The sequence below is a fragment of the Lycium barbarum genome, chromosome 4 (genome assembly GCF_019175385.1).
Source record: "Lycium barbarum isolate Lr01 chromosome 4, ASM1917538v2, whole genome shotgun sequence".
NCBI classification, from domain to species: domain Eukaryota; kingdom Viridiplantae; phylum Streptophyta; class Magnoliopsida; order Solanales; family Solanaceae; genus Lycium; species Lycium barbarum.
In genome coordinates this window covers 124,010,359-124,154,537 of record NC_083340.1, presented here as the reverse complement: position 1 = coordinate 124,154,537, position 144,179 = coordinate 124,010,359, and the positions used below count along the sequence as shown (strand labels likewise).

The following is a 144,179-nucleotide window of genomic DNA, read 5'->3' as shown; positions in this document are numbered from 1 at the left end:
GAGACAAACCTCGTTCTCAACTAGGAAAAGTGTCATTTTATGGTAAAGGAGGGAATTGTCCTTGGCCATAAGATTTCATAAAGAAGGATAGAGGTTTATCAAGCCAAAATCGATGTGATTTCACAACTCCCTCCGCCCATTTCAGTAAAAGGAGTTCGGAGTTTCTTGGGACACGCCAGATTCTATAGGAGGTTTATCAAAGACTTCTCCAAAATTGCAAACCCAATGTGCAAACTCTTGGAAAAAGAGTCCAAATTCAATTTTGATGAGAAGTGCATCAAGGCTTTCGACGAGTTGAAGCTGAAGTTAACCTCCGCACCTATTGTTGTGTCCCCGGATTGGTCATTGCCCTTTGAATTAAAGTGTGACGCCAGAGGTCTTGCAATTGGCGCTGTGCTTGGTCAGCGGCTAAACAAGATCCTGCACCCAATTTATTACGCTAGCAAAACACTGAATGGAGCTCAATTGAACTATACAGTAACGGAGCAGGAACTACTTGCCATTGCTTATGCTTTTGAAAAGTTCTGAGCTTATTTGTTGGGTGCCAAAGTAGTGGTTCACACTGACCATGCTGCATTGCGCTATTTGATAGCGAAAAAGGATGCTAAGCCTCGGTTGATAAGATGGGTCTTGTTGCTACAGGAAATTGACTTTGAAGTCAAAGACCAAAAAGGGTCCGAAAATCAAGTAGCTGACCATCTCTCCAGACTTGAAGCACCAGGGAGACCGATTGATGTGTTCGATATTGATGACACTTTTCTGGATAAAAGAGCCTTAGTCATCTCCAATGATGTGGCACCATGGTATGCTGATATTGCCAATTATTTGGTAACTGGAATCGTTCCTGACGAGTTGAAGGCATATCAAAAGAACAAATTCTTGAGAGATTGCCGACAGTTTTATTGGGATGAGCCTTACTTATTCAGGACGTGTGCTGACAATATGATCCGGAGATGTGTGGCGGAATCTGAGGTGATGGATATTTTGAAGGCGTGCCATGATTCTCCGGTTGGTGGACATCACAGTGGAAATCGAACCACAACCAAGGTGCTAGAGTGTGGCTACTACTGGCCAGCCATTTATCGTGATGCAAATATGTTGGCACGCTCTTGTGGTAAATGCCAACGCCAGGGTACGATAGGTAGGAGGCATGAAACTCCGACGAATTTTGTTCTTGAGGTGGAGCTCTTTGATGTATGGGGAATTGATTTTATAGGGCCCTTCGTGAGCTCCTACGGCCTGAAATACATTATTGTTGCGGTGGATTATGTCTCTAAATGGGTGGAAGCAGTGGCCTTGCCTAACAATGATGGTAGGAGAGTCAATGCCTTTCTAAAAAAGAACATCTTTACTAGATTCGGCACTCCTAGAGCTATTATTAGTGATGGTGGCTCTCATTTCTGCAACAAACTATTTGCTGATCTTCTTGAAAAATATGGCGTGCATCACAGGGTTGCCACTCCATATCATCCTCAGACAAGTGGCCATGTTGAGGTCTCAAACAGAGAGATAAAAAGCATCTTGGCGAAGACGGTCAATGTAAATCGCACTGACTGGTCCAAAAAGTTGGATGATGCTTTATGGGCATATCTCACGGCGTTCAAAACGCCTATTGGGACTTCACCGTATAAGTTGGTATTTGGGAAGGCATGTCATTTGCCTATTGAGCTTGAGCATAAAGCCCTTTGGGCATTGAAAAAGCTGAACATGGACTGGCATGAAACAACAAAACTGAGGTTGTTTCAAATCAACGAGATGGATGAATTTAGGTACAATGCCTATGAAAGTGCAACACTATACAAGGAGAAGATGAAGTACTATCATGATTCGAAGATCCTAAAAAGGGATTTTCAGCCAAAGGACTTGGTCTTGTTGTCCAATTCAAGCCTAAAGTTCTTTCCGGGCAAGTTAAAGTCACGGTGGTCTGGTCCTTTTGAAATCGCAAGTGTTTCCCCGAATGGAAGCATCATTGAGGTGAAATCCGAGGATGGCACTCGGACTTTCAAGGTGAATGCACAAAGAGTGAAGCATTACCATTGGTGTATTGATGATAGTAAGGTCGTTGATAGGTATCGTTTGAAATACGGTTCCTAAACTCGAAAATGAGGTATCACGTCGAGCTGTGACGTTAAACCAAGCGCTGTGTGGGAGGCAACCCACATTTACCGCTTTGTAAGTAGTTTAAATTTTGTATCTCCTTTGTGTTCTTTTGTGTTTTTGATATCCTAATGTGTTAGGATTTTGACAATTGAAGAGGCCAAATAACTGCTGATTTATCCAGACGAGACACTCCACGTTATGGCCTGTAACGCATGTTATGGTTCGTATCATGGAGCGTAACAAGCGAAAAAGAAAATCAGAAATCACTGAAGGATGGATGAAGAGTGTTACGGTCTGCGTTACGGACCGTCGAACAGGTTACGGACCGTAACACATGATCGTAACTTTGACAAAACTCTGGGCATGCACTGGAAATTTTGCACACGTTACGCCAGGTAATACGGACCGTAACAGGAGTTACGGTCCGTAGGCTGTATTTCCAGGTCATTAATGAAACAGGGAAACGGGGTCGTTTGGTTGACCGTAACACGTGATACGGTCCGTATCTGGTGTTACAGTCCGTAACAGGGAACGTAACTGCTGGGCATGTTTAAATACATGACCCGACGGTTACCAAACATTTTAAAAAAAAAAAAACGAACCTTTGCCTTCTTACTTTTAATTCCCTCTCTCCCATTAACTCCCTTTTTTTTCTCTTAATCTCCCCCTCTCTACATCTCCCATTCTCCTTAATATCTTTCTCAATATAGTTGCTTTGTTATCGTTCAAAATCCAGTCGTTGCATTTCGAGTTTTGTCTAATCATCGTCAACGATCAGGTATTACCATGTTTTGCCTCTCTTTTCTGTTCTATTAATCGGCAACATTGCATCGTTCATGATTTAATTCGTATGCACGATTTTGAATCCCCATTGAAAATTTGCGCGGGATTTCACAATGGTTAGGGGTTGGGATTGGTATGTTTGTTGTTTAAGAGACTCGTGGGCACAAGCACATTGTTTCCCACTGAGTCGGAGGGCATTTCGATTGAAATTTTCATTTATGAAGTTCCAAAATTTGTTTGCCCACAAACTGTTCGATAAAAGGTCTCAATGAAAACTTTGTGAAAACCGGGTGAAGTCTGAGTAACCCAAGGTACGTGAGCGGATAAAATGTTGTTTTACACCATACCCAAGAAGCATTAAGTTGAAAATATTGGCATCGTGCTTAAAATGAGAAAATTTGGCCAAGAAATTTATCTGTTAAGTCGATGGCCGTCGTTCAATGTTACGGGTCGTAACGTGTGTTACGGACCGTAACATCACACTTTAACACCGAGAATTTCCATGCAAACTTTCTGGAAATTTGAACGATGTTACGATGAGATGTTACGGACCGTAACCCAATTGACGGTCTGTAACACCACATCGTAACATCGATGATTTCCATGAAAACTTTCTGGAAATTTGAAGAATGTTACGGTGAGGTGTTATGGACCGTAACACGTGCGACGGTCCGTAACCTCGGACCGTAACTCCTATGATTTTTCAGAAAACTTTCTGGAAATTTCGGTTATGTTACGGTACCATGTTACGGACCGTAACGCGTATGACGGTCCGTCAAATGTGTTACGGTCCCTGTGTTAGAAATGAACAAACTGCGTTACAGTTGAATGATACGGCCCGTAACACTATCGACGGTCCGTAGACTGTGTTACGGTGCCTGAGCTAATAGAAGCCATAATTTGAACCAATACACTGTGTAATTGAATAGCTTCTCGTGTATTATATCTAACTTTACCTTACACAGGTATGGGTAAACCAAGGCAAGCAAAGAAGGCTTCACCTAAGGTTGCGGAAAAAGGAAAAGGTCGTGCTGCAAGCAAAGTAACCTCAAGGATACGTGACGACGAGCTAAACAAGGACGCCAGGACTACAAAGCGGCCAGTTGCACCTAGCAGGCCAGCCCCACCAGTCGCACCGAGCCGGCCAGCCCCACCATCAGAAAGTTCCTCCTTGGCTGAGGAGTCGAGTTCATCGAGTTCGTCGAGCCAGAGTGAACCCAGGCAGGCTGCTACTCAACCACACTGACTTCAACCATCTATTAGACAGCCTACTGCGGAGGAACGCGAAAAAGAGTGCGAGCAGGAAAGGAGAGAACTTGACATTCGGATGCAAGCTATGAATGAGAAGATCCTCTGGTTTTCTGTGGAGGGATCTGAAAAGTTGTACAACAAGGGGTGTGAGCTGGTAAAGAATGAGGGGCAGGACCCAAGGCGGAGTATTTTCGAGGAGAGGACCGTCAGTTTCGACGGTCTTGATGGTTATCCAGGCATTCGTGACACTATCCGCTTCCATAACTTAGAGTTTCTGAAAAACTCTGTGGGGTCTTACATCCCGATTTTTGTTCGGGAATTCTACGCTTCGTACGGGGCTGCTGTATTCAAAGCACTAAAAAAGGGGCAGCGCGCAAGTCAAGTACCGGCAATGACCGAGGTAATAATGAGGAAAAAGAAGATAAACATCTCTCCGATGGCTATCAATAGAATACTATTCGGGGAGGATTATATAGAGCCTACAACAGCAGAAGAATGGGAGTTTGTATACAGAATTGAACAGAAAGATACAATCTCCATCCAAAAATGGGTGGCTTCAGTTATTGCACGAACAGCAGATCCCGAATGGGCCATGGTTCCAAATTTGACAGCCATCGCGCGAATTTGGAAAAACACCCTCACGCCAGAGGCAAAGTTTTTGTGGCAGATTGTTCTATTTCGCATCCGCCCTACCCAGACAGATAATGTTTTGACTCCGGACAGGGTTGTTCTTGTAACTGCCATTATGTCGAGGTATAAGATCAACTTCGGACGAATGATAGCAGCAGATCTCCGAGAGAGAGCCACTCAGCCGGCCACTTCCCTCATTCATCCATGTCTGCTTACGCTATTATGCTTGCGTGCAGAACCAGAACCCCTACCCCATATCGATCACAGTGTGATCGCCAGAAGTATTTATGACATCACAAAGGGGAAGGATGATGTGTTGAGCCAGGGTTCAATGCCATCTGCATCGTCTTCTTAGGTCCTGGAGGGGCCAACGGGATCAGATGTTATCCCCTTGGCTATCATGGGTGCTGAGGAAGCTGCTGCTGGTCATCCCACAGATTCTGAGGCTCCACCGGCTGCTCATGCTACACAGCCCATGCCAGCTCCAGCCGCACCTACTTCTGGTGGTCCTACCTCGTCGACTGGAGCGAGCCCAGCACCAGCTCAGCCAATACCGGGAGTCCCACCCGAGCTTGCGAGAAAAATGATATTCAATAGGGAGAATTTTGGGGCAGTGGTCCTGCAAGCAGATGGCACAGATAGGCAGGTTAAACAGCTCATGACTGAGCTGAAATTGTACACTAAAAGAGCCATTGATGCTGCGTTGTAGCCAATCAAAGAACAGCTGGCTGATGACCACCTACGGATCCACACTCGGATAGATGGTATTGAGAACAGAATGACTGAGCTGACCAGGACATACCCTGCTATGGAGTTGGGCACTATTCGAAGTGAGTTACGGTCTGTCAAGGATGATGTGCAGAAATTGAAGGCCCAGGAAGTGGCTGTGGCGATGGACCAGCTTCCTAAAGTACACACGGAGTTGGTACAGAGCCTATACCAGCCGGTTCAGATCCTACTAGGGGATGATGACATCGAGGACACGGTTGAGGAAGAGCACGACGAGGAGTTGGAAGAGGATATCCCCTCGCCAGATGATGAAAACCTCGACCCCATTCTCCAAAGCCTTGATCCATTTGCTGATTTGCGCCCACAGAACGAGGAGGAGGAGCGGCGTACTTTGAAGAAGATCCGCCAAGAGTCCCGGCTGAGTTCTGACACCACAGGAGCTACTTCTAGCTCAGCCCATCCCATTGAGCCGGCTCACCATGCTTCTCCCCCACCCACTGTGGCTGGGACTTCCAGTGTTGGCCAGCCTGACACCACCACTGCTCCACCTCGTGATGCTGCTGTAGATCCGAGCGCCTAGTGCACTCCAGGGAAGCCCTCCGTTCTTTCGATGCATTATATTGATGCCTTGAGGGCAATGCATGATTTTAAGTTGGGGGTGTGGGTAATTGCTATTGTTTGATTGGGATTGTTGTTTTAGTATACTGGATATTGTTTTTATTGTTTTTGTTTTTGGTGGATATTTGTGATAGTAAGCATGTGTTTCGGACAACTGTTATTGTTTGTGTTTTTGTTGATAGTATTTTTATTATTAAGTATGTGTTAGGACCTTCTTCAGCTATTCTTTGCTATGTGTTCTATTCCCGAAGAATGCTATGTGTATGTTGAACCTGGCATGTTAAGGATGTTTATTATAGAAGTGAAGTAATAATGACTTAAGTGGTGGTGGTCCGTGTTTCTAGCATAGATAAAAGTGGTTTTTACAGTTCAATGATATCCCTCCGAAAATTAATTTGTGATGTACATCAAGGATGAGTTGTTGATATTGACATGTATAGTTCTTTTAATGACATTGCAAAGAAAGGGTGTTCATGCATGCGAAATCTTCAAACGGAAATGAAGTCAGAGTATTTAAACAATCCTTATGCCATTGTGTTGTGAGTTCTTAGTTTCTATTTGCATATGATGCTTGTAATCTAGAACTTGCCCGGTTGGTCGTGCGTGAATTCTAAGGAGAGTTTGATTGTGAAGTGATCTTAGGCTTTCTTTGTATTAACCCCAAAGCCTGTTTATCTTAAATGAGCCTAGCCCGTACAGAAAATGATCCCTAGTCTCCCATTTTGAGCCTATAGACTTTTTCTTCGATTAACCGTGAACTAACCTCTTTCCCTTCTGTGAATAAACCCATTTGACACCAAGTCCCTCCTTGACACTGAAGAATGGCAAATGAGGCTAAAATCCTAAGTTGGGGGTGACAAGTGAAAAATGCGGAAAATGAAGCTAAAAGCCTAAGTTAGGGGTAATAAGTAAAAGATGCGGAAAATGAGGTCAAAGGCCTGTTGAGGGTGATCGCGAATATTAAGGGGCATAATTCAGCGTGGATATATATATATATATATATATATATATATATATATATATATATATATATATATATATATATATATGTATGTATGTATATACAAAAAAAATTATAGATATATAGGTATATAAGCTCTAAATAAATCCACGCTGAAGATGGAGGGTCGGAAATGATAGGAAGAATGGTGAATGAAGTCAAAAAGAAGTGTCGAGGAGGGTGAGTCACCGATATCTAAATATTCATCCTACCCATCCCTAAGCCAATATTACAAGCCCAAAAAGTCCTAATGTGATCACAATGAAATTGTTCAAAGTTGAAGGCATGGAAAATAAAGGCAATCCTATGGTATGTGCACGCATGGTATGCAAATTTCTTTGTGAGTGTGAGTGTTCTTCTGTCTCTTTAGTCTTCTGTCCCATTTATGTTGAAAATGTGTGTTGGGACATTCGTCTATGTGAGGGCGTAAGGATTGTAGGTTTCAAAGTAACTGGCTTTCCGGAAGTTGAAATTCATGTGCATAGAGACCCCCGTGCTATGATTGTGTCATTAATTGAGGTTGCATAGTGAATTGAAATTTTTCTGAAATGTGCGTCTTGTGTCACAAATAGGAAATGGATAAGAGCCTTAATATTTTTCTTGGATTGAAGAGTCCGTGCTAGAAACACATGCCAAAACCACCGTAGTCATTCTTATTTTGCTAAAATGTCGTGTGTTTGTAGTGAATCTTATTGTAGTTGCATGAGGACAAGCAAAAGCTTAAGTTGGGGTGTTGATGTGCCGTGAATTTCGGCAAATTTTATGCCTTTGTAACTAGAAGTGTTGCTTGTTTTTAAGTGTTTTTACATTGTTTCTTATGTTATTTTTGTGTTTTATAGGGTTGGTTAACTAGGAATCGGAAATGAGATGAAATGCTGAAAAACAGACAAATTGGAGCTAAATGACGGTCCGTAACTCATGTTACGGTCCGTAACATTGAACCGTAACAGGAGCCAAATTTTCAGAAAGTTTTCATGGAAACATCAGTGTTACGATGTCGTGTAACGGTCCGTAACTCATGTTACGGTCTGTAACATCTCACCGTAACATCAGCCAAAATTCCAGAGAGTTGCCAAGTAATTGTCACAAGTTACGCTTCAGAAGGACGGACCGTAACACAGGTTACGGTCCGTCGCATGGTGGCCGTAACAACAAGTGGACAAATGACGAAATGAAGGATGGACCGTAACCTGAGTTACGGTCCGTAACGATGCGGCGTAAGGGCATTTTTATCCAGAAACTTGGCGCGATTTTTGGCTCTATAAATATTTAATGTAGGGTTTTAATTCAGCAGCCAGATATATTTTTGAGAGCATAAACTCTAGGTTTTTCATATTAGAAGTTTTTGGGAGCATTTAAAGTAAACTACTTCACTTCCATTCCACCTTGTAATTGCATTGTAAGTATATTATGTCAACTTTTAAGCTTTCTTTTCTAGTCAAGATTATGAGTAGCTAATTTTAAAGTTAAGGTTGTGATTCCCATGATGGATATTATGTGAATGGGTTTCTATTATTGATATATGCATAATGGTTGTTGGTATTCATTCAGTTTTTGTGATTTAGCGTTGGGTGATGATTGCAAGTATTATCCTAAGCCATTATATTAACTTTTCTTGGGAAAGAAAGTTAGTATTGGTAAGATTGAATGACAATGACTCGAGGCGTTAACCCTCGTTTAATAGACTAACTTAGGGATGAGAACAAGTCTAAATTGGCATTTTTGGTCATTCTTCGATTGCAACTCTTTTACATTCGGAAGAATCATAAAGAGGAAATACGACTTAACTGTTGGAAAACATTAAGAAGTTCTTAAGAGACCAAGTGCATATTCATAGAACAACCATTAGAAGTATATCACATTGAAACCTGAAGCATAATATCTAATCAAATTGGGGAACACAACCTTAGTCTCTATTTCGCATTAAATACAATTTCAGTCAAAATACGTAATTATATTATTCAACAACTATTTCAAACTATCAGGAATAGGATTAAAGCTTTTAAAGACTAGTATCGCAATTAGTACTGTTTTCTCTCCATATTCCCTGTGGGATTCGACCCCAACCTTGTTGGGTTACTATATTTGACAACGTCCGCTTTACATCATTAATAGGTGTAATTTGAGCGTATCAATAGCCTGACCCAAATCCCAACAGAAGTTATCATTGAACAATGAAAATATCTGAAAATGATGAGAAAACAGCCGATCAAAGTATCGTGATTATTATCCAGAGTAGATCATTTTTTCAAAAAATACATGAAAACATACATTTACAGGAAAAAAGGAAGAAGACGGACAAGCATTTGCAAAAAGACGAACATAATATCGGAGGATGACGTCAATGTCAACAAAATGGCAAAATGCCACTTAGGTATGACTCCATTAAAATCAAAATTTTTAAGAAGACTAACATGCAGGACTCAGCATTTGGAAACGAGCTAGAAGCTACCGAAAATGGAAGCAAAAGCCGGATTCAAAACATGCAGAGCATAAGTGGAACTTTTTCTTGGGCAACCGGTCAAAAATAATGTACGAGAATCAAGCTTAATACACCAGGGATTGGAGATCATTTCAAGCAACAACACTAATAAATCCTTTCCAAAAATCGCCTCCGGGTCGGATTTTTAACCGGAAATAGCCAAAGGGATTCCCATATAAAGGGATATTCCTTTTCGGGCTATCGAGTCAAACTACAATTGGCCTGATTCACAAAGCCAGGAATATGTAGGCTACTCAAGTTTCGAGGATCGGCCATATTCCTATAATTATCTTGAGACATCTTGAGATAGTTTAAAGAAAACTCTTTATTTTCATAGTCCTCATAGAGTCAGAACTACAAACAGCCTGAATTCTCATGGAGCTTGAGATATGTAGGAAGCCTAGAAACCAGGGCCCGGCCATACTTTTGAAATTTTGCGTGAAAAGAGATGTAATTTCTATTATTCGGTAAAAATTAGGTTTGTCAAATTCGTAGCTCAAGGATTGCCTTGCCATCCTCGAACTCCAAAGGGGAAATTGTTGACACCTAATTTTCACCTAATAAGACACGTATTTTAATTTTCAAAATTCCCGAGTCACAGACGGAGCAAGGATGCACCCTCAAAAAATTAAAATTTCAAAAATCCCGAGCAAAATTGCAAAAATTGACATGTAATAATTAATCTGTAAAAATTGACAATTGCAAGAAAATTACGAGTTATTTACTTTCATAAATATAATTCAAAAATAAAATATGTATCTCGCTCCGTCTAACTCAGGAAAATTATTAATTAAGACGGCGTATGAATTACGGCTCATTTTGACCGCATTTTTCACATTTTTAAATATTGCTCAGAACTATGTCAATATTGAGCTTATATTAAAGCCCGTATTTTGAAATGACGTACTATGAATTTTGTTTTCACAAAAAATAATTTTACGAGAGGGTTTAAGCAGAGTACGACTTTTTATAAAATTGAGTATTTATTTGAAGTTGAGTACAAAGTTTTAAAATTTGTATTTTTAAAAGTTGGGGTCATTTTTAAACTACTTAAAAACTTTGGGGGGGGGGGGGGGGGGTATTATGTTTTAAAAGGGGGTTGAAGTTTAACAAATAAAGTTCAACCCCCCCCCCCCCCCCTATTTTCATTTCCAACCCCAACATTATGTTTTCTTCATCTCAGTCGATATGGAAGGGATTAGGGTTCCGTCAATGGTCAGCCATTTCATGACGATTCAGGGCCAACTTCCACCAAATTTTTTAGGGCTTTTGCCCCCAACCTATGTTCTCACTGTTATCAGGTTTAATTTTTTGTTTTTCGCATTATTTGAGCTCGAATTTAGTCGTTAAATTGGGATGTTGCTCAGATTCGCTGAGTAAGTGGTTTCCATGGGTGGAACCAAGAGATCCTAGTCAACTTGTGCACCACGTACTAAAAACAGGGGACCTAGGGTAATTTCCCAAAAAACTTGTACAATTCGAGTACCATTTTGGGGATTTCTATCCTATTTGTAAAATATATACGTTGGATGTACTAGGTTTTATCCTATTGATGACTAGGTGTACTATCTTAGTATTTTTCTGGTTTGTTAGATTTTTATTTGGATTTTTATGGTACAAATTTGTTATATTGTGTGATATGTGTGATTTCGTGATTGGTAGTTGTACAATCAGTGTGAATTTGTTGAGAAATTTGTTGTTTGTACTGAAAATTTGAATATCTTGAATTAAGGTTTCAAATTTAGGGGGAAAATCTTTTATGGACTTGTTCCCTTTCCATTTTTGTCCCTAAGGCCTACTTTTACTCCTATAAATAGAGTGAAAATGGTCATTAGGAGGGGGCTGGATCTCTCTCTCTTTGGGTCCAGAAAAAATTATACATGGTCCAGAAAAAATTATACTTATAAGAAAGCTTTACTAAGTTCTTACATTCATATATACCACTATATACTACAACCTACAACCAATATACAAAAATTATACTACTATAACTACTACAAAATACAAGATATACTCTAAAGTATACTTATGCTATATAAGTTTAAGAAAATAAGAGGTTGTTTTAAAGGATTTTAAGGTGTTAGTGCTGAAGTTGCGGTCCTAATCCCTCATTTTGATCTTTTGGTTGCTCCTAAAAAAGGTAATACCCCCATTTCCATCCTATTTACTTCATTTTTAGTTCTTTTAATATATTTTAGTCTGTATATTATACTTTGAGCTATGTTTGAGGTTTCTTCGGTGTTATTTATCGTTAAATAGCTTTGTTTGTGTTGAATTGATGATATTATTGTAGTGTAGTGGTTGTTAAGTTGATTGATGTTTAAAATAGTTAAAAATGAGAAGAAAAGAATGTCTTATCTTGTAGTTACTATTACATTGGATTATTTGTTAATTTTAAGATGTTTAGGTTGATTCTAAGTCTTAAATTATGTGTTGGTTGTATCTGGATGTTTTTCCTGAAGTATGGTGTCTTAAATGGTTTAAAATGAAAGAGAAAGTCTTGCTTGTTTACTATTAAGTTATAATGATAGTGCAGTAGGTTTTAGTGTCAAAAATTGAATGATAAAGCTAAAAAATGCGGTTTAAAAGAGATAGAATGTAATTTATTGCATTTCTTTGCTGTTTTATCCAATCTTTTTCAAAACACTATCTCTATATGGTAATGAAGTGTAATCAGGTCTAAAAGTGTTTTTAGGGGGTTCATTATCAGCTTCAAGGTTTAGAACGAGTTGGGAATAAGGTTAGGTGCTAGTCAATCCTGCCCACTGCTTTTTTTGCTTGTTTTAAAGGGGGTTGAGCTGATATTTTGTAATCTTATGACTATTGACTACTGGTTCTGAGTTTTTTGTGCATTTGTGTTCCTATATGATTACATTAAGTCTATATTTATGCTTGTTTAGTTAGTTTGAGTAGACTTTCGTTCATTTTGGTTTAATTTACCAGTAGTTGTCTTTGATTATTACTCTAAAATTGTGTATAAGTCTAGAAAAATGAACCTGCGATCCCTATGTCTACTGGAAAATGGATATACTTAGTCTAAATGATCCTCACAATGTTGTAGAATTTGTTTAAAATTAGCTTTGGTGATCTTTGATTGAAAACTGGCTCCCCTCCCCTCTGAGAATGAGTCTAAGCCTTTACTATTGTTTAAAATGATCTTGCTTCAGCATACTCTTGATATTCTGAGGTTTGCTGCACATTTTTCACCTTGTATGAGCCTTAAGCTAAGTCTGGACCTTGCAAACCCTTTTAAAACTTTGATGTGTACTGATTTGTCCTGTATGGCTGGCATATACTTTAATTAAGAGAATTGGAACTCCTTACTTGCTTTACTGGGTTTAAACTAGACCCTTCTTCGCTTAAAGTATGAACCCTGTTAGTATAATTGTGAAATATAAGCTTGTAACTACATTTGCTTGTAAAACAAATGACTAATTGAAACTGTGTGTGAACCTCCATGTGCATTTGACTGTTCCGTGTTGACTTACCTGCATTGATCACCTTCGTATTATGTCAAATATTTGAAGAAGTAAAATATGACATTGCCTACTTGATTATGAGCTCTGAAACTACTTAGTAAGTGTTAGAGGCTTTGAAGTAAAAGATAAGGCTAAAAATGGAACTTTGATGGATCTGCACTTACCTAGTTGACTCATTAAAATGGCTTAAGCCTTAAATGACCCTAATCATGTCTAAAACTTGCATGAAACTGAATTTGTGATTGGATCTTCTTGATTGAGACTAATTATGAGAAATCTGGATATAAATGAACTTAGTATCATGCTACATTGAAGCTAAATGGTTTTTCACACCTATGTCTATCCTGAGGCCTGTTTTTTGTAAACTTTGGAGTTCCTATGCATAATCTCTTGCCACTACTTGTTGTTTATGTGAAAGAATGTCTAATGTCTTCCTTGTTTGGCTTATTGTATTGTGACATTGCTATATCTTCATATATGCTAATTAACATGTACTATGCATTAGAGCTTTTTCTTTTTTACTTGCTGTGCCCAGTGAACTTTCTATCTTGCTGTGTCATTCTCATTGTTGAATTCCGAAATGTGTTTATCTGTCTATGTGATTTACCAAATTTAAGAGTTAAAATTTAGTGTATAATTGCATGATATAATGTGAGTTTAGGGGGATATAAGAGGGTATGCCCCTCTTGGAGGTTTTTCCCTCTATATCCCTAAGTATATGAGTGGTATACCTTGTATACTGAGTTTTCTATAATTAACAAATTCATGAAAAAACATTGTATACAAGCGATATGTTTGTGTATATCACAACCTTTATACTTAGAAAAATTTAAGATGAATGATGGAGTATATCAGTGAGCATATGAGTGTATACCATATATATTACCCTTCCACGCTTAGAAATTTTACGAGGGGAAACTATTGTGGGCTTGTTGATGGGCCTGGCTTGGTGGACTAATCATCAGTCGACTGTTTCCTATTATTAGTAGGCCATTATTATTCTGATTAGTCTCGTATTATTACTGGGCTTAGCCCAAAAGTTGTAATTTATTTTTTGGCTTTATAATAATTATTGTAGTTTAAATTTTCTATACTTAGTTTAATTATTCGATGTATGCTAACGTAACTGTATGCCCTTTCTGTATCTTATACCCAAAAACCCGTTGGTGGGTCGCCACGGGACCCATTAACGTATCTAGATCGGGTCAACCTCATTATGGAAAGGTAAGCATTTGGAGCATAACTTGCGGATAAATTTTATACTCATTTATTTTGTTGGGCTTGGTAGGTCCAACTCCATATCTCTTATTATTTATTTGGTAAAACTAATGAAATGTGTTTATTGGAACCCTTAAAAGATTATCCCATGTTTAAAGTCGCCAAAACTCAACTTTTATACTATGCAAAACTGATTTTGGGAAAATTAATGTAATTTGCAATTTTTTAAAAATAATAACGGACTGATTTAGTATAATTTGGACTAAAAATGATTAATTTTATAAACTATGGGACTGATTTAGACTTTTTGTGAAAACCTGTGGACTATTGACTATATGGACTCATTTAGACTTATTGGATTGATTTGAACTTCCAATAACTTGGACTAAAATTGGCTAAAAAATCAAAAATGTAAATATAGTTGACAAATGGACCATAATAGTATGCCTTAAGCTAGTTTCTACATTTAAATAAAAACTCTTTAAAAAACTTAAAAATTAAATGAGTGGGCTTACGTAGTGTTCTATTTAGGTTAAACGCCTTCGGGATTTAACTAGGTGTTCTAATCCGAAACCCAAAATGCCCAATTTTGGGCAAAACTCTACCTCTTTTATCTTTTGAAAATGTTGTATTTTTGCATGAAGGACTAACCTTTTTATTGCGGGAATCTAAAACAAAAGCAGTTTTATGAAAAACCATTTATATCTATAAGACATACTATTAGAACCCATAGGTCAACCGTATTTTACGGATCCTTAATACCGGGGTGCCTAACATCTTCCCCGGGGGATTACCAGAACCTTTACCCGAACTTTGGTTAGATTAGGATTCTTTTAAAATTTAATTGTTTTGAATTAACCCTTTTCGAACTGGTTTTCCTAATTTCCTAAAAATTAGGTGGCGACTCTAAAATAAAGTCCATTTAGAGCACCATCCACGTAGAAGTATATTTTTTCCTTTTTCCTGGTGCAGTTGACAATCGTACTTCCCCGGGACACTTTCCTTTTTAAATGAGGCAAGTGCAAATACAAATCAGAAAAAAATAGAACCGCTCCAGGGATTACTATCCGTTGTACAAATAGGTTTACTAGACCAAAACCCAAATTTTACACATATAACTATTTTTTTGGGTAATTATGGTGTCGTGGTCAGGTAAAGCGCACTTCTGTTAATTCCATGGTGAACCTGCTACTTCGATCAGTACATGTAACGGGAAACTTTGTCCACCAAAGTTTGAACATATGCAAGAAATCAAAGTGTTTTCGCCGTCGTTAGAATTTGAACCTAAGATCTCATGACTCTCACACTTCATTGACCGCATATAACTTGGTTTTTTATGAAAGTTAAAAAGCTACATATGACAAGGTTGGCTTGACTTAAATAGAATATCCTTCATATATCATTGAAATGACAAAAATAACATAAGTAGATGAACAATGAGCGACCAACTCATAACTAGAAAACACTATTAGAAGACAAGATAACAAAACAAAGATAGAGAAAATAAAAGTATTACATGCTCAATGAACACACTAAGGATGCCCATCAGTCTCTTCTCCAGCATTTTGTTCATTAGAACCAATTTCATTTTCAACATCTTCATTAAGTTTCTTCTTCCTTTCCTCAAGTTTGATCCTCTTAACCACAAATACCTTTTTCAAACCATTAATTTCTCCAACACCAAGTTCATTGAAGGCTTTTTTACACTCAAAAAGTTGGTTGAAGAGGTTCTCCATTTCCTTCTCCTCAACCATTTTCTCTATTTTATTAATACTCGTTTTTTAACTTACCACGTTGTCGAGCTGGTGCCACAAACCGTCAAACCTGAGCTTTGCCCTTCCGAAGAGCCTCTGAATACTCAAAGTCTAGCCATTACTAAACGATAAGTTTGAAATGCGAAACAAAAGTATCCTTATTGTTGTACATTCGTTCGAATCAAAATGAACTAAGGAAAAGACGAAAATTAGACCCATAAGGGTAAAATGGGAATTTCAAAGATGGAATAGGTAATCCAACGTTCTATAAGTTCAATTCTACTCTCCAATTGCTAATTTAGCTCAATTATTTATCAATTTCATCACTCAAATAAAAACCCCTAAATTAGGCATAAACCCTAGCTTTTCCTTATTTAATTTCATAACTCAAATGGAAGATTCAAGCTGTTGGTTACTAATTAAAGGAATTACGTGCTTAGATTAGGAAAATCCATCAATTAATCTCACATTTGAAGCCTAAAATTCAAATAGCAAAGGGAACGTTAAGACTCATCCTCTTCAATTAGTTTTATAGATTCCCACTACTGATTCAAGCTTAAGTGTTACACCTCGTACATTTTCTCGTCGTAAGCAAACTAATGTGATTCCAGAAAGGCTATGATACCCCTATAAGGTTAAGGAACACTTTTAATGAGTTTTAGACAAGTATTTAAAGGTTCTGAGACCAAGCAATTCGAAGAAATTAAGTTTATCGCAACTTTGGAAAAATTTGGCAGAATTCTGGACAGAAATTTTGGTCCAACTTGAGAGAGGCATATCTCATAGAATATGAGAAATTATGGAATCCATAACCTACGTAAATTGAATTTCAGGAAGTTAGCTTTCCAATGAAATTTACAGATTGCATATCTGAGAAATACAAAGAGAGTTATGATCTGTATAAAATAATTACAATTTGAATTACGAACCGTAGTTTGAATTACGGTCAGTAATTAGTGACCGTAAAAATTGAATCGGTGAGTTTCTAGAATGTTATAATTATGATCCCCTCTTCATTTTATTTCATTTTAACATAACCCCAAGTCCTAGAAACCTCTCCAAACATATTCCAACATATTTCCAAGCCTAAACCAAAGATCAAAGTGAAGATTAAAGTGGTTAGGGTTTCCAATTTAGGTCTACACTTGTCTCATCTACTTGAAGATGCTTGGGTGAGTATTTTTTAAGGTGGAGTAACCATTGAATTGAAGTGTTCTTGAATTTTGAGGTAAGATTTCATCTTAATTCCATGCTTGTGTGTTTATTTGATAAACATGTTAAGATTTAAGGAGAGGAAATTGAAGGAAAAGTTTAAATATGAATTTGATGATATTTTGAGTTGTAAATTAACTTGAGCTATAATTATTAGATTGTAATGAGTATAATCTTGCTATCAGAGATAATAATGATAATGAGGAAGTGTTGTATAAAAGTGTATATGGGATTGTGTTGAAGTTGTTGTTATGGATTGATTATGAAAAGAAGTTTGGATTGATTTGAGTCAAATTTGAATATAAATCTCTTGTCTATGGTATGTTGATGTTGATATTGTTGTTTGGGAGTTGTTTTGGAATTTGGTGGGAGTAAGTGATAGAGGGGAGATGCTACCCAAAATTCGTTAGCTCACCTAATAGTCTAGTTTGATCATATAATCGTTTCAACGACCTAAACTTAGTGTGAATCATCTTAAATGTAGATTTGCAAACTCAAGAGGATAGGCAAGGAGTAGTAAGGAGACAACGAGGTATGTTAATGTTATCCCTTTCTTTCTAAAGGTATGATTCCTTTATTGTGAATCCATCCATGGTATCCATAATGTCCTACTCCTAGAAATGTTGGAAGCTCATAATTTTCAAGGTTCTTATGATTTTGTTGATAAATGTTCTTTATAATGATGATGATAGTGTTGATGATGATGGTTCCATTTCCAAAGATACCAAAACTTATAGTTCTTGATGCTCTCATGATATTATTGAGCTTGTTCCATGATTATTGATTTTATTCATTGTTGCTGATCTCACCTTATTGTAGTTGTCCTTGTTGATCTCACCTTATTGTAGTTGTTCTTTCAAGGTGGGATATAGCGATGATGATGTTCCATAATAGAAATCGGAGGTTTACCTACCTTACGTTACTCCGATAGAATTGTAACGTTTTATTTGGGCTCTCATGCATGCTTTATATATACATAAATAAATAAATAAATAAATAAATATATATATATGTCTTTTTTCACACCGCACCGCGCTATAGTCAGTCAGGCAGGCACGCAGATGCGCACACCACTGCAGTGGGCAGCAGCTTATGATACCATCCAGGACGCGAGATGATGATGATATGATGATAACACCACGCCTATATGACCGGGCAGTATACTATATATATGTATGTATAAGATGTTTCTTTTTAAAAGCTAAGCATGCATGACATCTGCCTTAAGAGGCATTAAGATGTACAGGTTATTTCTCTTATCTCATGTTACTTTCCATATCTCTTATTATGTTGTTATTCATGCTTTACATACTCAGTACATTATTAGTACTAACGTCCTTTTGTTTGTGGACACTACGTTCATGCCCGCAGGTAGACAGGGAGACGGACCAGACCCCTAAGCTACTTCACCAATGATTACACAGGAGCGCTCTATTTGTTCTGGAGCTACAATTCAACTGGTACTATTCTTTTGTGTATATGTGTGCAATTTGATATATTTGTGGGTCCACCACCAGGTTTAGTGATATGGTGGGAAGGTTTGACTAATGATGAGAAGAAAGAGGTAAAGGGTTACATAGGGCATCTGCCTTCATTAATGAGTATGACTGGGGATCCGGGTCTGCTAGAGATTATTACTGGTTATTAGGATAATGATAGAATGTGTTCAGATTTGGAGAAATAGAGATGACTCCCACTTTAGAAGAGATTATAGATGTCTTGGAAAGCGTAGGAAGCGCTTCCAAAAAGAAGTTACCTCAAAATATCCTTACCCTCATAAACCTACCCCAAAAGAAATCAAAGACATGTTTGCTGTCAATAAAGCCGATTGGGCACAGGGACCCACTATATCCTGTAGAGAGTTATATGGGAGGTATTCATCCAAACAGAGGTACGAAAACCACATCCTTGAGTTTTCTTCACTCCAGTCTTGGGAAGCTAACCAAACACTAGTCTTTTTCACCTGCCTATTGGCAACCATGGTATTTCCACTAAATGCATCCTTAGCTATTGACACCTGGGTTGTCTTTGTTGCCCATGCTATTCTTAGGGGGGTTACAACGAATGGGCTTACCAAATATTTTGACATTATCCCTACTATCCTATCAGATATATACCGGGCTTTGGGAAAGTGTCGTAACCATTATTACTACTCCCAGGGTTGCAACCTCTTAGTGCAATGGTGGATACTTAAGCATTTAGATAGGAGCGGTTTATCTACCCTTCGAGATCCGACCCTGAGAGAGGATGATTTGGGAGTCGCCGCTATTCCTTGTGGGGTTCAAGATAAAGGAGGATGAGCTCACATCTTGTGGCATTAGGGGTATCAAACCCTACGCACCATTGAGAGTACTTAGACAGTTTGGTATATGATAGGTTATTCCAATGTGGGTAATATGGGGGAGTTTGTACGAGATTATGAAGAAGGTCATATCGAAGGTATAAAAGATGCCCAGAAAGATTGGAAGAATGTGACAAGAGAAGATAAGTTGGATAAGGATCCAAAAATCCAAGTCATGATGAAGACTACTACGAGTGGCTTAGGGCTGAGCTAGCTGGTACTGCTACTCCAGGACCGTATCTGTACAAATTTCCCCTAGATAGGGAAGCCACGAATGCAATTTAGGTTAGAAGAATGAAACGACGGGTAGAAGGGAGAGAAGCGGATAACCAAGCAAAAATAGAATATGACCAAGAGATAATTAAGAGTTTGACAGACGAGACAGATGCCTCATTGAAGATCTTATAATGGCTTGACACTTTTGTCAAAGGAGCCATAGATACAGGGACATCATTGACTGACGATCAGAGGGGTTAGTGGATCAGGAAAGCATTGATGCCAGCCCATGTAGCCATTTAGACCGCCCTTCGAAGGGGCAAGAAAGCACAAGATGATAGAGAGCAGATTTCTGTCCGTGGAGTCGACTTTTTCTGATTATCGCATTTCATTTAGTCTAAAAGCCTTGTAATCCCACTTGGGAAAATATTAATGAAAATCACGGGGATTTTTATTTTTCTAGAACAATACATTTGTTTTACATATGACACAATTATGCTTCATACGTTAGTAGCCTCGGAGCAACGAGGTATAGGAAAGTGAATTATATATTGTCTAAATGCTTATTTGATACAACTGCTTTGTGTGAAAATCATATATATTGTTAAAACTCTTTATTGGTCCACATTCCGGACACTACCTAAAAGAAAAAATAAGAAAATAACCCTTAAAACCAAATTTAGCTCCTCTTTTAAAAAAAGTTGATTTGCTAATAGGAAATGGAGACTCCAGACAGCATGAGTGCGACTTTTCCCTACGTCAACCTAGTCAGTGATGATGCGAACATGGAAGCGACAAGTAAGAAAGACCGACAGCGGGATAATAGCATGGCCCTAGCTACTCTCAGAATGAAAGAGGTTGTCCAGACCACTAAGGCGGCTAATGAGAAGATGAAACTCTCCTAGCTTATGTTGTGGAACTAACTAAGCAACACCCCGCCAATCAGGTCAAATGGGGAAAGACACCTGAAGCACCACTTGGGAGTTATGTCCCGCTCAGTCAACAAGAACGGCTTGACCCCATACCTTATGGAAATGATGAACAATTTATTACCAATTTGAAAGTCTATGGAGACCCGCGCGAATCTCAGCTCGAGGAACCTCTAGTTTCTTGCACAATTATTCTCAAGGGCACAAGATCGCACAATTGGGGTACGCCCGTAGAGATGTCCAAACAAGAGCTCTTAGAGACTTTGGGGAGTTTGGGAGTGTACGCGCAAAGCCCAAATCTATTGCCACCATGTGCTCCTTCTATGATTTATAGAAAATGCCCCTACTACCGTAGTCAGTCAGGCCATACAGCCAATGAGTGTGAAGTATTGGAAAGGAAGCTTATCCAATTGATTGACCAAGGGATAATTAGCCAACTACGGGGGCCCCACTCTTTCCTGATCCATGACCAAGGAAAAAATCATCCAGAAAAGATATCGAGGGTTAGGTTCTGGAGAAGCGACTTTTCCAAATTCGAGGAGTCATATGCCAGGATTCACTCCCTACTGTGTAGTGTGAAGAAGATAAGAGCAGTGCCACAAACCTACCAGGGTCGCCCAGGATCTCTAAGCGAAAGGGTTTGCGTGTATCATCATGGCCGCCCTGGCCACAACATTGAGGAATGCGTGAATTTCAAGCTTGAACTGGAACGCCTCGTGATTTAAGGCCATGTTTGGATTGTCACCGGACTATAAGGATAGAATATGAAGATAAAGAAGACAATGAAGGCCTGCTTAGTATGGTTGGGTTGAAAAACATAAGTATCCCTTTACTGTTTTCAATAAGATAGAATATCCCTTTCCCTTTTTATGTAAATGGAACCATGCCAACCTGATGTACCGTTGTGGACATGTGGGAAGCCCACATAAAGCCTAGTCAGGGTAGAAAACAAAGTTTCGGGTAGCATAGGAAAAAACCTTTTCTGTGTATGCATGAACTACGGATGTACCTGATTTCCCTTTGGTGGGATACGTAGGCAGTCTATCTAAGACTCGGTCCTTTTATAATAAAAAATTAAACCCCCCCCCCCCCACCCCTTAGTACAGGATAGGTAGAAGCAAATCAACCATGAAGACCACTTACCAAAAAATCAATATTCCTAAAAACACAAAAGACCAAAATACCCTTGCAATGCAAATCAATCAAGAGTTAAAATAAAATATATGAATCTATGTGCCATAAACTCCAAAGAACGTGATATCTTGTGTTTCATGCTTAAATCTAACGCTAACTTGGGAGCCTTTGAGTTGTTTTCTCTTAGAGACAGGGGGTCGACTCGCTGGCACCAGGTACTCGATCAAAAGCTATTGCAGCGTCCTTAAACCTTCAATAAGGAAACATGCCTGAGACTCCGCCGCCAAACAACAACCAAAATAGAAATGCTTTAGTCGAGGGTACCCCAACAGCTGACATAGCTGGAATGCCTTTGGAAGAGGTTGTTAACCTGCTAATGAGGCAATTGGACCTGAGATCTCATGACTCTCACACTTCATTGACAGCATATAACTGGGTTTCTTTGAAAAGTTAAAAAGATACATATAACGAGGTTGACTAGACATAAGTAGAATATCCTTCATATATCATTAAAATGACAAAAATAACATAACAAACTCATAAAAAGGAAACACTATTAAAAGACAAGATGACAAACAAAGATAGAGAAATAAAAAATGTTACATGTTGAATGAACATCCTAAGGATGCCCGTCATTCTCTTCTCCAGCATTTTTTTCATTAGAACCATTTTCATTTTCAACGCCTTCATTAAGATTTTTCTTCCTTTCCTCAAGTTTAATCCTCTTAACACCAAATAGCTTTTTCAAAAACCCTTAATTTCTCTAGCACCAAGTTCATGGAATGCTCTTGTTCCCTCAACAAGTTAGTTGAAGGTTCTCCATTTCCTTCTCCTAAACCATTTGCTTTATTTTATTAATATATTCTTCTTGAGCGTTCACTGATAATTGAAGGTATTTTTCATAGTTGACCAGCTTATTCAAACTTTTACCCTTGGGGTAAGCTAAATATTCCCTGAATATATCTTTAGCCTTGATTATAGATGGCCAAGTATAAGGATTGTTTTCTCCAGGAGTAAAAACAATTAGATCGATTTCTATACTATTACACCTTGGAAATTTCATGACGTTTGCATTATGAGTGCAATCTTAAAGTGGATATGAAAACCCTTATAAGGTTAGGAAGGGTATTTTATCACTTTAAGTGTATACCTTAAGTCTTCAGAGCCATAAGAAGCGGTGGAAGTAAGTTCGTTGGAGAAATTGGAGTTTGAGTCATGTTTTGGGAAGATTGTGTAGCATTTGAGTTATACATTGCTTAGCATTACCTTAAAGGGGAGCTATAGGTCCCCTTATATGGTTAATGAAGTTTTATATGAGTGTCAAGAAGGTTCCATAAGGATTGGAGGTTAAACGAATCGCAAAGAACGCAATTTCGCGAAACCGGAGGAATTGGGGCAGTATGCGGCCGCATACTCAGTATGCTGGACCGCAAACTCCTCATTTTGGGTGCGATCTCTGCCCAGCACCACCCCCATGGTGTGGATGGAGTATGAGGCTGCATACTCAGTATGCTGGGCCGCATACTCACCGCAAATTGGAGCGGGGGGCGACTTTGCCACCTTTTTAAATCCCAAGAGATCTCATTTTCATTTCAACATCCCACACTTATAGAGAGTTCTTGAAGGTTCCCCAATGTTTTAAACCTTTCTATATTATCAAGGAAGAAGATCAAACATCAAAACCAAAAGATAATCCATGGAAGGAAATTGTTCTTGCTTCTCTTCAAAGTTGTGGTAAACTTGGTCTTGAAAGGAGTCGAGGAAGGTAAAGTTCCTCTATTATAAGGTATTCTCTTCCTATTATTTATGTTATTGATTTGATGTAAGGATTTAGTAACTCTTGGAGAGGATAAGAATTAAAGTGGAGAAGCCATAAGTGTTGAAGTGAAGAAATGACTAGGAGATGAACTTAAAAAGGGATTTCGGATAAATTTGAGATTAAATTGAATATAACTTCTTGATTATGATATAGTGGATGTTGTTATTGTTGTCTAGGAGCTATTTTATGATATGGTGGAAGTTGATAAATAGGAGAAGTGCTGCCCAAATTTCATTAGCTTGTTAATTATGCTAGATTGAACTTAAGAGTGTTTTCAAAACCTACCCTTAGTATGAATCCTCTTGAATATAGATTTTGTGGGCTTTAGAGGAAAACGTTTAGTAGTTAAGAAGACGTAAAGGTATGTAAGGCTAACCCTTTCTTGCAAAAGGCATGATTCCCTAGTTGTGAACCTATACATGATATCCGCAATATTCCTATTCCTAGAGATATTAGAAGCTCATAATTTTCATAACTCTCATGATATTATTGACAATGTTCTTTGTGATGATAATGACAACGATTATGATGATGGTTTCAATTCTAGAGATGCCAAAGCTCAAAGTCCTTGATGTTCTCATGATACTATTGAGCTTGTCACATGATTATTGAATTTTCTCATTGTTGTTGATCTCATTTTATAATAATTGTGCTTTCAAGGTGAGATATCGCGATGATGATGATTCCATAATAGAAATCGGAGGTTTATCGACCTTACGTCACTCCGATAGAGTAGTAATGTTTCATTGGGCTCTCATGCATGCTTTATACATATATATATGTATGTATTTTTTTTTACATCACGCCGCCCTATAGGCAGCCGGGCAGACACATAGATGTACACATCACTGCAGTGGGCAGCTTATAATATCATCCCAGACGCGGGATGCCCAGACGCACGATAATAATTATAACACCGTACCTACATTGCCGGGCAGTATAACACCGCGCCTGCATGGCCGCGCAGTATAATACCGCGCCTGTATGGCCACGCACTATAACACCGCGCCTGCATGGTCGGGCAGTATAACACCGCACCTGCATGGACGCGCAGTATAACACCGCGCCTATATGGCCAGGCAGTATACTATATATATATGTATGTATGTATGTATAAGATGTGGTTTTGAAATAAAAAGCTAAGCACGTATGATATCCGCCTTAAGAGGCAATCAGATGTATAGGTTATCTATTTTATCTCCTGCTCCTTATATCTTTATTATGTTGTTATTCATGCCTTAGATACTCAATACATTATTCGTACTGACGTCCTTTTATTTGTGGACGTTGCGTTCATGCCCGCAGGTAGGCAGGGAAACGGACTAGACCCTAGGTGATTCATCAGCGGAGTCTCAGGAGCGCTCCACTTACTTTGGAGCTGCAGTCTATTGGTATTACCCTTTTGTGTGCATATTTGGGCATGGCGGGGTCCTATCCCATCCTTATGATCTCTTGTACTCTATTTACAGGCTCGTAGATAGATGTGTATATTTAGATGTCTCACAACCTTATCGGTGCATATTTTGTATATCACTTTTGTAGACTTGTTGGCTTGTTTATATATATATATATGGGCATAGTTGATGATAACCATATAGATGAGCTATTATTTGAGAACTCATGCCCGTACAGATTATGATACTGTGAGTTAGCCAGGTGGTCCACCAAGATACGATTATAAGAAGCACGTTAGGTGGTGCTCGGTAGGATAGCTCCGGGTACCCGTCATGGCCCTCCGGTTGGGTCGTGACATGTACCACATAAAATAGATAACTCATTTGCTTGCTTACATAATGATTCTAATCTTTTTTCTATAAAGTCTCTCTTCGCACTTGGATTGAGATTGCTAGCTGTCCTAACCCCTTCAGATTTGTATTGATATTCATATTTAGCTACACCGAAAAAGAAAAATAGTAGAATATATGAATGAATTCCTATCTCTGAATATAAAATAAGAGTGTTAGGCTTATATTTATAGAAGTCTGATAGGACCGCATAATTAAATAACTGATAGTTGATTGAGATAATATGATCAGATTTAGAAATAAACCAGTCCCTGTTGCTAAAAGATTGAGTTTTAGATGCAAGTTCTTAAGAATTAACGGATTGTAAGGTCTAAATGTTTTTCTAATGGTACTATATTATATAGGAGTTCCATTTCATGTTACATACACTTCTTCGATTTTATCTCTAAAAGATGATTGTAACCTCATTTCTTTTTCCTTGACAACTTCTATTGTCTTGCTTTTTGGTTTGAGAAATGGGGATGGCATAGAGAAATGTTAAGTTTGCAATATTAGTTGAGGAAATAACTCAATGATCTCCTTATATGCTCTTGGACATTATAAAGAAATTCAAGGTTCATTTTCTTTGCTGTACAACGGCTAGACTCAATATAGTTGTTGTAGGCTCTATAACATATTGGTTCATACTCCAAATTTTCTAGTTTCAAATAAGCAAGGTAGTTAAATGTACTATGTTGGTTGAGGGATGAACTATTGTCTCCTTATATGAACCTAGACAATTCTCTAGCTTCTATAGTTGGGTAACTTGGGTTAAGCCAATGTTCATTTTCATTACAGAAAAAACAAAAAAATAGTAATACCATTTCTTTCTTGACACTAATTCTTTTACCCTTTTGTTTCTTTTACATGATCTGAGGGGAGTTCCAAAATATTGAGTGATCTTGGTTCACTTTGATGTGGACTGTTGCCATACTTGAGGCAAAACAAACGCACATTTGAGGACAAACAGATACTACTCTTGAGCTGCTATACTTGATGAACAATGGCTACACTTTAAAAGAAAATTATGGCTACATTTGATATGGGCTGATTGTTGCATTTTGATGAACTGCTGCTGCACTTTTAAATGTTCAGGATGGTGTTGTACCTGCTGAGCAGATGCAGAACTTAGAATGTTCAGATGTTTCACTTTGAATGCTCTGCTGCTACACTTGAATATTGCACCATGATGTGTATGTTGCTACATTTTTATATGAACAGATATCACACTGTGATGTTGTACTATGTTACACAGCTACTGCATTTTTTATAGCTCAAAAGAGTTACACTATTGTTGAGCAGCTGTTGAATTTTCTTATTCAGATATTGCGCATTCCTATATTATTTAACAACAGCTCTAAAACACCTCTCACAAAATGAAAATGGAATTTCTAACTTCAATATGCACGAGCCACTTGCTCCTTAGTGTGGTGTGTGTGTGTGAAACTTTGATGAGTGAAGATCCAAATTCTAATTACCAACAAATAAGCACAATCGAAAAATGAAGAATTGCAAGAAAAAATGACCAGAGAGAGAAGCGAATGGGAAGGAAGAAGATGGATGAGAATAGTAACTTCTCGATTGTACAAACGTAGTGTAGAAGTAAAGAAATATGATAACGTAAAAGTGGAATACTCGCGTACAGAGAATAGGTGGCAAACCAAGTAGTAATACTTGTTAAATGAAGTGAACCCACACAATACAATTTATGTTGAATAGACTGCAAATACCTATTGTTGTGTTCGTCCATGACTTATTCATTTCTAATATGTGTGTGTGTGTTACTACTATTTCAATTTTTTACCTTCGTTCTTTTTTTTTTAAGTCCATTAGACGTGAGCCTTGGTATATTGACATATGGAGTCCTAACTTTGTGTGAATTTTTTAGAAAAGAACGCAAGTGGCAATTGCACACAAAAAATTACTCTTTCATACCCTCCTTATTTTCATACTTCTAAAATTATTTATCCGAAAAAATGATCAAATTTGCCCTCCAACTATCGTCTATAGTTTAGATTTATCCATTGTTAGAGTTTTGGTTCATATTTTAACCCCCATCCAACCCCTTCCACTCCAGAACACCCCATCATAGTAGACACAGTTTTGTCCAGATTTTCATTCTCTTCATTTCAATTTATTCTGTGTTTTTATTCTTTTGTTTCTCCTCAGTTCTGTGGGCTTCAATCCTAAAAGGAAGAGAATGGATGGGAAGTGACATTTCTCTTTCAACTGGGACCAGCAGCTATGGCGAGTGAGTGTGTGAGAGAGGTGGATAAGCAATGGTTGCGGTAGCTGGTGGGTTTGTAGAAGGAATGAAGGGTGAGGAGCTGGCTGGGTGGGAGCTAGACGAAGAAGTAATGGGTTTGGGTAAAAATTGGGGGAAGTTATGGGTTACATTTTAGTAAATTAACCGACCGTGGTGGACGACTGTGGAGGCGGTGGATGGTGGTGGATGGTGGCGGAGAAGAAGAAGGGGAAGTGATGGTTTGATGGAGAAGAAGATTAGATATTGTATTTTTTTATAAAAAAAAAGAAAATTACATGGCAAATTTCAATTGGTATGACTTAAAATAAAAGAAAAATTAGATATATATATGGCGTCCATCTGGATAGATAAGGGCTCTTAGTCAGCAATTTGTTAGTGATAACGGCAAATGTAACAAGTTTCTTAACGGGAGGGATAAATATGAACCAAAACTCTAACGAAGGGTAAATCTAAACTATAAATGATAGTTAGAGGGTAATTTGACTATTTTCTTTATTTACACTTTTTTACCTATTGCAGCTCTTGTAGGTAATTATCTCTTTTTTCTTCTTCTTTTTCTTTTTTTTTTTTTTCTTTTTGAAGCAATTCCACTAGGCTTTGGGGCCTAGGGCTATTTTATTTAAATTTTCAAAAACACAAGCATAAGTCTTTACAATTGTGGCCAAAATGGCTTAAAATTCAAGAAATTAAAATAATAGACATCCTAGGGGTAAACAGACCCAACATGCTACTATCTAATGCCAAAGATATAAATAAGACTAGACTAAAACTCATGCAGCCTTGTCCTCCCTATATGCCTTGTGTATATCAAAACTGCATGGTGTATATCCGTGGTATATTCTAGTATATCTGCTTGGGAGATCCTGAATATAGGCCACTCTTCATTTCTGAACCTTGTATATGACATGAGAATCAAAATGGGATGAAAAACCATGCAATATGCAGCTGATATACCACAGCATACATGAAGTACACTGCAGTCTATCTGATGGCTGCTTATTACACAATTAATATGGTGTCCCATCAGTCTTTCCACCTCTAACTTTGTGTTCCTGAATGATGTGTCTCTTTTATACTTATCACTACAAGATCCACATATTAACAAATTCTCTGCAGATTGAGCACAAGGTGCTAATACCACTGCATAAAATCCTGTCAACATACAGATCTTGCATGATGTACCACAGTCTAGCAAAGACACCTGATAATTGTTGATGACCTGCACTTCTTTGAATAACTTTGCATTTCCTTTTGAGGTGCAACAATTTGACTATCTCAATATCATTTCCTGTGCCCATAGGATCAATAAAATAGGTGAAAACAAGCATGTATCATCTCCTCTCTGGCTAGGATCAATGATACACAACTAGTCTGTATATGTTGTGATCTTGGTGCAGACTATGTCCCATAAATGCAGCCTCCAAATGAACTTGTAACTTGCAAAATATAACACAAGGTTAGTAGAAAAAAATGTCCTTATACTCTCTTCCATGTGGATTTGAGTATAATGACCACCAGATCTCTATTTCACCACACCAGCCTCCATACTCCTCAGTACCTCCTTTTTGTTCTGATCCTTAAGTAGGGGCATAGCAACTTATCACTATTAAGAATCTTCCTCCCCTTTGTGTCAAGTTCTGCAAATCCATTAGCTGTCACCTCACCAAAATCAAGAGCAACATTGGCTAGATGATCTGCAACCTGATTGCCTTCCCTCATTAGATGCAGAACTTCAACTTCAGCATTGTCTATAATCTCTAGAAATTCTTCTACCACTATCTTCTTCATCATCATTGAGTCTGTTTCCAATATAAAGGAATACATATGCTTGGAAAGTCAGAATTTAGCAGCTTCCAATAGTGCTATGGCTTCAGATTCTGTGTTAGTAGCCTCTCCTATTTCCTTTGCTCTAGCATACACCAAGTCACCTAGACTATCTCTAACACAAAAAGCATAGCTACTTCTACCAGGATTGCCCCTGGTTGCACCATCAGAGTTACATTTCCACCACCCTTCATGAGGCAGTGTCCACCAAACCTGAGTGACCTGAAGTTTTGGCTTAAATTGCTCCAAAATTCTGAGAATATCTGGCAACTAAAGTGGCACATTCTTAATGCCAGGTTTCCTAATTTTCACTAACTTCTGAATGTCAGCTGATGCTTGATACAACACCCTTGCATTTGATACCTTGTTCTTGTGTTTGTCTCTATTTTTTTTTCTTCCATAGCTTCCAAATAATGATAGAAGGCATTGCATAGTACAGTTGTTTCATCCTTGATATAATATCTGTAGTACAGCTGTTTCATCCTTGATATAATATCTGTAGTACAGCTGTTTCATCCTTGATATAATATCTGTAGTCCACCATGTCATAATGACTTGATGCAGTTGCATTCCTGCAATGTTCAGACCTGCAGCATGTGAAAAATAAGTCCAAAGAGTTTGGGCAATCTCAAACCTTAAGAATATATGTGGAACAGTCTCTTCTTTAGGATCAGCAGGACAACATAAACAATTTGAAGGGAGATTGTAACCCCAACTCTTCACCACATCATCCAATGGTACTTTTAGATGCAAAACTCTCCACATGGTAAAAGCAATCTTGAAGGGCAACCCCTTGACCCATATTTTGTTATACACCTCCTTCTTCTGACCCTTACTCCTCACAAGATCCCATGCAGATTTAACTATGAATTCTCCATTTGACTCTAGCATCCACCAAGGTGTATTCAGTACACCCTCTCTAACAGGTGGTTTAATGTCATTAATGACAAAATCTGCTAGTTCCTCAGGTAAGTGATTTCATGCAGCTTCACCCCATCTTCCTTGAACAACCACATCACTCACATTCTGAATATCTTCATTGCAATAAAAATCAGGTGAGGTTAGAAAATATAATGGCCCTGCTCCAGTCCAATTGTCAAACCAAAATAATGAGGAACCCATTCTCAATTGCCACCATATGTGCTGATCCATGTGTCTCTAGCTTCAAGCATTTTCCTCCACACCAATGAGTCTTGTTTCCATAGTTACTAGCACCTGATTATTCTTCTTGAGATATTTGTTTCCCATATATGCACTCCATAATGATGGCTTCTTTCTGAAGTTCCATCACAGCTTGGCAAATAATGCCAATGACATGTCATACAAGGATGTAAAACCAAGGCCACCTTCATCTTGAGGTAAACAAACTCTGTGCCATTTAGTCCAATGCCTTCTTCTTTCACCCTCAGAATTGCTCCAAAAGAATTGAGCAAAGATCTTATGTAGGTTTTTCAACCACAAAAAATGGAGTATATATGGCAAACAGTAAGTGCATGGGCATAGCCTGCAATACATGTTTCAACAGGATTGCTTTACCACCAAAAGAGAGCATTCTCCCTTTCCATCCTTGCATCTTGTCCCTTATTCTTTTAAGAAGTTCTGAATAGAATGACATCTTAGCCTTGCTATAATATATAGGACAACCAAGATATATAATAGGAAAAGCTTGCCTATTAATACCAGTTATCCATTCCACCCTCACAAACCATGATTCATCAACTCTGTCATGCAAGTACACATCACTTTTACCTCTATTAATTAGTTGTCCTGATGCAGTCTCATAATCAACCAGTACCTTCGTAATCATTCTCAAGGATATCTCACAAGCTGATGCAAATATAATAGTATCATCTGCATAGCATAAGTGATTTATCCTTGGGCTCCACTTTGACAAACCAAATCCACAAAAACCATGATCATGATGCAATGAATTCAAAGCCTTGGAAAGAACTTCTGCAGCTAGAATGAACAAGGTAGGTGATAAAGGATCACCTTGTTTAACCCCCCTACTAGAGTGGAAAAATCCATGTGGTTGTCCATTGATCAATACAGAATACCAATTGTTGGCAACCAACTCCCAAATGTGTCCAATGAATTTCTCAGCATATCCCATTTTCCTCAGTACAACAGTCAAAAAGCCCCATGACAGCCTATCATAGGCTTTTGTCATGTCCAACTTCATTACTACATTAGGCACAAACTGCTTGTTACTTCTTTTAGTTCGCATACTCATATCTGTGATAATCTCCTGAGCCAATAGAAAATAGAATGTTCTCAACTATACTTCTTCCTTTTACAAAACCTGATTGATTTGGAGATATCAAGTTAGGTAGTAGGGTGGCAACCCTGTTATGAACCACTTTTGAAAACACCTTGTTGATGAAGTTACTAAGGCTGATTGGCCTCATATCACCAAAAGTCTGCACATCTTTTTTCTTGGGCAACAATACCAGGTTGGTGTGAGTCACATACCATGGTAGTTCTTTGCCTTGAAAAAAAGAAAGCACCATCCTGAATATGTCTTCAACTACCACATCCCAATAGGTTTGGAAAAACAAACCTGTATAACCATTAGGACCTCCAGCACTTATAGGATTCAGGCCAAATACAGCTTCTTTTACTTCTTGTTTGCATGCCATTTTGACTAACATCTGGTTTTGATTTGTTGTTATCATGGAATCAACATGTTGTAGGATATCAAATGATGTTGAATGCGTATCCTCATGGAATTGATCCTGATAGAATCTAACAGCCTCAGCAGCAATTTCTTTATCATTTTCCAACCAGACCACATTAACATCTTGAATTCTTCTGAGTTGAAGCACCTTCCTTCTACCATTTACATGAGCATGAAAAAATTTGGAATTTTTGTCCCCGTCCTGAAACCATGATATACCTGACTTTTGTTTCCAGTATTCTTCTTCAACTGCCAAAACCTGTGTGTACTCAGCATTGACTTTCATGAGCTTTTCCCTATGAACAAAGGAAGGATTTGCCTCAAACATAACCTAATGAGCTTTAACTACCTCTTCCATGTTTTTCACCTTCTGAAAAAAATCTCCGTAAGTTTATCTACTCCATGCAGACAAAACCTTTCTCATATTCTTCAGTCTTGTATTAAATCTCCAAAAAGAATTGCTTTCAACTTCAATATTCCAATTTGCCTTAATCATGTCTATGAAAGATTCATGTTTGGTCCAGAAATTCAGAAATTTGAATGATTTTCTAAATTGTGGCACTTCTCTATTAAAATCAAGGAGCATGGGAGAATGATCTGATCCATTCTTGATCAAGTGACTCACCTCCAAACCTGGATATGTTTCTTGCAATTCAAAACTGCCTCTTAAAAATACAATCATCCCCACCTCTCCCATTCCACCATGTAAAAATACATCTTTTATAACCTAAATCTGTCAAATTGAAACTCTGAATGCAACACCTAAAATACTCAACCTCAGCTAGTGATACTGGCAAGACACCATACTTCTCCTTCTCATCAACCACTACATTGAAGTCACATCCCATAAGCCATGGAGTTGTCATATCAAAAGCCAAATAAGTCAATGAGTCCCACAACTCTATTCTATCATTCTTGTCACACTTTGCATATACAAGTGTAACCACCAACTCAATGTCAAGATTCCAGTTGAATAGCCTCAAAGTAAGCTGTTGTACACTATAAATAAGAACAGCAACCTGATACTCTTCATCTACAAAAGCCTATAGCTTGCCAGAGATATTTTCAATAGCAGTTTCAAGACCAAGTCTTCTCCTATATGATTCCATTATATAAGCTTGTTGGGAAGGTTCCATCAAGCCGATAAGGAAAAAATGATGTTTGTTATGCATTGTCAAAAGCCTCCTAAAGGTTTTTTTTAGTAATTACTGACCTTATATTCCAAATTAGTGCATTCATGACCACTAATAATTGGATTTAGATATAGTTCTCCTTGTACTCACCCCAGGAAACTGAGATGCAGTATTTTCCTTTCCAGCCTTCTTCCTTCCTTTACCAATCACCTTTGCAACTTTTTTAGGTGATAGATCACCTTGCCTTGCTGCATTCATGAAATTCTGAGTTGTGGATTCCTCATCAAGATCAATTTTCCCTTCCTCAACTCAAATACTTAGTACAGCCACCTGAAGTCCTCATTTATCATTTTGTGAGTATGCAACTTGAATTTGATTCTTTTTAGATAAACCAGCTTCATGCTGCACCACTTGTTGTTTGTTCTACATCAATTTACCATCTGATCCAACTTGTCTTTTATCAGGAAGTTTGTTATGCTTCTTAGAATCTTCCTGATTATCCTTTTGAACTACATGACTAGCTGGCACTTCATTAGGAGTAACCATCCCATCTGCAACTCTATTTTCAATAGCTTTCTCTTTTGATGTATCATCTGTACCTAATGCTGAAGGTAAAGAGTTTACCAATTCTTCATTATCTATCACCTTTTCAAACATCTGATTTATTTCCTGAGATAAAGTAATGGATGCAATAGAAGGGCTCTTCTTAGCAATTTTGTCATCTGATAGCACAGCATCCTCTTTCTCATCACTCCACACCTTCTTTTCTCCACTATTGTTATATGTACATGGCACAGTTACACCAGTTTGATAAACCACCATAGGCTTAGCAGCTTCTACCCATTGTTGTGTCTTGATAGGTGATCTACTCTTTTTTGCTGGAGTATAAGTTGGTGCCTTGACATTGAGAGGTTTTATAGCCTGATTAAGTACCTCATCAAACTCCTTAGTTGTTAAAGCAATCAAAGGTGATAATTGCTGTACAGAAGTCTAATTTATCTTATTCACTCCCTTCTTCATTTGTCCACCATTACATTGCTTAGCATTTGCTTCTACCTGTTGATCTATAGATTGAACTGCATTACTACTTTGCACCAAATTATCATGCTTTGTCCCATCTGCTAATACCATTTGTTTGTCTACATCAACCTCCACATTGACCACCTTAATTACCTCTTCTTCCTCTCTAATCTCACCATCTTCCAATGCTGCAAACTTGTTGCTAGTTTCCACATCTTTAGCCATAATACCTTCTAAGTTTAGCACCTGTTTTCCATTAGTTTTAGTAGCTGCTGCTTGATCTTGCTCCTTATTTCCTTCATTCACATCATGCCTTTTTTTATTCTTTCCTCTATATAGGTCATTAATATCACCAACAATTTTACCACTAGGTAGCACCTTGATCACATGCTTATATCTATGATTAGGTCTTGCATGCCTAGGGTTTGCATGATTTGCATGGCTAGGGTTTGGCTCCTGCACATTTTTATTCTTCTCACCTACCTCTTTATCTTTATTTGTATCCTGAATTTCCTGCACTTTGATGCCACTTTCTTCAACTTCATCATCTCCTTCTTCCTTTTCTGGTAATAACTCTAGGTGAATCTTCCAACAAGTTTTCTCATCATGACCTTGTAACTTGCAATTCTTGCAATACTTAGGCATAAAATCATAGTTAATTTTCACCCATTTAGATTTCACAACACCAGTCTTTATATTAACAGCTTGCAATTGAACCCTCTTAGGATGAGTAGCCAACAAGTCTACCTCCACTTTTACCCTTGCACAGCTTGGCCTAGTCTTGTTCCTTGTAGCCAAATCCAACATTAATGGCTTCCCCACAGATGATGCCATAGAAAATAACTGAGACATTCCATAGTAGTTAGGTGCTAAGGTTAGAAACGATATCCATGCAATGGCAATTGAATTCTCTTCCTCAGGATCAAACCAAGGATCCCACTTCAATGTGCGCATGGGATGATACAATTGAGGTTCTTTAATCCAAAAACTTGGCTTGGATAATAGATTAACATAATCTCCAAACAATGTACATCTAATCAAAATATGTCTATTGCACAGAAATCCTATAGTTGCTTCCGCCTTTAACTCACATTGTTTAGCCAAATTATCACGTAGAAATTGTAGTTCAGGCAACCCATACGTAAACTTGCCTATCACAGCATATTGAAGTCCCTCTTGTTTAATCATGCAATCAATTTCCTCCATCGTATATTAAAGTGTAGGATCCCCATGCACGTACACTATGTTTTTCATTGGAATATCTATAGCAGCCGAAGTAGAAGCCTCATTGGCATTAAAGTCGTTGGTTTAAATATTTTGGCAAAATCCAAAGGTTGTTTTGGATCGTTGGTTGTTTGTGTGGTTTTTGTAGGTTGTTATGGTGGCTGGGGTGGTGGCACAGCCTCAGGAAGAGGCTGCACAATGGCCTGAGAGGCCATTAATGTCCTTTGAAGCTCCAAACCCTAATCCAAGTCACATGTCACCAGGAGAGAGAAGAGAGCTTTTCATTGACCTTTCTTTCTTACTTCTCTACTTCTTTTCTTCTTTTCTTTTTTTGTTGTTTTTTATTTTTTTTTCTTTTTTGTTCATTTTTTTTTTCAAATCATGTTATTCTTTATTTTATTTTTCATTATAATATGATCCTGTAGTTAATTCTTGCTCCTTTATTTTCTTTTTTCTTTTTTCTTTTTTTATCGTTTTTGAACTTCTTGATTTCCATTAATTCGTTTTTTTCCCTCCATAATCTGATTTCATTCTCTTTTAGTTATTTTTATTTTTAAATTTGTGATTTTCCCTCCATAATCTGATTTCATTCTCTTTTAGTTATTTTTATTATTAAATTTGTGATGATTTTTATTCAATTTTTTCTCCTTTTTAAATTTTTTTTTAAGATTTTTTTTCTTTGTTTCACTGTTTTTTCATAATTTTATTCTACACATCTTTTCTGCTCCTTTATTTTTTTTCTTTTTTCTACATGAATAAAAAAGGATAACTGATATTGTATATATTTTTATATATATATTTTGTTATTCTATATCTCAAAAATTAATTTATTATAGCACATAGTATACCAATTCAGTAGCAGTTGAAGTATACTGTTGTCGTATATTATGATATCCACATGGTATATGTCAAATACTAATAGGGTATCATAGAAAGATGGGTCATTCCTTAAAAATATATTGGTCAGTCCTCTATGGTACTCACATGGTATATCATATACGAGTAGGGTATCATAGAAGATTTGTCCATTCCTTCAAAAAAAATATTTGTCCTCTATAATACCCATATGGCATATCATATACTGATAGGGTATCTAGAGACTGATGGTTCATTCCGTCATGAAAAGTATTTAGTCATCTATGATAACGGTGTATAACATATACTGACAGGGTATCATTGGTGAGTAACCCTATAATACGGTATCATTGAGGACTAGCAGTTCATTCCATCAAGAAAATACACTCAGTCCTCTATGATACCAATGGTATATAATATACTGACAGAGTATCATAGATGGTAGATTCAGACCAACACTACTCGGTCCTCTATGATGCCCTTATATACTGACAGGGTATCATAGAGGATTAGTTCATTCTTCATGAAAAACACTCTTCAATCCTCTATGATACCGACATGATATATATCATATGATGATAAGGTGTCATGGAGGATTGGTTCATTCTTTCAAGAAAACACAATCCAGTCCTCTATGATATCGATAAGTATATAACATATACTGACAAGGTATCATAAAGGGTCGGTTCATTTCTTCAAGAAAAAAAAACTCAATCCTCTGTGAAAGGAAAAAAAACGCAATCCTCTATGATACCAACATGGTATCATGAATGGGTTACCCCATATGATAATCATATATTGACTATTGACCCCACATGACAATCATATGCTGGACAAGATATCATAGTGATAAGGTGCACCCTATGATCATATGTTTTGATAATTGACAAACTGATGGGGAACCGACAAGTGACCTGGTATGCGATCTGTTTTGAATATACCGTGCGCACTTAGTGGCACAGTTGTAAAGCTAGACTGTACAACAGCATTGTTCCAGCTCATGTCTCGGGTCAAACTTTGGATGAGAAGTCTCCATCACATCCCACATGTTCCCAATATATATTCAACATGTCCCAACATATTGTGCATCACTTGGAAAACCTAAAATCACTTTAGAATGTGTAGCCGTCACAAGATTCCCAAGTGTTCAACTAACAGAGCTGAGAACAAACTGAAGGACCAGATGCTAACTCTGAAGATATCCTAGTCTCTTAGTTTGTCATAAGCTTTGTTTCATTTGTACTTAAATTGTAAACCTACTCCTCTTGCTTGAGAAGCTGTTTGTAGGTATTTAAAAAAAAGTCTCAAAGGTAGCTTGTTGGAAGTGTGTTTCTACAAGCTTTTGAGTGGTACATTAGGCTAGGATTAGTCTAAGTGTATTAGTGTCCTTAGCTAGAGTTAGCTAAGTGGAGTTACTTACAATTGGAGTATTGCAAGGGTTGGGGGACTATGTGAGTTAGTTCCTAGATTACATAAGCGTTATTATAAGGGTGAGGGGTTATCGGAGTTAAATTCTGACTTAAAATAGAGTTGTAATCTGAAGTTGCTCGGTCAGTGGAGTTGAAATCCTACTAGGGTAAGTCGTAATTTTTAATCCCTTGAGCAAGGAGTTTTCCACGGTAAAATCTTGTGTCCTTTACTTACTGCACTGTACAAGGGAACTGATAGATGACCAGGTTCCTTCATATTCTGTTTGGTAAACGCAAGGCCTCCATCACATACAGTATTGATTATTCCTTCAAATAAAGCTCAGTCATCTATGATACCCACATGGTATATATCATATACTAACAGGGTATCATGGAGACTTGTTCATTCCTTAAACAATTCTCTATGATACCCACATGATATATATCATATACTCATAAGGTATTATAAATGACCGATCCATTCCTTCAAAAAAGAGCTTAGTCATCTATGATACTCACATGGTATATATCATACACTATTAGGGTACCATGTAGACTTGTTCATTTAGGGTATCATGTAGATTTGTTCATTCCTTAAACAATCTTCTATGATATTCACATGATATGTATCGTATATTGACACAGTATTATAAATTACCGATTCATTTCGTCGGAAAAAGCTTCTCGAATCTTTTATAATACTTACATGGTATATATCATATACTAACAAGGTATCATAAAGGACAATTTCATTGCTTCAAAACAAAAAATACAAAAGAAATTCAACAAATAGAGATTAAGCTTAATTTTATAGTTTATACTCCCTCGGTTTCAATTTATGTGAACCTATTTCCTTTTTAGTTAGTGCCAAAATGAATGACCTCTTTCCTAATTTGGAAACAAATTCACTTTATGAAATGATTTACAGCCACACAAATTTTCAAGACTTATTTGGAACCAAAAGTTTCAAAAGTCTTCTCTCTTTCTTAAATGTCGTGCCCAGTCAAATGGGTTCACATAAATTGAAACGGGGGGAGTATAATTTTTAGCAAGTTATAAAAAATTCAAAAAAATAGAGTCACTTTTTAGATACATATAAGTTTTATTTTCATTTGCAAGAGAGAGAAAAACTTATAAAAATATATTTTCTATTAATTTAAATTTTAATAAATAAACTAGTGACTTTAGTATGTTTTATATATTATTCTTGTAGTAGTCCTAATTATTTAATTTTTCTATATTTTATTTATCTAAAAGTACTGAGTTAATATTTTTATTGTTGTATTGTATTTTATCTTTAAAACAAAAAGGAGGAAAGACAAAAATAAAGAAAGAACAAACAAAAGAAAAAGACAAACTAACAAAAAAGGAAAACGAAATAAAGAAAAAACAAACAAAGTATACTAAAAACGGAGCCAACTAAGATTTTAATGGGGAATAAGAAACAAACCATTGTCAAAAAATAACAAGATAAGAAAACAAACCAAAAGAAAAAGGAGTTGGGACAGACCCAATTCCATTGGGAACTGCCACAACAAAGCTGAGCCGCGGTTCAAGGGGGGATGCGGGTAACATTTTTGTTTCGTATGGGCTACAATTACAATAAAATTCTTTGGGGGCAGAGCCTGGTAAAATTTTTGCTTCTTATGGGTATTCGTGTTGTTGTTCTTGAATCTCTTCGGGTCATTTGCACAAATGCATCTATTTTCGGGTGGTCTTTGATTTTTGTCCCTGAAATTTGTGGCTTTTAATCTTTTTCTTCACAATTTTTGGTGCATCGGAACTTCCCTAGTTAAAGTAGGAAAACAAGTATCGCAAGTGACATTTTCACATTGATTATGTTCTCCGTACTCCCATAGCGACCCCCACACACCTACCTCCATCCTGGACACTCATAGTATCTGTTTAGATTATATACAAATGCTTTTAGGATAATAGTTTTTATTACGTACCGAACACTACAAAATACATTTTCCAAGACTTCATACCGAACACACCCTAGGTGATTTCTTTCCTTTCTGTCCAAGCCTTGGTGGATAAACTTGATACCTGTGCTGGTGGGATGTAGCATGTGCCCGGTGGAATTAGTCGAGGTGTGACCAAGCTGGCATGGATACCAGGTTATCACTCAACATAATTCTAAAAAGCGACATAAGTTTAGATTTCGTCCGGCAAAATTTACATTTAGCTTCAGCATATATATCATACATCCACACAAGCTATGCCGGAAAAGGAAAAAACTTTCAACACTCAACATAATCTAGAAAATATACATAACTTATGATGCATAACTTAATTCCTACATAACTTGTCCAAGCAAGACAAAAGTTCAGTTTCCAAAAAAAATCAAAATCACAAATATAAGGACAAAGATTAAAGACCTGTGCGTTTGAAAGGAATCCGTGCAAAAAAGTGAATTTGTTCTTGCCTCTTAGTCCGTCTGATCTATATTCTATGATTTTTATCTTTTACACTTGGTTTAAGATAAATGATTTTTTACATAATAAATAGTATATTAATAGTTTTTTTCAAATTTACTCTTATTTAGATATAAGTGAATTTTTATAACGATAGGTTGATGGCTATTAAGATAGTAGTTGGAGGGCATACCTTAAACGCGGTTAGTGCTTACGCACCACAAGGGGCCCCAGATGAGGAGATCAAAAGGCGATTCTGGGAGGATTTGGACGAGGTTATGCATGGTATTCCGCACTCAGACAATATTTTTCTTGGAGGTGATTTCAATGGCCACATCGGGACGACTGCTAGGGGTTATGATAATGTGCATGGAGGCTTCAGGATTGATGATAGGAATAGGAACGTACGTCGCTATTAGATTTCGCGAGAGCTTTCGACTTGGTGATGGCAAACTCTAGTTTCCAAAAGAGGGAAGAGCACTTGATCACCTTTCGAAGTACGAGGGCCAAGACCCAAATTGATTACCTACTCTCTGAGAAGTGCGCGAATTACAAGATTATCCCGAGCGAGAACCTCACGATCTAGCATAGGCTCTTAGCTATGGATCAGGAGATAAAGAGGAAGAGAAGAAAGAGGGTTGTGTATGGTCAACTTCTAATTAGGTGGGATGCTTTGAATAAGGACAGTGCCTAGGATTTGGGTAAGCGGTTAAGGGCATTGGGAAGAAAGGTGCTAGGGGTCTCGAAGGGTTACTCTGGTAGACACAAAGGGGACTGGTGGTGGAACGGAGAGGTTCAAGGTAAAGTGAAACTAAGAAAGCAGCATATTTAAAGCTAGTGGAGAGCAAAGACGAGGAGAAGAAGAGGACTAATAGGGAGCATTATAAGAAGAGGGGGAAAGAGGTGAAGTTAGCGGTTACGACGGCTAAGACTGTTGCGTTCAGATGCTTATATGACGAACTTTGGGAAAAAGGCGGGGACAAGAAGCTATACAGGATAACCAAAGCGAGGGAGAGGAAGGCTCATGACCTGGACCAAGTGAATTGTATCAAAGACAAGGAAGACGAAGTTTTGGTGGAAGATGCCCATATTAGACGAAGATGGCAAACGTCCTTTCATAAACTCTTGAACGAAGAGAGGGATCGGAACATCCTACTAAGAGAATGGAAGCACTCCGAGAGTCGCCGTGATTTTGGGTACTATAGGCGGGTCAAGGTTGAGGAGGTCAAGGGGGTTATGCATATCATGAGCAAGGGAACAGCGACCGGGTTAAATGAAATCCAGGTGGAATTTTGGAATAATATGGGCAGGGTAGGCTTGAAGTGGCTTACGCGGTTGTTGAATGTTACTTTTAGGATGTCAAAGATACCTGAAGAGTGGGGATGGAGCACCATGAAAGAAAGTTTCAAGTACCTAGATCGATCATCCAAGGGAATGGTGAAATTGATTACTATCTCACCCATCGTATTAAAGCGGGATGGATGAAATGGAAGCTCGCATTAGATATGTTATGAAACAATAAGGTGCCGCCTAGACTTAAGGGAGAGTTCTACAAAATGGTGGTTAGACCGACTACGTCGGGTGAGATGGAGTGCTGACCAGTTAAGAAAGCTCATGTCCAAAAGATGAAGGTAGCAGAGATGCGAATGCTGAGATAGATGTGCGGACATAGCAGGAGAGATATGATTCGAAATGAAGTGATTTGGGACAAGGTGGGTATGGCTCCCGTGGTGGACAAGATGCGGGTAAGGAAAGTTGAGATGGTTCTACCATGTGCAGAGGAGATGCGTTGATGTGCTAGTGAAGAGGTGTGAGAGGCTGGCAGTGGTGAGCCTGAGGATAGGAGGGGTAGGCCAAAGATATCCTAGGGAGAGGTGATTCGTTAGGATATGGCGCAGCTTCAGCTTACCGAGGACACGACCCTTGATAGAAGGGTGTGGAGGTTGAGTATCAAGATAGATGGCTAGTAAGGGGCACGGGGATTTTTTTTTCTATACTAGGAGTATTATTATCATTGTCTTTTTTTTCTTTTTTTTTTTTTAGCTTTGTATTATAAGTTGATTCTTTCTTTCTTTCTTTAACTGAATTTATCTTATTATGTTGCTAATACTGCCTATTATTATTGTTTTCTTGTCACCTTTTCTTGAGCCGATGGTATATCGAAAACAACCTCCATACCTCCCAAGATAGGGGTACGGTTTGCGTATACTTTACCATCCTCACACCTCACCTTGTGGAATTATACTGGGTATGTTGTTGTTGTTGTACTATTTAATTAAAGGTAATTTAGTGAAAACACTTTTAAGGGTAAGTAATTCTTTAAGGGGTGTGACCAAGCTAAAAAACAACCGTATAAATGAATCATATGGAATCATTATATATTTTAGTAAAAGGTAGCTAACTTTGGAGCCACGTTTTTGTTTTCAACTGGAGCACTTATAAGATCTTACTAATTACCCTCACTTCATTTCAATTTATGTGACACTTTTCATTTTTCAAGAGTCAATTTGACTAAGTTTTGAATATAAATTAAATTAGATCAACTTAATATTTTATATAACATTTTAGATATTAACATTTGTACAAATTGTACTACAATTATAATATTAACTAAAATTAAAATTTTAAATATAAACTATATACGGAGAACTAAATTGGGTCTTGAGGTTTATTTAATGAATTTATATTTTTTCCTTAATTTCGTCTAAAACTAACGTAAACTCTTGCAACATGAAATATCATGAGTAAAATTAGAACTTAATAAATACCAAAATGATATATTTTATCTATAAATAAATAAAAATTATATGCTCACAAATTCATCAAAAATGCAAATATTTTTAGTTTGTGATTTTCACTGAGTTGTAATCATTTTACATAATTTAAATCATGTTATATCACGGAATGTTGAATCGCTTGTGTCCCTATGATATTTGACAAATATATAAGTGGGGGACTGTTGAGATTAATGCAAAGTCTTTAATTGTTGGAGTAATGTAACTTCTTTGAATGAATGAATTTCTTTCATTCATGACAAACTCCTAATCTTTCAATGCATTTTTTGTTGAATGGAGGAATAACTCATTTACGATAAATCAAGTTATTAAACATCAATAACTGATGTATTGATATTTGAAATAACGTATTGTCGGTAAATGCTACGCATTAGAATTTCCCTATAAATTGAAGACCTTTGAGAACATATCAACCACCAAAAATTATCCTCCTCTATCCTTTTTGTTACCTCTAGAAATCTGGGCAATTGTATTTTGTGCAAAATACTCCAACTTCCAGCCACGAGTACACGTTTCTGGAAGAACTGTGAAACCTTGGGGAGCGACCGGCTATGAACAATTTGTACAGGCGTCGGGCCAAAAATCACTTTCAAGGCAGTGGCTTGCCACGATACAGTGTTTGTGATAATTTGGTTACTATTTTTTAATTCCAAGTTCAATATCAACATTGTGCTATTTTTCCTAACAAATTGAAAGCGATTTTACACATACAATATTGAACAAATGGCTATTTCCTTGAACAAAACTCTTCTTAATCTGTCAAAGCTCAAGCCTTTGGACGGAAATAATTTTAAATGTTGGTCACAGAAACTTCTCATTTTCTCTGAACAATTAGAAGTTGATTATGTTTTGTTTAACGAACCTCCTACTTTTGGTTCTAACACTGTTGTTGATGTTGCTAACACTACTATTGGTTCTATCACTACTATGGTTGTTGATAATGCAACTAAAAAGAAGTTTGAAAAAGATAACAAAACTATTAGAGGGCATTTGCTGAACCATATGACTAATCCTTTATTTGATTTATTTGTTACTTATAAATCTGCCAAGGAAATATGGGACAATTTGGAAAAGAAATGTGGTGCTGATGATGCAGGGAAGAAAAAGTATGTTGTTGGGCAGTGGATTAAGTTCCAGATGGTTAACAATATGCCAATTATGGAACAGGTTCATGAGTATGAGAACTTGACTGCGGCTGTTCTGACCGAGTGCATGAAGATGTGTGAGGTTTTTCAAGCCAATGTTCTGCTTGAGAAATTCCTGCCTTCTTGGAGTGATTACAGGAACCAACTGAAGCATAAGAAGAAGGACTTGACCATTCAGGAACTGATCAGTCACATGAGAACTAAATAGGGAAACCGTCTCAAAGATAAGATGGAAGCTCTTTCCCTTAACTCTCCTAAAGCTAATCTTGTGGAAACTTCTGGTACTGTTGTGAAAGACAGGTTCAAAGGCAAGCAGAAGAAAATACCTAAAAAGGGAATGGGATGAAAAAGAATCACTTCAACAAGCCGGAGAGCCAAATCCAGAAGCTCAAGGGACCTTGTTTTGTATGTGGGAAACTTGGTCACAGGGCTGCTCAGTGTAATCAAAGACAAGGGCAAAACTCGAAGCAGGGAGAACAAGGTATTGCCCAAGCCAATCTTGCTGAGGGGAATGAAGTTATTGTTGTTGTGGTCATTGAGGCGAATATGGTAGCTAACAAGACTAATTGGGTTCTGGACACGAGCGCTTCAAGGCATCTTTGCGCTAATAAGGAGCTGTTCCATAACTTTGAAGAGTCTATTGATGGTGAGTGTGTCTACATGGGTAACTCCACTACTTCTGGAGTTATGGGTAAAGGAAAAATCCTACTTAAATTAACTTCTAGAAAAACTTTATCCTTGAACAATGTTCTGTATGTACCCTCCCTTCGTAGAAACTTAGTTTCTGGAGCACTTCTCAGCAAAGCAGGCCTTAAACTTATTTTTGAAGCTGATAAAATTATTATTTCTCGTGAAGGAGACTTTGTTAGGAAGGGCTATCTTAGTGGGGGTTTACTTGTACTGAACATTGTTCAAGAGATTATCAATAATGAAAATGTTTCCCGTTCTGCTTATATTGTTGAGTCTGTTGATTTATGGCATGGTAGACTAGGTCACCTTAATATTGCTTCTATAAAAAGACTTAGAAAAATGGAGTTAATCCCTGTGATAAAAGTTGATGGATTTTCTAAGTGTCCTGTGTGTGTAGAAGCAAAACATGCTAAGAAACCATTTAAATCTGTTTCTAGTAGGAAGACACAATTGCTTGAACTAGTACATTCAGACTTAGCTGATTTCAAGAACACGATTAGTAAAGGTGGAAAGAAGTATTACATTAATTTTGTTGATGAATTTTCTAGATACACTAAGGTATATCTTCTTAAGTCTAAAGATGAGGCAGAAAGCATGTTTTTGAAATTCAAAGCGGAAGTAGAAACCCAATTAGACAGAAAAATCAAAAGACTTTGATCTGATAGGGGTGGTGAATATAGCACCAATACTCTAGAGGATTTTTGTGAGAAAAATGGTATTATACATGAAGTTGGTGCTCCCTATACACCCCAACAAAATGGTGTAGTTGAACGCAAAAATCGAACCCTTAAGGAAATAATGAACTCTATGCTTTTAAGTTCGGGTCTGTCTGACAACATGTAGGGGGAAGCTGTTTTGTCTGCATGTTATATTCTTAATAGATTCCCTCATAAGAAGTTAGACAAGATTCTATATGAGTTGTGGAAAGGGTTTTCCCCTAACTTGAAATTTCTGAAAGTGTGGGGGTGTTTGGCTATGGTGGTTTACCTAATTTCAAACGGGTAAATGTAGGATCTAAAACTTTTGACACTGTTTTTATTGGTTATGCTCAAAATAGTGCTGCTTATAGATTAATGTATTTGAATGATTATTCTTTTTGTGAATCTAGAGATGCAGAATTTTTTTAGCATGTTTTCCCGTTGAAAAATAATGTGCCTAGTGATGTGCAAAAAAATGCTTCTACATATATATCTGTTAATTCTCATGTTGTGCCTTTTTCTAATGTTGTTGATAATGAGCATAAAATTGAACTTAGAAGAAGTAAAAGACATAGAATTGAGACTAGTTTTGGTCCTAATTTTATTACTACTTTCTTGACTAAGAATTGTGATATTGATGTTTTAAATGATGAATTAGTGTCTATTTACTTAATAGAGGAAGACCCTAAAACTTATGATGAAGCAATGAGGTCAATAGATGCTATGTTTTGGAAAGAGGCCATTAAAAGTGAATTGGACTCTATAGTTTCTAATCACACTTAGGACTTGCATGATTTGCCTAAAGGTTCTAGACCCATAAGTAGCAAGCGGATATTTAAAAAGAAATTGAGACCTGATAGTACAATTGATAAATATAAGGCTAGACTTGCAATTAGGGGTTTTACCCAAAAGCAAGGTGTTGACTACTTTGATACTTATTCTCCTGTGACTAAAATAGCGACCATTAGAACTCTTATTGCCTTAGCTGCTATTCATAATTTAGTGGTACACCAAATGGATGTTAAAACGGCTTTTCTAAATGGTGATTTAGAGGAAGAGATCTATATGACTCAACCTGAAGGTTTTGTGGTCCCAGGACAGGAAGATAAAGTGTGAAAATTGAGAAAGTCCTTGTATGGCCTAAAGCAGGAACCTAAGCAGTGGTATGAAAAGTTCAATGGCACATTAGTGGCTGATGGCTTTGTTGTTAATGCTGCTGATACCTGTGTTTATTCTAAAATGATAGGATCCGATTGTGTGATTATATGTTTATATGTAGATGACATGTTAATCTTTGGCCCTAATGTGAATGTTGTTAATGAGACTAAGAATTTTTTGTGTTCTAAGTTTGAAATGAAAGACCTTGGAGAAGCAGATGTGATTTTAGGCATTAAAATCAAAAGAACTGTTAATGGCTTTTCTTTGTGTCAGTCTCATTACATTGAGAAGATGTTGAAGAAGTTTGATTGTTTTGATGTTGCTCCAGTAAGAACTCCTTATGAGCATAGCATACACTTGAAAAAGAATAAAGAATCCAGTGTTTCTCAAACTAAATATGCTAAAATAATTGAGAGTGTAATGTTCCTCATGAACTATGCTCGGCCTGATATAGCTTATGTTGTTAGTAGATTGAGTAGATATACTCATAATCCCAGTAGTGAATATTGGAATGCTCTTCATCGTTTTTTAAGGTATTTGAGAGGTACTATGGATTGGTGTTTGCATTTTAATAAATTTCATGTTGTTTTAGAAGGTTTTTGTGATGAAAACTGGGTAACTGATAATGATGAAGTTAGCTCCACTAGTGGCTATGTGTTTATTTTGGTGCAGGTGCTATTTCTTGGAAGCCCTCCAAACAGACCTCTATAGCACGTTCTACTATAGAGTCTGAGTTTATTGCTCTTGAGTTGGCAGGGCAAGAAGCTGAATGGTTGAGAAACCTTTTGGCAGATGTGACATTGTGGTGAAGACAAGCTTCACTAGTCTCCTTACATTGTGACTCACAGGCGATAATTGGGATTGATAAGAACAGTGTATACAATGGAAAAATGAGACATATCCGCATCAGACATGGTGAGTTAAACAGTTGTTGAAACATGGTAGTGTTTATAAGGTTGAGCTCAATAAACACTAAATTTCCTATCCCTATGACGCGTAGTAGTGTTTATAAGGTTGAGATCTTTGCTCTTAATGATTCCATAGCCTTAAGGTGGTCTATGAGATAGACTTGATGGAATCACCTACGTGAGTGTAAAGGTGTGGTCGCCTTTTATGAAAGACTTAGGCCATCTTTCTAAAGCACTCATTAGGCCCAAGGTGTGTGCATGACCATAAAGGCACTTTGTTAGTATCGCGGAGGTTGCACAAAATTAAGGATATGGTATGTGTTATGGGGGTCTCAAGTTATATCTATTCAGTTCAAGAGTACTTCACTTTGTGGATATTAGTTGTTGCCTTATTTCACTATGTTTTAATTCAAATCGAAAGATATTGACACTTAAGTACATGTTCCTTTCTTTCGCCCAGAATTTGTTCTTAATCTTTATCTTTGCATTAGTGGGGGACTGTTGAGATTAATGCAAAGTCTTTAATTGTTGGAGCAATGTAACTTCTTTGAATGAATGAATTCCTTTCATTCATGGCAAACTCCTAAACTTTCAATGCATTTTTCGTTGAATGGAGGAATAACCCATTTACAATAACTCATGTTATTAAACTTCAATAACTGATGTATTGATTTTGTAATAACGTATTGTCTGTAAATGCTATGCATTAGCATTTCCCTATAAATTGAAGACCTTTGAGAACATATCGACCACCAAAAATTATCCTTTTCCTCTAACCTTTTTGTTTCCTCTAGAAATCTGAGCAATTGTATTTTGTGCAAAATACTCCAACTTCCAGCCACGAGTACACATTTCTGGAAGAACTTTGAAACCTTGGGGAGCGACCGGCTATGAACGATTTATACCGGTGTCGGGCTGAAAATCTCTTTCAAGGCAGTGGCTTGCCACGACACAGTGCTTGTGATAATTTGGTTACTATTTTTTAATTCCAAGTTCAATATCAATATTGTGCTATTTTTCCTAACATAGGTGACTAAAAAATTTTTATAACTATGAAGATTTGTTAACAGTACATATTTAACGCGCCATTTAATTATATTAATTATGTAAATTATGATACAAATTATATTTTTTTAATTAAAATATTAGTATTTTTATATTTATAATTTTAAGCCCAGACCTCATGTAACTAGTATATATATCAAAATTAGACACCCAAGTTTCTTTTGAAATAAAGATAAAAGAAATCAAACTAGCATTAGAGTTGTTATACTCCATTTTAACCGGGTTAAATTAGAGTACAACATATTGGTGATTCTTAGTTTTTTCTTATTTTAAGGAGTCGCCACCTAATTGATTTTAAGGTGAATTAGGGCACCTAATTATTAACTAAGGTAAAGCTAACTAAACCTCCGTTAATAGTCTGCTTAATCAGTGTGATTCTAGGTAAGGGTTCTATATTATCCTAAAGGGAAGAGGTTAGGCATCCTTTAGGATCCGTTAACTACGGTTATCCGGCCAAACTTAGGTTAATTAATGCTAAATAAGGTGCTTCAAATTTTACGAAAAGGGCTAAGAAATGTTGATAAGGTTTTAAGAAAATATAAGAATGTTGCTTAAAATAAGATTTAGAGAAAAATATAATAATTCGTATAAAAGAAGATTTTAAATGCTATTAAAAAAGATTTATAAATGTTGTTAAGATTCTAAGTAGAAATATAATAGTTCTATTTAAAATAAGATTTGTATAATGATTTGCATATAAGTAGAAACTTTTGAGAAAAGACTTAGCAAATTTAAACTTAGAATAAAATTATATTATATGAATATGGTGACATAGAAAGAAGTCTAGATTTATTTTTTACAAAAAGGATGCAAAAGGAAGTGAGTTTCTTTCTCTTTTTTATTGACTTATTTAGACTACATTTGGCTAAAGATGAACATAATTGGACAGATCTTGGAAAGTTATTTATAAAACATACTTGAATTCATTTTTGGCATAGCCACCACATTTCCAATTTTAAGATAATAAAGAAACAAAAGGAGTCCTTTAATTTAAAACATGTGCTCACGCTATTTGAAAGTCAATTATTCTAATGAAAATAAATATTATAGATACTAAGAATAATTTAACAAAAGAGAAGAAGAAATCTTAGGTAATTAACTGTTGGTTTTCTTTAAGTTAACTACCCATTATTCCAAAACTAACTCCACTAATTCATTAGGATTCTTTTAACTAAAATAAAGAGTTAGTCATGCATAAAATAAAAATAAAAAAAGAAGGAATAAATGCAAGGCAAATGGATCTGGCTCATTCGGCCACTGCAGCAACTATTTCCACCGCTGGGCTTTGGCCCAGAATTTTAACATTGCTGCCCACGGATCTGGACTGATGGGGAATGACTCGAGATGATTACGTCGAGCTTTTAGCCCAACACCGAATGCGGAAGAAGAACGAGTCCCTCGGACTCATATGCGATGGTCATGCATAAAAACGAAAGAAAATGATTAGTATATAATCAACGGATGAGGTTAAAACATGTAAAATACAACTCAAAACCAATCAATAGATTATGTATATACTGTGTATATTTAGGTATATTTATGATGTAAGCATGTAGAAATCAACAGATTCGGGAAATATGATATGTTTAAAGAACTGAATCTACTGATGCGAAATTAATCAAATCAGCTAATGGTCATATATCTAATGACAATATCCAAAATGAGTAGCTTAGACACTGCCTAGTCACAGGGAATTTTAAACCAGGAGAAGCAGTGATACTCGACACAAGCACTTCACAACAAAGGTATAACATTCAACAATTTCCCATAATCATATTAGTGGAATGAAACAGATTTCAGCTTCGCCCAGATATTGATATGGAACTTAATACACTCAGATCATATTATAAAGAAGAAACTAACTTTCTCAAAGTTAATCAATCATAATTCTCAGGAAAACCTTAAAGAAAGCATGCTGAATCATCAATCTTTCTTTAAACAAAACAGCAAGTAAAACTGAAGACTCCCATTTTTGACAGCAAACAAGCATGAGATCTATTTCCCTCTGTTACTACCATGATAATTTTTTTGTGGCAAATATGTCATTTTTTTACACAGCCGAAGGGAAGGGGGAAGGGATGGTGCAGTTGCAAACCTATAACTAAACAAAATCAAGTAAAAAACAAAATCTCTAATCACAGTAACACGCCAACAAATATTCCCATAGGTAAAATTCAAACCGAATCTAAAATATTGTTCAGTCTTATCCACATATTTTAGTCTAACGTATCCATATCATCTCAAAATAAGCCTAACATGCTAGATATCTATAGCTTAATCATGCTTACTACTATTAATAGGTAATCAAACCTACCAGACCATTAATCACACTAAATTCCATCAAAGAAATAACCACAGTAAAGGCCTGAAGCATACTAACCATATTCAGACCAACTACTAATAATGACCATATACTAACTACATACGAATGAAGCAAATAGCATCCAAGCAAGCGAGCAGAGATTAAATAGAACTAGACAGAAAAGGGGAAGAAGGTGTTTACTAAAACTAAACTAAACTATCATACCTAAACATGCTTAAACACATAAACAGGCTAATACTGAAACATATCTAACTAAACATGAATCGAACTTAGCATATAAACACGAGAACACGTCTTAACTGCTAAAACTGAAATCAGTTAAATAAAGGATAGTTGCTCACATACTTAAATAGACCAAACCAAATCATTCTACTTAAACATGCTTAAAACGCCCAAACAGACAATCACAGAAACAGACTCGTCTATCGAACTAAAATAACTTAATTTAAAAAAAAAAATACTCGAATCATGGAATAATAAACCAAAAATACCACAGGGCAACCCAAAGAATGAAAAACAAATAGATAAAAGGGAGTGGAGAATTACCTTCTTCGGGTGCAGCGAAATGGGGTGCGGGGGTTTCAGATCTACCTCGAAGACTACCAAATTCGAGCTTGCGAGGCTCGGATTCACAACAACAACAGAGCAGACGAAAAAATTGTTTGAGTATTTTTTATTCGATAATTTGAACTATCACAACGAACTGCAAATTTGATATTTTGGAAAACTTTAGGTGACTCCTAGATCGGTTCTGAGAGCCCTTTATTCAACTGGAAAAACGATTATTTATAGGATCCATCCGGGTTTGAGCTAGGGTTTTCGTTTTTGAAGAAGAGAGAGAGGAGCGAGAAGAGGAGGGAAGTGGGGGACAGAGGGAAGTGGGAGAGGAGGGAAGTGGGGGACAGAGGGAAGTGGGAGAGACAGGCGTGGGGGACAGAGGGAAGTGGGGGCGGCAGAGGCGTGGGAGAGAGGAGATGACGATGAAAGAGGGAGAGAAGAGAGAGGGAAGAAGGGGTTTGCGGCTGAGGAGAAAACAAATGAAGGGTTTCCTTTGTTAAATGAAAAGGCGGGTCGGGTCGGGTAAATTCGGGTAGTGGGCTGGGTATTGGGTTAAAATAATGGGCTGGTGGTTTGAAGATGTGGGCTGGGAATAAAATGTGGACTGGTCTGAAAATTGGGTTGGGGTGAATTAAAATGGGTAGTATTTGAACTAATAATAATAATAATAATAATAATAATAATAATAATAATAATAATAATAATAATAATAATAGCTAGTAACTGTAATAGAATAATGAAACGCCGATATTGATAAGAGGCTAATAATTATAGTAAAAATATAAATATATTTTTTTATTTGCCAAAAAATATTAGAAGCGTAAATAGGTATTTCGGAGGAGAGGCGAGACAAAATTGGGTGTCAACAAGAGTTACCACCAAAGGATGTGGTGTAGTGGGTGGGGCTGTTCCTCTCTTAACAAGAGGTCTTGAGTTCGAGTCTTGTGTATGAAAAAATTCTTGATAGAAGCGCTTCCCCCCAAATGAAGCCCTACACGGCGCGAATCTGAGTATAGTCGGACTCTAATACGAGTACCTAACACTTGGTGGAAAACCAAAAAAAAAAAAACTAGCATTACGGTTAGTAGCACAAGAAGTTCGAAGCAAATAACAAACTGAATTAGTTAAAGTGATCCAACAAGCACAAGAAGCAGGTTCAACTAGCATAGTAGCGCTCTGATTTCAGCAAGCTGGCGGTTAGTTAGGTTATGACTTTCTTCAACAATGTTAATTATATTCATGTTTTATTCATAAGTAAGGCGAGAGTTGTTTTTGTGTGTCAATTTCTTCTATCCATTGTCCTTTCCTTCTTTGCAGAAACTTGTTATGCTGTGTAAAATGTGGACTGATGCGCGTGGCTTGTGTTAAACTCTATTAGGAAACGGGACTTTTTGAAGCTATTCCTTTGGATGTTTTCTTACTAGTATCAAGCCATATGTTTGCTTCTCGCTGATGAGTGTTTTGTCTGTGTCTCGAATATCTGTTGCGTGTAGCAGTGTTCAAAAATCAGTTTAACCGATAAATCCAACCAATAAAAATGCTATTGGTTTATAAATAATGGGTTATTGGGTTAACGGTTTGTAAACGGTTTTGTAATTTTTTTTATTGGGTTATCGGTTTGGTTTACTGTTTTAAAGATTTAGTTAATGGTTAAACCGATAACCCAATAAGCTTATATAAAAATTATTTTTTATCCATCATTATATATTAGTGGCTTTAAATTTTAATTTTTAAATACAAATCTATATCTAAACTACTTACTAGAGGCATGCTTATTCTCTCAAAGTCTCAATTCTCATACGAAACTATGACTTACTGCAGACACGCTTATTCTCTCAAATTAAAATCTCAATTCTCATATGAAACTAGGGCTTGTGATGACTTTCTGTCTCTGCCTCTCTTTCTCTCTCATTTCTCAAATGAACTAATGGGGGTGGCCTAGTATATGAAGTGTGAACTGACCTTGTTTAGTTTTTGAAAGATTGCTAGAATGCATTTTATATTTTTGTCTTGTAATTTGTGTAGCCTTTATGTATGAAGGCAGTGTATATATGAACATATGAAAACAAGAGAAAGCAAAAAAAAAAAAAAAAAAAGTGGAGCATTTTTTTATTGGTTAAACCGAAAACCTATAACGAAATCTTATCGGTTTGGTTTTGATTTAGCATATTTACAAATCGAAAACAGATAAATCGAACCGATAATTTAGAAACCCGAACCAAACCGAACCGACCGATAAGCACCCCTAGTTGCGTGATTCTTTGAAGGTAACATAATCCTTGACAAGCATTTGTTTGGTCTCATGATCCACATAATTGTAGTTGGCGTTCCATTTGTCATTGAAAGCTATGTAGATGTAGGTGCAGTCTGAAAGGATCAAATGAAAAAAGACATTAAAACTCTTCTTTTTTTAATATAGAATTAGAGCGTGCCTCAGATGCTGTATTTTTACTAGGTAACTAATGATAGGGTAAATAATATGAAAAAATAAGTTAAATGAGGTAAATAATATATGGAGAAAAAAAAGTTCAGAAGGGTATTAAAACTCTTAAATAGTTTATGTGCGTAATTGATAATTTTAATATAATTTAGGGGTGTTTTTGTGCCTCATGCCCCATCATACAATCAGGTCTAATTTAAAATAAAAGAAGAAGATACTTCCTCTGTCCCAATTTATATTGCATAGATAGGATTTCCAGAGTCAAACAGTTTAATTTCGACCGTAAAATCAGGCATAGAATCTTTAAATTTTTTGAAATAAAATTTACGTATTTGAAAATTACGTAATAAGTATTACTCCTTCTGTTCCATTTTATACGACACTTTCAATTTTAGATAATCTCAAAAGCAATGACACATTTCTATATTTAGAAATAATTTAACTTCAAAATGTTTCTTTTATTCTTAACGAAATGATTTACAATCACATAAACATTCTAAACTTATTTTAGATCAAAAATTTTAAAAGTCTTTCTATATTTATTAAACTTCGTGAAGGGAGTATAAGTATAATTCAAATTTTTTGATAGATCATGAAAAAATTAATAAAAAAATATACTTGTTTAAATCTCGAAATCATCAGTAAATTCGGAGGGAGGGAATAAGAGTGCCGTCCCGTTTAATTTGACTCTTTTGAGGGAGTAGAACGATAATGCAGTTGCTGCTAGTGAGAATGGAGAGCAGATAATAATAAATACATAGGTTTGGAGTGGCAAAGAACGACACGACACGACACTATTACGTTTAATTTAATCAATCTTTTAATATAAAGACTGACATTTTTGACCCAAAAAATACTCCTAACAAAACTAGCACAATTTGAAGCGAACTCTTAGTGCAAAATATGGCTATTGGAACAATGCTCTCTGCATTCAGAAAAAATTCTATCACTTCACGTATAACCCCTTTTCGATCTGTAAGTCCTTTTTTTTCCTTATTCTTACTGTTCAATTTTTTTTGTTCACTCATCAGAAATAGTGTGGAAAAAAAAAAAACTTTTTAGTCTTTCTGGCCTGTGTGTGCGTGGCATTCGAAATAGTTGTTAATTTTTCCTTTTAGCTTTTAGTGCAAGGGCTGTGAATAGCTCGGAATTGTGAAGTCAGTTTAGGGTGTGTTTGGTATGACGGAAAAAGTTTCTTATTTAATTTTCGGTAAGTAAGCAAAAAAACATATTATCCAAAACATTTATATATAATCTAAACAAACACTATGAGCTTGGGGTGAGGGTGGGCGTGGGGTTTGGGTGTGGGGGTGGTGGGGACTAATGACGGAGTTGGGATTTTCACCTTGGGTTCAAAAATATGAAGAAGTAAATGCACCAAAAAGCCAAGAGGTTTCAACATCTACTATATCTGTATAAAAAAATAATTTTAACATTGTATATACACTATAATTTTTTGCCGATGGGGTTCGGGCAAACCTCTGGTGCCTGCCTAGTTCCGCCTCTGGACTGGGGAACATGTGAGGTTGGGTGTGTTAGAGGACGAGAGAAGTGGAGTGCCATTTATGGAACTTGTTTTTTAATATGTTTTTCAAAACGTTTTGGCCAACCAAACATGAAAAAATTGGAAAATATTTTCGTCCATACCAAACACCCCCTTAATTTCTGCATCTTTATGCTTAACAAGACCTCGAGTGACTTACGTCGAATTCTTTAGCACAGGCACAGTTAATATAGTGTGTAAAAGGAACAACATAATAGCTGGTAGTGGATGAATGTTTTGGACTTTGAAGTACAAGAATAAACGTTTGGGTTCTACATAGCACTTGTTTCCTTAATTATTGAAAGATAAAAAAGGAGAGGGCAGTATTCTCAAATCAACAACTTAATAAAGAGCTGAACCAATAAGTTCTTCAACTTTAATCTTACTTCTAGTAGTATATGAGAACATACTAGGCTAAGCGTCAAAATCAAAATGCAAGTGCATCAGGAGTTCTGTTTCGACTAAATGAGGAAGTTAAAGGGACTGTTTATTGTTTATGATTCCATGGTATAATTATATAGACCAGCTTCATGGTTCCGTAGTTTCTAGAGTTTCACATGAATTTAGAACTGATGTTTTGTAATGTTCTTTTTTTAAGGTAGAGAAAGAAGAATCTCTGAATAGCCTCTGTGTTTGATAGTTGTATAGCCTGAATTGATGTGGACAAATTTTAGCTTGAATGTTCTGGTTGTATAATTAGAAGAATTTGCTTCTTCGCGCAATATAAATTCTTCTTGAATGATTTTGCTTCAATGTACTCCTGTATTGTCTTGTATTTGTAGCTTAGTACATTGGTTTTAGCTGAACATGAAGGAGGATCAATCAAAACCTCATCATTAAGTGCTGTGGAGGCTGCAAAATCGTTAGGCGAGGACAATTCGATATCGTTGCTTCTTGCTGGATCTGGTCATTCCCTGAAGGAAGCTGCGGAACATGCTGCATCATCCCACCCTTCCGTTTCTCAGGTAACTCCCGTTTCTCAGGTAACTCCTATTTGGATGCTAACTTTATGCTCCGACTGTTTCTTTTGCAATTTCGTTTGTTCGCTTTTCAGTAACATCTTAGCAAGGACACGTGAAAGAGGAATAGTTGTATTCTATTGACATGCTTAAGTGATTTTGTGACACACCCTTAGACATGTTTACTATGTTACAGAAAAAGAAAATATTCCTTTTTTTGTTTTCTTCAACTAAAATTACTAAAGATGTTTGGAAATTCTGGGGCCAATGATTTCTTCTGATGCTTGCATAGATAATCATACTCTTGACTTTTGACGTGTGGTTTCCTTTCCTTTGAATGGCTTGAGATACAGTAAAGCTAATACTTGAGGAGCAGTTGGGTCAATTCTTCCGGGACGTAGCATCTCCCGAAGCGAGTCATACCATGGCCAAACCTAACGTTGTAGTTTCCCATCATAGGGATTTCTATCTATAGATTAAGCCAAGATATGAAGTGCTTGGAAATGGTCGAAGTAGTTGAATAGGAAGATCACTCTGACCATATGGATAGATTGATTTTTTTTGACAAGAATGGATAGATTGATTGTAGAATGCATTTTTCTTACGTATTTGGAAAACAGATTATCTGAATTTCCTGAAAATGTTATTCTCAATTGACTGAACTGAACTTTGGAAAGCGTGGCATAGAACAAAATCCAGGAAGGATGATAGGTGATTTGTCAAGAGTATCTAGAGTATACCTGTTAATTGTTATGCACAATATCTCACTTTTTGAGGTGTGTACACTAAAAAGAACCTATTTGTATCATTTTTCCGCATAAGACACAAATATCATTATATGAACGTCTGTTTATAAACAGAAAAGTAGTCCATAGCTCTTGCTGACTGCATAATAATGCTTCTTTCCTCTTCATCTTCAATTAAGTTATTGTGAGAACCATGAACGTTACTTGTTACGAGGCCTTGTTCAAAGATTTTATGATTTTTCATTCTTATGCTTCCATGTGATGTGACATATTGGAAACTTGAAATTAACTTAATTCAATCATTCTGCACTTAGGGCTTTGAGACAAATAATCTGTAACGAGCATTTAGAATAGATAAAGCATTTCAGCATTCAGCACACAGGAAAAAAAAAATGCTTGAGCAAATCCAACCAATGAAACTCACTATTTTGTTCTTGTTGTTTTTTGCTTCTTTTCTAGGTCCTTATTGCTGATTCTGACAAATTTACATACCCTTTGGCGGAACCATGGGCCAAATTAGTCCATCTTGTTCAGCAGAGTAGTGGCTATTCTCACATAATTGCTGCATCAGGTTCATTTGGGAAAAACATATTGCCGCGTGCAGCAGCTCTTCTGGACATTTCTCCAATTACTGATATCACAAAGATTTCTGGATCAAACCTCTTTATTAGGTGATTTTTTAGTGGTTTCCTTATCTGGAGAACACGACAATGGATAGAGATTCTCTTGTAGATAGTGAACACCTCTTTCAAGCGATTTTCCCAAACTATTTCCTATGTGTGATTTGTAATATTGAGATACTGGCATTACCCATCGCTGTGGTTGAATGGGAAGTTTCCTGTTATTAGATTTTGATGACACATGTTCCTATTACATCTTGTTTCATGAGTATGACCATTTTATCATGTTTGTTTGATGACAGTGAAGATGCACTTTGGTTCTTAACAATTGGACATTTGTATAAACCTAGTTACAAAGCAATATTTTCCATGGATGATTACACCATTTTCTGGGATTCTTTTAGCTATGTTAACTTGCTATAAAATTCCCAACTTCTTCATATAGTTGTTATAAAACTACTGTCTTTAGCCACTGTTAACGCATTACTGCATTACTGCTAAAAAATGAGATCTTTTCTGCAGTGCAGACTACATTATTCTTTTTGTCTCCTCAGCTTCAGTGTAAGCTGTGTTGGTTTTAATTGAATTGTCTTTAATATTGTGACAGGCCAATATATGCAGGAAATGCTCTTTCCACTGTTCGTTACACAGGTTCCAGCCCATGTATGTTGAGCATTAGAGCTACATCTTTTCCTGTTGCTTCAGAACCAGCTGATTTGAAATCTAATGCTGCCTCAATAGATCAGGTTGATCTTTCAACCTTGGATGAAGGTCAGTCAGTTAACCAGAAGTGGCTCTTTATGCCAATCTTGTTGATATCAGTTACGGGTGACAAATGGGCGGGTTAGGCTAGATTTGGGCGGGTCAAAATGGGTGAGTTAATAAATAGACGGGTCAATGACCTGCCCAGAGTTACTTGGGCTGAAAAGGGTTGCATTGAAATGGGCTAAAAAGTGGGTCATAACCCAACCCACCTGATTCTTACTAAGTTATAATTTCTTTGTTTGTTCTTTTATAATTTTTTTAGTACCTAATAAAACTATTTTTTTATTTATCATGGCTATATATAACATATCAAATAAAAAAATTGCCTTTTTGAAAATATTAAGGTTTCTGTTGGTCAATCTGGGCTACATATCAGCCCAATTATTAAGTGGGTTGAAAGGGGTTGGGCTAAAATGGTCTGAACTAATAAATGGGCAAGTCATTCTGAACGGGTTGGGCGGGTCATGTTTTCACGGGCTAATTTTGTCACCCCTAATATCTGTGTTGTTTGCATCTTTTGTAAAGAAACTTGAGTGGGTTGGAACCTAAAATGAGCTCAGCTGTTTTACAGATGATGCAGTTGGTAAGTCAGCATATGTAAAGCTTTCCTCCCAAATTTCGGAGCGCCCAGATCTTGGAAATGCACGTATTGTAGTTACTGGTGGACGAGGTGTAAAGAGTGCTGAGAACTTCAAAATGATAGATAAGCTTGCAGAGAAAATCGGTGCCGCAGGTTTCCTTCTGCTGTATTCATCTTGTGCTTTTTTCTGCAACTTCTTTATCCTCTATCAATCCATCTTTTACTAATTTCAAATTTGAAATGTTTCCTATTTCTTAGCAATAACATGCATATGATGCAGTTCTGATTTCGACCTGTTTTAATTTGTTCATTAAAATGGATTACTTCTGTTGCGCAGTTGGTGCCACTCGTGCTGCAGTGGATGCTGGATTTGTTCCCAATGACCTCCAGGTAACAGTAACACTAAACATACTTGTTGCTTCAGGACACTTAAGTACTTGCCTTTAGAGACATTAAATGTATTTTCGCTTAGTTAGTAACCAGTTGCCTATAATATCTTTTCTTTTGTCAAATAAAAGTTTGTGTTTATGGTACTATCACGAGTCGGACACAAAAATATTGTAAAGTAAAATACTTGAAATAGTTTTAAGTTGTGTGATTTTGTCTCTCTGAAATTTCATACTCAAGAAACTGGAACTAATTGGTCATGCTTTTAGTGGTTAAATAATGACCACCAGTCATTTTTCAAGTTTGTCCAGCCTTCTTAATGTAGTTCTGTTTTTCCATTCTCTATATCAGGTTGGCCAAACTGGGAAAATTGTTGCCCCAGAATTATATATGGCATTTGGTGTTTCTGGAGCAATTCAACACATAGCAGGCATGAGAGATTCCAAGGTCATTGTTGCTGTAAATAAAGATGCAGATGCCCCCATATTCCAGGTCAGGGTCGAAACTCATTTGTTTACTTTTTCTTGATGGAGTTCCGATATATTTTATATCAGATGTTTTCATGATAAGTAAAATGTAATTTATTTATTGTCGGTTGCTATGGAGTAAAACAGAGAGCCTATTTGGATGGGCTTAAAAAAAGCAGCTTATAAGCTGGACACAGCTTATAAGCTAAAAAAAAAAAAAAAGTTGGGGTAGTCCAACTTATTTTTTTTTGGAACAGCTTATAAGCTGCTTTAGATAAGCTAAGCCAAACGGGTCCAATTAATTTTTTGGGCTTATTTTAAGCACAAAATGACTTTAAGTTGGCTAGCCAAACACTCAAAAAAGCTGAAAACAGCTTATAGGCAACTTATAAGCCAATCCAAACGGCTCAGAATATATTAATTCCTTACTTTAAATATTGAAGCAACTGAAAAAGTTGATGTAGTGGACAGGCCATCCAATTTACCTCTGTGAGCGAGGGACATAACTGATAACCCTCCTCTCACCCTTCATCTTTTCACCCCACCAAATGCAGCTATTTAGAAACAACCAGGGACGGAGCTACAGCTCCGCTTATGGGTTCGACAGAATCAGTAGCTTCGACCCAGATCCTGTATTTTGACTGACTTCTTTCTGGACAATGATCCTGAATAAATTGCACATGCTTCAAGGACTTCACGGAATTAGGAAGCACACAGGTGGGTATACCAAGAGAAATGCGGGTAAGCGACGAGGGAGGCAGTTTAAAAAATTCACTTAATATGGATAAATAATTTATTCAGAACCCAATAAGCTTTATTTATCTAGAATTCCTCAAGTCAAAATTCTAACTTTGCCTCCAGAAACAACCTTATACCGAGTTTGTTGAAAGGCACGGAATCATGTGCCACATACAAAAAGAGGAAGATACAACAAAAACAACATACCTAGTATGATCTCACAAGTGGGGTCTGGGGAGGGTAGAGTGTACGCAGACCTTACCCCTATCTTGGAAGGTAGAGAGATTGTTTCCGATAGACCCTCAACATACAAAAAGAGGAAGATAACTTATTTATGTATGTTATTTCTTCAATCTCAAAAAAAATTATTTATGTTATTTTGGGAACTCTAGGGTGATGTTTAAAGTGTCGAAAATGTACTTCAGAAATAATTAATTGGTCATGGCTTGTAAAACAATTTGTAATACCACAACAACGATACATGTCACAAGAATACCATGGCCGCCTAATAGCTTAGTGCTTTAGACAATTTGTTTTACATTGGCACTGAATTTTCCCCGTCTAGAAGTTGACTTAGTGCGATCTATGCTGAGGGTATATTTTGTTCTTGTTATATGGACGAGGTGTTGAAAATGTTGCTTTCTTTGAACTGCAGGTCGCAGATTATGGACTTGTGGGTGATCTTTTCGACATCATTCCAGAGTTATTAGAGAAACTTCCTGAGAAAAAGTAGAAAAAATTACCAGTCAGTGTGTTCCTTTGTGAGCTTAGTAAATTCAGGAAGGTCAATTTCCCTTCAATAAGATGAAAATGATGTATGTGCTGGATGATATTTGTTATCCAGGAATAACATATATACTAATATCATTTATTATTATTTCAATTTTCAACTTTATTCAAAGCTAATCTTCTTTGTTCTGGTTGTTCTGTTTTGTAAAGGACGGAGACTTCATCAATTATTTGGGCTTCTCTGTGTTCATTGGTAGAGGATGTTGGTTCTACCTTAAATCGATGGTAACCATATTATGATGTTGATTAGTTCCAATAAATAACTGGTTATCATTTATATTCGACGTTCAAATGAAATATTGAAGATATAATTTAGCTAATAAAAATGTGTACTATTTTTTAACAGCTTAAGCGTTTAATCTGAAGTAGTCACTAAACTCAGCATGGTATCGTAGTAGATAGAGATCTTGGGTTAGATAGAGATATTGGGTTCAAGTTTCAATATTACCCATTATCTAAAAAAGATCTATGTGGCTTGGCTCATGAAAAAAAAATTAGGCGTTGCATGTGAAAGGCATATTAAAGACGTCGTTTAGTTGATGGTTAGAGTTATGAAGGTATTAATAATTCAGAGATTAGTTTAGTTATACATGATTTAGTTATTCAAGTGTTATTAATTTTATATTAGTTATTTCATCTTTATCCCGTATAAAATAATACTCTACATAATTGACTCATAAGTTATACATATTTTATTTATGTGGGATTGTAAAATGATAACCAAATACCGTACTTGTTGTATTGAATTTTAAACAAAACAACTAAAAAGCTACCAAATATGGTACTCCCTCTGTTTCAATTTATGTGAACCTATTTTTTTTTAGTCCGTGTCAAAATGAATGACATCTTTTCTAATTTGGAAACAAATTCAATTTATGAAATGTTTTACAGTCACACAAATATTCAAGACTTATTTTGAACCACAAGTTTTAAAAGTCTTAATTTTTTCTTAAATGTTGTGTCCAATCAAAGGTTCATATAAATTAAAATGGAGGGAGTATTAGTTATGCTAGTTTTAATACATGAATAACTCTTCCTAATCAGCAACCAAACGGCTCTGTCTCCAATCATCTCGATGAAATTTTGATGTTAATTGTCATGAGTTCGGCCGACAAACTACGTTCTCACTATCCTCAAGTGAGTACAACTAGTTCTATAACAGAAAGAAAAAAAATACTTTCAGAGAGCAGTGTCTTAATACACATCAATGTCAACAAGAACAATTTAGCAAGGCCATGTATCAATTTAAGACTTCTATCAGTCATGTCATGCTACAACATAAAAACATGCATCCGTCCAATAAATTCGGAAATGAATTCTAATAGCCCATTTCGATCTAGGAACTAAAACACTTGACGGAACAAGGAGCAGTATGATGCTCGGACTTTCCAAAAAGGTTATTGTACCTGTATCAGATCCTCCAACAACGCATTACTTTTGGAGAATCTGACACGCACCCATTGACGTTTATGAAGAGTCCGAGCAACATAGAGGAGCACCACTAGCTTGAGCCAATATATGCAGTCACACAACTTTCATTTTCATCAAGCGTTCTTTCTTCGCAGTCCAAGAGCAAAAGTTCTATAACTGATATTTACTGTACTCTAGTATCACTCTCAGTCAGCTGCACACCTGAAGTTTGAAGCTCAAACTAAGAATTCCGACTTGTCAGCGTGCCCAATTTTCCGTGTCTACAAAACTCAAGCACATTACAGATTGGCATTACTAGTTATATAAGAAACAACTACAGTTATGTCATCAAGTTTTCCCCCAGGGTACTCAAATCCCGCCTCTTTGGCTGCATCAGAGAAAGGTGACGGCTTAATTGGGTCCATTGCTCTTTGTTGTGCCAATGCTGCTATCTTTTGAGCTGTCATCTGCGGCCCTAAGCCATCTTCAGCAGCATGAATCACAACTCCCATGATATCAGCGTCATATAAATTGTCAAAAAGCCCATCAGTACCAGCAACTAGGACATCTCCTGGAGCTACTGTAACTTTAAACACATCGGCCAAGCTAGGCAAATCACCAGCACTACTGCCTCCCAGTTGATATGGAAAATTAAAACCGTGCTGTTGTACAGGGGACTTAAATATAGCAGATCCATGCCTAACCAACATAAATCCGCTGTCTCCTAAATTAACAGCATAAAGACCTTCATCAGTGAGTGCAATTATACAAGCAGTTGAAGAACCTCTTGCTTTTGTTCTCATGTGAGCTTTCTCTAGGACCCTAATTAGGTCAATGGAATCCCTAGGTTCCTCTTGTATCGCGGATATCGAGTTAGACATTAATTCACGAGCATATTCCCCCGCATCAATACCATGATCAGCCCATCCACCAACACCATCAGCTACACCTATAGCTTGTGCAGGACCACAAATAAGATGGGGAAAATTACTTGTTTGGACCGCTCAAAAGAATAATAATAAGCAAATGTATAAGTTTTGTATATTAAGTATAAATATACACAGAACATACGTATTGTATACACAAAATATCCATGTAATATACATAATCACCTATAGCTTGTGCAGGACCACAAATAAAATGAGCATCCTCTCCACCAGTTTTTGCTTTAGCAGGATGGGCCAGATAAAATGATCCCGAATTCAGCTCCAGGCGTATCTTTCCTTTAGAAGAATCAACAGTATTTGCAGCTTGTTCCTTAGAGTTATCACCTGACAGGCCAGGAGAAGTAGTTCCAGAGGAGAAACGTGCAGGTGATAAAATGCGAAAACCTTGGCTCGTTATCTTTGCAACACTAGTTCTAAAATATTGAGATAACATGAAGTTGCGGGGTTGGCATTTATTTCTCAAAATAATGTTGGCTTTCCTAACATTCTCAATGCTTCTATTGCTGTAAGAGACGGTGCTATTATTTCCCGACATACAATAATGCAGGCGCCTAGCAGCCATATTGCCAACAAAATGGCCAGTATGAGAAGTTCTTGAACCACAAACAGCCATTATCCGTTGCGATAATCAATGCCGAGAGAAGCTCTTCTTGCAACGAATAAGTTCAGGATGTGAAGTCTGCAAAAATAATCACTGCATAAAAACCTAATTAACACGGTCTCATCATCTATCATAGTTACCTTTTTCCTTTTCTAGACACACTAGATAAAGCATGAATACATAAAGTACAGTAAACAGCAGGACTTGAACTCGCAATGTTTCCCTCAGTTTATGCTACCATTATCTTATTCTTTGATTTTATTACTACTGTTGATTCTTTTACTTTGGTTACCTTTTATCTTTTATATTTGCATTTCTACTCTGCCGCAAAGGTAGGGATAAGATCCGCGTACACACCACCCTCCTAGGGGCGATTTTAGGTGCTAAAATTGGGGCACGTGAACACGTGGTCTCTCTGTAAAACTAGGTATTTTATATATATATTTCCTAAAATTAGTATAATACTACCTGCAGGAACTCATGCTACAAAAAGGCTAACTGTTGCACTTGATTAAAGGTTGAGTTATTTACCTAGAGGACTAGCGATCAAGTCCCACTTGGTACATTTTTTTCCTTCTTTTTTTTTTAGTGGTGAACTCATGTTCCAGAAATCCTAAATTCGCCTCTACACCCTTCCCAGATCCACTTGTAGGACTATACTGAGTATGTTGTTGTTGAGTGTCTCCCTCTCAGTTAATCCTAAAACCTTCCCCTTCCCCAATCCCCTAAGGTAAACAACTTCTGAAAAAAAGTGGATGTCTATTAATAGGAACAAAATAGTGTTTGTAACTGAAAAAACATAGACAGAGGCGGAGCTAAGAGTTTGAGTTAATAGATTCTGGATTCTACAAAATATAACTTATTGGGGTCTTGATAAATTATTTATTAAGTGAATTTTAAACACAAATATAGGATTTGAGTCAAAGCTACTGAGTTCTACCAAACACATAAGCGAAGCTCTAGCTCTATGTACACCTGAACATAACTTCTTACAAGCAAGAAGTTCACAGTACAGAGACCATATATTTAACGAGAAGCCAGAACCCAGGCAGTGAATCTTGCACAATGAAACATATTAGAATTAGGAAACAAAGAGTTTACAATGTTGGAAGAATAATTCAAAGTTGGAGTGGGAAATCAAATTTGTTTAAGATTGGTATTTATTTAATTCATGTCTATATAGAATTTTAGTCAGAATAATACAGGAGTAAGTTTTCTATTTCCTAGCTAAATTAGATTTTGCAGTTGCTAGCTATTTTCATGTAGCAGAGAAGTACTGGAGAATTATTTTATGAATAGATCAGTTTCCTTCATACAGGAAAGACCAATTTCAAACTTCAATCCATTAGATTAAGAAAGTAAGTAAATTCTAATGAAAAGACAATCTTAGGAAGCACAAATACCTGCTCAATAAAGAGAAACCTCAAATTAATTTATTTTTTTTTAAAGAAAAAAGAAAAGAGAAACCTCAAATTTAATTGAGAAAAAAAAACCAAAGGTAACACCACAATGATCCAAACCCAATGCAAGCCTATTTGAGACAACAAGCTGACACATATATTAGTACTCCTACCGTTTTAATTTATGTGAAATCATTTGACTCGACATGAAATTAAAAAAAAAAAACTTTTGAACTAATGTTGTAAAATGAGGCCCACATATTCTGTGCGGCTATAAATCGTCAATAATTTTCAAATATGAAAAGAAGTCGTTCTTTTTTGCACGGATTAAAAAAAAAATAGATTCACATAAATTGAAAGAGATGGAAACGTCATCTTTATCCTTATAAGCTAACAAGAAACTAAGTAACAGATTTAATGAACTTTTTTTTTACAAATGTATTAAACTATATGGGAAATAAAAATAACTTACAAAGAAGCAGAAATGACAAAAAGGAGGTATAAATAGAAATGAGAAGAAAGAAGAAGGGCATACATTACCTGAAAATACTTTCCTTATCGAAGGCGGCGGCAGCTTTACTATGAAAGCTGCAGCTGTTTCCTTTTGGATGCAAGAGGAAGGACTCAAAGAGCAAGTGGATGGTCAAATGGCAAATTAGTTAGAGTTAAATTTGATTACATCAAAATTGAGTTGACTTAAGGGTCCTTTGGTTGCTGCACGTCTTGGTTAGCAAGGAAATTATTCATGTATTAAAAGTTTAAAATTTAAACTAGCATTATTAATATTACATTGGGTAGCTTTTTAATTATTTTGTATAAATTCAGCACATTAAGTATGGTTTTTATGATATAAAGAGCAAAAGTGTAACAATCCGATCCCCGTTTTGAGCATATGCACTATTTTATGTGCTTTGATGCTTTGGTTAGTTCCGTATCCACCTTTTGGACTTAGTTGGAAAGCTTCAAAGCCAATTTTGCAAACCCGACCCCTCCTTTTGAGTTTTAGCGTGTTGTTTTGTATAGGTCTATAATAGTATTTTAAAAGGCAGTTTCAGGATTCGTCCCAGGACGGGGCACAAGCAAAACGCCTCAGGGCTCACATTTGGAGCTTAGTTTCTGTGAGGCTTACGCCCTAAGCGCCGACTGCACGCTCTAAACTCGTCTAACGCTCGGGGTTCGCCTAACAATTCTTACACAAATTATATGTTAAGTTTCTTAATTAAAATCGTTGACCCTCATAATTCTTTAACAAATGAATGATACTTAATAGTTTTTCATCTATAGAAATAAGAAGATTGGGTGTAACTCAAATAACAAGTCATAGTTGTTGACACTCAATTTTGACCCTCCTTTCTTCCAACTTGTTTTCTCGAGCCTCTAAATTAGTAAAATATCAAAAATCTATTTTTACCACTATTTTATTACTGCTACAACTATTATTAGTATTACTATAATTATTTCTATTATTATTATTATTATTATTATTATTAATGTTGTCGGTTACTACTACTATTATTTTTATTACTATATATGTATCTACTATTATTACATAATATGGACATAAGATCTTTGATAAAATAGAAGCCAAAGAAATGAACATGGAAGAAAGGAAAGGCCCGGCAATTAAGGGTCAAACGAGCCCAGTAATTTTCGGCCAATTAAAACCCACAAAGCTGCCCATAAACAAAAGCCCAACGTGGAGAGCCCAGACCGTTTTAGAGGGGATCAGTCACAAACTAGGGTTGCAATTTCCAAACCCTTCATCTAAAATCCGCCGCTACACATCCCTGGAACTTCTATTTTCTATTTCCGATAAAATTCCAAACCTTTCTTGTCCTCAAATCAGAAGTGTTAGGCCATTTCGAGGAAAGAAATCTGAAGAAAAGGATCAAAATCATACATTATGTTTGAGTTTGGATCAAAATCATACATATTATTTCACATTGAGCACTAATAGTACATTATGTTTGCATAAGTGGTGCACTTTTAGTCAAACTCCCAAATAGTTTTTTAGAAATTTAACGGAAAAGAACAAAAATGCCCCTGAACTTTTAGAAAAGGTATAAAAATACCCTTTATTCATCTATTTTACTAAAACTACCCCTCAATTCAACTTTTTGGCTCATTTATTCCCCTTGACTAACGAACAACACTAATTTTTTTAAAAAAAATATTTAAATTGCACATGACATTTTATTACTGAAAAATTGATTTATTTTTTTAAAAAGAAATCTGAAAAATCGTTATTTGTAGAATAAGGAAAAATAATTTTTCAACACCCGTTTCTTTAAAAAACAAATGTAGTAAGCCTTTTATATATATAAAAAAAACATAATTGGATTTTCATTAAAACATGTGGAATTTTTTTAAATTTGGAAAACTTTTTTTTAACAGGTGGAAACCCCATTTTTTTTTAGAAAATTCAATTTTTAAATCTGAAAAACTGATTGTTTTTTTTAAGTAAAATGTGAAAAACTAATACTCCATAATTTTCTTCTAGATTTAAAAAAAGATAGTTTTCTGGTTTTTTTTTTTAAACACAGTTTTTCCATAAATTTTTTAATTTTTTCAGATTTTTATAAAAATCCAGTTATTCACATTTTGAAAAGAAAAAAAAATTAGTGTTGTTCGTTAGTCAAGGTTTTACTCGTTAAAAAAAGTTTTCCAAATTTAAAAAAATTCCACATGTTTTAATGAAAATCCAATTCTGTTTTTTTTTTTCATATATATAAAAGGCTTACTACATTTGTTTTTTAAAGAAACGGATGTTGAAAAATTATTTTTCCTTATTCTACAAATAACGATTTTTCAGATTTCTTTTTAAAAAAATAAATCAAATTTTCGGTAATAAAATGTCATGTGCAATTTAAATATTTTTTTTAAAAAAATTAGTGTTGTCCGTTAGTCAAGGGGAATAAATGAGCCAAAAAGTTGAATTGAGGGGTAGTTTTAGCAAAATAGATGAATAAAGGGTATTTTTATACCTTTTCTAAAAGTTTAGGGGCATTTTTGTTCTTTTCCGTTAAATTTCTAAAAAAATATTTGGGAGTTTGACTAAAAGTGCACCACTTATGCAAACATAATGTACTATTAGTGCTCCATGTGAAAGAATATGTATGATTTTGATCCCAACCAAAACATAATTTATGATTTTGATCCTTTTCTCAAAGAAATCTCTCTCATCTGATTTTAGAGTGTAGCAGTGACCAAGAAACAATCTTTCTCATTTTCTTGCTTCAAGACGCACCAAATCTCTCCATTCCAGTCAAGGTCTCACCATTTCGGGCAAGAAGTGAACCAAATCACGTGAAGACTGAGCCCATCCAAACCACAACGTTCAAATTCAAACGGTTGTGTTGACTAAATTTCAAACCTGGTGTTTAACATCCCGCCTAAACTATCCCTAATCTGCTCCTCTAAAATACCACCTTACATCTCCAGCAGAAGGACAAGTTTTTCTAGCCGCCATTCCCCCCTGGAGTTAGTAATCTCCTTAATACTGTTTTTCGGTCAAAGCACTAAGTTCATCTTGCTATCTTATTATCTCTGTTAAAATCTCGGATCTGAGCATCGTTTGTGTTCGAGGGTAGATTGGAGACCCAAAGCCCTATTTCATTGCCACCGTAGCAGGTCAGTGATGTTTCTTCCTTTGCTTCTCAATTCTGAAGTTATTTAGTCAAATCCATGCTATGAAGTATGCTAGTTTAGTGTTAAACATCATGAAATAAAAGTTTTCAGTATGCTTCTTGTTATTCATGTTTTGTTGCTCGTGTATTAGATTTATACCTATAGGAAATTACTATTGACTCAAAAAAGAAATGCTCTCTGTGTGTGACTGAGTTGCTGTCCATATTACATTATGCTAGTACTCTTCCTTTACTTATTTAAGGAGACATACTGTTTGTGGAAGATTAGTTTATTTATTGTCAAAAGTATGAATGTTGTAGCTAAGCTTCAATATGGTGTCAAGTTCAAACAATAATTTGCTATGGTGTAGATAAGCAATTTTTGAATCTATAATCATTTTGTTTCCTCTATGTCTAAGTGTTTAGAAAAGGTAAAGGAAAAGAGCTTGTATTCTGAATTAAATGCTTGCTTGAGTAAAAGGTAAACCAAATCATATGTTTCCAGTAAGTATTAGGTGCAAAATATGAGCCAAAGTTTGGTTCAACATGTTGTAGTTGAGTGATCTTTACTGTATTTTATTTATCTTTGTTGTTTATTAAAAAGAAATCATGTATTCCTTCTCTAATTTTCTCTTTTCCGATTTCTTCTTTTGCATGACATCTGGAGTTGCGAGGAGTGTCAAACGAGATTCAATCTCATCAGTACATCCAGGAAAACTTGCATTTCATCCTTTCAAGCACCTCTCTCGTTCCCTTGTGATACCTCCGAACAAAAATGAAAGGCAAACAACGGGAAATACAGAACTCGCGTCCGCTTCTTCGTTCACTCCTTTCCCTTTCTGGAAAAGAAAGAGCGGACTGTTTCATTTTTTAGATTAGTTAACTGTTTTGTTTTCTTATTTGTGATTGTTTATTTGATTCGTTTAAATTTATCGACATTAGAACACCTAGTTTAGAGGGGGAATCGGTATATTATTTCAACGAGTATCGAAAAGTAATGCTTTCTTTCAAAAACTATAATCTAGCTCATTTTATGGCATATTTTATGTATCCAAATGATTTCATAACAACCAGATTTTCAAAGAGTCCAAATGATTCCTTTAAATTTGTGTTTGAGCCTCTGCCCGTGTTAAATTTTTTGATATGTTAACGTTTTTATGTTCTCAGTTTTCCTTAATGTCAAAGGCATTAAAGTCAGATTTTTATATTTAATAGAGTAAGCCAACTATTGAAAATTGTTATTTAGTTCTAAACCCATTTTTACCAACTTTAAGTCCAAACCTTTTTCTGTAAGTGTCTTCATCTAGTCTAATAACAGATTCAACTTTTTCTTGCTTCAGAAAATGACGCTTTCAAACTTTTTCTCATTTTGGTTTCAAGTATCCATTTTGAGAGTCTAGTCTTTGAATTTAAAAAGCTGAGTTTTCCAAACGCCGTGCCACTTTAATACTTAATTTCAACAAAATGCATTAGTACTAGTGTTTTAATCACATTTTCAAAGCCTGGTTGATTCAATTGGCCGGTTAATCGTATTTAACGGATCTTAAAGGATGCTTAATACCTTTCCTTTAGGATAATTAGGACCCTCACCTAGAATCGTACAATTTTAGTGGACCCTTGAACCAGAGTTAACTTAGCATTGCTTTAGGTGTTCTAAATCACCTTAAAAGATAATTAGGTGGTGACTCTTTGCATAATTAATTGAGAACCATCAATATGTTGTACACTGTTTTGATCCCGTTTAAATGGGGTATAATAGCATGGTCGAATTGTACATTTTCATTTATCATTAGTCTTTTGTCCTATGTATCAACATTATCATATTTTATTATTTCGCTATTTGAAAGTAATTTTATTTTAATACATAAAGGAGTTATGTATTAATTATAATACTGATAAAGTTTATTGATTATTCGCTTACAAGGAGACAAAATGAATTGTATGATAGTAATATTGTTTTAAGAAATTGTGATTTTTTCATTGTTTGAAAGTTAAGATGTTAGAGTTGATTTGCACTTCATAATAGCTTTTATTTCATTGTATTGTTTATACTTGTGAAATTATGTTATATATAATTATAATTTGTAAGTGACATATAATGGATTGCGTTGATTAGTTTTTTTTTTTTTTTTTTTTGTGAGGATCAAGCACATCTATCTATCTAACTATCTATATATATATATATATATAGACACACACGCACACACACATACATACATTCATTTACAGTTTTCTTTTATTTTTTTATGTAATTTTACCTATTTAAAAATATTTATTGTAGTTATATTATTTTATGAAATACTAAAACTTAAATACGGGCTTACGCCCTGTGCCTCAAGGCTTATGCCTCGCTGAGGCATATGTAAAACACTCCGCCTTTTAAAACACTAGTCTATAACATGTTTTGGGACTTGTTGCCATGTTCAAGTTTGGACCCGAGGGGTTCTTGGTTGTTTTGACGCCTTAGTAGGCATTTTGGGCTTGGTAGTTTTGGTGGCGTTTGGTGCCTCCTTCGCGACAGCGAGGGCACCAGCCGCGATCGCGCATGCCAAGTAGCTAATGTTAGGGTTTGCCCTGAATTTCCTACTTTATTTGGATTCTTCAATAGTTGTATTTTACTTCGAATAGGTTTTCTTGGTGGAAAAAAAATTTCTTGGTAAAACATAATCCTTTTATATCTAATCTTTTCTTGGAGGAGAAGTTTTACACTTCTATAAATAGAGATATTTTCTTCTCATTCACAACACAATAGCATCCATAATGTAGTCATTTAACGAGTTTTGTTGAGGGGGAGATGTTCTCCCTATACTTTTTATATTTTTTAATTAGTTTCTCATATGTAGGCCAGTTGGCCAAATCATATCAATATATTATGCTTCTTTTAGTATTATCACGTCTCGAACCCTGGACTGGGCGTAATACGACACTCGGTGTCTTGCTGCATGTGACCGAGCGAACCACATGACTTGCTGAATCAACATGAGGCATGTACTGATGCGGAATATAATATAACATACATGGTGAGAATGAAGCATAGGTTAAGTAATCATAAGTCTGAAATTAAATGATAAATGCTGAGCCAATACTGGCTATATGACTCTGAATATCTGACATGACCTAATTGAACTAGTCTAGTCTATGAAACCTCTGACATGAGTCTGACTGCTAAACTGTTTATCGGGACAAGGCCCCAGGCATACCTTTACTGCATAACTGACAATAAAACCTCGAATGAGATGGGGCTCACCAATAGCTGGTACGTGCAAAGTCTTAACGAGCTGATCCGTCGTCCTGTAAATCTGCATTGTGAAATGCAGGCCCACACGCAAATAAAAGGGGACGTCAACACATTCAAATTGTACTGGTATGTAAAGCAACTAAATGAAATAAGCATGACATATGAAATAACAGAACTGATCTGAAGCTGTATTTGTAAAATGAACATGAACATGAATATCATCTGACATGAATAAGATATTTTAAGTCCGTAAAGATACCCGCAATGGGTAAACATGAAGGAACTGTCCTAATTGGGCGGAGCAATACTTATCCTATGCTGGCATACGTAGTTTCAGGTATTAAACCTTCTTGGTAATCTGTGCAATTCCCAAAACATGATTATGGATATAATTAGTTTAGTAGCCCATGAATTATATAAACATGATTCGTGATTATACTATAACATGAAGATAGATATATAGTATAACTTGTATGAAAATATAGAAGCATGTAGAAGTTCATGAAAATAAACACAAAAGTTCATATTTTGCATTTAAGAACCCATAGAATGCAAAGTACGGGTTTTCATGGATTACAGACAGATTCTTAATAACCAAAATGGAATATTAAGAACATTATACCGAACTATTAAAGAAAACATGGTATATCATGGTACATGTACTTAGAGATATCATGAACATGTCTAGAATCCTAGTTTTAGTAAACTTTCGTATAATCATGGAAGAACGTGGCGTGGGAAAGAACAATGATGTTCCCACACATAGATAGAAACCCTACATACCTGTTAATGCTCCAAAACTTGTAACTAATGGTCTGAACTTGGAGAAAAATTCAAAGGCCATAATCTTGAATCCCTTAGATGGGTTTTCTTGAAAACCCTAGGTTGGGAACAATGAATTCTTGTTTAGAAATCATGGATACATGTTAGAATTCACTTGAAAGGCTTGGAATAGTCTTAACTTAGTGTATCTTGATGGTAGGAGGAGAAGAACTTCGTGCTAGGGCTGGAGAATATGAAAAGTGGGATTAAAACTAAAGTCCCGAATTTATACTATTTGCTGAAGCGGGGAAAGTACGGGCACAATGTACGCCCATACGATATTGTGCGTCTCGTACAATCTGAGCGTACCTTATGTGTCAAATTCCAAAAACCACAACTTTTAGTTTGTGAGGTACGTGATGAAAAGTACGACCCGTACTTTAATGTACATCCCGTATGAATTATACGGCCAAGAAGTATGACCCATACAATGATGTACGATCTGTACATTCAGGTCGTACCTGGAATGCCAAATTCTAATGGTTCTGTTTTCTCCCATGTGAGGTACGTCCAAGAAGTACGGCTTGTACATTTTGAAAAAACGTACTTTTACCTTTCCAAGGGAAATGTTAATCCAACCACTTCCCGACTTGGTTTCTAAGTCTCGAATTATGAACGTAACTTAGTTAGGAGGTACGAGGTGTTACAAGTATAGTTTTTTTATTGTCCGATTCATCGTGTTCAAGGTTTGTAATTATTAGCTTCCACATGACGCCCTGTTATTCCGATCCCAACAAGTGGTATCAGTGCCAATGGTTCAACGAGGTTGAAGACAGGTTCAAGGTGGATCAGTTCAAGTTGCAACAAATTCGACGATAGTGAAAAAACCTGGAGTACTCCATGTGGGACAATTTTCAATCATATTTTTGAGAATCGTGCTGCTGCGTATTTTTAAAATAAAAATAATTTTTACTCATGCTTACTTTAACGCATGAGCTCCAATTTTCAATTCATGCTTACTTTTAATGTATGAGCTCAAATTTTCAACCCTTGTTTACTTTTAACGCATAGGCTTCACTCTCAACCAGTGCTTACTTTAACACTCAAGACTCAAATTTTCAACCATACCTACTTTTAACCATGGCAAGTAGCAGTGATGAAGATTATGTGACGGAGGATGAAGATTATTTTGCCAGAAAATTCAGGCCAAGGGGAGATTTATTAGGGTTTGCTCTGAATTTCCTACCTTATTTGGATTCTTCAATAGTTGTATTTTACTCCGAATAGGTTTTCTTGGTGGAAAAAGGTTTTTCTTGGTAAAAATAAAAAAATCCTTTTATATTTATTCTTTTTTGGAGGAGAAGTTTTACACTTCTATAAATAGAGATATTTTATTCTCATTCACAATACAATACTATTCACAATGTAGTCGTTTAATGAGTCTTGTTTAGGGGGAGATGTTCTCCCAATAGTTTTTATTTATTTTTTAATTAGTTTCCCATGTGTAGGCCTGTTGACCAAATCATATCAATATATTATGTCTCCTTTAGTATAGTTTTCGTTGTTGTCCGATTTATCGTATTTAAGGTTTGCAATTATTAGCTTTCACATGACGCCATGTTATTTTGAACCCAACAGCTAAGCCATTGGGATTTCAGGTAAATGACGCAAAGGGTTGCGAGGTCAGACCCCAGTCGACGCCTCTTCGCTACTGGAAGGTCTAATCATGGCTGCAATGCCTGGACCAGTTGCAGTCCGCGATCACGAAGAAGGGTTGCGCGACTGTGAAGAAGTATCAGATGTTTTCAAATTTCAAATTAGTTTTTTTTAGCACATTTTGATATTTTGGGGCGATTTCATCTTTCGATTTGGGGAACCAAAAGGTGGAATTTTATCCTAAGTCTAGGTACGGATTCCTAATATAGTTGAATGGCGTAAAATGAAAAAGAAAAAAAGGCGCATGGAGACTAATAGTCTAGCCGAGGATAGTAAAATTAGTCTATGAAAATATATTTCGTCCAATCTATTTGAGTTTGGGGCGATCATTTACGGACTATGCCCTTTTTGATACTTTAAGAATTTAGCTGATAGGTAGTCCAAATTGATCCATGAAACATCTCGTCAAAATATTTTCAAAAAAGTATTGATTTGTTTGATGTGATATATATATGAGCATAAAGGAAATTGAATTTTTATTAGGTACTCACTCAGTCCATTTTACTTGTTCTTTATATTAAAATAGATGTCCATTTTCACTTATCCAGTTTAGAAAATCAAAAGATAATTTATTATTTCATAGCTGTTTTACCCTTACTATTAATTAGTGCGTTGAAAATTTCAATGAATTGTTAGTGACTGCACAAGTTTTAACTATGTTTGATTGATTTCAATTAGTATTAGATGACTTAATAATAATTAGGGGAGATATAATAAATTTTCATTCTATTTATTGCTTCTTAAGGGGTGTGTCAAGTTAATACAGGACAATAAAAAAAAAAAACGAAGGGCATAGTTAATAAATTATATATAAAACAAAAACTTAAAATCTAGTAAAAATTGAATTTTAAGCTATTTTATTCCATTTATTTCAATCCAACTAACGTTCATTTCTTAACTCTTTTAACTTATTTTGACCCCTTACAATCATAAGACACATCCCTTATCAATAACAATCTTCCACACAATATATGTAAAAGGTGTTTTTTAACAGTTGATGGGGTGGTTAACAGCCACTGTTGTCTGTTGGTCAGTGACTCAGTGTAATATAGTTTCTACATCTGTGGTTCTGCCCCTGCAACATATAATAATAATCCGTTTACAGCTGAAGTGAAGTTGCTGTATCATCAAGAACACTACAATGGTGTGCTACAATTTAGTGGTCCAACAATCACCTCCAATTCTTCTTCAATCACAATGCCCCTCAAAACCCAGGTACAATTTGCACTCTTTTTTGTTTTTCATTCTCAAATTCAAGAATTCTATTCTCTATTAGCTGTAATAGTTCTGTGATCTATTAAAATAGCACTCTTTCTCTCAATTTATGTGGCACTGTTTGACTTAAATTTAAAAAATAAAGAAGACTTTTAAAATTTGTGATCTAAAACTAACCTTAGACATTTCTTTAGCTACATATCATTAAGTGTAAAAGGGAAATTCTAAAGTTAAATTGTTTCTTTCTACTTGTAGAAATGTGATATTCTATTTGGGACAGATTAAAAAGAAAAGCGTGTTGCATTATTTCCCTTTATGGTTGTTCAGAATTGAGTAACTAAGTAAAGCAAATGCTAAATCCTGAAGACATTAGTACTAAAGCCAGTCCCAGTATGTACTTCCTTTAGAAGGAAAGAAAATGAGGAAAGAGAAAGCTGTAATTAAGCTCAACAAAATCTTGAACCTAAAATGCCATAACCAAGCCAAGAATATCTGATTTTAGTGAATCTGTTTGACCTTTTTTGTTACTCCCAATTTGTTCGTCTTAGTTTGACCGAGCACAAAGTTTAAGAAAGTAAATAAGACTTTTTATGTATGATGTAATAAAATGTCATTTAATCTTGTGGTCTTAAATATGCCTGGTGGGATATTAAAATTAAACAGTTTCCAAATTAGGAAAGAGGCATTTCTTTTAAACATACTAAAAAGAAAAGTTTGCCAATATTTGAGAAGCAATGTGTGTTTGGCCAAGATTCCAGAAGTGTTTTGGAGGGAAAAACTACGTTTTTAACTCTTGAAAAACAGCTTTTGCTTCTGCCCAGGCACTTACTTTTTTTCTAAAAGCTTGATTAAACACCTCAACTCTCTAAAATAAACACTTTTAGCTTCCCAGAAGCTTGCTCAAACAGGCTATAAGCCTCAATCCCAACCGAATTGGAGTTGGCTCTATAAACCCTCTACCTGATCACGTTTCTCTATTTAAACTCTAATACTACAGAATAAGAACCTTTTATTTATTAGTATCTGATGTGTAAATATTTCTGTTTCTTTTTTGTGGATATCCAGTATGCATAAGAAAAGAATCAATTGCTCATTTGCAGATTCCTTTTTTGACAATACTCATTTGCTGATTTTAATACCTTGGGAAAATACATTTTTTTTTTTAAACCAACAGCATAAGTCTTGCTAAACCAACCACTTTTTAGTTAATGGTTAGGTGCTTCATTTCCTTTTCTTGTTATGATGGGGAGTTTTCTGAAATTGGGGTGGTAATATTATTTGTCCATTTAGTTAAGGCCATGATCTGATTGGATAAAGAGTAGGGATGACACCAGAATGGGATTAGATTACATACAAAAGCATATGATAAAAATAGTTTATCATGATGGTGGTGTGGCTATGGGGCCTTCTTAGAGTCAAAGGACTGAAGGTTACTCGATAAGATGAACACCATACAAGCACCTAAAGCTGTGACTTACTGGTCAATGAAGTGGACTGAGAACCATGAAGTCTCAGGTTCAAATCCTAGCGGAGGCAAAAATACTAAGTAATTTCTTCCCTTGGTGGACATAGCTACCCAATACCTCTGTGGGTGGGAGGTAGCAGGTACATCGTGGAATTAATCGAGGATATTTTAGTACAAGAAAGTTCCTCCGTCGATGAAATTCCACCTCTGAATAGAAAGTACATCCAATAGAGTGTTTCCTTGTCTGATACCTTGTGGTGTGGTTTGAGGTGTAGTCCGACAGAAGGCATTGCTTGTGTCCTATTCCTTTGTGCAGTGATCAATAACCTAAAACTGGCCAAGCAGGGTAATGCATTCATCTTAGTTTTCGTATTATATTAATATGGATGATGTTTTCTCGGAGATTCTTTTTCCTTCCAATCACATTCCCATTCTTCATCTTATGAGAATTATTCATTCCGTCCTTGTAGGGGAATGCCTTTGAAAGTGACATCTGCCTGCTGCACTGAAGGTCCTATATCTAGTAAGGTTGGGGTTAAACAAGTCATTTCAGGTCTTGCAGCATCAATCCTATGTCTCTCTCAAAGTAACCTGGTTAGTATCTTTACTTTATTCGCTTACTTCTGATTTTAGAGACAAAGACACAGCATGAAAAGAATCCTAAATAAAGTGGTACCGCACATATGCATTTGGTTGATTTGATAGAATGGTTGTGAAAGCTGAAGGCCGAAAATAATGTTTTGCTCTTTATATTACTCCCTCCGTTTCAATTTGTTTGTCTTAGTTTGACTTGAGACGGAGTTTAAAAAAGTAAAGGAGACTTTTGAATCTTTTTTTGAAATTGGTAACTGTAAGAAGACTTTTGAATCTTGTGGTCTTAAACTAAAGATATGTATAATGTACCAAAATGACCTTTAATCTTGTGGTCTTAAACATGCCATATGGGATATTGAAATTAAAGAGTTATCAAATTAGAAAAGAGGCATTCTTTTAGAACCAAACTGAAAAGGAAAGTAAGACAAACAAATTGAAACAGATGGAGTAAACAAAGATAATTTTATGGAAAGCATGACTTCAGTTTCCAACTGGGAATGCTTTCTATTACAAAATTAATGTAAAGAGAAATTTCCGGAAATAATTTGTAGACTTTCAAGCGTCATCTTCATCCTCTTGGTAGGCTTTTGCAGCAGATCTTCCTCATTACAACAGTGTGTTCCAACTTGCAAATGCCACAGACAGCGCGCCAACACTTCCTTTGGAGAAGGGAAATGATGGTGGAGGTGGAAAGCTGATGATGATGCAAGGCATGACCGCCAAAAACTTTGATCCAATCCGGTATTCTGGAAGATGGTTTGAAGTAGCTTCTCTTAAAGCTGGATTTGCTGGTGCTGGTCAAGAAGATTGCCACTGCACCCAGGTGAATGTTGGGGGTGTTAACACCTAAAAAAATGCCTTCTTCATTTAATGTCTTTGCATATATTTTGGGGGCTTCTTCCATTTTTGGCCCATCGGCCAAACTTAATTACGGGCGCTAGCCGAAATATACAAAACCTATACATTGATTATTTATATTTATGTATATTATGTGTATATTATAAATATATGATATGTATATTTACTTAAATATACAAAATCTACAGATTTGCTGGCTATTTTGTAAATTAGATCACCGAAAGGCATTGGACTGTAATTATCTCTATATTTTGGGTTCCTTGGTTCTTGGACGCTCATACTTAAAGATGTCTTAAATGGACTAATTTGTCTTTATTTCAAATTATTTCAGGGGATTTACACTGTTGATATGGCCGCACCTGCTATCCAAGTAGACACATTTTGTGTTCATGGAGGACCTGATGGATACATCACAGGCATAAGGGGAAGGGTTCAATGCCTTAATGAGGAGGATACGGAGAAAAAGGAGACTGATCTAGAAAGGCAAGAAATGATTAGGGAGAAGTGTTACCTTAGATTTCCTACATTGCCGTTTATCCCAAAGGAGCCTTATGATGTGATTGCAACTGATTATGACAACTTTGCTCTGGTTTCTGGAGCTAAAGATAGAAGCTTCATTCAGGTAATCAATTATTTCAGTTTAATTGCTGCTGTGAATCGAAGGATATTTTATTTTGCTCCAATGTGTGAAAATACTTCCGTAACACAAGCTTCTCATAGTTTCTGCATTTCTCATGCTCAACACAGAGCAATCACACACCAAACGTGACTCTATTTCTTCATTACTATGGATCATTTATTACACCCCTCAGTGACAGAGCTTGGGGTTTATGCTATCTGTAGATGTTAAACCTAAACCTATTTAAGAGTTCCCATATTCTTTTTAATTGGTGAAAAATAGCAATAGCCGTTATATTTTTGTCTTATAAGTGATCAAGCTTTATTAATTAGCACAAGTAGGGTGCTGATATGTACAGCTTTTGAATGACAAAAGATATAAAAGGTGGCATAATAATAGTAGTTATATGTGGGTGGTTTCTTACATATCAAATGATTATTGCTGATTACAGTTTACACCTGTAAATGAATGAAATATCCCAACTTAACAACACAATAAGAGGGAGAAACTTAGAAAGAAAAAAAAACTTTTCTTTTGTATGAAGACATGGATACAGCCATATATTCCTTGCACCTTCTGATATCGGGTCCATTTTATGGGTATCCGGACTTAGTATGTGAGCATGTTTTAGATAGAATTGGCATCGACTACAGTTTTTGTAAAGGAGGTTCATTGGATAGGTGTCACATTGGATGGCCGTGATATGGGGATATATTTTTATAATTATGGATATATGATGTGAACTAGGATAGTTTAATATATTTGTTGATGTTAGTGCTTGCAGGGACGGATCTAGTGAACAATAAATGAGTTCATCCGACTACAGTAGTTTTAGCTCATACCCTGTATATGTGTTAAAAATGCACTAATTAAGTACAAATGATAGATTCCAAATCCAGTAAATCAGATGGTCTATGGTAGAATCCTGAACTTGAACCTATAATATTCAAATCCCGGATCCTCCTCTGAGTGGTTGAATGTCAAGTATCATTACAGGAACGCTGGAAGAAGCATTTGTGATTATAAAAGAAGATGCAAAGACATCAACTATGCACAATATAACACAGCTTAAATATATATCTAATTCAATAGAGAAAAACATCAATTTCAAGGCATTCCTTCACGAGACCTGGTGATTGAAGGTTTGAAGCTTTGAAGGCCCAAGCTTCTGCCTTCTGTTACTATGTATGACTTCAAACTTCTCTTCTTCTTGTATTTTCAATAGCCCGGCCTCCATCTCCTCCTTCCTCACACAACATATCGGAAGTTTTACCACTTGACCTTTCCTCCTCCTCGTCTTTGTTAGAGCTTTGAACTGCGGAGTCCTTCTAAACCCTGATACTTTTGTGCCTTAATCCGTCTTTTCTGTTAATACATAATGTCGCTTGTACAGTGTCCTTATTTTTCCTTCTCAACTTTCTACTTTGACCCTAGACATATTGATTTCATTTCCATTTTTAGGGTACTTATAAGAAAACCACAGGATACCCATACACTTAATGCAAAAATCAAACAATAGAATGCACACTTGATGTCATACGCAATCTTATCCAGAACATCTACAATATCCATATGCAACCCAAAACTTAGTGATGCGACTGAAGGGACACTAGCAACTGCACTACCCAATCAAATACATATGAGAAGGATATCATATCTAAAGGGACTAGCAAAAACTAGGCATCATTCTTTTCTCTCACGTTCTACAGATTAAGTGGCAACAAATAACAGAAACAAACTAAACAATTCTAAAGAAAATAGCAAACATGTAAAATGGGTTTTAAATAAGTGTTTTGTCATTACAAGATGTCCATATTGAACCTAAGATAATTAATCTCCTGCTCATGTGAGATAGAAAGGGTTGACCAGAACACCATTCATCAATCACAGAAACAAAAGATATAATTAAAAATCACAAACACAGTCACCACAAAAGAACTAAATCGATCCATTGGAGTATATTAAAATGAGGCGTTGGTTTCAACTCATTTTAGTCAAATATCTACAATAAATAATAATAATAATAATAATAATAATAATAATAAGAAACATCGAGAAAATATAAACAGTTGAGTTCAACATGGCAACAAAGAGAAACGATTATAAAAACTTGATTTTCCCTCTTGAAAATGGTCTATTTATAGTGCCCATTTAATTAAGGGTTCAGGGAAGGAAAGAGTGCACCCAGGAGGGTGCTTGGTTGCCAATGGCTGGTTGGATGATGGGTCACCGAGAGAGCGCTGAGGCACCTGGCGGGCTGGCCCTCTAGAATTGATTAAAATATTGCTCTTTAACCTTTTAAGGCGCAGAGACTCGCGTTGTGGCGTGAATTTCCCTTGGAATTCTGAAGTCTCCACTTTGACCATTGTTTTTCCCATCTATGTCAGTTGTTAAACCATATTTTTATCTTGATGAAGTATTTCTTCATTATTGCACGAATCAAGAGTATATAGGTGAAAATGTATACAATTAATGCACGAAATACATGTAAAGAGATGGAACTTAAGTATGGTGGGACATCTATAACACTAAAATGCACTCTTATCACAAGTTTACCAAATTATGGATGCTCCCACATCTACTTTCTTTAAGGACTTGTCTATTCTGGTGAACTTGAAGTCACTAAGTGATGGAGAACATGTCAACTCTGGCCTTTCCCCCAAATGCATAGGCAGGCACGTTGAGAACTGTTTTAGATGAGCATTAAAAGATTGCAAAACCAAAAGTATGCTTCGACCTCCACATATTTCTTGTACTAAATTCACCAGAATGATTTTCATAAATCTCTAGCTCATATTTCCTCCCATGAATCCTTTAAATGGTATATCTACTATTTCTTTTTAAATTGTCAAGGGTTCCCTCTTTAATATGTTTTTGAATATGCTCCTGTGTTCTATGCTGATACCATGGAGGCTCAGATGAAGCTATCTGTGCTTGGATCTGCATTCCTTTTGGGGAAAGAAAATTATCTCCGGGGGTGGGGTGGGTAGGTAAGAACATAAAGGAAAATATGGTAGATTTTCAGTCTTTGGTCATTGAATGTTCATAGGTTGCTGCTATGAAATTGCTTTCCGATATTATTCACATATTACTGAAGCCTAAGTTGCAGTTTTCGGCTCTCAAAATCGTTTGAATTTATCATAGGACATAATTTATCTGATGTATCACTGATTGTTTCGTTTTCTTTCCTCAATCAGATATACTCAAGGACACCTGATCCAGGACCAAAATTTATAGAGAAGTACAAAGACTACCTAGCAAGTTTCGGATATGATCCGAGCAAAATCAAAGACACTCCACAAGACTGTGAGGTGAAGTCTACCAGTCAGCTAGCAGCAATGATGTCCATGTCCGGAATGCAACAAGCACTAAACAACCAATTTCCTAATTTAGAGTTAAAGTCCTCTGTTGAATTCAACCCATTCACAAGCGTTTTCGAAACCCTGAAGAAACTTGTTGAGCTTTATTTCAAGTAGTGAGAAGGCATTTGAGTTTTATGACATACATCTATATTCCTCGTATAGTGCATAGTCCTTATGACCAGTTGGTGTAACACTTGATAATGGACATAAAGTTCAATTATGAATGACATACTCTCGGGGATTATATATATGTGAGTGCGTGCGCGCATTGGGAAGGACCTTGTGAGGCGCGAAATCCTAGAATTGAATCATTGCAAAAGAAAGGTATAACGGTTGGGAACTGGAACGAGATTAAACCTTTAAGCATGCACTTGAGTGTTTGCAAACAAGATTAGCCTTCTGAGTTCTGACTACGATTTTGTAAACAAGTGTAAACATCAAGATTTTTAATGTGAGAGGAATAATCAGTTTCCAAAAATATATTGATATACTAACATGAAGTCAGAATTGGATATTTGTAAAGACAATTGCCCTTGAAATTCAAACTTCTGTAGAATTTAGGGTGACTATCACTCTGTTTGGATGGTCGTTACCCATGGTTTCATACTGTATTGTATTGTATTGTATTAATGAATACAATGTTTGGATAGATTGTATCGTTTGTTGTGGTTTAATAATATTTTTTGGTTTGACGGTATGGTACTATATATAAATAAGTTTACTAAAATATCCTTAACCCTTAATTACAAATTAGTTTATATACAACAACAACAACAACAGCCCAGTGAAATCCCACAAATTAGTTTATATATATTAGGAAAATTAAGGTAAAGGATAAAACAGAAACTTTAAAAAATAAGTAGGTGGTGATGGTTGGGTGGGTGGCGGAGGGTGGGTGGGTATAATGGGGACATGAAATAAGTAACCACGCAAAAACCATCAAATCTGTAGTTATAAAAATTGAGCTTTTTCATGGTTATATAACAATAGAATTATAATGGGTTTACAACACCATACAATATAATTTTAAGAACAATGAAAACAAACATAAATATCAAGAATAGCAATACAATGATGAATCATGGGAAACAACCATCCAAATAGGGAGTAAAGAATTCAATTGAATCTACTCATTTCTGCTCGAATTTTATATACACATTTAAAATGTATACACATATAATAGATCACTTTTATTTTTGAATTATTATCTCTAGATCCTAACTTTGCTTCTGGTTATGGAAAGAAAGTGAGGCCATTGCTCATCAAAATCGTCATGACAATACGAGATTGGCTCCATAACTCTTGAACCACAACTTGATGAACATCCTATCCTTTCGATTTTTCAAACCCCAAGATGCTGAGAATTTAGTATAATGGGACATGTAGAAAAGGAAAAAGAAAGGCTGGGTGTTGAGCGTAGATGCAGTTCAACAGTATAGTGCGCATGTGTCTATAAGTGGCGGAGCCACGGTGTCGAAGACAGGTTCGGCCGAACTCACAAGCTTTTGTTAAACTTTATATTTACCTTAAAAAATTTATGTAATATGTATAAATTAGTAATTTAAAACCCAGTAACTTAAAGGGTTTAAATTCGGAACCCACAAACCTCAAAATCTAGCTCCGCCTATATCTATACTAGTTACATGATATAAAAGTAATATTATTTTTAATTAGAGAAGTATAATTTGTATTTCTTACCGCAACATGTATGTTGATAAGTCCTCATAAACATAAAAATTTCTTAGGACCCGTTTGGTCATAAAAATTGTTCACCTTTTTTCGAAATAATTTTTCACTTTATTTGAAAAATAGTGTTTGGGTCATGAAAATTACAAATTCAACTTTGGTATTTAAGATTATGAAAAAGCCCCCAATTTTACTCTGTTCCTTGGCTCTCGGCGCACTTTAGTCAAACATACGCCACTGGTGGCTGCCATGGCGAGAGGCCGAGGAAAAGGCCCAGGTTGGCATCAGAAAGAACCTATCATCGCGTTTGGGAGCTCGGTGGGAGCTCAAGTGCAAGTGGAAACTACGAGAAAGGGTAAACAACCTGCACAGAAAGAGAACAATGATGGGCAAAAAGTAGATCCGGCAAACTCCTCTTCGGGACAGAGTGGGGTCACAAAGACTTACCCCCTCACCATCTTCTACTACCAATTTGACTATTCAAATACCTGGGTGTACAAACCCTAACCTTGCTAACATGGCGACTAACCTAGATCCGACTGAATAAAAAATGCAACAAGAAGAGATAACACAGGAGGGTCAAGTTGATACTCAGACGCCAGTAGCTCATTGGAATACTCTTTTTGCAAAGAATCGAGCAGCAGCTAATGGTATGTCACTTAGTTATATTCCTCCTCAATTAATTGATGGACAACTGGTGGCTCAGCTAGATAAAGAGTAAGTAGATAAAGAAAAAGAGAAGTGGAAAAATGCGCTTATTGCATATTTTATTGGGAAAACACCGAGTTATAATGCAATGAGGAGATACATCACCCAGCATTGGAATGAAGTAGGAGAACGAGAGTTATTCTATCATGAGGATGGGTATTATGTCATCAAATTTCACACTGAAGATGATAGAAATGAGGTACTCTACTATGGACCCTATACTATTAACAATCGACCTATTATCCTTAAACCTTAGTCCGTGGATTTCGATTTCAATGCTGAATTCCCTACACAAATCCCTTTATGGGTGAAGTTCCCTCACTTGCCCATGTCATACTGGGGCAAGGGCTCGCTTAGCAGAGTAGCTAGCTTGATAGGAGTTCCAATTTATGCGGATGAGTGCACAACAAAACAGAGCCCGTATCACTTATGCTCGAATGTTGATTGAAGTGAACATTACTCAAACTCTACCGGATGTGGTCATAGTCCTGGGACCTGCAGAAGAGAAGTATAAACAAGCAGTGGCATATGACTGGAGGCCAAGTTTTTGTGCATCTTGTCAAGTGGTTGGTCACCAATGCCCTCCTAAGGAGAAACAACAACCTAAAGTACCTAAAGCGCAGCCTAAACCAAGGCAGGACCCAAGAAAGATAGGACAGGAATGGAAAAGTAAAGGTATAGTTCAAGTGGTTGGCCCCTTACAATAGTGTACTGGTGATTCGAGCAGCTCCAATGGAAATTTAGGCGACCAGAACATTGCTAATCAAGAGCAAGTTAAAACAGGCAAGCAAAAAACTAATGTGGGGACTCAGCAGCACACCAAAGACATTTCTCACCAGCAGAAAGAGAGTACTGTCCAGAAGAAGGCTCAATCCTAACCTACAAGGGTTCATGACAAAAGGGAGCAGCCAAGTCCTACACTTGACTTGACAAATTTTCTTGAGCTAGGAACAACTGTTGCCAAGAAGAAAAAAAGTGGAGTACAAGGTGATTCAATTGGGAATTCTCAGCCCCCTCCAAGAAAAGAGGGTACCTCTAAATCCAATTAATGTCTTGGCTAGTATGGAATATTAGAGGTTTGAATAAAAGGCACAAGTAAAAGGAGCTTAAGATTTATCTTAGTTCCAAACAAATAAAGCTTGTAGGCCTAGTAGAAACTAGAGTAAAAGAGCATAAAGCTCCAAAAGTGTTAGCTAATGTATTTCCTGGGTGAAACTTCCTAAACAACTACACCGATGCACCTAATGGCAGAACCTGGATTGTCTGGGATCCTAATGTCTATAAGGTGTCTCATATTTGCTCTTTCTTGCAACTTATTCATTGCCATATTGCAGATTATAAAGAGGAATTGAACTGCCTGGTCACTATCATATATGGGACCAACTCTCTAGATGGAAGAAAACACCTCTGGGAGAAATTGCAAGATATTGGGCAAAGTATAAATCAACCTTGGATCCTAGGAGGGGATTTCAATGCTAGTCTTCATCCATCTGACAGGTTGTTTGGCGCACCAATTACGGCTACTGAACTGAAGGATTTAATGACTGTATTCAATATTTGAACATCACTGAATTGCCATGAAGAGGGGAATACTTCACTTGGTCAAACAAACAGTTGGGAGATGACAGAAGATGTAGCAGAATTGACAGGCTCTTTGGTAATGTCAACTGGATGATGAAATGGGGCCATGTAACCACAGTTTATGACTTACCCTATATGTCTGACCATGCTCCAATGATTTTAAGTATTCAAGAAGTCCAGTGGAATATTAAAACTCCATTTAGGTTCTTCAATATATGGGTAGGTCATGGCTCTTTTCTCCGCATAGTAGAAACAGTATGGGAAAAGAAGTTAGACTCGGATGAGATGGGTAATTTATAGAAGAAGCTTAAAACTCTCAGAGGAGAATTGAGGAAGCTTAATGAGCAGGAATTCAAATTTATCTTTCAGAAGATTGCTCACACCAAAATGGAGTTACTATTTACACAAGACCAAATCAATAACCAATGCAATGATACCTTCCTAGCCAAAGAAAAACAGTACTTACAAGATCTGGAACGATGGTCCCTCATTGAAGAGAGTGTACTACAACAAAAAGCTAGAGCACATTGGATAAGATCGGGAGATGGAAATAAAAACTATTTTTCAGCTATGATCAAGGAAAGGACTCACAGAAAACAGCTCCTAGAATTAACCTCTCTATCAAGCATCAAATTGACTATACCCGCAGCTATAAAGAAGGAGATAACCGATTTCTATAAGTCTCTCATGGGAACTGCTAATCAAGCCCTTCCTACAGTAAATATAGAGACAATGAGGAAAGGCCCAGTCTTGTCACATGCTCAGGGGATTGAGTTGTGTAAAGAAATCACTGAGGAAGAAATCTGTGAGGCATTACAATCCATAAATGATGACAAATCTCCAGGGGTAGATGGATACAATGCTTTCTTTTTCAAGAAGTCCTGGAATATAGTTAAGACAGAAATAATTGCTGCCATCAGTTGACTTTTTTCGCACTAGACATATGCATAGAGCTATTAACTGTACCCTTCTCATTCTTGTCCCAAAAACTCCTAACCCCGGAACATCAAGGAGTATAGACCTATTGCCTATTGCTATGTCCTTTACAAGATTATTTCTAAGATCCTGACTTCTAGGCTGCAGAAGGTCATTGCCACAATCATCAATAAAGCCCAATCTGGTTTTATTCCTGGAAGAAAGATAACTGATAATATTATTCTAGCCAACGAACCGGTCAGAGCTTATTCCAGGAAACATATCTCAGCAAGATGCATGATAAAAATTGATTTACAAAAGGCATATGACTCGGTAGAATGGGGATACTTGAAACAGGTGCTAGAAGCTTTATGTTTCCCTATCAATTTGTTCAATGGATCATGGAATACATCTACACTGTTAACTACTCTATCATGATAAATGGGGAACCCTCTGAACCATGGGATGCTGCTAGAGGATTAAGACAGGGGGACCCCATATCCCCCTATCTATGTGCAATTTCCATAGAGTACTTGAGTCCGTGCTTAGGAGAATTGATGGACTGCAAGAAATTCAAATTTCATCCTAAATGTGCAAGAAATGGAGTTACACACCTATGTTTCGCTGATGATCTTTTGTTGTTTACAAGGGGGGATCTAGACTCTGTTTCTGCTATTTTTGACAAATTCCAAAGCTTCTCACAAGCATCAGGATTACAGGCAAACAGAGGCAAAAGTAATATGTACTTTGGAGGGGTAACGTAGGTAGTGAAGAATACAATCACACAGCAACTTGGATTTGGTATTGGTGAGTTACCTTTTAAATATCTCGGTATCCCTCTTTCCACAAAAAAATTAACTACACTCCAGTGGTCCCCACTCATTGATAAGATGGTAGCTAGAATCTCCTCATGGACAGCGAAGAAACTTTCTTATGCTGGGCGAGTTCAATTAGTCCAATTAGTGCTGTTTGGTATCCAATCTTACTGGTCTCAACTGTTTGTGATTCCTTCAAAGGTCCTTAAAGTCATTGATGTTTTTTGTCGGAGTTACATATGGTCAGGCACTAACACTATCACAAAGAGGGCTTTAATAGCTTAGGACAGGATGTGCTTACCTATCTCTGCTGGAGGCCTCAACCTCATCAATATGCAGATTTGGAATAGGGCAGTAATTGCAAAAACCTGTTGGGACTTGACTCACAAAACAGACAAGCTTTGGATCCGGTGGATTCATAGCTATTACCTCAAGGCAGAATAGCTAGCTACTACCCCTATCCCTAAGAAGGCATTGTGGATGGTATGGAAGATTATAGACTCAAGAAGCATATTGGAGCAGCATCTCATGATGGGCGAACAAAACTTGACCATCAGAAAGTTATATTTGACTATGGTTGGAGACAGACCAAGAATGGAATGGAAAGACTTGATGTTTAGTAATGGTTCCAGACCTAAAGCAAAGTTTACCCTCTGGTTGCAACTACAAAACAAGCTGCCCACTACAGATAGACTACAAAAATAGGGACTGGACGTGGATTTGAAGTGCAAGCTCTGCAATGTCCACTTGGAAACTCGTGATCATATATACGTTCAATGTGATTACTCAAAAGACATATGGATGAAACTTCTTCGCTGGGCTCAAATGGACTACTATGCTGCTACTAACTGGAGAAATCACCTGCAATGGGTACGAAGCAAGACAAAAGGTAAATCGCAAGTAGCACAAACATTCAAGTTGCTATATACTGAATTGTATATGCGGTGTGGATGGAAAGAAACCAAAGAACTTTTGAAGGTAAGAGGAGATCATGACAGGTAGTAGCAAGAGAGATTGCCTATGTGTGTTGTGTGAGAGCTCATGCGAGAATTAGAACTAGAATGCAGCAATTGGTTTTCTAGATTACTTAGCTTCTGCTATAATTCTTTGAGTATGTTTGCTGAGATAGCAACTTGTGTTAGGGATGCTATGGGTTTATAATTATTCACTTTGGTGATTAATAAAAAGTTAGTTACCAAAAAAAAGATTCTGAAAACAGTTTATAACTTGTTTGCTAACTCACTTTTCATTTTTGAACTTGTATACTTGTATTTACATTCAAGCATGAATATTATTTCAAATATACTTTGTAAAAAATATAACCAAATATAACTTCATCTTCAACTTCAACTCCAACTCCAGGTCCATAAATTTCACATAAAGTGAAAAATATTTAGAGTCTATCCTCAAATGGCTGCTTAGTCACCTAAACTGATAATTTTAACTAAAAAATTTTTTATGAGGAAGAAAGTTTGGCAAGAGAATTATCAAATATCAAAGGGACACAAGCGAGTCGAGATTTTGTAAAGTATCATGATTTAAATTATGTAAAATAATTGCCACTTGGTGGAAATCATAAATTGAAAAGTATTGGCATTTTTATGAATTTGTGAGAATATAATTTATATATTAGATAAAAATAGATTATTTGTCACTTATTTAGTTTTAATTTCACTCATGACATTTCATGTGGCAAGAGTTTATGCTAGTTAAATGCGGTGATTTAAGCTTAGTTTTAAACGAAATTAAGGAAAATAAACTAAATTCATTAAAAGAACCCCAAGAATTAGTTTAGTTCTTCATACATAGTTTATGCTTAAAAATATTAATTTTTCAATTAAAACTGCAATTTTGATATACTTTTTAAATATTTAAATTTAAATTTAAATATCAAGTTGATCTAATTCGATTTAGCTTCAAAGTTTAGTGAAATTCACTCTTGGAGAACGCAAAGTCACATAAATTGCAAAGGAGGGAGAGTAATTGTATTAATAAGTTTTAATAAATGCTCTAGTTGAAGACGAAAATGTGGCTCCGAAGTTGCATAAATTTTACCAAAATGTATGATGACAAATAATGAAAAGGATAATCTGATACTTCCTTCGATCCATATTATATGATGTTTTTAGCTCAGACACAGTCCTTAAAAAATCACTTACCCCTAAAAAGAAAGAAGTAGTTTTACTAAACTACCATTAATTAAATAGTAACAATTTAACATGAATTATTGGTTATGGAAAATAGAAAACTTTAAAATTTGGAAACGAAATTTAATGTATTCCTAATGCCATCATACAAGGAAATAATAGAATTCTTTATTAATTTAAAATGTCAAATAATGAACATAAATAGTTAAAAATTAATTGTAACTTTTTAATAAAAGATTAGAAGCTTATGGTCACTCAACTTTGGGTAATTGACCATCATAGTCACTCAACTTTAGTTTATCTTCTAAAAGTCACTCAACTTTGAACTAGAAGCTTGGATGGTCACTCAACTTTGGGTAATTGGCCACTATAATCACTCTATTTTGTTTTGTCTTCCAAAAGTCACTCAACTTTGCCTAAGTAGCTTCAATGGTCATTTTAACCCTAAATATAATTTCTGGTACCTATTTAATGACGTGACAACTACAAGTTTTTAGAAAAAATATTTTAAAAAAATAAAATTAATATGTAAATTTATTTAGGATCCAATTCATCATAATTAGTGCATATAACACTACCATCATTAATAGATAAAAATAATAAACATATAAATATATAAATATATTTATACAAGATGTCTCAAGTAAATAACATATATATATATATATATATATATAGCACAGACACACAAAAAAAAATTCTATTAAATTAAACAACTAAGACTATTTTAAGTTTAGCTGCACCATTACATTTGCATATTTTAGAGGTTAGGGTTTGTTTTTGGTTTGTTGGCTCAGTTGTTTAATTTAATAGAATTTTATATTCTTAGAAGAAATTCTTTTATTATTTACGCCTTACAATATTACTTGAGACATCTCGTATAAGTACATATTTGTATGTCCATTATTTTATGTATTAATGATGATTAATATTCTAATTTAGTATTATATTCTCTAATAAATTAGTTTACTTAATTAATATAGTTTTTTAAATATTGTGTTTAAGTTTCTTTTTCAATCTAAATTTTTATGTATTTTAATTAATAATATTCTAAAATTTAGTATTATATGCAGTAAGTATGATGAATTGAATTCTAAATAAATTTACATATTAATTTAATTTTTTAAATTTTTTTCCTAAAAATTTATAGCTGCCACGTCATTAAATAGTACCAGAAATTATATTTCCGGCCAAAGTGACTATTGAAGCTAACTAGTCAAAGTTGAGTGACTATGGTGATCAATTACTCAAAGTTGCATGATCATTCAAGCTTCTAACTCAAAGTTGAGTGACTTTTAGAAGACAAAACAAAGTTCAGTGACTATGATGGCCAATTAACCAAAGTTGAGTGACCATCCAAGCTTCTAACTCAAAGTTGAGTGATTATGATGGTCAATTATCCAAAGTTGAGTGACCATTTAAGCTTCTAACTTGATAATTTTTCTTGTGATATAATTTTGAATTAAATAAAAAGGTCAAATAATGAAGTTCTTTGAAACAGAAGGGGGAAAAGGTTAGGTTGCAGATATTGAATTCATCGTTGACGTGTACACCCACCGAAGCAACAATCGTGTGATAACATTCTTCCTCAACTCTCTGCAATTAGTTGTGAAGCTTTGGAATCCCATATTGGACTCTTCAAAAATAGTGCATGTTTGGAGAATCCGACATATGTATAATGTCCTTTTTGAACGATTCGATCAACATAGACCATTTCTCGATTTGTGCGTGTATTATAATTGCACAGTGGTCACGTTAATCTTCTCTATGTCGTTCCAATTTTATCAGATGTCCTCGATGAAACAATCCAAACAACATAGTGTTGGAAATATTAACAATATTAATCAATAAAACGAACAATGATAGAATCAACTTATCGGATTAACGTTGCGTCGTGGCAAGCCACTGCCTTGAAAGCGATTTCGGACCGACTGTGGTACAAATCGTTTAGCCCAATTGCTCCCAAGATTCCACAGCACTTCCAAACACTTGCACTAGTGACTAGAAGTTTGGAGTTTGCACACACACAATTGCCCAAAAAAGAGAAGGAGAAGAAGAAAGGATTTTAATTAGTCCTTTTTGCTATCTTCAAATATGATCCCATAAGATCATATATATAGCAAAGTATTTAGCTTTTTTCTGAAAATATTTTTTATGAAATTATAAGTGTAATTAAGGTCATAAAAACTATTGTAATGAAGGTCATAAAGACAATGTCCATAAAGGAAATTCAAAACATTTTCCTTCATTATGAAGGCTACCATTAAGACTCATAAAACCTATAATCAATTCTTTTTTTTTTTGACCAAAATTAATACTCCCTCTGTTTCAATTTGTTTGAACCTATTTCCCTTTTAGTCCGTGTCAAAATGAATGACCTCTTTCCTAATTTGGAAACAAATTCACTTTATGAATGATTTACAGACACACAAATTTTCAAGGCTTATTTTGAACCACAAGTTTCAAAAGTCTTCCATTTTTCTTAAATGTCGTGCCTAGTCAAATGAGTTCATATAAATTGAAACGGAGGGAGTAGTAGATATTATATAAATTCCAAAGATCGTTCTTATTCTTTATTTGAGATATTAAAATATAAGTATGTATTTTACAATCCCCCACATATCTCAAAAAATAATAAGAAATAATTTCTGGGCAAAAGGAAGGAACATGTACTTAAGTGTCACTATCTCTTTATTTGAATTGACACATAGTGAAATGAGGCAACAACTAATATCCATAAAGTGAAGTACTCTTGAACTACATGGAATAATTTGATACTCCCACAACACATACAATATCTTTAATTTTATGAAAACTCCGCGATACTAACAAAGTGCTTTTATGGTCATGCACACACCCGGGGTCTTATGAGTGCTCTAGAAAAACAGCCAAAGTCTTTCATAAAATACGACCGCACCTTTACACTCACGTAGGTGATTCCATCAAGTCTATCTCAAATAGACCACTTAAGGCTATGGAATCATTAAGAACAACATAAGTTCAACCTTCTCATATCAAGCGGTGAATCCACTAAGTGCTTCGTAATAGCACCACCACTACGGTTTAAGAAAACATTAAGAGTAAAACTCAAGTAAATCCATCAAGTGCATCTCAAACGCACCCCCATAACGGGCTATGGATTAAGAGTAAAACTCAACCTCATAAAATACTACTACACGCCATAGGGGTAGGAAATCTAGTGTATATTGACGGGCTATATGGCTTCATTTGACCACAAACGGGTATCCGCCATATTACCTCAATCCATGGTTTTAGTCCTATCCCCATCGACGTTTCAAGAATTATTCTCTTTGTCAATTTTTTTGTTAAAGGATCTGCCAAATTTCTCTCAGACCTTACAAATTCCAAGCTTCAACAATTGTTTGACAACATCATGTCTAACGCAAGTGTGTTTTTTTTCCCATTTATATACATAACTCTTAGCAATTTCAATTGCCTCTTGTGAGTCACAATGTAAAGAAATTAGTGTAGCTTGTTCCTCCACAATGGCTCATCTGCCAATATAGGAGATAAAAATCATCGTATATAAATAATAACATGTTAGTTATTTCAGGACTAATATATGGACTTGTAACACTCTTTTTAAAGCATTCTCAAAGATGCAAATCACATTTTTCATGATGAATATTTTTCTCATTTTCCACTATTTTGAGAATAAAATTTTATACTCATGAAAATATATCACACATTAATGAAGAAGTTTTAGGTAAAAGATAATTTACCTTTTCATCTCTTGAGTTTGATAGGTAGAAAAATGTTTTACCTTTTCAACTCACAACAGGGCTAGTAGAGAACTTGTATTTTAATATCCGCTGATTTTTCAACTCTTTATCACCATGACATCCACGAAAGAAATGTAATATATATCTTTCCACCTCTACTCAATGTGTTCTTGAAATTAGCTGAAATTATCTAAGTCTGAATGCAGTTGTTCAACCAATTTTGTTTTTCTACTAGTGACAGTCTTAAAAGACCTTTCTTTATGTTTTGCTTCTACACAAACTGAGCACTTTGAAAACTCATCAAAATTCATCGAATGAATTAAATTCATTTTCTAAATCTTTTAATAAAAGTAATATTAATAATAGCCTACTCTGTCACAAATCAATAAACTCAGTAATATAAGCAGAATTGAGAGCACTTTCATTATTAATGATCTCTTGAAGTCTATATAAATTCACATTTTTCAGCTATCAAACATACTTTAAAATTGTCATAAAGGTTCACCAACCTTAAGATAATATTTAAATGTAAATAGCATTTATTTACATGGTCAAAAAATTGTATAACAACTTTCAAGTGTAGATGTGATCCTCCCAATTTAAATAACTCATATCATTTCACAACTTGAAATTAAACTCCACATGATCTTACACGCAACTTATTTATGTTAAAAAAATAATATGATGAGATCGCAAATCATCACAAGCATATGATATATATTAGTCCAACACTTAGTATGCAGTATTTTATAAGAAACACGGGTAGATTTATAAATAAATATGAGTGGAGTTGTAAGAAAATAAAACCTGATTTTTGCCACTTTCGTTTCTTGTACTTTGAAATTGTCTTTGTCTTTCCATTGAAATATGGCAATTTCCATTCTCAAAGAAAATTATTGTTGTCTCGGGTTCGTGTCCGTTCAAATCTCCCATAGCTAACCTAGCTGTCCATAGTTTATGTTATTATTATAATTAGCATGTCTCCAAAAATTATTTGATGAAGATAACTGCACATGAAATCAAATAATGATCACGAAGTGAACATCTCAGTAATAAGATTACTTCATGAACAAGAGCCGTGTATGAAGTCAATATTTTCCTTTCACAGCTTTGATAAATCGGGAACAATTAACCTATTTCTTGTCAATTCCTACCCACTAAAATAACACACTTTATTTAATTTAACATTATAATTTAATATCAAAATGTCATGCTCCAACACATATGTGAGGACCCACAGCTGGGCGCTGACCATGCTGTGAACCTCGGGCCTGGGCCCCATGCTGCTGCATGACTACTGGAGGTATTGTACGTGAGAGGGTGCTTAGCCAGTTCGATATACGCTGCAGCGGAATTGGTAAGAGTCGATTCCCTCAGGGGAATGTAAAGGTGACTGCAAGGTCGCGGGTTCGATACCAGCCGCTGCAGCGTATATCGAACTGGCTAAGCACCCTCTCACGTACAATACCTGAGTATGTCATGTCATGTACGCATGTTCATGGGGTCAGATACCCAGGGGTTCACAGTATGGTCAGCGCCCAGCTGTGGGTCCTCACAACATACATGAGTTCCTTTAGATATATATAACACCCATCCGATCAACTTTCATTATCATGATAAGCAATAAAAGTTATGAGATAAATATTAGGATACTTGCCAGAATTCCTTTTTAGCACTATATTCACAATGTTGTCTCAAATAAAATGTTCTCTATTAACCATCATCTAATCACAAGATTTATCTTTTGTAATGAATATTACGACCTGACAATAACAATTCATCGACGCAGAAGTGTTGGTTTATTTCTTTAGGGAATACTCATCAAGAGGTTTTGTAAACCACTCAACCTCATTGTCAGTCAATTCAATATTACAAATTCATATTCCATGATAAATTTAGCTATTACATTTTCCCCCCCTCAAATTTATATTTTTCAGAACACTTTGAATTGCAAGACCTAAGTGAAATATTATCGCTTTTAAAAGATTCTCTCAACATAACTCTAGTAAGATACATTAACCCCAACATCTTCAAAATTTTAATATAGGGGAATATTATTTTCATAGCTCATACGAAGTATTTTTAATTTCTCATAAGCCATTTCATCTTATAAAATAACAACCTAATAATATAACTTCATCCAAATAATCATGTAAAATTTACTCAAACTATGTCATCATCAACAAATATCTTAAGAAAACAATATGAGAAAAATAAGTATCAATAATAATATTTAGGTTGACACAATCAAATCATACTCAAATAAAACCTTCACTCATTTTTCTTCCAAATACAAGTTTAAGAAGAACTTTCTCTTTTCAGGAAATTGAGTAGTTCTTGAATCACCAACATAAATAAATCATTCTTCTTCTTCAACTTGGGTGACACAAAATTAACTATGTTAGCACAAATTTGCTTAGTAGTTACAGAGTCTAAAAATCAATCTCTTGCATTAGCCACAAGATTCACTTGAGAAATAACTACAACAATTATATCATACGCTTACTCAAATTTATTCATCCCAAAATTTCTCACTTTTTTTTTTTTTTTAGACAAAACAGATTTCTCATCTTTTTTTTTCTATGACCACATTCTTAGAGAGGAAATAAAAGTATTTTACCTTTCATCACCAATATATATATATATACCTCTCCATATGCTACAGATCAATATTGTATAAAATAAATCGCTTTCAAATTGTTGTAAATATTAACAATTTAATCAGTAAAACGAACAAAGGGATAGAATCAACTTACCGGATTAACGCTGCATCGTGGCAAGCCACTGCCTTGAAAGCGATTTCGGACCAACTGTGGTGCAAATCGTTTAGCCCGGTCGCTCTCCAAGGTTCCACAGCACTTCCAAACACTTGCATTAGTGGCTGCAAGTTTGGAGTTTGCACAAACACAATTGCCCAAAAAAGAGAAGGAGAAGAAGAAAGGATTTTACTTTGTCCTTTTTGCTATCTTCAAATATGATCCCATAAGATCATATATATAGCAAAGTATTTAGCTTTTTTTTGAAAATGTTTTTTTTTTATGAAATTATAAGTTTAATTAAGGTCATAAAAACTATTGTAATGAAGGCCATAAAGACAATGTCCATAAAGGCAATTCAAAGCATTTTTCTTCATTATGAAAGCTACCATTAAGACTCATAAAACATATAATCAATTCTTTTTTTTTTTTGACCAAAATTAATGAGTAGTAGATATTGTATAAATTCCAAAAAAAATTCTTATTCTTTATTTGAGATATTAAAATATAAGTATATATTTTACACATAGATAGCATTGAAACACGCTAGAGGGAGAGTTGGAGATATAGAATATCAACTAGCTTCAGCCTTATGTCCTGTTTCACTTTGTTGAAACTACAAAATCAGGAGAAACACTCCTATTGTCTAATTAGACAGGAAAGATGAAACATAGCTCATATTTGTAGCCGGCCGGGTCCGTGTAATTAACATGGCCTCTTTGCTTCTTACAATTATAAGTTGACAAGTTATCTTGCAATAAGCTTACAAGAACTAGAAAAAAAAAAAATCAGAAGGCTGGGGGATTGAAACATGGGTAGAGGGAGAATTTGAGATGTAGAAAGATCAACTAGCGTTTGCTTTATGTCATGTTTCACTTGTTTTAAGTTGAAACTACAAGTTAGGAGAAGAAATTAATTATACTACCAAACAAAAAAAAATTGATTTAGCTACCAATTTTGTTATTAATTTGGGGATAAGGCATCATTACCCCCCTCACCTAGTAGCGTTTTTGCTACGACACACCTTACCTAATTTTTGGTCCTATCACCCCCCTAAACTATTTAAAACCGTAATATTTTACCCCCTTAAGGTTGACGTGGCAAGGAGAGTGTGTTTCACTCTCTTTGAGAGAGTGAGAAACATAAAAAACGGGAAAACTTAATTTTTTTCTTAAAAATCTGTATTTTCTTAATATATGAATATAAATCTAGTTTTCCACATTTTAAAAAAATAATTATTTTTTTCAAAATTTTATAAAAAATCAGTTTTTTTTTCTTTTCAAATTTTGACAAGAAAAACACTTTTTCCTGATTTTATTTGAAAAATAAAAGTGTCCTAAGAAAATGAAATCGTGAAAATCAAGATTTTTTAAGACATTTTAAAAAAAATAATCAAGCTTTCCATATTTTTAACAAATCCATTTTTCCATATTTTAAAAAAAATTCATGTTTTCAGTTTTGTTTTTTTTTTTTTTTTAAAAAAACATATGGGTTTTAAAAAAAATCAAATTTTCAATTTTTTTTAAAAAGGTTTTAAATTTATTTTTTAAAGAAAATTCAGTTTTTTAATTCGCGTTTTCAGTTTTGTTTTTTAAAAAGGGTTTTAAAAATAAATTTTTTAAAATAAAAATCAGTTTATTATTTTTTTATTCTTAAAAATTGACACGTAAGCTGAATTGTTTTTCTGCGTTTTCATTTTTTTTTTTTTAAAAAAAGGGTTTTAAAAATAACTTTTTTAAAAGAAAAATCAGTTTTTTATTTTTTTATTCTTAAAAATTGACACGTAAGCTGAATTTTTTTTTTTAAAAAAAGAAAATAAATAAATGCACATGTGGCAAGGAGAGTGTATGTCACTCTCCCATATGAGAGTGGCATCAGCGTTTAGGGGGTAAAATATTACGGTTTTAAATAGTTTAGAGGGGTGATAGGACCAAAAATTAGGTAAGGTGTGTCCTAGCAAAAACGCTACTAGGTGAGGGGGGTAATGATGCCTTATCCCATTAATTTGCTCGTAACTAACATAATTTTGTGATAATCGATCCGTCTCCGTTAATATCTACAATTAGCGACGAATTTTATTGTTTAGCTACAAAATATTTCTGTCGCTAATTCTACTTTCTTCTTAGTAGAGATGAACCAGAGTTATGTAATTAACATGGCCTTTTTGCTCCTTGCTAATGTAAGGTGACTAGTTATATTAAATAAGTTTACAACAACTGACAAAAAAGCCGAAAGGCTCTTTTCTAGTTGAGTTCAGGTATATCATCAAGAACAGGTTTCCATCCTTTACCTTGATCAGTACTATAATCTTTAATAACAGAACTCTTAATATCATTTGTGCTAATTTGTTCATTCTGAACACGATGATTTGTGATGGGATCAACCGTGATTAATCCTCCTTCAGTACTCATAAGCCAAGCTTGAAGCTCTTTTTTAGTAATAACAAGCTTAATCCTTACAGCATCTGTTTTTTGCTTAGCTTTTTCTTCAACTAATTGATCATCAGCAAATTTGACCTTCTTTTTTGTGGCTGGTTTTGGAGGAGGTAATACTGGTAACATAGGCAAAAGATAGTAAATTTTTCCACCTAGCATGTCATCATCTGGTTGAAGATTTTGATCAATGACTTGAAGGGAATTAGATATTACATGGCCAGAAAATTGTGATAATACTTGATGAACTTTTATGGGAGCTTTGTATTCAAGAATCTTCCCATCTGTTTTCATCACTTTTACAACTTTTTCTTGATGAACTATGCAATTTCCCATTTTTGTGTTTTTGTAGACATATAAAATAATTTGGCTTTGGTATGTGTAAGTTTGGACTAAAAAGGAACATAGGTGGTGTGCTTTTTATAAGGAAATGAGCTAACAGGATTGCAGGATCCTAGGGAAAGAACCTTATCACTTTGGACCCCACCTTGTTGATTCGTTTTGTTGATTGTATAACTTGAGGATTCACACTAGTAGTTCTAAGAGGAGGATTAAAAAAAAGATGCAAAAATATTTTACTTAGAAGCTCTTTTGTGTAACGAAATTCAATAATTTTTGGACAAATGGGAATAATCCAATAATTATATATATATATATATATATATATATATATATATATATATATATATAAAATAATCTTTTTACTTTATTTGCACAATATAATTTTTAGATGAAGGGGATTCAACTAAACCCCCTCTTACCCTTAATTCTACCACTGGGCTCCGAAGTAAGTCTCACATTAAAAGTTGATAATAAGAAGAAAACAAAAGGCTACATATAGCGTGTAAATATGCTTTTAATAATCTGAATTCCTAAACCACTCGAATAAAACTTTGTGAATTTAGGCTACAACGGTCAATGTTAAATCATATTAAGAGTATCGTGAGTAATTCTTTTTTTGCTTTCGATTTTGTCATCTAATAATTATTGTAAGTTGCAAGTTGAGTCAGAGGTGGGCGTTCGGTTTTTCGGTTCGGTTTTATCAAACTTCGGTTTGACTATTTCGGGTTCGGTTTTTTGAAGGTGGTTCGGTTCGGTTTCGGTTTTTTCAATTCGGTTTTTTTGATATAATATTAGACGCGATTCCATTGACACTAATTCATATTCTCAAAAGCAATAAAACATAAAACTGATAAATTGAAATCAAAATCAAACAAACAGGATACACAAGAACAGAAAACTATAATCATGATATAGGATTGCTAGGTGTTATATACATACCGTAAGAATAATTAAGAAAACACATAAAGGACATATATTAATCCTAAAGACACATCCTAGTTACCTTTCTTTGTTAAGGATATTTGATTTTTTCAATTGAATTAGGGATACAAATGCAAAAGAGGACTTATTACAATTGTTTTTTTTTGCTTTAAACTTAATGGGCCTGGACTATTTTAATTTTTTTTGGGTAATGTATTAAATTTCGTGCGCGTTCGGTTTTTCGGTTCTGTTTTATCAAACTTCGGTTCGGCTATTTCGGTTTCGGTTTTTTTACGGTGGACACCAAACACCGAACCAAACTAGTTCAGTTCGGTTCGATTCGATTTGTTAAAGTTTCGATTGGATTCGGTTTAGTTTTTTGGTTTTCGATATTTATGCCCAGCCTTAAGTTGAGATTATGGCTGTTGTTACTGTGGAAAAACCCACCTTAATTTGTTGGGTTCTAGTGGATCCTCACCAGACACCATATTTACCTCAAGTAATGAGTTAAGAGCCAGTAGGACCACTATAGACACGGTACAAGTGGTTGACTACTGTGCACCAATAAGAGCCGGTGCAATGTTGCGCTATTGGATTCATCTAAATTTAATATTTTTGATACTGAGTATGAATTGATAAGCAAACTTATTTGTTAAAATTATAAATAAATAATACGTCTTAACTAACAATTTTAAAAATACTATAAATTCAATACTAAAACTCTTAAAGATTAAATTCCAACTTAAATCTTGATATCTATATATATATATATATATATATATATATATATATATATATATATATATATAAGCCTTTGCACCAAGCACTATAATAAGTTTTTACGTACTTTATTGACTATATATTCGCTTGTTTGGTTTTGGCCTTAGTGGATTCTCTGTTATTTTCTACACGAGGTCGGTTTGTGGCATCCAAAATTATCGCTGCTTTTCTCATTTCTATGGTGATCTTTGTTAAAGTGTCGGACAAATTGATCTTTTGATTTTGAACTTTACCTCTACGCATTTTACCAAAACTTGATCAAATTAGAGTTAATTAGTTAAGCTACATTCATAATGTAAATATTATTTACGGTATTGATAGTGCATATACTTTTTTAGAAAATTTAAAAGATTAACAAAATTATTTCTTTACCTCTCTAGAAAATTGAAAATATCTACAATAGATAATTAGATTGAAATATAAATGCAAGAAATTAATCTATTTTGTTTTCCCACTCATAATTGTTGATATATATATATATATATATATGTGACTGGAAACTAGAAAAACAACTAAGATCAATTGATGCAATACAACAGGAAAAAAAGAGTAATAAAATAGAGTAAACAACATTAAAGAACTAATGATATCTAAGGAGAATTTTAAGAGAATGAAAGTTGATAGGTATATAATCTAGGAGATCATATTTTGAGTCAACGAGTTGGTGTTAAGTACCATTATCTCTTTGGTTATGTGATATACTTTTCTTTTTAGTTTGTCAAAAATAAAATAAAATGATACATTTCTATATTTGAAAATAATTTGAAACTTCCCCTTTTACCCTTAATGGCTTGTTTTAGATTATAAGTTCAAAAAATATTTCTTTCTTTCTTAAACTTAGTACCTAATCAAACTATATCACATAAATTGGGATGGAGGGAGTATTATTTGGCATAAACTTATAAATTGGAATATTATTTACTCCAAATGAGTGAAGATAATTAAGGCTGTGCGTTCTTTAAGACTTGGTAAAAGACTTTGAAATATCAAAGTTATAATATAACGGATTTTGCCAAAGATAAACTTATTAAACATGTTTTTTTCAATTGGATAGAGAAAAAAATGGATCAGTTCTCGATTCGTGTATCCTTATGTTAAGTTGTGTATGAGTTAATGTTAATCTTCTCTGCATCTTCTCAATTTTATCATATTTCTCTATGGGACGTTTAACATGTCACAAATTAAGGAGAATGAATAAAATTTCAACAAAATGTTCTACTAGTCGATTATAATGAATTATCACTATTCATATCGTTATATATAAACTTGTCCAAATCAATATTACTTGAAATAAACATTCTGCTAAGACCATTAACTCTTTCGTTAAATAATTAATAATAGGAAGCTTCAAGAAGCAACTCATTTTGTTTTTTTATATGCAATGAGGAGCTTACTTAATACTCAATTTGTCATGCATGCTGTCATCTTTTCTGGAAACCAAGTAAAACGCATACCTTCCCTATAGTAAGACAATTTTTTTTGTTGAATATCCTCGAAAGGAAGTAAGACTATTAACTGCTGGTCATAATATAGGTGGATTCAAAATTTAAATTAATAGACAGTTAGTGGGTGCGAAGTACTAATATTCACGTGTGTGGTTTGGGGGTGGGGGAGAGGGGGGGGGGGGGGGGGGAGGGTGGGGATCCGCACACACAAGCCTGTACTATATAATGTTTTCATATATATACACACACAGAGTTCAAGTAGAAACTGGATCGTGTTTTGTTGCACTCATATTAGAAACTGGATCGTGTTTTGTTGCACTCATATTAGATAAGTACTAGCTATTAGTATAGTATATCTTTGTCAATTTATGTAATCTTTGAGCCAAAGGCACGTAACATGCTATTTTCTTAACTTGTGTCTGGTGGATACCATTTTCCAAAGCACATTCACATTACTATTGGTTTTCTTGTTGACGAGCTTAGCTGTTTTTTGAATTACGTTTATGTAAATTCCCTTTGGCTTTGATATTTTTCAATTAATGGTTAAAAGTTGTTGTTGTGATATTCTTCAATTAATGTCTCGTGTTTTTGTCTTATATATTGCAAATAATGAGATTTCCTTATAATATATTGCTTGCGAGCCATTCCATTCTAACCAAAATCTTGTTATGGGCACCTTTATTAATTCCTTGGAATAGCTAAAATGAACATGGAAAATTAATAGAGTAGAAAAGTGTATTATTTTTTGGTTTAGCTTACGTAGGAACAACAACATCAACATGACTACATGAGTGCTTCAGTTTCATTTGAGTAAGAAAAACACGAGTATTGCAATTTCATAAAAACTATGCCTTGTCGGGCAAAATTAGATAGAAATTATGCCTTATTCAGCATAGTGATATGTAGAAATTAAGTTATCCGGCATAACTTTATTTCTATAGAACTTATGCCGGACAAGGAAAAGTTCCTATAAACTTATGCTTAGCGAATTAGTTACTACACAGGTTATGCCGGATGACTTAATTTTTACATAACAACAAAGCAGAGTTTCCATGAAACTTTGCCTTTCGATTTTTTTTCCTCACTTTGCTGGGAATCGAACCCAGAATCTTTGGTTTCGCAGACCCGCGAATAAAGGTACTTTAGTTCACAAATTTTCATCAAATGAGCAGTATGTAGGGACAAAAATTAAAAACTTGCAATTTATTTAATGCATTGTATGAATATAAGTGGCTTATTCACCCTATAGGGTTTGCTCAGATTTTGGTTCATATATAAAATACGGAAACTTTTCGAAATTACATTAGAAGTGGTACAACCACGTCATCAAATCAGAGTGGCGCAGCGGAAGCGTGGTGGGCCCATAACCCACAGGTCCCAGGATCAAAACCTGGCTCTGATAATGTGACGAAAGAGACACTTCCCAACCCACACTTTGTTTTTTTTTTATTTTTTATTTTTAAACTATTTTACTCGTAGAAGAATACAATTACTTACTCCTTATACGTTTCATCTAAACTTGGTTAATTTAAAAGTTGCAAGTCACTAATTTACTCTTAGTTTGCATCAAATGGATGATTTTCTTTTTTGTCAGCAACTGTAAATTAAAACGATGGACCTCATATGACGTGTCATGTGAGGGGAACCCAAGCAAGTGAAAGAAGTGTTCACTGCACAAAAACTGGAAAAAGTGGAAAATACTCGTTCATATCTCACTTGATCAGTCCAATAAAAGCAAGAAACTAGCAAAAAACAATTTGAGTTGAAATCTCATAGAAGACATACATGAATCAAACTCAAGGAAAGTAACCAAAGAAAAGACTACATATTCCCTTTCATCCGCCTTGCAAAGAAGCTAATCATAAAACTAAACAGCCTACAGCAACTGAAAAATATACAATGCTTATTTGCTAGTAGTATTGATTCTTGGATCTACTTGTATAACAAGAGGCTAAAGGATATTAGGCCCACCTTTTCTGATTAAAGGGCAGGGACCAAAGTTGCTTTAAGATAAAAAAACACCACTGAATTCTGGGCAGAAAATTTAAAAAGAAAGCACTGAGTTAAGCAACCATAAAACTTTTTTGAACTGCAAACACATGAATAGAGCAACCACAGCGCCTCAGTATCTTTCATCTGAGACCACAATAACCACTTTACTCGAACAACAACAACAACATCCCCAGTGTAATCCCACAAGTGGGGTCTGGGGAGGCTAGAATGTACGCAGACCTTACCCTTACCTAGGGAGGTAGAGAGGTTGTTTTCGATAGACCCTCGGCTCAGAATAAAGCAAGTAACCACTTTACTAGATAAAGATTATATGGGAAATAGGCCAAGTGAATGCACTAGCAACCAGGCCAAACCACAATGACCGGTACTCAGATCAAGACAAGGATCAAAGCCCAGGACCACCTCTCTTCAACCTCAATGCATCACTTTCCCTCCTACCAGGCAAAGATCCAGGTATAAATCTAATGGCTTAGACTTGATGTTTCTGAGAAGGTGGCAGCAAAAAACTCTTTCGTTGAGATAGGCAGCACAGGCACTGTCGGATACCTCATCTTGTAGGAAATTGAATATATCAGTAGGCTAACACTAATCTGTCATGACAGGTCTAACAAGCCTCCCCAACTTGCAGATATATGGCTTCTATTAGCAGTTACCAGACCAAAGCGTGGATAAGAGGGAGCTATAAGCTGATATCCAGCATGTAATGAACCAATTGCAATTTACAGGTCGCTTACAGGAATAAAAATGCCTGATATTCAAGGATTAGGCACTTAGACAGGGCTCTCAGATAGCTTTGAGAAACCAAGCTTCTTCAGGCGATTCTTTATAGGGCCTGCCCAAGTTCTGTCAACATCCCCACAATTTATGTCCACAATTTCCACCATTTGATGTCCCTTTCTTTCAGGTTTCTGCCTAACAGGCGTTCTATCTAAGGAAATATTTTCTGATTCTAGTATTGGGATTTGATGAGTTTTTCGACCGGAGTGTTTTGTTTTCCTGGCAATTTCAAGGCTTTTCTTTTTGCCCTCAGACATCCCGCTGCTGCTTGCTTCGTCACTCGATGTTCCTGGCTTCACTCTTTCGGGACTGGTCGCTCTGCCAGCAATGAAAGAACAAACAGTAGGAGACCGACTTCTACATGAAACCGGTGCCTGAGGAGAAAGTTTCTTAGAATCTAATTCTCTTGACATTAAAGCACTGATAGTACCAGTTGTTCCAACTTTAATAGAGCCCCCACTACCCTTGATGGCTTCCAATGTCTGAACCTTCCTTTTTTCCTGATTTTCTGGGATCATCTTAGCGGATATTTAGTTAATCCTGCAAGGCAGTAGCAACCATTACATGAGCAAAAGCTTGAGTGCAATTAGATGGGCTTATATAGAGCCTAGATTACCATAGAATAATTCTCGCACGATTTTAATCCACTAAATTCATGTTTAACCAATATAGAGTCTGAACAGTATAACAGATAGCAGCAGGTCAAAGAGCAAAGGAGAATATGTGTATTCCCTAAAGACAAATGACAATAACTTACATTCATCTTCATCAAACACACAACACACAAATGAAAAGATCAGTTAGCACAGATAGTCATTGGCAGATAGATAAAAGACAGCACTTCAAATTGCGTCGCAATTACTCAAAAACCATAAACAATAGAAAATAAACTTGAGTGGCCTACAAATTCTACTAAAATATCAGAGAGGCTTCCTGAAAGTTGGAAAGATAACAATTCAAAGACGGGGAGAAAAGATTCTTTGCTAGGGTAGTGCACAGCTGGGAGAAACTTGTATTTCATTATCCATACCCCGGTGATCGATCTCCATGACTAAATGCAGCGTTATCTATTCTAACACCTATAGCCCATAAATGTGTCCAAGGGTAGAAAATAGGAAACAAGTACCAAATTACACCCATCGTCACAAAAGGAAAGTAGAGAACTATAACACCAAAACGAAACTAACCCGTAAAACCACATCAAATGTCCTGATACAACCGTCGCTCCGCCAGCAAAAAAATATTACAACAGGCGAAAGATACAAAGAAAAGAAGGAATTTGTCATCTGAGTCCCCCCTAATATTTAGACGAAGAACAAGAGGCTTAAAAATATGGAATAGTATATATTGGGCAAAAAGTGGCAAAACAATACGAAGTAAAGCAAAACTTGCACTGAAGGGTGTGGCCTAGTGGTCAGTGGGGAGAACCATGAAGCCTGAGGTTCAAATCCTAGAAGAGACAAAAACACTAGATGATTTCTTCCCATCTGTCTAAGCCTTGATAGACAAAGTTACCTGTTACCTATTGCTGGTCGGAGGTAGCAGGTATCCGGTGCAATTAGTCGAGGTGCCCTATTACTCGAGGGCTCAATAGCTTCTCAAAATTTTCTAATTTTCTGCAAAAATATTCCAACTAACAAAAGTTTAACCAGCAGAGCCATGGAAATTCATTAGTAGGATTCAATTGGAGATATTTCCAGGGAAAAACAGTTGCTAGAAATTTATTTCGACAATGCAGTATGATGCTGGAAAACCATAATGCCATGTTCTTTATCTGTACATTTCAGTATTGCCAATTGCCATTATTGTACAGCACCAAAACCATACCCATCCCCCTCCCAAATTGCCATACCTATCAGCAAACGAAGAAGAAAAAGAACTTACAGAAGAGAGAAAAATCACATTTTGCATGTACATTATATTCCAACAAATCATGTTCCTAATGACAGAAAAGATTTAGGAGTATCTTGATGCCCATTTGAAGGCTTGATTTCTCCGATAGTCACTCAACTAATAGTAGTTATTATCTCAGAAAATCACCCTTCTTCTTGATTCCAATTTTTTTCACCAAAGAACGTAACTTTCTAAGATAATAACTATTAGTTGAGTGATCATATAAGAAATCAACTCCCTTTTTGAAGAATTCAAACATTAAAAGTTGATACAATCAAGCTAAAAGAAAAAACATTCAAACTTTGTTAACTAAATTTGGTACATACTAGACCTACATACCACCTAACAATGGAAAGTGAACAAATTATCAGTACAGCAACAACAACAATAAACTCAGTGAAATCTCACAAGTGGGGTCTGGGGAGGGGAGAATGTACGCAGACCTTACCCCTACCATTGGGAGGCAGAGAGGTTGTTTCCAGTAGACCCTCGAAAATTAGCAGTAATTAGACCAAATAAAGAGTGCGACCCAATGTGGAAGTTTATCAACTACAAAAAAAATGTCAAAGCAGTTGAACAAATCATCAATGGCCTTATTAACCATAACACAGGTAATAAGACCCATAAATCCCAATAATAAAAACCTAAAATTGGAGTAGAAAAATGATAAGTTCAGAAAACAAATGGATGGATAGATATAAACTGAATGGCTGCTACATTCTTAAGGTAAATCTCAATGAATAACCAGTAATCCCAACAAGAAACAAAGAACAATTCGAAGTTCCAGTGAGACTAGTAATTCAAAGTTTGACAGGAAAAGGGTCAATTCAAGCATTCAAAACTTTGAGAGTAATATCACCAAATTAGATAGTCAAAAAAACCCAGAGGTAGAGAAAATTACCTAATTCCGACACGAGAAGGTAGTGACAGTAAGCAATAATTGCATGAGTTTGGTAATTGGAATGATAACAAAGGACAAGTCTGGTAACAAACAATTGTGGTAATTCCAAATTCAACAGGGTATATTTAGATTATACAGAGAATGCAAATTACAGTAACAATAATAGATGTAGCATATTTCATGTGATTCGTGTCACTTTCTAAGATATTTTTGATACGATAACTACTGCTGGGGCCTCTTGATCCCTACTATGGCAATATATCTCTTAAGAAACAAATAAGGTCTAGATGATGGGACATCTGACATGTTAAAGTGGCCCTTAATTTCTTGATTGCGCGCCTTTTTACGTTGCATTTGCCTCAAATTTTATTGTTAACTAGTACAATTTTCGCAATTTTTGCTGTTTCTAAGGATGGGTGTTTGACAGAAAATGACAAAAATGGTCTCTTTTGTTTGAGTGTAGGTTCAAAATAGTCATTTAAGTATGTGCTAAACAATTTTGGTTGTTTTTAGTCTCCATCAAATTTTTACCAAACTGATACATTTAAAGGGAAGAAAGATTTTTTTTTAAGTGGGACTCACATTTATAGGTATAATTATTAGAGTTTTTGCTATTTTTAATTTATTTTACAGTCTGGTGTATCTTTTAAGGTGTAATTTATGCTATTTTTATAAGGAAAAGATCTAAATATGTTATTGGACTTTGGGAAATGACCCAAGTATGTCATTCAATAGTTTGGGTAAAGTATGTCCCTACTATTGTAAAATTGATCCTAATGTGCCCTTATTCACTAACGGTTGAAGCTTTCTAACACACGGCCTTTTTTTTGTATCAAAGAAAAGACTTAAATTTGCCATTAAACTTTGCGAAATTGGGCATATTTCATCTTTCTCAACAACCATCCATCATCGTTCTAAATGAATCACAACTATAAAAATTGATTCTCCCCACTCTAAAAATGCTACTTGAAAATCACAGTTACTGAATCGTCACTGCACCTCAACGATACTCACATAATGAACACAAAAAAATTCCACACAAAAATTACTTTTTTCGAACAATCTCTCTTACACATTCATCTTTACTTATTTTTCATGTTACCATTTTACTTCTATTATAAGTCCAACCGTCTTCAACCATTATAACCCACCTTTGACCGTCACAATATTGCCACAAATGATTTAGAAGCTAAATACCATATACCTTTAGCATTAGGAGGTTAATATGGAGCTTTGACATCGCTACCGGTGATCTGAGAAGAATTATGATTGAGTTGTGTTGATTGAGTTTCCAGCAAAGGTAAAAATTTCACTGCATGGTGCTATTATTCATTGTTTGAGTTATATTTAATTTGGGGTGATTTGAGGCTTGATGGTGATTAATTTGAGCTTGGGGGACAAAAATATTACAATCAGAGGCGGACCCAAATGGGTGCACTCCCATCATTCGGAAAAAATTATGTATATATAGGTGTATATACCTTGATAAACTAGTATATATTTAATTGTGCACTATAACAAATGAAATTGTCTTTGGGGCACGTTAGTTGCAACTGTTGCTTCCTTTACATGTCACCCCGGATCGAACCCGAATTTCACTTTCAATTATTTTTTTGAACCTATTTTTAGGAAAACAATAAGCGTTAAATGAGCTCACCCAGATTTGAACCTGCACTGTTGCCACAGCCTTAGCCACTGAGCTATCTCTTTCATTTGCTTCACTATATTAATTTTTTTTATTACACATATTTGACCTATATACTTGTATTTTCGCCACTGCTACACTATTAATGACCGGTCCGATACGGCATTATTCCTCGGTCGTCATTAAATTTTTTGTTGGAGTTTATGTCAAGATAATGGTGCTCCCGCCGTCTTAAAATCCTGGGTAGTTGGAGGTTTTGAGTGTTGAAGAAGATAATGTTGCTGCCGCGGGAATAATAGCCCTTTATCAAAGTCTAGGGGCAAATCTAAACCATTTCATAAAGTTCAAGGACAAATTTGAGCATTTTCTCTTGTAAAAAGAGCCACGCATTGGAAAGCTTCCACCGTAAGTGAATAAGGGCATATTTTGATCAATTTTGTAATGTTAGGGACATATTTTACCCCAAGTATTGATGAATGACATAGCTGAGCCATTTCTCAAAGTTAAGTGGTATATTTAAACTTTTTCCTTTTTTACATATTATTTGTCTGATGTAGCTTTTTAGTGTTGCCTTTTTTTAGTTGTGTTGTGACTTTCTTGACGTTTAAGGTTAAATCTTTTTCGTTTTGGGTACTGTTTCCATCAAATTTAACGAACATAAATTGTTAAATAGTTGATGAAAACTAAAAATGTTATAAATTTTAACAAACTTAAAGCACCAAAACTACTCAGTGCATATCTAAGGGACTCTTTTAAATTTACCCTCAAGCACAGGGGACCATTTTTATCATTTTCTCGATTGTTTGACAAAACAGCAAACAATAACTTCCGCATAATTTTTTTTCTTTAATTACAATGTTTGATTCAGAACATTAATTTGTGTGCTAATTTACCTTTGCATGACTAATACAAATAAATACATCAAGAGATTGTAATGCATGAACTATAATGTAACGATTTGCTTGGTCGTTTTAGACATTTTATCTCTTTTCCCCCAAATTACCCTTTCTGTAGTTTCATTTCGGAGTTTATGACTTGCGGGGATGGGTGGCGTAGTTCCCAAGGCAACCGGGTGGGCTTTGGTTGGTTTTGAAGGTTTTAGAGATTTTTAAGTGGAAGAAGTGAAAAGAGTTGACCAAAGTCAACATCGGGGGGTATTTTTGTCATTTTCAAAGTTTGGTCAATTTCTTGAGGTCCGGAATGCCATTTATGGCTTAGTTGAGCTTTGGGTTCACATCTCGAGGCATTTCGGTGTGATTTGGGTCATTAGTTGAATTTATGAGTTTTGGATATTTTGGAGTTGACCAAGGTCAACCCGGGGTCAAGGTGTTACACCCCGCACTTTCAGTGTTACACCCCGTACCTCGGAGAAGCACTGGTGAAATTTGAATGTAAGTATGTCGAGCTATGGCTAGGTAAAACAACTTTGGAGTGTGAGGAACGAAACATTATTAAGTATATTGTTTAAGTAGAGGATGAATTATGATCTTGTAAGTCGTAACTTGGAAGGACAACCTTGGAACCAAAGGACATGACTATTATCAAGTATGATTAGTGATAAATAGCATGTATGGAGAGTTTCAGAAGATTTCGGGATCAAGCAAATCGAAGAAAATAAGTTTGACAAAAATTTGGAAAAAAAAAAGTTAGCAGGATTTTAGGCAGATTTTTAGTCAACTTTGGAGGGGTATATATCCTAGTATATTAAGATTTTTAAGGTGTTTCAAAACCTAGAATGAAGTTCGTCAAGTCTAGTTTCCAACGCAATAAACCGCTCGTCGATACAACATCAGAGTAGAGAATTATGGACGTTACAAGTTAGGCTGACAGAGCAGAAACATGTGCTACAGTAACTGCTACAGTGCCACCAACTTTACCCACCTATAAAAGGGTTAAAATCCCTCTTTTTGGTCATAATAATCTCCTAAATATTCCAGAAAAATCAGCAAGCAAAAGAGAGCATATTTACCTCATAAAAGTGAGGATTTTGAGTAATTTCAAGTGACGGAATATTAATCGAGGTCCAGGTAACATGTAGTCGTGATTATAGTTTTGTCTTGCGTTGGAATTGGCTTGGATTCAAAGTAGATATTGAAGATATTTCTGCTCTAGCAAGAATAAGGTATGAATCTCTCCTTATTAATATTAATTTCAGTTTAATTACGGAGATAAAGTTATTAAATAGTCGTATAACAAGTTGGATGGTTGAGAAACTTGGAAAACATCGTGTGGGATGTTTTATGGAGCATATGGGTGTTGATAATGTTGTTGTGATGTTGGTATTGTTGTTGTTGTTGTTGGTCATTATTACGTCCCGTATTTTTATACATTGGGACAACCCGGAGTAACTATGATAAATTAAGGCCAAGACTATTCCGGGAATTGAAGTCGGGACTTTTGACCATTTGATTTTATTTTGAGATATAAGTTATATATGAAATTGTTGGTATTGAACACTTAGGAAAAATTGGGACCACAATTCATAAAATTGGAATTAAAAATGTTGTGCAAAAATGCCATGGTGGCCTTGTATATTGAATGGTCCCCACACATTGTGTGGCCAATTTTAATTGGTCCAACACATTGTGTGGGCCAAAGACAATAAGAGATATTTTGTGGGACTTAAAAAAAGATGACCTTAAGTCATCTTCTCTCATTGTATAACACTTAAAAAAAAAATAGATCAAGAAGGTGAAAAACTCCACCATTCTCGGCCAAACCATAGAAAAATCCAACCCCATTTCAAGCCACTCCAAAAATAATTCCTTGGTGTAAACCCACTATATTGAGGTCCCTAAGTAGCGTGGAAGTATTGTTTGGGTCATCCAACTACTCATTTTGCCCATTTGCAAACCCTAGCCTTCTTGTGGATTGAAGAAGAAAGGTGAGTTCTAATCTTGTCTATGTGTTATAAATGTTGTATGCATATTATAGTATGTCAATATGGATGAAAAATCATGAAATGTAGTATGTTGGAAGTTGGGTCGTGTATGGTGTGTGAAGTTGTGTAAATGGGTGTTGTGACTAAGTGAAGAATTAACTCTATTTAGTATGTTGATTGTTGTAGGGTGAAGAAATGAATGAGAACTATCGATGTATGTATATAGGTGGGTATGTAGCCGTGTATATAGCCTCCAATTTGTAGCAAAGAATGAATTAATATCGCTTAGCGTCGAAATGGTTGTTGTGATGACTTTTATGTTGGAAATGAGAGTTTAATGTCCCAAAATTGATATGGTAAATGTGCGGACTGATTTGGAGAATTGGTGCACTTAATGTAATCTTTATTTATGAGGACCATCAACATATGTATATGTGTAGTGTGGACGAATGTGGGTCATATTATATGCCGAAGACCGCATTAATATCGCTTAGCGTTTTAGTTGTCGCCGTTATGAATTCTAGTCGGAAATGAGCATTTTAATGACTCAAGATTGATGTTGAGATTGTGTGGGCTGATTTGCTTGCTTGTTGTGCATTTGACGTAATTTGTATATTTATGAAAATGACATTGTTATATTGTGGATTGTTGATACAAAACATGAATTGAAATTGAGGAATGTGATAGGAGGGTTGCTCACGATTTAGGGGGCTGTTTTCGGCCACTTTTGGAGTAAATTATCGGATTGTTGGAAAAATTATGTGAATTTTTTAGAATGCCCTTGAATATTGTTGGTAAGGATTTGGGTTAATAATTAAATGTGTGAGCGATATTGCGGCTTGAATGTAAGCCGTTGAATTGAATATTTGGAAAGTTGTCGAATGGTGTAAAAGAGAGCTACTAATGTTGTTTTGCCTTTCGAATTGATTATCGATGTTACTAGGTTGGTTATTGTGGTTGTTGTTGTTGATTTTGAGCGAGTTAAATTCTCGGGTTGGCCTATTTACAGGGGAAATGCTGCCGAATTTTCTGTAGAATTTAATGAATAGTTGGAATGAATGGCTTACGTGCCCTTAGCTAATGTTTGGTATTCGTTGGCGTATTTGAAGACCTTGGGGAGCCCGAGGCGTAGATTGGGATTTACTTTAGATTGGCTATTTTGGAGTGCGTACGAGATATGTAAAGCAACCTTCTTTTCTTGGCATGCCTTAGTTTCACATAGGCTAGATTAGAGCCTTAAGGAAATTTCCAAATCCGACATCCGAGCATGATATGATCTATATATTCCTTGGCACTCCTATGTATGATTTGATGAAAAATGAACCATTATGTTTTTGAAAGAAGGGATTTCCAAACTTTGTACAAAAGGTTTCACTTTAATGAATTTCGTAATCATTGAATGTCATATCTTTCGCATAAAGGCTCGGATTGTTCCAACATTTTCATAAGAGTTGGCATGACGTATAATGAGTATGTTTTCCATAAGCGGGCCTGATTCGGGTCGATACCCGCCCGTGGGTCCCGCGACCTTCCTTTATGTAATTCGGAGAATCTTTGAAAGAATTTGGTATGACCATTATTCCGATTTCAAATATGATCATTTTACTTATGTTTGAAGTTATGATAATGATTTTATGCATATGACTACTCGCGACTCTATTCGTGCATTCTATTATTCCTTTCGCCGTGTCTCGGGCCGGTTCTGTTATCGTGCGCATTTTGATATACTCCGGAGTTATGTTGTGTTTATGGTTCACCGAGCTACTCGCAAAAGAGGGTCGGGTTCCACCTATATCTGGTGTTATGCTGTGTATGGCGTTATGTTGTGATGTGATATGTGACGGGGATACGGAGATTTGAGACTTTCTGGTGTTATGCTGTGTTATGGCGCCATCGACGGGTGGGCGACCATATTCTTCTGTACCCGATGCATGACTTACATGTTTTTGAAAGCAAACAAATTTTGACATGTTGGATTTGCACTTATGTTTGATACTTCCATTTCGTTTATATCTCAGATTTGCTTTCTGTACATTCTGCTTTGCATACTCAGTACATATTTCGTACTGACCCCCTTTCTTCGGGGGGCTGCGTTTCATGCCCGCAGGTACAGACACACAGTTTGGTGATCCACCGATTTAGGACACCCCCTTTTTGCTGTTGGAGTGCTCTTCTCCTTTCAGAGCATATCTTTTGGTATATATTTTTGTTCGCCATGTATGTATATATATTCGTTCAGGGGTACGGCGGGGCCCTGTCCCGCCATATGATTCGTTTGGTCTGTTAGAGGTCTGTAGACGTATTTGTGGGTGTGTGTGCCTACTTCTGTACAGATGTGTTCGTGTGACCCTATTCGTTATGGCAGCCTTGTCGGCGTGCACTTTGTATATGTTTTGGGCCGTTGCGCCATCCGTTAGCCTTGTCGGCTTTTGATACATCTGTTAGCCTTGTCGGCTTTTGATACATTTGATAGCCTTGCCGGCTTTTTGACATATATATATATATATATATATATATATCCGCATACGGTTGCTTTAAGATGTGTTTGAACAGTTTGATACGGTTTTAGACGGCATATAGTATTTATGGCCGTATATGCTATTTGTGTGTGTGATTCGATTGAATAAGTACGTCAGGGTGCCCAACTAGGGCGCCAGTCACGGCTTACGGGGTTGGGTCGTGACAGTCATTGGATTGCGACTTCGGGCTAGGCATATAAACAGGGGAGATGCTACCCGAACTTCGGCAGATTCTAAATGGATTTAAATTGAAGGCTTAAGATAAGCATGTGACAATGAGCCTAACAATAGTATGAATGGTTTACATGTAGATTTACGAGTTTGGAAGGATAAACGTTGAATAGTTAAGGAGACCAAAAGGTATGTTAAGGCTGTTCCTCTTTCTTTTAAAGGCATGATTCTTTTCCTACCAACCCATGCATGAATTCCATAAAAATCCTCATTTCCAAGAATGTTAGAGATTCATGACTCTTAAAGTTTTTATGGTGCTAAAGATGAATAATTTTTTTTTATGATAACCATGACGATGATTATGAGGGATTTATTTATCAAAGCTCCAAGGCATACGGATTTCATGATATTATGAGATGATTTTATTCATCGAGATTTCCAAGTACATGAGTTATATATTATTATGAGATGGTTGAGATTATTTTACAATTTCTTAATTTTCTTCATTGTTGGTAATCTCACTTTATGACCCTTGTTCCTTCAAGGTGGGATAAACGATGATGATTGATCCATAATATAATCGGAGGCTACCGGCCTTACGTCACTCCGATATAGTTGTCGATTTTGATTGGGATCTCATGCATGCTTTACATATATGTATGTATTTTCTCACAACGCGCCGCGCTATAGTCGGTTAGGCATGGCACATAGATGTGCACACCACTGCAGTGGACATGTTATGATATTGCCCCGAACACGGGAGGCCCGGACGCGGGCTAATGATGATAACACCGAGCCTTAATGGCCGGACATGATACTATATATATGACACCGAGCCTTAATGGCCGGGCATGGTACTATGTATATGTATAGAAATGTTTTTTTTTAAAAGGCCAAACATACATGACATCCGTCTTATGAGGCATCCAGATATACAGGTTATCTCTCTTATTCCATGTTACCTTTCATATCTATATTACGTTGTTATTCATGCCTTACATACTCAGTACATTATTCGTACTGACGTCCCTTCTTGTGGACGCTGTGCTTATGCCCGCAGGTAGGCAGGGAGACGGATCAGACCTGTAGTTGTTCTATCAGCGGATTCTCAGGAGCACTCCACTTACTTCGGAGCTGCAGTATATTTGGTATTGTCCTTATGATCATTTGTATTCTATGTAGAGGCTCGTAGACGTGCGTGTACAGTTAGATGTTTTCTAGCTTCGCCGGTTCATATTATTGTATAATATATTGGTGGCCTTGTCGGCCTTATTTTGAGCTCTTGATACTTTATTGTTAGCCTTGCTGGCTTTATGATATACGTTATGTTGTGGCTTGTCGGTCCGCATATGTACATATGTGCTGAATCATCGGATCTTCCTATGTTGGGCCTTTTCTGCATGCAGGTGTTCTTTGAGTTAGGGTTTATAATGTTCACAGTAACGGAAAGTCTTCCATGGGTCACAACTAGATGGAATGACCACTAGCAGGCTATATGAGTTTGGTAATTGGAATGATAACAAAGGACAAGTCTAGTAACAACAATTGTGGTAATTCCAAATTCAACAGGGTATATTTAGATTATACAGAGAGTGCAAATTACAGTAACAATAATAGATGTGGCATATTTCATGTGATTTGTGTCACTTTCTAAGATATTTTTGATATGATAACTACTGCTGGGGCCTCTTGACATCCCCAGTATGCCAATATATCTCTCTTAAGTCAAACAAATAAGATCTAGATGGGACATCTGACATGTTAAAGTGGCCTTTAATTTCTTGATTGAGCGCCTTTTTACGTTGCATCTGCTTCAAATTTTATTGTTAACTACAATGTTCGCAATTTTCACTGTTTCTAAAGATGGAGTGTTAGATAGAAAATGACAAAAATGGTCTCTTATGTTTGAGAGTAGGTTCAAAATAGTCATTTAAGTACGTACTAAGCAATTTTGGTTCTTTTTAGTCTCCATCATATTTTTACCAAGCTGATAGATTTAAAGGGAACAAAGAAAAAACATTGGTGGTAACTCACGTTTAGAGATAAATTTATTGCAATTTCTACTATTTTTAATTTATTTTACAGTCTGGTATATCTTTTTATTGTAGGTTGTGCATCCACCAAACACAATATGGAAAGACCTAGTTGTGTACCAGTTCCCTTATGCAGTGCAGTAAGTAAAGAAGGCACGATTTGTGGAAAACTCCTTGCTCAAGGGATTAAAAATCACGACCTACCCCAGTAGGATTTCAACTCCACTAACTGAGCAAACTCAGGTTACAACTCTATTGCAAACTAGAAGTTAACTCCCATAACACCTTACCCTTACAATAATGCTTATGCAACCCTCACATTTGACTACCCCTAGCCAAGCGCACTAATACACCTATACTAACTCTAGGCTAGTGTACCACTCAAAGTTCTTGTGAAGACACTCTTCTAACAAGCAACCTTTGAGAATTCAACTAATACGCCTAAACTAACTCTAGCCTAGAGTACCACTCAAAGGCACCCTATGAGAATTTTGATCTACCTACAAATAACGTCCTTTAAAGAGAAGAGTAGGTTTATAATTTAAGCACAAACGAACAAAGATTTACAAAAACCTAAAGAACATAGGCTAAACTCATATTAGGAAACCAGCTTGAAAGTAACTTTGTTCTTGCGATCACTTGAATTCTTAAGGCGAAAGATTTTGCATAAGTTAGATTAGGTTTTTTCAAGTGATGCACAATATGTAGTATATATAGTGGGAAGCATGTGGGATGGATAGAGACCACTCATTCAATAGTTTAACCTAAAGCATGGGCCAGCTCACTGCTGTACTTGTGTGTAGTGAGTAACTCAGCTTTACAGTTATCTTTACTGACGGTGCATGGTACACAGAGAGCAGATCACATATCAGGTCTCTATCTGGTTCTGAATCAGTTTGACAATCATCAAAACAAAAAGCACTTGGATTTATCAATTTTCCCCTCTTTGATGATGACAAACTTATAGATGATGTTTCCCCTGAGAACCAGCTTCCCACTTGTTCCCCCTGCAAAACAGACCATCATTTTCAAGGCACCTGCAACATGTTAGCAAAAACAAAAAAAATTCCTACTGGAAGACCAGATCGCCACATTATCAATATATATCAATCTTCCAGTTCCCCCATCCCGCCAGCATCTATTCCCTCTTTGTTTAGCATGAGCATCACATATTCATTATCTACTCATCATTCTTCCCCCTTTTGGAATTATTAAAAAGCATTGAAAGCTAGTAAGAAGTTCATCCATATTAACTCAGATCTGGAGGGGCAACGAATACTAGCAGAATGAGAGGGAAATAAGCAAGCAATAAAGCACAAGACAATGGAATTTGCCCAAATAGAAATTACAAAACAAGAGAATAAAAGTGCATTTTCTGCTTTGAGCTACTGAATCTCTGCAGTGGCTGCCTCCTGAGCTTCAATCAAGATTGAGATTGTGGAGGGGTTGGCACTATCCGCTGCTTTGGGTATGAGTCCACAGTCTTCCAAAGTGGCTAGCGAGACCAGATGCTCTTTTGTCCCTAGAGAGGCGGTGCTAGTTTTTACTTGAAAGTGTATAAGCACCTTTGTGAGAAAGAAGCCATAGAGGGGACTAGTTTTCCCTTGCACAGTCCTTGCCACTTTTATCATCCGTTCAATCATGATAGCTGACAGGTTAGTTGGTTTAAAAGATATTAGAGCTTTCATGAGGACTAGGTCTGCAACAGTACCGCTAGAGCTTTCCATACCTCTTGGCAAAAGTGCTTTGTTGACGAATTCAAAGACCAGTTGGTGCTTAGGTTTTAGCTCGTGCTTGTAGAGACTTGCCTTTGTAGCCTTGCTATTTTTACGATGACCTTTTTGAAATCAATAAAGCCCTTTCTTATTATAGCTCTCACCCCATCTGTCTTCACTTCCAAGATTTGTGCAAGTATTGACTCAGTCAGCACAAACTCTTTCCATTTACTGTCAAGGCCAGAGCATTATCATCGATCTTGACCAAGCTGCTGTACAGTTTAGTAACTTCAGATTCATATACGCTGGGTGTTTGTGGAGTGGAGATGAGTCCATCCTTGAAATTCCCCCATCTCCATTAACTCTTTCATCCCAGATACCTCCCGTAGTCTTACATCGAGAATTCTCCCGAAAAGAACCTTCTGTTGCTGCAGATTGTCTTTACCTTTTTGTCTTTTGGAAGAACCAGGTTCCTCATTTAATACCATTTTTCTTTTCTTTTGAGAAGAAAGTTTAATATCCTGATCTCTTTCTTCCCTCACTGTCCAACTTTTATTTTTAACTTGTTCACTCTTGTCTCCTTCATATTTGAGATTTTGAGTGCTTTCTATTTCTCCCACCACCATATTTTTAGAATTCCTTTTAAATAGAGGAATTTATTCTTCTTCTTCTTCTTCTTCCTCTTCCTCTTTATCAATTTTCCTTTCATCGATAAGACCACCCTTTTTCTTTCCCATTGTTTTTCTTTTCTTACTCTCAGTTTGATTGCATTGCTCACTTTGACTGGAGATGGTTGACAGCGATGCGAATTTCCTTGTTGTTCTGTGCTTTCGAGTTTTAGAGGGACTATGTGTGAGAGATTTGGGGTATAAGTTATAACTCTTGTTTGGTGGAAGTTATTTTGGGGTATAAGTCTGAGATAGTCTGTACTTATGGTCAGTTTTCGGATATTTGCGTTAGTAATTTCCGAAAGCTCAAAACTTGAAATTTGTAGGTGTTTGGAATACCTTTCCAACCATATATTATGGAACTCAAACGGAGCTCTGTGCTAGTAGTTATGCCCGTTTTACTAGACGCTACGCAGTCTGCGCGAAGTGACCTTCAGGTGCGCGTTTGCGCACTAGAGGCAGTGTTACTGCCTTCGGTGCCCGATCAGCTGCGTGAAGTGGGCCTCCAGCTGCGCGGCTGTGCACCGAAAATGATGTTTTAAATCCCTAACTTCATTATATTCATTCCCACTTCGTTTTAAACCTATTTTTCTGAGGAAAAGAACACCAAAGAAGTCTCTCTAACCCTAAGGTGAGTCTATACTCAATCTCTATCAATCATACACCAAAGTTCATCTCTTCTTGATCATAAATCATCTCTCCAAACCCTAGGTCCTTTAAAAATTCAAGAAGAAGAAGAAGAGAGGCGTGTGGAATTCTTCTAAAAGGTAAGACTTCTAAGTTTTATGAGTTTATTGTTAAGTTTGGGTTAGAGTAGAAAGTTCCTACAAGATTAAAATCCGCTAGTGATTCGTGGAAGTGTTCAAGAATACGTTCTAGACATGAGAACCCTTGTTTTTCTATAAAAGGGGTATATGAGTAGAATTAGATTAAAGTTCTAATCTTTATCATCTAAAACCATTGTAGTGTGATTATTGAACCTTAGAAAGTGCGTTTGAGCGGAATTTGAGTTATGTCTAGATTTTCCCAAAAACCTTGAAGTATGTCTATATTTCAAAAATCATCTTTTCAAGTATGTCTACTTTTGAAGTACGTTTATATTGTGAAAGCATGATTTGTATTTGAGAATCCTTCTTTGATTGTTTGTATAAGTTATAACTCTTGTTTGGTGGAAGTTATTTTGGAATTAAAGATGATTTATTTTAGACAAGGTCATGCGCGTGTAGGGTCAAGCCCGCATCGAATCTTATACGCACTATACTACTTTGTGAAACTCATTTTTTCCATTATTGGATGATTGAACTTATTTTTCTAAAGATTGGACCTTAAACTTGTTTTGTTGTTGAATGGGTTTTCTTGAACTTGAAATTTAATAAGAGATTTGAATAGATTCTAAATCGGTTATGTTACATCCCGTATTTTTGAACGTCGGATTATTTGTAAGCTGAGGTGGGGCCCACACGTCAAGATTTTTTTTTTTTTTTTTTGGACATGTGACAAATTATATGAATCACATATGTGAAGTTAAACACAACTCAAGAAGGACCCTTGGGCCAAATCAAAGTGGAAGTCCTCCAAACGAATATTTTTAAGAAAACGTTTTCGGGTGACCTGACTTTGGGGGGAAAAAACGGTATTATATGTTTGGAATTTGGAAAAATACCAAGAAGTAGAAGTTGTAGATAATTGAATTATCTTTCCAACCATAGTTCGTGGGTTCCCAGGTGACGTCGGTACAAGGAGATATGGACGTTTTAAGATCGAAAGGTCAGTGGGCTAGGCCCAACTCGTGACCAACCGGGTTGGCCCAAAAAAAAGATAAAAGGGGAGAAAATTTAGGCCCAAAAGAGGGGTGGCCGGCCATATGGCCCAAGCCCATGGTAATTCATTAATCCATGTATTAAATGAGACATTAGACCACAATTCTTTCATTTTCAAGAATCTTCAAGAACAAAATTGAGAGAAAAAGAAGAGCAAAAACTTGAAGGACCACACGGCCAAGACCTTGGAAAATTAGGTCCTCAAAATCTTCCTCCAAAAATTATTAGCTTGTGGTTTTCCTACTCAATTAAGGGTCCTTTACAACTTGGTGTAGTTGTTTTGGAAGAAGGAGCACTTATTTCTTCAAGTTGACAACTTGTTCAAGTGAAGAAATTTGTAGAAAAAGGTAAGAATCAATTCCTTTTTCTTATGTTTGTTGTATGTAGAAATGAGTGGAAATTATGGAAATATGGAAGTTTGCAAAGTGGGTATGTATGTGTGTAGAAGGATGAACCAATTTTATTTGTTATGTTAATTGTGTTGTTGAAGCCTTGTAATGGAAATGGAAGGAAATGGTTCAAGTTGGTATGGAAAATTGTTGAAAATGGTTATAGGAAATTATGTGATTTTAATGTAGTTTTTATGAAATTATGGAAGTTGAATGAAAATTGGATGAAATTGGAAAGAAGCCATGTTGGCCGTGTGGTATATGTTGTTGAGATAATGTTGGATTTATTTTGTTTAACATGTTAGTTGTGTTATTGTGATCTTCACAATGCAAAGGAAGATTATATGAGTGAAGTTGACATGAAAATGGAATGTAGAGAATTATGACACATTAATGTGATTTTATGATATTAAGATAATGAAGTTGTTAAAGTGTAGATTGTTGTTGGAGATGAATTAGTAAGTAGAAAATGTGTTGGAATGGTTTTGTTGCATATATAAGAATTTTGGATTGAATATGGAAGTTGATGGAATTGTTGAATATTGAATATATAGCTTGGAATACTTTTGGTTTATGTTTGAATGGTCTTATATTAGTATGTGAATATGAAAATATTGATATCGGGTTGTAAGTGCAAAGTTGGATTTGGAATTGTCGCATTATTTGGAAAATAAGACTATTTACGCTAGAATGCGTTCCTAGTCGATTATTGATGTTGTATATATTGTTGTTGGTATGGTTGTTGTTGTTTTAGCCGAGTTTTAACCTCGGGGATGATATATATATAGGGGAGATGCTGCTCAAATTTTTATAGACAAGAATTGGTTAAGGTTGAAATTTTAAGTCTTATGAATAGTAAATTGGTAAATGTGACCATTTGTAGGTTTTGGACGAAACGGGATTTGAGTTTTGACAAGCGTAAAGGGCAAGAAAGGTATGTAAAGCTATCCCGATTCTTCTCTTGGCATGTCCTAGATGTACTAGGCTTGGATTTACGCCTCGGGGAATATTCTGTCCATCGGAATCCGCGTTTGAAATCGTCGCTTTTTCATTCAATAGAATTGAATTCCTTAAGTATGCTTTGATGAAAAATTATGAAATTTTTTCCCAAATTGCTTACGAAGTTATGGAATGTCCTAGAACCTTTGTAGGTGACCCCATAAGCTTAAAAATACGTAATTGAGCCCACCGCTTCATTGGTTCCGAGGTGGGCCCACTATTTCCAATTTTACCCTTTATGTGTCTATGACTTGTCTTCGAGCGTTTTCGTTAGAGATACTCTAACTATTCCTTTATCTACTAAATAAAAACTATTTTAAATATTTCATTAAGTCTTATAAATTGTTTTGAATCTTGAAAACGATCTCGGATAGATTATGCCTCCGTAACCCGTTATGACATCTAAATTTACTTACTATGTTTCCGTCCGATTTCATTGATTTGATTTGACATTCGATATGCCTCATTGAGTCTCTGGAAATATATATATGGTATTTTTAGTGCATTTAGTTTCTCACTACTCCGTTCGTGGATGCCTCAATGTTTCCCCCACTGAGCCCGGGCCAGGATATGTTGTCAAGCGTGATCCTTTGCATTGTTCGCCGTGCCTCGATGTGAGGGGGCAGGTATACGCGTACATGGGTTTGTGGAGTATGTTGTGCCATGTACGCTTGTTCTGATATGATTTGCTATGGCCATCTGATATGACATATTATGTTACGGGGTTATGCCCCTGTTCTGATTCTTCTGTGTTGTGGCACCAGCGTCGGGAGGGTGGCCACGTTCTGTCTGCCGAGTCCCTTGGCAGGGGCCGGATTTGATGTGACATATGTTTCTGTACACACTCTGCATGTTTTGAAAATATGTATCTGATACTTTGGGTTTTCTATTTACTTTCTGTACGTTCTGCACCAGTTATGATTTTGTTTCTGTAATTCAGGCTTTGCATATTCAGTACATATTTCGTACTGACCCCCTTTCTTCGGGGGCTGCGTTTTCATGCCGCGCAGGTACCGACGACAGGTTTGCTGATCCGTCCGCTTAGGATCTTATTCTCTTATTTTGGAGCGCTTTCTTATCCAGAGCCCATCTTTTGGTATAGTCTGTCACTACTGTATATATATATATATATATATATTCTCGTTCATGGGTACGGCGGGGCCCTGTCCCGTCATATGATTCTGTCGGTCTGTTTAGAGGTCTGTGGACATGCTTGTGGGTTGGGGTCTTTCTGTACAGATGCGTGTATATGTTGTGTTTGGGCGATCTCATTCGCCGCGGCGGCCGGTCCGCATATGTTTAAATGTTGCTTCGTTGGCCCTGTGTGGTCTTTTGTTGGTATTTTCTGTGCGTAGGGTTATTTTGGATAGCCTGTAAAACAAAGGAAACTCTGCCGAAATTTTTCTGGAAATTATCTAACTTTGAAATATAGCCTTTTCGGCTTCCGCTATATACTTGAATGCGTTTGATAAAATTTGAGATAGCATTTGATAGCTGTGTTCGGGTGGTCAGATCAGGCACTAGTCACGACCTATGGGGTTGGGTCGTGACAGGTTATGACTTGAAGTGCCTCTATTTTGAGATGATGACTTGGGAAGTGAGATTCGGTTCTAAGCCATGATTGATGATTCGGTAATATGCCATGATTTGTATTTTGTGTGTGTTTGGGCCTGTATGGGAAAGCTGTGCTAGTTTAGAGGATGATTAGCCGTTATGGATCCTAACGTATCGATACGAGTATTGCTGTGTAGTCTAGAGGACGATTGACCTTCGTTGCTTCCTAGCCTAAAGTATCTATTGATGTGTCAGTCCAGAGGACGATTGACCTCCGGTGCTTCCTAGCCCGGAGTATCTATTGTTGTGTCAGTCCAGAGGACGATCGACCTCCGAGGTATGTCGCTCGGCGCATCTGTTGCTGTGCTAGTCCAGAGGACGATTAGCCTCCGTAGCCGGAGTATTGAGTGATTGATATTTTGTTGCCTGTGAGTGGCTTGTGGTGATATTGAATTCGTAAGTGAAATATGTGGCATGGTAAATAGTAAGGAATTAAGTTAATGTGTCCTCTGTTGTTGGATTCTCTGATGAATCTTTAATGTTGCTGACTTACTTTATTCCTGGGTTTGAACTGTTATTTTCATTGATATCATTTTATTGATTTTATTCATCATACCTTGTTTTGTTAACTATTGTCCCTTAGACACTCACTGAGTACCCAGTACTCAGGCATACCATAGTTGTTTTTGATGGTATGTTAGGTATCATTGAGGAGCAGGTCCGTGATACGCCTACGTCGTAAGATAACTTGCTGCTTTCGAGACTACTCGGCGAGCCCACATGATTGTTCATGGGGCACCATTCTATCTTTACTTATCGTATTTTAGTTTCGGGCTGCGTCCCGATGTCTTTAGACAGTTTTTATTATCTTAGAAGCTCCATAAACAGTTGTCAGATTGTGGGTAGTGTGTTGGAGTCTTGTGTGACTCGTTGGGCATTTTGCCACATTTATTTACTAAGTCTCTGATTTGACTTCCGCTGGATTATATCAAAGTATGATCGTTCTTTTGTCCAATTTATTAATGACTAGTTTTCGTATTTATTAAAAGATTTTCGAAAGAGATTAGATGATTATTGATTTTATAAGGTGCTTCGGTGTTGTTCATAGCATCGGATGCCTGTTAAGCCTAGGGTGGGTTTTGGGTTGTGATAAGCTTAGTATCAGAGCCTAGGTTCAAGTACGTCCTAGGATTGATGTCGGTGTCAGTGGAGCTGTGTCTAGTGGAGTTTTCCTTGTGCAGCCTAATCACCTACATGACCGAGAAACTCCCAGGACATTTATAGGTGTTTCCTATTCTTCTTGATTCTAGATTGTGCTGTAGAGCTTGAAGTCCTTTTAGGATCGTCCTAATTTGCTCGTTAATTTGTGCCTTACAGAGATGGCTCTGACGTAATCCAAAAATGATAACCGAGCACAACCCGTGAGAGCTAACCGAAATTTTGGGGGCGCGAATGCTGATAATGGAAATGATGCTCGAAATTAAGCACCTCCTCCAGCACCGCCTGCTTCTGCTGTTCCTGTTGCGGGTGTGCCTGAGATTGGTACTATGCAAACTGCTATTCAAATGTTGACTGCATTGGTTACAGCTCAGGGTGTGCCTTAGATTGGTACTATGCAAACTGCTATTCAAGTGTTGACTGCATTGGTTACAGCTCAGGGTGTGCCTTAGATTGGTACTATGCAAACTGCTATTCAAATGTTGACTGCATTGGTTATGGCTCAGCAACAGCGTGGAGGTATGGGACCTCATAGTGGAGGCAGACTTAAGCAATTCCTCGACTTGAAGTCACCGGAGTTCTTCGGGTCATGAGAGATGGATGACCCCTAGCACCTTTTAGATGAGACTTCAAGGCATTGAAGGCAATGAATGCCCAGGATTCTGAAGCTGTGAGGCTCGCTTCTTATCAGTTGAAGGATGTTGCTCACGCATGGTTTGAGATGTGGGAATCTGAGAGGGGTGACACTGGTTTAGCTCCGACGGATGCTGAATTTGAAGAGGCGTTCATGGAAAGGTTTTTGTCTGATGAGGAAATATTTGCTGTGGCTACGAAGTTCGAAAAGCTGGAACAGGTTAACAAGTCGGTTCGTGAGTATAGTTTGGAGTTCACCCATTTGTCAAAGTATGCTTTATACATGATTCTGACTTAAAAACATAAGTTGACTCGTTTTGTGAAAGACTTGGTACCACGTATCCGGTCTGCATGTGCTGCTGTTGCTATGTCTCATACTTGTACATTTTCATCTTTGGTTGGGTTAGCTGAGCAAAGATATTTTCATCCTTGGTACCTTACTTTTCGTATTTTAGTTTCGGGTTGCGTCTCGATGTCTTTAGACAATTTTTATTATCTTAGAAGCTCCATACACAGTTGTCAGGTTATAGGTAGTATGTTGTAGTCTTGTGTGACTCGTTGGGCATTTTGCCACATTTATTTACTAAGTCTGTGATTTGACTTCCGCGGGATTATATCAAAGTATGATCGTTCTTTTATCCAATTTATTAATGACTGGCTTTCGTATTTATTAAAAGATTTTCGAAAGAGATTAGATGATTATTGATTTTATAAGGTGCTTCTGGTGTTGTTCATAGCATCGGATGCCTGTTACACCTAGGGTAGGTTTTGGGGCGTGACAGTGCAATAAGAGGGAACGAGTCGGTTCATGAGAAAGGCAATGATTCGTGGGAGACGTTACTTTGAGATTTTTTTTGGGTGAAAGGTGTATGACTTCAATCGGCACATTTTTCAGTTTAACCACATATATGAGTACTGAATGGATTACTAACCTGAGTCACAGGGATTAGATCCCTGAACAAAATTCTTGAGACAAAAGATAACTTTGAAGTGTGCGACATTACTTGTGCTTACTCTCTCTTGGTTCTGTCATGCACGCATACCTATAATGGTATAAGAGTGAGTTAGACATAGTCAAAAAACACTTATCAGCCCAATACCTTTCTTATTGTCATGATTTTTCAAGAAATTTGAGAGACCTGGTTTTTGATTTTGGCACCACTTGACTCAGGAAGAGAGTTTCCCCCTTTGTTACCAACTGCTTACATCCTCCAGTGAAGGCTTTAAGAGATGAGATACATTAGTTTGAAATGAGTTCTTGTCACCCCCAACCAACTATATTATCACCATCCTTCACTCTTCCCCTCCAATGGACGATATCACTGATTGGTTTTGGGAACCCAGATAAGTTTGGGTCCTTTACTTTTGAAAAAAGGATGAATCAAGTTCCTTTTGTCCCATGTGGGTAGCACCTCCCTTTTTTCCTGATGCTTTCTTTTGAGGACCTGCTTATTCCATTTTAGCTTTACTTACCACAAAATTCTTGTTTCTCTGAATAGACTTGATCCTTGCTTTGCATGCCTCCTTATAGTGACTTGCTTGCACACAGTGCATGCACAACCCATTTTCAGTTGATGAGACAAACTTACTGTGTGGGTTGTAGGATGTTTCTTCTTTCTCAAAACAAAGTCCTTTTTTACCACTTCCCTTACTTTTGTATATGGCTGTGATCACATCATAGGACTAGGTCCATTTGAGAGCCTTGTCAAGATCAAGCTTTGTCCTTTTCAAGACATCCTTCAGTAACCTATTGATACGCTCAAATTACACCTTTTAATAGCGTAAAGCGGACGATGTCAAATGTAGTAACCCAACAAGGTTGGTGTCGAATCCGACAGAGAATATAGTGTGAAAATTCTACTAAATAAATATTACACTAATCTTGCGGTCCTGGTGTATTCCAGAAAAAAAGGGTTTTATGAGAGTTTTGGTTTGTAGACTAATTTAAAGTGACTAGTAATTTAAAATTGTAAATATATGGGTAAAAAGAACCAAGGTTGTGTCCCCGTCAGCTAAAGTGTATGATCATGAGTCTTGATCTTAATATACTTCTAATGGATCGTTTGTATGAATGCATTTAACCTCTATGTGAATCTAGACTATTTCCCAATAAGAAAAGATTATTTCTTTCTACGCTTTTTCCTAAGATAAGAAAGTATGCATGAAGAACGGTTAATTATGCCAAGTAAACTTCTGTTATTCCTAAGTGAATTTATTAAACAATATTTAAAGCCTTGAGTTCTTATTATTTGTTCTTACCAAACCCTAGTTATTTTCCCAAATAAACCAAAGTTTATGGCGTTAGCTAATGTTTGCAACCACTAACTATAGGATGAAAACGAAGAACAAACAAACCCTAACAATCCACTATGCGTATATCATTCACAATCCCTAATCACAAAACACCCATCCTTGGGTTCACAACCTTAGTAAAGGAATTTAGCTACTCATAGACGAAGAAGAAGAACAATAATAAATAATTGAAATCATAATGCTTACGAATGATTGATTGGAATTAAAGAGAAGATAATTGCAATTGTTTGTAATCCCAAAAGACTTCAAAAACTGTGAGTATTCAATGCTAAGGAAATAAAACTGAAATCTGTTGAATTGTAGCCTACAAGAAACCTACATCAGGTATTTATAAGAGTCTAAGTTGTGAAAAACACGTTGACAAAATTTCCCCGGACGGATAAATATACTGACCGTAAATATTATACGGTCCGTAAAATCTGCAAGTCTTGATCGTAAAATCTCCTTCTGCTGCCCAGATCTACGCTCCCTTTTTACGGACCGTAAATAGTTTACAATCCGTATAACTGGTCCGTATATTTTTCTTTCAGTTGAGATTTTGTTGTAATTGATCTACGGTGGGATTTACGGACCGTAAATAATGTACGGTCCGTACTTTCTGCTGTGAATTCGTTCTTCAGGTCTGAGACCTCTCTGTCATTAATCCACGGTTGAATTGACGGGCCGTAAATATTATGCGGTCTGTCTTTTGCTCCGTAAAAACCAAGCTTCTGTTATTTTTCTTTCTTGAACATCTTTTTAAGCCATTTTCACAACTTGTGCCCAAAACACGTTAAATACATGGAACATAGCACAAACACATCAAAAGAGCCAAACTTGTTTGTTAAAAAACAAGTAAAACTCGCCGTAAAAAAGCATCAAATGTTTCGGAATTTCACGACACATTAACACCCTCAACTTAAAGTCTTTGCTTGTCCTCAAGTAAGTCACACAACACAAACGACTCAACCAACCTAGATACAAATATAATAACAATGCCTACAATGGTTTTGACTAAGAACCAGCTTGCATGATTTCCCTTGACTAACCCTCTTAATTTGAAACAATTCAACTCAGATGTATGATTCAAAACACGTCATGACTAACAATGAAGCTTTCATAAATGACAGCAAGTTATTGGAACTACTAATGCTCGCTCAAACGCTACTTCTTGGGTAAATATTCAATGTTGCTCAACATTAATTCCCTCTCACAGACCACAAAATGTCCCACACACATATATACAAAGAATTTGGGACGAAGACGAAAGAGAGAATAAACATTCACACTCACAAAGACGTTCACACACTACCAACGCGCATACCATATGCTTGCCCTCAATTTCAATGCTTTAACTTCGGATAGTTCAGCTGTGATCACACTAGGACTTGTTCTTGGCTTGTAATATAGGCTTAGGGATGGGTAGGATACTCATTTAGGAATTAGTGACTTACCCTCCTTGAACACTACATTGTTTTCTTTTACATTGATTCGCCTCTCAATTTTTCTCCCTTTGTTTTCACTTGTTCGACCTCGATGTGGGTTGCTTATTAATTAAACTACTTTATTTTTATGCTATACTTCTGATTTCATTTTTTTTACACTATTATATCATTTTTTTTCTTTCTAACACCGACATCGAATCATGACTGGATAACAAATGCCACCCCCAACTTAGGCTTTTAGCCTATTCTTCACACTTCTGTCACCCCCAACTTAGGCATTTCGCCTCATTATTTCTAATAGTGTCAAGGAGGGAACTGGTGCAAAGATGGATTCATTTAAAAACGGGTACGGGTTTGTTACTGGCTAGTTAAGAAAAGGATCAAAGGCTCAAAAGGGGAAACTAGGGATTATTTACATCGCAGGGTAAGGCTTATAAGGCAATAATGACTGAATTCCAAGGAAAGCCTACGATCACTTAACAACCAAACTATCCTAAGCATTCAAGCATGAAAAACCAGGCAAGTTCTAGATTGCAAAAGCAGAGTATGAGCACAACTAAGACACTCACACACACAATGGCATAAGGGTCACTTCAATTACTGCCCAGGTAACATTCAACACACATAATACCCTAATATTCCAACTATCATACACATAAGCATGCATGTCAATACACAACCTATTAAGAGTATTTACATCAAAAAATTCGGAGAGGGGTCATAATTTCACAAGAGTAATTCAGAATCAATATGCATAGCTTTAAGTTTATTAACCACTACCATCTAAGTCATAGCTATTCTATCTTATCTACACAACCTAAACATGCAATTTTCAACAGAATTAAGACCCCTCAGGAAAAGAACTCTGGCAAAGAAAAGCCGAGGGGGTTCCTAAACACCTATTTATATTACAATAACATCAAGTAGTCCCACCCCCAACTAAAACATTATGCACTGCCCTCGGTGCATCAATGTAAGCATAGGAAAAACAAGGGTTAGGACTGCCTGAGGCGCACTAGGCGCGATGCTCATCCTGCTGTGCACCCATCGCATCAGTATCGGCGGGTGCTGGATCAATAGAGCTGCTAGAAGACTCGGACTGACTCTGTGGGATTGGGTCCTCTGCTAGGGCAGTAGTCACTTCCTTATCTGGTACCATGATGCTGGGCACCGTCTGCTCAACAGGGGGGGGTCTATGCTGGTTGATGCCCCCGTGAAGTGGTAGTCAATAAGGGACTGTCGTGTGGCTTTCTTCAGCTGGCGCTCCTCTAACTCAATTGGGTCTAGACCCTCACTATCATCCTCAGATCTCGGCCTCTTGCCTATATCTTAGGTTGAGGGCTCCTCTCTTGACAGTCGCACCACTGGCAACAAAGAAGCCAAATCAATTAGAATTGCTGGTTGAGGGGGATCTGCAAACACTCCCCCCTTCCGTAAAGTGCAAGGACCTCGTCCTTCAATTGTGTAATATCCTTTTTCACTGTTTTCATCTCGGCTGCAGATGACACCTTTTCCAACTCAAGGACTCTCCTCTCAATACCATCATCTTGGAGTGAATTTGACAGTGTCATTAGGTGAGGGACTTCTGTAGCGGCTCCATCTTATTTTGGACTGCCCGTGCTATAAGCCCTTCCAACTCCTCTAATAAGCTAGCTATGTGTCGATCAGCTCTGTCTGCCTTTACATAGGAGTGATGGAAGTTTTGCCTGTTCAATGGAATTATGACACCCCCAGGAAATGCTGTAGATCTGGAGGTGACTCTAAGAGCAGGTGGGGGCAATCGTGGTGATAGGCTCAGTAGTGGTCTCAGGGGATGCTGAAGAAGTGGAACCCGAAGAGGACTTGGGGACCGCTGTGGGAGCTGGTGCTGCTATGGTGGCAGTCTCAAGACCCTTTTGGGTCTCCTCTAATGTAGTGCCCTCTTCCTCATTCTGGTCGAATCATATTGGACAAGTTCTGGTGCCGCCACACCACCCCGGGCTAGTAATAACGCAGCCTTAACATCCTTATCCTTGCTCTTGGTTAAGCTATAGACATGCTTCGCCTCAAATCTGTGGTTCCAGTAGGGGAACTTCTGGACCTCTTCCTTCAAACAAAGACCCGTAATCAAGCACGGGAAAATCAAAGAAAGCCCAAGCTGGGTCACCCGTGTACGAATCTCATCTGCTATCAATTTCCCTATGTCAACTGCATACTGGTACATGATGGAAGCCATTAGGATTGCTCGGTAAATAGTAAGCTGATTATCTGCCTGAGTTGGGAAGATTCTGTTTAGGAGGACGCTCCACTAGAATTTAGCTTCAACTGAGAGATCTTTCTTTTTAGTCTGCACACTAGAGTTAGTATGCCAGATGGGGTTCTCTCTTGCAATCACTGAAGCTACCCATGGAAACTCCTTCAACATATCAGGTCTGTTTCCCCCCATTCTGCAGTCTAACTCATCAGTGTTCGCTGGCGGCTCATAGTCGTCCCAGAAGTAAAATTAGTTGATGGCTTTCCTGGAGAAATCAATCCTTAATCCCCTAACAGTTACCTTCTAGAGACGTATGATTGTCCGAGCTTGTTGGACTGGCCTGTACCGGTTTTTTAACTCCGCGGCATACTTGACATAAAATTCTCGCACAAAAGAGGGTATATATATGTCGGGTGGTTAGCTAAGGAAGTCCCATCCATGGTGATCAATGACAGCCTGTATGTTGGGGAAATGTTCCATCCCCTCGAAACTGATCCACGTTTCCTTATAGTTGCTCCGGCGGAAACCATGTCCTTCTTCCTTGGGCTCCACCCTTTATTGTATATTTCTTTCGAACCTTGCACCAAGAACTGAATAGCATGTTCAAACCTCTCTTTCATTCTATTCTCATTTTGCTGTGCCGCTTCCTCAGCATCGGATTCATACGGCATGTTACTTACCTCCTCCTAAGTGGGCAGTTCAGGAAAGCTAGATGATTTCTCTCCATCACTGTTGGAGCTGGTGTTCTTTGATGAGGACCCCTCTTTAGACTAGGGGTTTACCGGAGTTTGGGCTGCCTTACGCAGCCTCGTGAGTTGTGCTATAGGAGACTGATCTTCTTCACTCAATTGGTTCTAATTACGGAGCCTTGTTCTGATTTATGTCTGACCTCGTCCCCTGGGCACGACCCCTTCTGACAGTGTTCTTCAGAGATTTAAAATATATATATATATATATATATATATATATATACATTTTAAATCTTACGGACCGTAAAAGATATACGATCCGTGAAAGTAACCGTAAATTAACAACAGTGAAGTATTGGTGTAGCTATGATATTCTACGGTGGGGTTTTACGGGGAGTAAAAATTATACGGTCCGTAAAGCTTACCGTAGATTTGGGACAGTCACTCGGGAACTGAGGAAACTATTTTACGATGTAAGTTGCGGTCCATAAAATTTTTACGGTCCGTAAGTTGTATCATAAAACAGGAACAGTGAGTAGTGTTATATAATAAGGCATTCTACGATACAGATTTACGGTCCGTAAATCAATCCATAAGATGCCTTCTCTGTAATCAGTTACCTAAATTTCCCATGTCACTTATATGCATTCACAAAGAATTATTATACATGAAACCCCATTATTTTGCTCGTATCATGTCGGGGTTACTCAGACTTCATCCCAATTGACACTCGAAATGCCCACCGACTCAATGGGGGTATCGAATACTCATTCCCCATGAGTTCAATGTTAAAGCACAACACAACCAAATCCCCGTCCCAACTAATTTCATGAATCTATCCCCCATATAATAAAAACTCAAGAATTTGCAAATCAAGGTCTTTGAAGGACGAATGGGACACAAAGAGTACAATTGAAAAACTTTTTCTTCTTGCTTCAACTCAAATAGGTGAGAAGGTGTTGTGATGTTGTGGTGATTTCTGAGTGTTTGAGGGATTGTGATTATGTGTAGGAGAGGGATATGTAGCGTTTGATTGTGGGGAGTGAAAAGGGGAGTGAATTTAGGGATGTAATTAGGTAGTGGTAGAGTTTGAAAAGGAGAGGGAGTTGATGTGATACGTTCTGAGTTGAAGAATAAAAGAGGCGGTTTTTATTAAATTTTGTACCCTAGCCGCGTTAAATTTAAAACATACCTCGGCCTTTTATTCTGTCAATCTACGCCCGTATAAATAGTACAGGACGTAGATTATGGCGTAAAACTTGCAACGGTGATTTGATCTAATGATCCTTGTTTTATGCTTCCATTTTCGAGCCGTAAAAATTATGCGGTCCATAAATGTTGGCGTAAATCAAGAACAGAAAAATCTTTTACCTGGCTCATAATTTACGCTTCCATCTACAGTCTGTAAAAAGTTTACGAACCATAGATTCTAGTGTAAATCATCAACATAGAATCATCTTTTTGCTACCTCAATCGACGCTTTCATCTACGGTCCGTAAAAATGTTACGGGCCGTAGATTCTGGCGTAGATTAACTCCAGTTTCTCCACTTTTCATCCTGTACCAAGACATACGTTACCCTATACACTCCCTATCTAAGTTACAAAAAATTCAAAACCAACAAAAATTAAACATGGGTTGCCTCCCAAGAAGCGCTTGATTTAACGTCGCGACAAGACGGTGGTACCCATTTTTACTCTGGGTCAGGAGGGTAGCCATGTTTCAGCCTATGTCGATCCACACTTCTATCACCATCAATGCAACCATGTTAATGCTTCACCCGCTGCTTGTTCACCCTAAATGTCCGAGTTTCATCTTCGGACTTTAACTCAATCACACCATGGGGTGAAACACTAAACACTTTGAATGGACCGAACCACCCAGATTTCAACTTACCAGGCAACAACTTATGTCTTGAATTATAAAACAGCACCATATCCCATTTTTGAAAGTCTGTCTTGAGGATCGTCTTATCATGGTAATGTTTCATCCTCTATTTATACAGTACTGCACTTTCGTAGGCTTGGTATCGGAATTCATCTATCTCGTTGAGTTGAAACAACCTGAGTTTGGTCGCTTCTTCCCAATTCAAGTTCAATTTCTTCAAGGTCCACATGGCCTTATGTTCAAGTTCAACTAGCAGCTGACAAGCTTTACCAAAAACTAGCTTGAAAGGTGAAGTCCCAATCAGAGTCTTGAAAGCGGTCCGGCAAGCCCATAGAGCATCATCAGGCTTGTGGGCCCAATCAGTTCTGTTTGCATTCACCATCTTAGCTAAAATACTCTTGATCTCCCGATTGAAGACTTCAACTTTCCCACTTGTATGAGGATGATAAGGTGTTACCACCCTATGTTTGATGCCATACTTCTCCATCAATCCCGCAAAGGCTCTATTGCAGAAGTGAGAACCACCATCACTGATTATAGCCCTTGGGGGTACCAAATCGAGTAAATATGTTCTTCTTTAGGAACGCCACGACACTCTTAGCTTCGTTATTAGGTAAAGCCACTGCTTCTACCCATTTCGACACATAGTCAACAACCACCAAGATGTACTTCATGCCATATGAGCTTACAAAGAGCCCCAAAAATCTATCTCCTACCAATGCTCCCCTGCCGTTGGCACTAATCACAAGACCACACCATCAAATTAGCATCATAAAAGAGTGTGGGGCAATAGTAACCACATTCGAGAACCTTTGCTGCAGTCCTCATACCACTATGATGTCCCCCGACTGGAGAGTCGTGGCAAGCCTTCAGAATCTCCAACACCTCACTCTCTGGAACATAACGCCAAATAATATTATCAGTGCAAGTTCTGAATAAGTATGGTTCATGCCAATAGTACCGACGAGAATCCCACAAAAACTTCTTTTCTGGTAAGATTTGATCTCGTCAGGAATGATGCCAGTCACCAAGTAATTAGCCAAATCCGCATACCAAGGTGCCACTTGCATAGACACCGCCAACACTTGCTCATCCAGAAAAACATCATCAGTATCAAGTTCCTCTACTGGCACCCCAGTTTCCTCAAGCCTGGAGAGATGGTCAGCAACCTGATTTTCGGAACCTTTTCGATCTTTCACCTCAAAATCGAACTTTTGCAGCAAAAGGACCCAATGAATCAGTCGCAGCTTAGATTTTTTCTTCACCATAAGATATCTCAACACAGCATGATCAGTGTACACCACAACCTTGGACCCTAACAAATAGGATCGAAATTTCTCAAAAGCATATACTATAGCAAGCAGCTCTTGCTCAGTCACTGTGTAGTTCATCTGCACTGCATTAAGAGTCCTACTATCATAGTAGATCGGGTACATAATTTAATTATGCCTCTGGCCAAGCACAACACCAATCGCAAAACCACTCACATCACACTTCAACTCAAAAGGCAGGGACCAATCAGGAGTAACAATAACATGAGTAGAATTGAGACGCTCCTTCAATTCCATTTTGGTACTTGTCATCAAATACAAACTTAGCCTTTTTTTCAAGAAGCTTGTACATGGGGTTAGCAATCTTGGAGAAATCTTTGATGAAGCGCCTGTAGAATCCAGCATATCCCAAGAAACTCCGGACGCCTTTGACTGAGATGGGTGGAGGAAGTTTTGCAGTCACATCAATCTTCCCTTGATCGTCCTCAATTTCCTTTCAGAGATTTTGAGATCGAGGGCAATCCTTTCCTTTACCATAAAGTGGCACTTCTCCCAATATAGCACGAGATTTGTCTCTTCACATCTTTTCAGTACTTGACCCAGATGGTCAAGACAATCATCAAACAAATTGCCCACAACAGAAAAATCATCCATAAACACTTCCAAGAAGTCTTTTACCAAGTCAGAAAAGATCGACATCACGCACCTCTGAAAAGTTGTTGAACACAAACGTCTCATAAGAACAAGTGAAAGTCGTTTTCTCTTGATCTTCTAAGGGAATGTTGATCTGATTATAGCTAGAGTATCCATCTAAGAAGAAATAGTAAGACCTCCTAGCCAGCTGTCTAGCATATGATCAATGAACGGCATGGGAAAGTTGTCTTTACAAGTGGCTATATTCAGCTTCCTATAATGCATGCGAACACGCCATCCAGTAACTGTACGAGTGGGAATCAGCTCATTCTTTGCATTAGGTACCACAGTGATACCTCATTTCTTTGGAACACATTGAACAGGACTCACCCACTTGCTATCTGCAATCGGATACACTACCCCAGCATCTAACCACTTTGTGATCTCCTTTTTCATGACCTCTTGTATGTTTTGGTTCAATCTCCGCTAATGTTCAACACTCGGCTTGCTATCCTCCTCTAGCTGAATTTTATGCTCACAAATACTAGAAGGAATACCCCGAATATCTGCTATGGTCCTACCAATAGCACATCTATACTCGCGCAAAATCTCTACTAATAGCTCAATCTGTTCCTCAGTCAGTAATGCTGAAACGATCACTGTCAATGTCTTATTTGGACCAAGGAACTCATACCTCAAGAGTGATGGGAGATGCTTAAGCTCAAGCTTTGGTGGCTCAACAATAGATGTCTTAGCTGGTGGAGTAGTTCTATTTGCAGGATCAAGATCAAGCTTTCTTGGGTGGTAAGTGTAAGAACCCAGACCCTCAAGCGCATTTACAGTTTTCACATATCCCTCGATATCTTCAGCATCAAAGTTCACCAGAATAGCAGCAAAAGCCTCTCCCAAACTTTCTTCTTCCATTTTATGTTCGACGGCATCATCAATCCTATCAAACGAATCAATAATCGAGATATTCTCATAAGCACTTGGCAGCTTCATCCCCTTACTTGCTTGGAAAGTCACCTCTTCATCATTCACTCGGAACTTGATTTTGTTCTTTTCAGAGTCCATAAGCGCTCTGCCCGTAGCAAGGAATAGTCTTTCTAAGATGATGGGAATATCTTTATCAACCGTATAATCTAGGATAACAAAGTCAGCAGGCAACATGAACTTACCCACTTGTACCAACACATCTTCTATAACCCCACCTAGCTTCTTAATGGATCTGTTCACCATTTGTAATCGCATAGAAGTAGGCCTAGGCATTCCCAATTTGAATTGCTTGAAAATAGCAAAGGGAATTAGATTGATACTCGCCCAATTATCACACAGAGCACGAGCGAATGCATGAAGCCTAATATTACACGGAATGGTAAACGCCCCTGAATCTCCCTTCTTCTGAACTGTGGTAGAAGCAATAATTGAACTCACTTGATGAGTTAAATTCACTGTCTCATGTTGAATAGACCTTTTCTTCGTAAGAAGGTCTTTCACAAACTTAGCGAATCCGGGCATCTCTTTCACAGCATCTAAGAATGGAAAATTAACTGTTAGCTGCTTCAACTGATCATAGGACTTTTGGCACTTAGCATCATCGTTCTTCTTTGCCAACCTCTGAGAAAAGGGAGGTTTTTCTTTCTACATTTAAGTCAAAGGGCGGAGAGCCCCTTTTATCATCTGTTTCCTTGCATCAGCAGCAACCTCTGGAATATTAACAACTTTTTCTTCACCACGGACCTCATCATCCACAATAGGTACATCAGACTGCACCTCTTCTTCTTTATTAATTAGATCTAGATCAACCACCTTCTTGTCATCACCTTGAAGTATTTTATCAATTCTCGTGCTAACAGCAAAAGTACACTCCACACCACCACCTCCATTCTTAGGCTTTGGAATGGTATCACTAGGAAGTCCTCCCTTTGTAGTAGGATGCTGTTCTCTAGAAAGATCACGCATCTACTGTTCAAGATTTTGAATAGCTGCTGAATGAGAAACCACTGTCTCTGATAGCCCAAATAAGGTCTTTTCAGTATTCTTCTGACTTGCTAACACTTTTTCAAGCATTGACTCCAACCTCGAACTACCTTGATCATTAGACTGCCTTTTTGGTGAAATGTAAGGGTTGAAACTTTTGTTTCCAAAGTTTTCATTGTTGTTGTTTTATCTACCTTGGTTCGCTCCACCATAGTTGTTATTGTAGTTCCCCTGGTTGTTGTTGTAGTTTCCTTGATTGTTGTTGTATCCACTCTGCCCTTGTTGAGGTCTACAATATCTCTAAATTGGCCCAGGAATATCCCATTTCGCTATATAGTCTACATATTGAACATTCTCAACTAGCGTAGGGGTACCCTCTTGATATAGACCCTCTTGGACTCGATACATTCCAAGCGTCATGCCTGAGATATCTTCACAAACGTTTACCTTTTTTGGCTCTCTCGTCAAGCCTCTTTGTCAGTAAAGAAAGACTAGTGGCCAGTTGTGCCAATGTCTGCTGCGTCTTCTGGCTATCCTTCACAATATTTTGGATCAACAGTGTCCCAAATTATAGCCCATCAGAATTACTCGAGTGCCATGCTTGACTGTGTGTAGTCAATTGATCAAGTATATCAATAATAGCAGCATAGGACTTATTTATGAAAGACCCACTAGCAGCATTGTTGGCGATTGCTTGAGTCATGGGATCCAAACCTCTGTAGAACTTCTCTTTCAGAATATGATTTGGGAAACCATGGTTTGGACTCCTGTCCAAATATTCTTTGTACCTCTCCCAAGCTTCAAAAAGTTATTCCCCATGACGTTGTTTGAACTCGTAAATTTGATGACGAATCTCAGCTCTTTTACTCGGGGGATACCACTTCCTGAGAAACATTTTGACCATCTCTTCCTATGTAGCGATAGAGTTTTGGGGTAGCTTTGTGAACTATTTTCTTGCTTCTCCAGCTAAATAATATTTGAAGAGTTTTAGCCGGACAGCTTCTTGAGTCACGCCTCATTGCATATGATGAGAGAAGACCTCCAGAAAGTTTGTTATTTGCAGGTGAGGGTCATCATCGACTGCATTCCGAAAGTACCCTCTTGTTTGAGCATATGATAGAGGGATTGGTCAACTTAATAGTAGCAGCAGTCGCCCTCGGATGAATTATTCTAGATGCAAAGTCTTCCTCCGCTTCTGACTCATCAGCAAAAATGTTGTCGACTAAAATTTCGTTGTTGTCCATGATCGCCTGGCTTACAAGGTAGAAAACAAGGTGTGCTGGAATAGCACAAAGACTTTAAGAAGAGTAAACACTATTTAATAATTTCAAAACCGTATTCCCCGGCAACGGTGCCAAAATTTGATACGCTTAAATTACACCTTTTAATAGCGTAAAACGGACGATGTCAAATGTAGTAACCCAACAAGGTTGGGGTCGAATCCCACAGAGAATATAGTGGGAAAATTCTACTAAATAAATATTATACTAATCTTACGGTCCTGGTGTATTCCAGAAAAAAAAGGGTTTTATGAGAGTTTTGGTTTGTGGACTAATTTAAAGTGACTAGTAATTTAAAATTGTAAATATATGGGTAAAAAGAACCAAGGTTGTGTCCCCGTCAGCTAAAGTGTATGATCATGAGTCTTGATCATAATATACTTCTAATGGATCGTTTGTATGAATGCACTTAACCTTTATGTGAATCTAGACTATTTCCCAATAAGAAAAGATTATTTCTTTCTACGCTTTTTCCAAAGATAAGAAAGTATGCACGAAGAACGGTTAATTATGCCAAGTAAACTTCTGTTATTCCTAAGTGAATTTATTAAACAAGATTTAAAGCCTTGAGTTCTTATTATTTGTTCTTAGCAAACCCTAGTTATTTTCCCAAATAAACCAAAGTTTATGGCGTTAGCTAATGTTTGCAACCACTAACTATAGGATGAAAACGAAGAACAAACAAACCCTAACAATCCATTATGCGTATATCATTCACAATCCCTAATCACAAAATACCCATCCTTGGGTTCACAACCTTAGTAAAGGAATTTAGCTACTCATAGACGAAGAAGAAGAACAATAATAAGTAATTGAAATCATAATGCTTACGAATGATTGATTGGAATTAAAGAGAAGATAATTGCAATTGTTTGTAATCCCAAAAAGACTTCAAAAACTATGTGCATTCAATGCTAAGGAAATTAAATTGAAATCTGGTGAATTGTAGCCTACAAGAAACCTACATCAGGTATTTATAAGAGTCTAAGTCGTGAAAAACACGTTGACCAATTTTCCCCTGACGGATCAATATACGGACCGTAAATATTATACGGTCCGTAAAATCTGCAAACACTATTCGTAAAATCTGCAGGTCCTATCTGTAAAATCTCCTTCTGCCACCCAGATCTACGCTACCATTTTACGGACCGTAAATATTTTACGATCCGTATAACTGGTCCGTACATTCTTCTTTTAGTTGTGATTTTATTGTAACTGATTTACGGTGGGATTTATGGACCGTAAATAATGTACGGTCCGTACTTTCTACCGTGAATTCCTTCTTCAGGTCTGAGACCTCTCTGGCATTGATTTATGGTTGAATTGACAGACCGTAAATATTATACGGTCCGTCTTTTGCTACGTAAAATCCAAGCTTTTGTTATTTTTCTTTCTTGAACATCTTTTTAAGCCATTTTTACGAATTGCACCCAAAACACGTTAAATACCTACAACACAGCACAAACACATCAAAAGACCCAAACTTGCTTGAAAAACAAGTAAAACTAGTCGTAAAAAAGCATCAAATGTGTCGGAATTTCGTGACACATCACCTATTTTCCTCTATTTTAGTAATGAGACTTTGTTTTGTTGTCTTTAGCTCATTTCAAGCTCTTGAGAAGTTTCACTTGCTTCACCTCTTCCTTTGAAGAAGACTTCCACCTCTTCTCTCGATTGACTCTCCAAAGAGATGTTTTGTTGGCTTGTCTCACAAATCGGTTCCTTCACTTTTCCAATGGGTGAGCACAGGTTGTTCTTTTCTTGCTCCACCTCATTTTCATCATTGCTCGTATCAGAATCGGTCGTGAGAGAAAATATTGATTCATATTCACATGCTTCATCTTCAATGGCCATCATTGACGTGTCCCCATGATCATTTTCATTTCACTAGAGGAATCTCCCCATGCAGCAAGTGCTTACTTTACCAGCTCGTTAGCAACTTCTCTTCTTCTGAATCTTTCGTTGGGGATCTGGTTCCTCCTGACTGTCCTGTCATAATTGTCTTGTCTGTTTTTGGGACAGTCTTTTATGAAGTGATCAGGTTTCCTACACTTGTGACAACAGTTGTCATTTTCCTCTGAAGTTTTTGCTGGAGCTTCCAGTCTTGAGGATTCCACCATTTCTCTTGGTTATCTTTTGAATATCCGTGTGCGATAAGCCATTTCAGATTCATCATCAGTTGAATCTCCTCTGCCAGCTTTGAGAACCAGATTTCTTTCTTTCTTTGCTTTATTTTTTTCTGCCTTTTTCATTTTCAGCTTTATCTCATATGTCTTGGATTTCCGATCAGTTCATCAACAGTTAGCTTGGTGAGGTCTTTGGCTTCATAGATAGCATTCACTTTGCTATCCAAAGAATCAGGAAAAACTCCGAGTAGCTTCCTCACCAGTTTGGTGGTTGAAATGACTTCTCCCAGAGAGTTGCGTTCATTGATTATAGAGGTGAATCTAGTGTGCATATTATGGATAGATTCCTCCTCTTTCATTTTTAACACCTCATACTCTGCGATGAGCATGTCAATCTTGGAGTTTTTCACTTGAGTTGTTCCTTCGTCGGCAGTTTGAAGAGATTCCCAGATGGCTTTGGCAGTTGTGCATGATGAGATTCGGTTGTACTTATCTGCTCCAATTCCACAGACAATTATGTTCTTCACTTTAAAGGTTTTCTCAACAGCTTTCCTGTCTGCCTCTGAGTATTCTTTTGTAGTTTTTTTTGGGTTTTTTTTACACCATCTTCATCTCGATTCATGGGAATATGAGGGCCATCATAAATGATGTCCCATAACTCTGAGTCTTCAGCCATGATGAAATCGTGCATCCTAGTCTTCCACCACCCATAGTATTGTCCATTAAATCTAGGTGGCCTGGCAAAAAACTGTC

The 144,179-nt window shown here is 36.5% G+C and overlaps 9 protein-coding genes, 1 long non-coding RNA gene and 1 other non-coding gene across 21 annotated transcripts; 7 read left to right on the top strand and 4 right to left on the bottom strand.

Moving 5' to 3' along the window:
- The first annotated feature begins 35,642 nt into the window (after positions 1 to 35,642).
- On the top strand, positions 35,643 to 41,789 carry LOC132637737 (uncharacterized). The gene is made up of 4 exons (XM_060354784.1): positions 35,643 to 35,705; positions 35,772 to 35,842; positions 40,462 to 40,708; positions 41,139 to 41,789. Exons 1-4 carry the CDS (start codon positions 35,643 to 35,645, stop codon positions 41,787 to 41,789), a joined length of 1,032 nt encoding a protein of 343 aa, XP_060210767.1.
- A 2,033-nt stretch (positions 41,790 to 43,822) lies between these two features.
- LOC132637736 (uncharacterized) lies at positions 43,823 to 44,452 on the top strand. Its single transcript, XM_060354783.1, has one exon. The coding sequence runs from the start codon at positions 43,823 to 43,825 to the stop codon at positions 44,450 to 44,452; it is 630 nt and encodes a 209-aa protein (XP_060210766.1).
- A 10,403-nt stretch (positions 44,453 to 54,855) lies between these two features.
- LOC132636362 (electron transfer flavoprotein subunit alpha, mitochondrial) lies at positions 54,856 to 61,790 on the top strand. Of its 2 annotated transcripts, none has more exons than XM_060353195.1 (8): positions 54,856 to 55,059; positions 56,410 to 56,610; positions 57,792 to 58,003; positions 58,560 to 58,723; positions 59,289 to 59,450; positions 59,635 to 59,687; positions 60,036 to 60,176; positions 61,545 to 61,790. In XM_060353195.1, the coding sequence occupies exons 1-8, from the start codon at positions 54,988 to 54,990 to the stop codon at positions 61,620 to 61,622; spliced, it is 1,083 nt and encodes a 360-aa protein (XP_060209178.1). In that variant the 5' UTR covers positions 54,856 to 54,987; the 3' UTR covers positions 61,623 to 61,790. The 2 variants fall into 2 exon arrangements, with proteins under 2 accessions (XP_060209178.1, XP_060209179.1); XM_060353196.1 differs by having other exon boundaries at positions 54,869 to 55,059; positions 56,410 to 56,592.
- Positions 61,791 to 62,792: 1,002 nt separating this feature from the next.
- LOC132636361 (probable protein phosphatase 2C 55) lies at positions 62,793 to 66,773 on the bottom strand. 5 transcript variants are annotated; one of them, XM_060353191.1, is made up of 3 exons: positions 66,577 to 66,773; positions 64,201 to 64,729; positions 62,793 to 64,043 (listed from the first exon to the last, which is right to left on the bottom strand). In XM_060353191.1, exons 2-3 carry the CDS (start codon positions 64,646 to 64,648, stop codon positions 63,388 to 63,390), a joined length of 1,104 nt encoding a protein of 367 aa, XP_060209174.1. In that variant the 5' UTR covers positions 64,649 to 64,729; positions 66,577 to 66,773; the 3' UTR covers positions 62,793 to 63,387. The 5 variants fall into 5 exon arrangements, with proteins under 5 accessions (XP_060209174.1, XP_060209172.1, XP_060209175.1 ...); XM_060353189.1 differs by having other exon boundaries at positions 64,201 to 64,714; XM_060353192.1 differs by lacking the exon at positions 66,577 to 66,773 and adding an exon at positions 66,040 to 66,496.
- A 2,429-nt stretch (positions 66,774 to 69,202) lies between these two features.
- Positions 69,203 to 70,676, top strand: LOC132636360 (uncharacterized). The gene is made up of 2 exons (XR_009581212.1): positions 69,203 to 69,666; positions 70,330 to 70,676. It is a non-coding gene; the product is annotated as an uncharacterized LOC132636360 (long non-coding RNA).
- Positions 70,677 to 76,311: 5,635 nt separating this feature from the next.
- Positions 76,312 to 83,741, top strand: LOC132636359 (chloroplastic lipocalin). Its single transcript, XM_060353188.1, has 5 exons — positions 76,312 to 76,593; positions 78,529 to 78,652; positions 79,236 to 79,475; positions 79,842 to 80,132; positions 83,327 to 83,741. Exons 1-5 carry the CDS (start codon positions 76,520 to 76,522, stop codon positions 83,603 to 83,605), a joined length of 1,008 nt encoding a protein of 335 aa, XP_060209171.1. The 5' UTR covers positions 76,312 to 76,519; the 3' UTR covers positions 83,606 to 83,741.
- A 4,112-nt stretch (positions 83,742 to 87,853) lies between these two features.
- On the top strand, positions 87,854 to 88,390 carry LOC132637735 (uncharacterized). Its single transcript, XM_060354782.1, has one exon. It carries the CDS (start codon positions 87,854 to 87,856, stop codon positions 88,388 to 88,390), a length of 537 nt encoding a protein of 178 aa, XP_060210765.1.
- A 329-nt stretch (positions 88,391 to 88,719) lies between these two features.
- LOC132637734 (uncharacterized mitochondrial protein AtMg01250-like) lies at positions 88,720 to 89,145 on the top strand. The gene has a single exon (XM_060354781.1). The coding sequence runs from the start codon at positions 88,720 to 88,722 to the stop codon at positions 89,143 to 89,145; it is 426 nt and encodes a 141-aa protein (XP_060210764.1).
- Positions 89,146 to 93,042: 3,897 nt separating this feature from the next.
- On the bottom strand, positions 93,043 to 93,147 carry LOC132638873 (U6 spliceosomal RNA). The gene has a single exon (XR_009581935.1). It is a non-coding gene; the product is annotated as a U6 spliceosomal RNA (small nuclear RNA).
- A 6,686-nt stretch (positions 93,148 to 99,833) lies between these two features.
- Positions 99,834 to 100,649, bottom strand: LOC132638559 (uncharacterized). Its single transcript, XM_060355398.1, has one exon. The coding sequence runs from the start codon at positions 100,608 to 100,610 to the stop codon at positions 100,086 to 100,088; it is 525 nt and encodes a 174-aa protein (XP_060211381.1). The 5' UTR covers positions 100,611 to 100,649; the 3' UTR covers positions 99,834 to 100,085.
- Positions 100,650 to 105,444: 4,795 nt separating this feature from the next.
- Positions 105,445 to 109,810, bottom strand: LOC132636358 (uncharacterized). Of its 6 annotated transcripts, none has more exons than XM_060353187.1 (3): positions 109,347 to 109,810; positions 108,894 to 108,994; positions 105,445 to 107,092 (listed from the first exon to the last, which is right to left on the bottom strand). In XM_060353187.1, the coding sequence occupies exon 3, from the start codon at positions 107,068 to 107,070 to the stop codon at positions 106,546 to 106,548; it is 525 nt and encodes a 174-aa protein (XP_060209170.1). In that variant the 5' UTR covers positions 107,071 to 107,092; positions 108,894 to 108,994; positions 109,347 to 109,810; the 3' UTR covers positions 105,445 to 106,545. The 6 variants fall into 6 exon arrangements, with proteins under 6 accessions (XP_060209170.1, XP_060209166.1, XP_060209168.1 ...); XM_060353183.1 differs by lacking the exon at positions 108,894 to 108,994 and adding an exon at positions 108,068 to 108,168 and having other exon boundaries at positions 109,347 to 109,809; XM_060353185.1 differs by lacking the exon at positions 108,894 to 108,994 and adding an exon at positions 108,075 to 108,168 and having other exon boundaries at positions 109,347 to 109,809.
- Positions 109,811 to 144,179: the final 34,369 nt, after the last annotated feature.

Excerpts from the sequence above, each read along its gene's own strand:
- LOC132637737 (XM_060354784.1), top strand. The coding sequence starts at position 35,643 with ATGTTTTTCATTGGAATATCTATAGCAGCCGAAGTAGAAGCCTCATTG. Across the intron at positions 35,843-40,461 it reads TGGCCTGAGAGGCCATTAAT|GTTGATGGCTATTAAGATAG; the intron begins GTCCTTTGAAGC and ends TTATAACGATAG. Across the intron at positions 40,709-41,138 it reads TTGATGATAGGAATAGGAAC|CTAGTGGAGAGCAAAGACGA; the intron begins GTACGTCGCTAT and ends GCATATTTAAAG.
- LOC132637736 (XM_060354783.1), top strand. The coding sequence starts at position 43,823 with ATGGCTATTTCCTTGAACAAAACTCTTCTTAATCTGTCAAAGCTCAAG.
- LOC132636362 (XM_060353195.1), top strand. The coding sequence starts at position 54,988 with ATGGCTATTGGAACAATGCTCTCTGCATTCAGAAAAAATTCTATCACT. Across the intron at positions 59,451-59,634 it reads AGAGAAAATCGGTGCCGCAG|TTGGTGCCACTCGTGCTGCA; the intron begins GTTTCCTTCTGC and ends TCTGTTGCGCAG. Across the intron at positions 59,688-60,035 it reads TTGTTCCCAATGACCTCCAG|GTTGGCCAAACTGGGAAAAT; the intron begins GTAACAGTAACA and ends TCTCTATATCAG.
- LOC132636361 (XM_060353191.1), bottom strand. The coding sequence starts at position 64,648 with ATGGCTGTTTGTGGTTCAAGAACTTCTCATACTGGCCATTTTGTTGGC. Across the intron at positions 64,044-64,200 it reads TGGTCCTGCACAAGCTATAG|CTATAGGTGTAGCTGATGGT; the intron begins GTGATTATGTAT and ends GTCCTGCACAAG.
- LOC132636359 (XM_060353188.1), top strand. The coding sequence starts at position 76,520 with ATGGTGTGCTACAATTTAGTGGTCCAACAATCACCTCCAATTCTTCTT. Across the intron at positions 78,653-79,235 it reads GTCTCTCTCAAAGTAACCTG|GCTTTTGCAGCAGATCTTCC; the intron begins GTTAGTATCTTT and ends TCCTCTTGGTAG. Across the intron at positions 80,133-83,326 it reads AAGATAGAAGCTTCATTCAG|ATATACTCAAGGACACCTGA; the intron begins GTAATCAATTAT and ends TTCCTCAATCAG.
- LOC132637735 (XM_060354782.1), top strand. The coding sequence starts at position 87,854 with ATGGAGTTACTATTTACACAAGACCAAATCAATAACCAATGCAATGAT.
- LOC132637734 (XM_060354781.1), top strand. The coding sequence starts at position 88,720 with ATGGGGATACTTGAAACAGGTGCTAGAAGCTTTATGTTTCCCTATCAA.
- LOC132638559 (XM_060355398.1), bottom strand. The coding sequence starts at position 100,610 with ATGGGAAATTGCATAGTTCATCAAGAAAAAGTTGTAAAAGTGATGAAA.
- LOC132636358 (XM_060353187.1), bottom strand. The coding sequence starts at position 107,070 with ATGATCCCAGAAAATCAGGAAAAAAGGAAGGTTCAGACATTGGAAGCC.